The sequence below is a fragment of the Myotis nattereri genome, assembly GCF_964212035.1.
Source record: "Myotis nattereri genome assembly, chromosome: 3".
NCBI classification, from domain to species: Eukaryota; Metazoa; Chordata; class Mammalia; order Chiroptera; family Vespertilionidae; genus Myotis; species Myotis nattereri.
Genome location: NC_138077.1, coordinates 65,675,114 through 65,804,808, shown reverse-complemented (window position 1 = coordinate 65,804,808; position 129,695 = coordinate 65,675,114). Strand labels below are relative to the sequence as shown.

At 43.2% G+C, this 129,695-nt stretch overlaps 2 protein-coding genes across 2 annotated transcripts; one reads left to right on the top strand and one right to left on the bottom strand.

Moving 5' to 3' along the window:
• Positions 1-11,065: 11,065 nt before the first annotated feature.
• CCDC191 (coiled-coil domain containing 191) lies at positions 11,066-98,720 on the bottom strand. Its single transcript, XM_081085656.1, has 17 exons — positions 98,557-98,720; positions 95,515-95,553; positions 85,473-85,614; positions 82,548-82,685; positions 78,917-79,095; positions 76,942-77,165; positions 71,923-72,076; positions 58,947-59,137; positions 51,081-51,375; positions 42,973-43,430; positions 41,877-41,989; positions 39,869-39,951; positions 39,019-39,120; positions 22,196-22,339; positions 14,042-14,194; positions 13,374-13,519; positions 11,066-12,209 (listed from the first exon to the last, which is right to left on the bottom strand). Exons 1-17 carry the CDS (start codon positions 98,644-98,646, stop codon positions 12,065-12,067), a joined length of 2,796 nt encoding a protein of 931 aa, XP_080941782.1. The 5' UTR covers positions 98,647-98,720; the 3' UTR covers positions 11,066-12,064.
• A 213-nt stretch (positions 98,721-98,933) lies between these two features.
• Positions 98,934-119,706, top strand: QTRT2 (queuine tRNA-ribosyltransferase accessory subunit 2). The gene is made up of 9 exons (XM_081087683.1): positions 98,934-99,028; positions 100,483-100,702; positions 101,605-101,660; positions 103,344-103,420; positions 105,599-105,811; positions 110,438-110,637; positions 113,024-113,175; positions 115,592-115,709; positions 117,336-119,706. Exons 2-9 carry the CDS (start codon positions 100,503-100,505, stop codon positions 117,565-117,567), a joined length of 1,248 nt encoding a protein of 415 aa, XP_080943809.1. The 5' UTR covers positions 98,934-99,028; positions 100,483-100,502; the 3' UTR covers positions 117,568-119,706.
• Positions 119,707-129,695: the final 9,989 nt, after the last annotated feature.

Sequence of the window (129,695 nt, the reverse complement as noted above, 5' to 3'; positions counted from 1 at the left end):
GAGTATTTCCAACGTAAAGGAGGGAGCAGGCAAAAATAATAGGTTCTCATGACTTCCACTGAAGTTTAAGCATAAGACAGAGTCAAAACGAACATACAAATTAAAACAGACAGTGGACATTCAAATGACCTGAATCAACTGTCACTGTTTGTCCCAATAGCAGCAATGCTTATGTGATAATATAGTTTAACAAACATACAAAACAAGTCACATGATAAGAGAGGTTCGGCTTCTGAAGTAAATTGAATATGTTCTTTAAAAATTCTCATGTCCTCCCCTCTGACTATAATTCTTAATTTTCCAATCAGAAAATTACCCCAGGTGATCCAGTAACATGTAGAACTTCAGTAAACTAACTTATTTTAAAAAAACAAACATCCCAACCATTTTTAAAAATATATAAATTGATTTTTAGGGTTAAAATTATAGAAGATATTTAGATCCAAATATATTTTCTGAATAGAAAATATTTCAGTTTTTGATTTTAAAAAAAATAAACATAAAAAAATAAGCCATGGTGGCAGGGCCGAGGTAGAGGCGGTTAGAAGCCAAGAGGGGAGGGCAGTTGTGGGTGATCAGGCTGGTGGGGGGCGGGGCCGTTGGGGGTAAGCAGACCTGCAGGAGGGCCAGTTGGGGACAAGCAGGCCATCAGTGGGGGTCAGTTGGAGGTGATCAGGACAGCGGCAGGGGGGGCAGTTTGGAGTGAGCAGGCCAGCAGGGGGACAATTGGGGATGAGCAGGCCAGTGGGGAGGAAAGGTAGGGGTGAGCAGGCCAGCAGGGGAGGCAGTTTGGGGTGATCAGGCTGGCAGGGGTGCAGTTGGGAGCAAGCAGGCTGGCAGGCAGAGTAGTTAGAGGCAATCAGGAAGGCAGGCAGGCAAGTGAGTGGTTAGGAGCCAGCAGTCCTGGATTGTGAGAGGGATGTCTGACTGCCGGTTTAGGCCCAATCCCTGTAAACTGGCAGTAGGACATCCTTCGAGGGGTCCCAAATTGGAGAGGGTGCAGGCCAGGCTGAGGAACATACCCTCCCCCGTGCACGAATTTTGTGCACCGGGCCACTAGTCTACACTAATAAAAGAGAAACATGCAAATTGGTGTCACTCCACTATGCCCACCAGCCAATCAGATGAGTATGCAAATTAACCCAACAAAGATGGCAGTTAATTTGCATACGTAGGTGCCCAGTGGCCTCGGTCTGGGAACATCATCGGCACCCAGGTCACTCCGAGGTAGGCTCCGTGTGGGCCCTGAGCAGCCTAGGAAGGGCCTGAGCCAGGGGGCTCCTGGGCAGGGCCGAACCTGCAATCGGAGCCAAGGGGGCCCCTGCCCAGGCCTAATGCCTCGGCCAGAGGCGTTAGGCCTGGGCAGGGGTGAAGCCAGCGATTGGAGGGAGCTGGGGGTCCCCTGCCCAGGCCTAAAGCCTTACCCAGAGGCATTAGGCCTGGGCAGGGGACCTAGCCGGCGATCAGTGTGAACTACAGAGGAAACACCTTTTCTGACCGCTCATTGGCTAAGCTCCCTGTATGCCACTGGTAATATTCTTAGTAACTTGGGTAATAAGAACCCAAATAGGTGATCTAGGGTTTTTCCACCACATTCCTGGAGAAAAAAAACGAAGGTCTGCTGCTGAAGGGCTAAGAAATGTCATATCCTGCCCTAGCCGGTTTGGCTTAGTGGATAATGCCTTGGACTGCCGATGGCAGGGTCTGTGTTCAATTCTGACCAAGGACATGTACCTAGGTTGCAGGCTCCTCCCTGTCTGGGGCCCAGGTCAGGGTTCATGCAGGAGGCAACCAGTCAAAGTGTTCCTCTCATTTTGATGTTTCTCTGTCCCTTTCTCTTCCACATTCTCTAAAAATCAATGGAAACATATCTTCAGGTGAGGATAAAAAAAAAAGGAAAGAAATATCATATCCTATGAAAGACACATCTTGAAAATGCCTAAAGAAAGCTGTCATTTTTTCATGGTGAAGGGACTGGAGTCTGTGTTGATGAAAACACCTTGGTGGCTGCAGTGACTGGCAGTGGCTGCAGCAGCAGGGTGATGGGGCTGGTGCCTTCCCCTGATCAGTCCGGTCGCCTCCCACAAAGAGAGGCCAGACTGTGGCATAGGCCCGCTCTCCAAGGGGAGCAGGGAGCGGGCCTAAGCCGTCAGTAGGACATCCCCTGAGGGTTCCCAGTATGTAAGAGGGGGCAGGCTGGCCTGAGAGACCCCCCCCCCCCCAGTGCACGAATTTCGTGCACCAGGACCCTAGTTGATAATAACATTCATAGAAACGTTAGTATGGTCAGTAACTTTAGCCTCCTGCCATATCTTTAAAAACAATCAAAATATGACATGATGAAGATGAGTCCTACGAAAAAGACTAATCATTTGGGAGAATTAGGAATGATCACCATCTTTATAACCACACTAGAGGCCTGGTGCACAGATTCGTGCATCAGTGGGGTCCCTTGGCCTGGCCTGCACCCTCTTGCAATCCGGGACCCCTCAGGGAATGTCAGATCCAATTTAGGCCCGATCCCCACAGGCCAGGCCGAGGGACCTCTCTGGGTCCAGGGTGCAGGTGAAGCAGATTCAGGGCCAACAGTGCTCCAGCAGCAACCTAACCCATGGCCGATTCATGAGGAATCAGGCTCCATTCTCTACTGGTCAGAGTGTCTGCCCCCTGGTGGTTATTGCACGTCATAGCTACTGGGCAAACGGTTGGATGGTCGCTTAGGCTTTTATATACTGTATATAAGACTGGAGATCTGGTGCATGGATTTGTGCACCGATATGGTTCCTTGGTGTGTGTCCTGCGGCGATCGGGCTGAAACTAGCAGACCACCGCCTCCTGCCGCTCCTCCTCATCCCGGCGCTGCTGTGCCTGCCGTGGGCTCGTGCCCCGTCAGTCCTGATTGGGAGAGGCTTGTGCCACCACAGCGGTGCTCGCCAGCTGTGAGCCCTGCGTCTGTCAGCTGAGTGGCACTCCTGACCACCAGGGGGCAGCTCCTGCACTGAGCATCTGCTTCCTGGTGGTCAGTGTGCGTCATAGCGACTGGTTGACCAGTCATTCAGTCGTTTGGTTGTTTGGTCACTTAGGCTTTTATATATATAGACTAGAGGCCCGTTGCAGGAACATTCCTGCAAGAATAGGGCTTCCTCAGGCCTATTCCTGCAAGAATAGGGCTTCCTGAGACTGGAGCAAAGCGGAGAAGGGAGCGAAGCCTGCCTCGGTGGGCTTCGCTCCCTTCTCCGTCACCTTGCTCCCTCCCGTCTCCGCCGCCTCGCTCCCTCTCGTCTCAGCCACCTCGCTCCCTCCCATATCCACCGCCTCGCTCCCTCCCGTGTCCGCCGCCTCGGATCCACTCCCGTCTCCACTGCCTCAGCTGCATTCCCTTTGCTGCCACTTCGCTCCCTTCTGCAGTGCTTGGTTTTCTTCTACGCTGTCTTCAGTCTTTGCTCTGTGCCTGTGTATGCAAACTAACAGCCATCTTTGTTGGGTTAATTTGCATATTGCTCTGATTGGTTGGTGGGCATAGTGGAGGGATGGTCAATTTGCATGTTTCTCTTTTACTAGTGTAGACTAGAGGCCCGATGCATGAAATTCAGGCACGGGGGAGGGGTCCCTCAGCCTGGCCTGCACCCTCTTGCAGTCCGGGACCCCTCGCTCCTAACTGCCTGCCTGCTCACTCCTTAACACTTGGCTCACCGCTCCTTACCACCCGCCTGCTCGCTCCTTACTGCTTGGCTCACCGCTCCTTACCACCCGCCTGCTTGCTCCTTACTGCTTGGCTCACCGCTCCTTACTGCCTGCCTGCTTGCTCCTTACCGCTTGGCTTGCCACTCCTTAGTGCTGCCTTGGATGCAGGAGAGGCTCCTGCCATCGCCGCTGTGCTCACCAGCTGTGAACCTGGCTTCTGGCTGAGCAGCACTCCCACTGTGGGAGCACACTATCCACCAGGGGGCAGCCCCTGCATTGAGTGTCTGCTCCGTGGTGGTCTGTGTGTGTCATAGTGACTGGTTGTTCTGTGTAACGATTGCTAGGCTTTTATATAGAGAGACTAGAGGCCCATTGCACAAAATTCGTGCACGGGGGTGGGGATTCCTCAGCTCGACCTGCACTCTCTCCAATCCAGGAGCCCTTGGGGGATGTCCAACTGCCAATCAAGGATTGGGCCTAAACTGGCAGTTGGACATTCCTCTTGCAATCCAAGACCTTTGGCTCCTAACAGCTCACCTACCTACCTGCCCTAACCACTCTGCCTGCCTGCCTGATCCCCCTAACTGCCCTCCCCTGCCAGCCTGGTTGCTATTAATTTTTTTTTTAAATCTTATCTCCTTCACACACAATTGTATTTGACTTTCTTATTGGCTTCTCCCTTTCACACAATTTTTCTTCTTTATGTAACACTTTTTCCTACTGACTCATCATTTGTAAACCTTTCTTTCCTCATTTCCTACTCTGTTCATCATCCTTCTTCCCATCTTTCTCCTACCCTCCCTCCCTCCCCACATTCCTTCTTTCCTTTGTCTTTACCCCTGCTCTCCCTCCCCTTTTCCTTCCTTCCCACCTTAATTTTTTTCTTCACTTCCTCCCTCGGACCTACTTTGCTCCATCCCCCATTTCTTCCTTCCCATTCTCCTTTTAAGCTCTACCAGCTCCCTTTGAAAACTTTTTTTCCCTCCCTCTTTGTCTCATCCTACCTTTCCCATACATTTTTCTCTACTTACTTCCACTATTTTAATATCTATCCATTTACCTGCCTAATTATTCACTATCATTTATCTTTTTTCTTTTCTGACTCATACTTTTAAAATCTGTCCCCAGTACACAGCTATACTTGCTTTTCATTATAACTCCTACAGTTCACTCATACATCCTCTTTCCTTCAACTCTGCTGTCTACTGACTCCTTTATAAAGTTCTTCCCTCCCTCCTTACCCTCTTCCCCATTCCCCCCCCCCTCCTCCCTCACTCTTTTACTCTTTACAGGCTAATTAAAAATTCTATGCTTTTTGTCCTTAGTACTGACTTATTTTCTCTCTGGGACCTGTAGCTGCCTCTGTTTGGGCACTTGGGCCCCTCTTGCAGTGGCTGTGAGCGGTTGAGTGACAACGCAGCTGTGTCTTGCCTACTGTGGCCCGTGCCTCCCGCTCCGAGTCAGAGGTGGGTCCCGCCAGGCCGGGGCTGGCGTCCATTGTGGAGACCGCTGCGTTACGTGTACGTGTGTGTGCATTTGTGCGTGCACAAGGCTTTTCTCCCGTTGCATGACGAAGGGGTGGGGAACGCGGAGGCCTTTCCCGTCCCCCCGGCGTGCTTGCTCCCACGCCGCGAGCGGCTCTCCGTTGGCTCCCATTCCGAATTTGCAGGCGACGGGTGTGCTTGCACAGGCATGGTCGGGGCATGGCTTGTCCTCGGGGGGCATTCCACCCAGGATGCGAACCACCATCTGGTCAGACCGGAGAGATGAATGGATGGACGGCTGGAGAAAGCCGTGGCGGCTTCACTGTGGTGTGACAGTCGCCTGTGGTCTCCACAGTGGCGGGGCTGGGTCTGCGTAGCAGGAGGAGGGTTTGAGGTGCACTTGGGAGGGTCGACCAGCGTTGCGGGGCTGCCCTGTGTGTCTGTGGCGGTGGGATCCCCACATTGTTTACCAGGTGGCCCATCCAGGTCTGCTGCCTTACCTCGACGTCCACTCTCTCTTGTAGCACCCAGGCCCTTCCTTTGTGTTGGGTCCACACCCTCTCGATTTGCATGTGCGACCCCTCCTGGGGGTCACTGCTGATGCTTCCACCCCCCGGTTGGTGTCTGCTGACCGTGCCCTGAGAACCGGCCTTCTGCCGTGTGGGTGTCACCCCTTAGCCCTCCCCACCTCAGGGGGGCTTTGGTGGCCTCCCCAGGCAGAGTGCTCTTGGACGGGGCGCGGTGTCGCGGGGGTGTTTGTTGGGCGTGTGCACCCAGGAGAAAAAGACTGTGGGGGGGGACGCAGCCTCACTTCCCTGGCCCGGCGCCAGGGCCAGGGAAGCGAGCCTCACACAAGTCGCCCTGCTGCACTCTCAGCCTGATGAATGGCCGTTACTGTGATGCCATAATGACCAATTTGCATATTACCTAGCTACACTAATAAAAGAGAATGATGCAAATTGACCGTACCTTCGCAATGCCCACCAGCCAATCAGGAGTGAGTATGCAAATTAGTGGGACAAAGATGGCAGTGGTCACAGAGTCAGCCAGAGCGAGCGGGAGGCTTGGGTCGCCCCTGGCAATAGAGGAAGCTAAGCTTCCTGTCTGCCCAGGCCGGCTGCTGAAGGAGGGGCCTGTGGGCGGTGGACACGGAGCCGACCTGGGTAGGCGCCAAAGGAGGGGCCTGTGAGCGGAGCACATGGAGCTGGCCTGGGGGCGCAGGAGGCTTGGGTCACCATCGCCCGGGCTGGCTGCCGAGGGAGAGGCCTGCAAACAGCCCTCAGCCCCTTACCCAGGCTGGCCACGCCCCCATGGGGTGAGGGTCCCCGCTGGGGGGCATGGCCAGCCGGAAAACTGCCATCAGCCCCTCACCCAGGCTGGCCAGGCACCCCGGCGGGGACCCCTGACCCTGAAGGGGGTGTGGCCAGCCTGAAAACAGCCCTCATCCCCTCATCCAGGCTGGCCACACCCACCCAGCAGGGACCCTCACCCCATGGGGGCATGACTGGCCTGCAAACTGCCTCAGCCTCTTGCCCAGGCCAGCACCATCCCCAGGGGGACCCCCATCCCAATGGGGGCGTGTCTGACCTGCAACCACCACAGCCCCCTTGCCCAGGCCTCCCCGCCCCGCAAGGGAACCCCCACCCTGATCCGGGACACCCTTCAGGGCAAACCAACTGGTCTCACTGGTGCACCAGGCCTCTGTCATCTTCTATACTAATAAAAGGGTAATATGCTAATTAGACTGGGAGACCTTCCAGACATTCTTCTGGACAAAACCATGGTGGCAGGGCCGAGGTAGAGGCGGTTAGGGGCCAAGAGGGGAGGGCAGTTGTGGGTGATCAGACCAGGATGGGATGGCAGTGTGGGTGATCAGGCTGGCGGTGGGGGGGCAGTTGTGGGTGAGCAGGCTGGCGGGGGTGGGGCAGTTGGGGACAAGCAGGCCAGCAGGCTGACTAGTTAGGGGCAATCAGGCAGGCAGGCAGGTGAGTGGTTAGGAGCCAGCAGTCCCGGATTGTGAGAGGCAGTTGGATATCCCTCGAGGGGTCCCAAATTGAAGAGGGTGCAGGTCGGGCTGAGGGACCGCCCCCCCCCCCTCCAGTGCATGAATTTTGTGCACCAGGCCACTACTTTATTATATAGATACCCATGTTACCTGGATGGGGCAAGTCAGTGTCCCTCACTAGGATAAGGACTCCTTGTGTATTGTTCTGGCTTATTGAAATTAAAAGGCTTTTTTTTTCCCCTAGCTGGTTTGGTTCAGTGGATAGAGTGTCGGACCACAGACTGAAGGGTCCTGGGCTCGATTCCAGTCAAGGTCACATACTCTGGTTGCTGGCTCGATCCGGTTAGGGTTGTACAGGAGGCAACCAGTTGATGTTTCTCCCTCACATAGATGTTTCTGTCTCTTCCACTCTCTCTAAAACCCAATGGAAAAAATATCCTTCGAGAGGATTAACAAACACAAGAAAAGGCTTGTTTTAAGTTCCCTGAGAACGTCATGACTGGCAGTTTACAGAAGAAAGCCCAAACCTTTGATAAGCTCAGTGGTTCTGTGGGGGTGAAAGTCTACTGAAGTATTTGTGCCAGGAGAGCAAATAAACCGCTCTCCATGAGCAGTGCTCTGTGGGCTTTGGGGCATCTTGGCCTGGACTCCTGGATTTTTAACGCTTTTTATCCTCTGATACTATTGGAGGGATTTTGCCCTTTAAAGGACAAAGCCTCTGTGAACAGAGGAGTCCCAGAGAAACATTTGGTGGTGGTGGCCATGGGATACTGCCTGCAAACCTATACACCAGCAGTCTTGTGGTCATAGAAGCAAGCCACCCTCAACATAATTCCAGACAGGTTGGCTCCCTTCTCTCCCCCTCACATCCTCAGCCTCTGTTAATAAACACACTGGATGTGGAGCTTTGGAAATGATCTATATTCTAATCAGCATTATTGTCATGCCGGATGTGCTATTCCTGGGGAAGAGAAAAGGGCCCATTTGAAAGATTCTGTGGAGAAATAGTTAAGGGCCAGAATTGCATAAAAGGAAAAAAAATCCTTCGATATATTTTTTTTCTTTAAAAAATATTTTTATTGATTTCAGAGAGGAAGGGAGAGAGATACATAGATAGAAACATCTATGATGAGAGAGAATCATTGATTGGCTGCCTCTTTCACATCCCCTACTGGAGATTGAATCTGCAACCCGGGCATGTGCCCTGACTGGGAATCGAATGAGAAACTCTTGGTTCATAGGTTGATGCTCAAACGCTGAGCCATGCTGGTCGGGCAGTCCTTCAATATTTGAAATGTTTCTTGTGACACCCCAGAGTATGTTGTTAACTGACTGTTAACAACACCTCTTGGGTAGGTTTCTCTGATGCTGCTCATTGAGCCATGAGTGTGTTTCAGGGACACTGTGCGCTTGTCTCACCTCAGTCCCCTATGTGTCTCTGTGTAGCATATGGTAAACCTGTGCTATCCAAGTAATGTTTCCCTTCGGTGAATGAAGTAATTGTCGTCTTCCACTGTACCATCTGCCTAGCAGAAAGACTGCTACAAACTTTCTCTTATGCAATAGTTCTTGGTACTTCGAATATTTTTAGCAAGAGAAAATTTTCTATACTAGAATTTTCCACTGCCAGAAAATACAAGGTCCTTTGTAATACTGACCATCTGCTTAATAGCGTATATTTCCATTGGATAGGACACTAGACTTTTATTCTAAAACTCAATTAATGTAAGCAAAAATATGACATAGGAGCACAGTTTTAACTAGGATGTTTAAAAATTAATGTTTTATTAGGTTTAAGGGTCTCTTTAACCTAGGCAAGCAGGTTTATGACTTGACTTTATTTTAGCCGCATATTGGTACCCTGCATTATAAAAGAGAATTTCCTCAAATAAGCAATGGATGAGAAGAGACTTTTGCTTGAGGCACCTGTTTGGAATCTGGTTTTCACATCAGGAGCTTGACAAGCGTGCCATTTTATATTAAACATTGCGGAGGTGCTGCAGGGCGAGGAGAGAGCTGTGCTTGGCTTAATGCTGGAGAAAATCCAGTGTGCTCTTGTAAATGTTTGCTGTGACTAACAGCAACTTTTTGTACAATCAGCTCAATGTGGTCCTGTTGCTAATGGACAATTATCCCACTTCAGTGGGCACTAAGTGTCTCACGGCGGCAGCAGCAGCAGCAGACCAAAGACCTAGTGCTTAATGAAGACACATTTCCTAGAGGTTGTGGCTGTTTTCGAGCGGGGCTTGGGACTCATTACTACTCTAGTCTTCCTGATGTCACCTTCCACTTCTAGGAAATTCATGCTTTAAAGCAGGGGTGGGGAACCTTTTTTCTGCCAAGGGCCATTTGGATATTCATAACATCATTCGCTTAATAGAATTCACTTAAGATAAGTGTAGGTTGCTATGAAAAAAGCTCCCAGATTTATTGAATTTTGAGTCCCGCCTGCGGTTGCCTTGGCAGCGTCAGACCAAATGATTTCTCAGGCCTTATACGGCCCGCGGGCCAGGCGTTCCCCACCCCTGCTTTAAAGGCAAAGCTTGAAAACCAGATCTATTCTAGTTACTGACACAAATAAAATCCTGCACTTCTTCAGGTGATGTCACTGACTAGATGCAGGTAATAGAACTTGCGTGAAGCTCAACTCGTTGTGATCTGTGGTTTGGGTGATGTGACGGTTTCAGTTGTTAGGGCTTTTGAGCCTTTTCGGTTGATTAGGTTTCTGGGTCTGATGTTATCGACTAAAGGAAACCCAGGTATGTTTGTTTAATATTAAACTTAATATTTAATGTAACTTGCCCAGCAACATTAAAGGGGATTTCTTAAGCCAACTCTCGAAGCTGTGGGCTACACATTTTGCACTGTTTTTATCCTTGTATTCATCCTATCACCTTGGACCCAGACACAAGGCCTTTCAAATGGAGATTTGAAAAAATTACTGCCATTTATGTAAAATAATGTACTGTGACCAAGTTATTATTATTTTTTGTGACCAAGTTATTTAAATGGGAAATAAAGTGCTTTATTTAAGGAGACTAGTTGGTGTTTCTTGGTGTGCCTCCTGAACTCCTTTGCTTTAAGAGAAGCCAGCAATGTAGCTTTAGGTCCCAGCCTGTGGACCTAAAACTATCATATTCCTGGTGGTTACTTTTCCAGTTTTGTAGGCCAGGGATACTGCTTATTGGGCATTTTGTTAGCAGTAAAATTTCAAATCATATTTTTAAGATAGCCCAGCAAGGCCTGGCTGGTGTGGCTCAGTTGGTTGAAGTGTTGTCTCATACACCAAAGGCTGTAGGTTCAATTCCCAGTCAGGGCACGTACCCATGGTTTCAGGTTTTACACACACACACACACACAGATAGCCCAGCCAGAAACATAGGTCATTTACTAATTTGTTTTCCTATGTCTACTTAGAAGGTTCTATAAGTAGGTAAAAAGTTCTTGCTGGCTCAATCAGAATATGGGTTGCTAAAGACTCAATTTCTAAATGATGCTTGAGGTGAAATAAAAATAAAAGAGAGTTTAAGAGAGAAAACTCAAGCTCTACGGGTGAAACCTTGCATGCTTACTTAAGGGCTTCACCTATACGTACAGGCTTGGGTGCTAATATAAGCCAATAGTCTATAACTTACTACAGTTATGAAAAGTGATTCAGATGGAAAGAGATTAAATATGAGTTACTTTTATTCCCATTTTCTTTGGTGGACATCAGTCTTAAAAAGTTTTTTAGAGGATAACTATGGAGACAGGGATATTGTAGAAGAACTAAAGTTTGACTTAGGGTGTTTTGTCATGTCTGAGTAAGTCACACATCTTCCACAGAGGACAGAATCATTTTGCAGGTGGTATAGCTACAGCTTGGTATCCCTTCGAAGAAGTAAGACATGATGACAGAATTTTACTTTACCAACTCATATTTTCAACCTACCAAATAACAGTTACCTCAGGGTGCAAGGGACTTTCTCATTTTACTCTGTGCTTTTATCTACTACTTGAATTTGTTGTAATAAATGTGTTTTGTAATGGAAAAAAAAATTCTAGCAGATAATTCAGTTCACAGAAGGGATTGTCTTTATAGTCTTTAGCACCTTAAAGATTAAAACATTCTTTGAATGAAAGATAAACATCTTGATATATAGATCAAATTGAGGTCTAGAAGCAGATCAAATATTATTTAGAGGTAGCAGTTGGGAGCATGACCAGATATTTTAACAAACTGCTGGACTTCCCTTCCTGCTTATCAAGGTGCACTGAAGAAAAATGTGTTTGGTGCCCCACTTTCTCTGAAATTAGGATACGCTGTTATCCATTGCAGCACTGCAAAGACTACCTTTGATGCGTGGCTTTCCATTAGGGGTGGGCAGAAAGGATGGAGTCCGGCAGAATGCTTGTTGCGGATGCTAAGGTACTAACGAGGTGCCTGGCCACATATGACTCCTTTTCTAAGTGCTCACTACTTTTAATTTCTTTTTAAGTAAAGTTACATTTGCTAACAACTCACGTTAAGCTATAAGGACATTTTCCTCCACAAGCTCAGGCAAGCAAACACGTCCTTTTTAAAGTTTATGATGCTAAAAATACAGACGCTGCATTTGAACAGTGGAACAGGAACAGTTCCTGTGGCTGATCCTGCTGGGATAAATGCTTTAGTGAACTGATTAGCAACCCAAGAGAAATAAAAGAAGGAAGTACAAACTAAAAAAGAAGTCCTTTAGTCCAAGGAATACCTGACAGAACCACCATGTAGATGCATGTGCATGTGGGTGGGTGGTGCTAACAGACCGGTATGGACCATGGGCATTCCATCTTAAGCACGGCGCTGGCTTGTGTTCCCTGGCCACCAAGGGCTCTTACATGAGGGCAGGTATCTGACGCTGGACAGCCAGAGTCACGGTGGGGCCAGCGCCTGGAAGTCCGGAAGGATTTCAGCTACCTTCTTACGGAGTTGCTCTCGCCTTTCTTCTCTTAATCTTTCCTCTTTCATAAATTTTGCAAACTTCTTCCATGTCTGAAATGTGATCCAGAGAATCCTCCTTTAAGAATAAAAAGGGAAAAAATGTAAAATATTAAGGATAAGTTGACTTTCCATCTGAAGTACATGTAAGAATAATCCTTATGTGACTAAAACATATTACTAAGGTATGTAAATCACAACTGGAATTCAGGCTGAGAAATGCTGTAAAGAAAAGAAAGCCACAGAAGTGGATGGGAGTGACCAACAGGTTCTTTTACTTTCCCTTAGGTAGCCAGGGAAGGCCTGTGTGAGGAGGTGACACTCCTGTGCCTACACAACAATCTGTACACCACAGAACGTGGAGGCATTTGCCACATTAAGTTCATAGGAAATGACAGACACCCAGTCACCAAAGAAGGACAGACCATTTGTTTACTCTCAAAGGGAAGTGCGTAATAAAATTTAGGGCATTTCTATCCAAAATGCTTAAAATTACACAAAACGAAGGAAAACTTACACCTTATTCCTCAAGGAATTTAGATTAAATAAGACATCACTGTATTACAAACATTAATATGGCATACTGTGTGATTTGAATTACATAAAATTCCAAACCAGGCAAAACTAAACTATATAGCCTTGAAGGCTGCATGCTTGGAAGGCAAAAGTGAAGAAACAAAAAGGCAAGGACATGCTCCGCACAAAGCTCAGGAGTAGTTCACCTTGAGGAGGAAGGGCTGGCCCTTGGGCAGAAGCCAGCGGGACTCTGGGGGCCATCAGTGTCCTACTTCTGGACCTCAGTGGTGATGACATGGATGTCCCCTTTATAGTAATTCATTAAGCTGGACTTGCATGACTTAAGCACTTTTCTGTATTAGTGTTATATTTCACAATAATGTTAAAAAATCGAACTTACAAACCTATGTGACATAAAGAATACATACATTTGCTTAAGTGTGTTCATGTACTACTCATAACTTTATTCTCCTGCCAGTCCCTGTGAAGCAGAGAAGACGGGCACCCTCCTCATTTTAAAGACGGGCCCTGGAGTTCCAGGGGGGTGGTTACTATCTTGTTTTCATCACCAAGTCAGTGGGTGAGCTGGAACACCTCTGCTGGCATCGCTGAATGCCCAGCTCTCCTAGCCTCCACTTCCTCTTTCTGGACATGTTCCAGGTACAGAATATATTGCAGGGCAATTATGCAGTCAAAGAGTGACTTTCCTCAGAGATCAGCCCCTCACCTGTCACTGTGCTCCACGGCAATCTTGTGCTTGCTCTGAGAATCGATCCGGGCCTCCCTGACCATGTTAAGCCAGGCCCTGCAAATCTTCTTTTGAAGAAAATGCATACACAGTGTTTGTACTTCTTCCTCCAGGTCAGTCAGGTACTGGGGATAGGGAAAGAAACAGAAATGAGTCAAATAATGTCACAGACAAAGAACTAGAGCAAATAAACAGTACAAAAGAGAAAGAATAGAAACAAAGACAAGACAAAGGAACAAAGGACACTGGAGGCAGAAAGAGAAAATGTGGCAGCCAACCAAACAGCATTATTTCCTTGTCTGAAGGAAATAATGGAACCAGAGGGGGGGAAACAGTAACAATATCAAGGGGGTAGATTTCTAGTAAAATCACTTGAGCAATTATGGGATAAGAAACAAGTATAAAATCAAAAGTTGATATAATGACACATAATTTATAGAGACAAACAGTGTGAAAAGAAATAGGCTTAAGATTTTATATCAACAAAAAGTTAATTTGACATTTCCACATTCATTTCTAAGCAATGCATTAGATTGACTATTTTACATTGTTCTTGAAAAAACAATGACTGGACATTCTGGATTGCATCTAATTTTCTTACAGGGATTAAGTAGAGACGTATTCAAAGCTCCCTTCCTGTGCCTTACCTGCTGCCAGCTCCGGAGGACTCTCCTAAGCAACGTTTGGGAATAGCATTGATCGGCCTGGGCCGTCTTCCTAGCCAGGCTCTCCTGACTGCAACGGAGCCAGCTCAGCAGGCACTTCCTCTGTAGGGTCAAAGAATGATGTTCTTCGGCCACCTGGATCATTTTATAAATAAGAGAAGGAAATTATTCCTTGTATTGTAGATCACTTAAGGAAACACACATTCATTCCCTTGGCAAATGATGCTTCAAACCACATGTAGTAGAGAGGATATCTTAAGGACATTCAGCCTATGTCCCTAAAGCTTTGATTATTGACTCTATTTTACGGGGGTTTTAGATTCATCGCATGCATAGCCTTTCAGTGCTGACTCCCTGAAGACCACAGTGACTGGCTGGTTATCAGGAAAATGGAATAAACAGCCTCCAAAGCCATTATTTCGCTTGCACCGAGTTTTGAAGTGGGTGGCTGGCAATGTTCTCAGTTTGTTCTGTTGGAGCTCAGACAGCAACTCCATAACAAACCTCTCTTTTTTATGTACTTAACGACTGTCTAATTGAGGAAATGCCAATACTTTCAATTAGTTTTGTAGAATGAGCTGTCACCAGCACTGAAATTTAGACATTATCAATAAACCACAAAACCATCTGATAGAAAAATAACATGATGAATAATTTAATGTCTTACCAACTTAAAAGGTCAGAGCAAAATTCTTTCAAAATAAACAACTCCGTTTATAGATTTTAAAAAGGAAGTGTTATATTCTTTCAAGAGGTAAGAGGAAAAAATCCTTCCCCCTTTGTTCTCTCCAATTACATATTTTTCTAAGCCTGTCTAGCCACCCAGCATTATGAATGTGATTGACCCAAACCAAACTCTTGGCAGTCATAATTCTTGGTCAAAACGAGCGTTACAAGAGGTCTCTGTGGCACCTGAGATGCTGCCTGTCCTGATTTCTGTCTGGGGACCAAAAGGCAAAGGCAGCCAGAAACCATAGCCTCCTCCCCTCCCTTCTCTTCATCCTCTGGGAAAACGGAAACAACCAGAAAGAACGATTCTCAGAAGGCTCCTTACAAGTTCTAAAAATGGTTGTTGGAATAAATGGAATATAGCATGAGAAAGAGAAAATTCTGAAATATCTAAATTAAATTACAGTGACCGGGAAGTGAAAGACAGAACGTTAGCCTGTTAATGACTGCTCATATTCCTCCCATTGCCTGTTGGAGCTTCAGGTTAACTTCCAGGTGGCTATTTCCACAGGTTATTTCTACCAGCACCACCTAACTCAGTGGTTCTCAACCTTGGCTGCACATTAGAATCACCTGGGAATCTTTTTAAAATCCTGATTTCTGGGCCTCATCCTCTGGAAATTCTGTTTCTTAATGGGTGTACAAAGAAACAGAATTTCCAGAGGATGAGGCCCAGAAATCAGGATTTTAAAAAGATTCCCAGGTGATTCTAATGTGCAGCCAAGGTTGAGAACCACTGACTAACTCCAGGAGCCTCGGCTTGTTAGCACGTGCGTGCACTCTCCAGACTTGCCCACAGCCAATCTACAGGAGGGAACATTTCTCTATGCTGGCCCCGCTCCCCCTTCTCCCCCTTCTTTGCCTGCAGCTAATGAGAATTCTTTCAGATTACCTTTCTTCCACCTTCCCTCTGCTCCATGTACAGAAATGCTTGCAAGACTCTGGGACCATGGGCACACTGTTCTGCTCAGCCATGCTCCTGGTGATTTGGAGTCTATGCTGCTTTTGGCTAGCATTTTGGACCAATAAACCTTATTTAAAAACACAGTTGTCATGGAAGTTAATTTTATTTTATATTTTTTAAAATTGTTTTATTGCTTAAAGTATTACAAAGAGTATTATATATGTCTCATTTTTTTTTCTCCCCTTGACCTTCCCCTGGCCTCTCCTACCCCCCCACCCCCCAGTGTCTTGTGTCCATTGGTTATGCTTATATGCATGCATACAAGTCCTTCAGTTATCTCTTACTCACCCCCCCCCCCCCCCCCCGCAACCCTCCCCGGCCTTCCCGCTGTAGTTTGACAGTCTGTTCGATGTTACTCTGCCTCTGTATCTATTTTTGTTCATCAGTTTATAATGGTCTTTATTATCCATGAATGCGTGAGATCATGTGGTATTTTTCCTTCATTGACTGGCTTATTTCACTTAGCATAATGCTCTCCAGTTCCATCCATGCCGTTGCAAATGGTAAGAATTCCTTCTTTTTAACAGCAGCATAGTATCCCATCGTGTAGATGTACCACAGTTTTCTAATCCATTCATCTGCTGATGGGCACTTAGGCTGTTTCCAAATCTTAGCTATGGTGAATTGTGCTGCTATGAACATAGGGGTGCATATATCCTTTCTGATTGGTGTTTGTTTTCTTGGGATATATTCCTAGAAGTGGGATCACTGGGTCAAATGGGAGTTCCATTTTTAGTTTTTTGAGGAAACTCCATACTGTCTTCCATAGTGGCTGCACCAGTCTGCATTCCCACTAGCAGTGCACGAGTGTTCCTGTTTCTCCACATCCTCTCCAGCACTTGTCCTTTGTTGATTTGTTGATGATAGCCAGTCTGACAGGTGTGAGATGGTACCTCATTGTTTTGATTTGCATTTCTCGGATGACTAGTGACTTTGAGCATGTTTTCATATGTCTCTTGGCTTTCTGAATGCCCTGTCTATTTAGGTCCTTTGCCCATTTTTTGATTGGACTGTTTTTCTTCCTTTTGTTTAGTTGTATGAGTTCCATATAAATGTTGGAGATTAAACCCTTATTGGTGATAACATTGGCAAATATGTTCTCCCATGCAGTGGATTTCTTGTTTTGTTGATGGTTTCTTTTGCTGTGCAGAAGCTTTATATTTTGATGTAGTCCCATTTGTTTATTTTCTCTTTAGTTTCCCATGCCCTAGGAGCTGTATCGGTGAAGAAATTGCTTCGGCTTATGTCTGAGATTTTGTTGCCTTTGGATTCCTCTAGTATTTTTATGGTTTCCCGTCATACATTTAAGTCCTTTATCCATTTTGAGTTTATTTTTGTGTATGGTGTAAGTTGGTGGTCTAGTTTCATTTTTTTGCATGTATCTGTCCAATTTTCCCAACACCATTTATTGAAGAGACTGTCTTGACTCCATTGTATGTTCTTGCCTCCTTTGTCAAATATTAATTGAGCATATTGGTTCGGGTCGATTTCTGGGCTCTCTATTCTATTCCATTGATCTATATGTCTGTTCTTGTGCCAGTACCAGGCAGTTTTGAGAACAGTGGCTTTGTAATACAGCTTGATATCTGGTATTGAGATCCCACCTACTTTGTTCTTTCTCTGGATCGCTGCAGCTATTTGGGGTCTTTTTTTATTCCAGATGAATTTTTGGAGAGTTCGTTCTAGGTCTGTGAAATATGCCATTGGTATTTTAATGGGAAGTGCGTTGAATTTATAGATTGCTTTAGGTAGTATGGACATTTTAATGATGTTGATTCTACCAATCCAAGAACATGGTATGTTCTTCCATCTGTTTATGTCTTCCTCTCTCTCTTTTTTCAACGTCCTGTAGTTTTCTGAGTAGAGGTCTTTTACTTCCTTAGTTAAGTTTATTCCTAGGTATATTAATTTTTTGGTGCGCTGGTAAATGGGTTTGTTTTTTTAGTCTCTCTTTCTGTAAGTTCACCATTGGTGTATAGAAATGCCATAGATTTCTTGGCGTTAATTTTGTATCCTGCTACATTGCTGAATTCATTTATTAAGTCTAATAGTTTTTTGATGGAGTCTTTAGGGTTTTTTATGTACAATATCATGTCATCTGCGAATAAGGACAGTTTTACTTCTTCTTTTCCAATTTGGATGCCTATTACTTCTTCTTCTTGTCTAATTGCAATGGCTAATACTTCCAGTACTATGTTGAACAGGAGTGGTGAGAGTGGGCATCCCTGTCTTGTTCCTGTTCTTGGAAGTTAATTTTGTTTGTTTAACAAGCACATGTGAGTTTAAGGGAAAATGCTAAATAATCCTTCTGAAGAAAGTGATAGAAACAAACGAGGAATTGTGTAACTGGACCCTTCTCCTTCCTTAATTTTTTCTATCCCTTCCTGGAAGCCAACTCTGATGGGTGAAGAAGCCATCCCTTCCTCGTACTGCCCTCCAGAACTTTCCATTTTACTTTTTATTTTTTTAACTTTCAACTGGTGCCTGGCACCTACATGACCTTCCGATTTCTACGCAGCACAAAGGCTGCCAGAACGGGCAGGATTCTTGGAAGAAGATGGTGATGAGTTCCTCCAGCTTTGTAACCAAAGCGCTGTGACTCTGAGCTAGCAGCTCTCTTCTCTAGGGCTTAGTTCCCTTGTCTACAAAGTGAAGGAGATGCAGAGGACTGCGAATGTTCTAAAATTCTATCTTGTTGTGATAGACAGAAGAGTGGCCCTTCAGGGATAGCTTTGCCCTGATCCCTGGAACCTGTAAGTAGGTGACCTTACATGGTAAAAGGGATTTTGCAGATGTGATTAAGTGAAGGATCTTAAAATGGTGAGAATATCCTGGATTATACGGGAGAGTCCTAAATATAATCACAGGGTCCTTATAAGAGGGAGACAGGAGGATCAGGAAGAGATTAGAGTGATCTGAGGAAGAGGCTGTGAGCAGTGGAATGCAGGTGACTGTTAGACACTAAAAACAGTAAGGAGACATTCTCCCCTTGGAACCTCCAGAAGGAACTTGCCCCACTCACAGTTTGACCTTATTCTAGTAGGTCTGGTTTTGGACTTCTGACCTCCAGAATTTTAGGATAATAAATTTGTGTTGTTTTAAGTCACTAAGGTTGTAGTCATTTCTTATAACAACAACAGAAAACAAATACACTGGTATGACTAGAGAGGTGATTCTCAAAATATGGTGCTCGGACAACTTGTATCAAAATCCCCTGGGCTACCTTTTAAACATGCAGAGTCCCTGATACATACTCCCCTTCCCACTCCCCACCCCAGCCAACAATCCAGACTTACTGAAAATACTTGGAGGTGGGACCAGGAAAGTGCATTTTTGTAAGTTCTCCAGATGGTTGTATGATCAAGAAATTTTAGAAATGCTGGTTTCAGATCTGTGATTCTCTGTTTTTATTTTAAGTGGGTTTTTCTATATTTAAAGCCTATAATTGTTATTTTGAGCTCAAATTCCTGTTTCTATTTTTACATTCTTCTGCATAATTTTTAAAAATTTTAATTTGATTATTTACCCATAAATTCTATTTTGTTTCTAAATTTTCATACCTTTCTTGATTTTACTCCATCAAAAACAAGGACCAAAAAAAGAAGAGCTAATCCTTGACTACCTTTCCTTTGTGTATTATAGTTAACAATGAAGAAATAGATAAAAGCCAGATAAAACTAGGAGCACTCAACTGGATAGCAAATTATCTGATATGACCAATCTTTGTGGTTATATATTACTAGAGGTCCAGTGCACAAAATTCATGCACAGGTGGCGTCCCTAGGCCTGGCCGGCAATCAGGGCTGATCAGGTTCCTTGCCTATCTGCCTCCTGTGTCTGTCACCACCCACCCCCAGATCCTCATCCCATCCCGGGGGGAGGGACCTGGGAGGTGGGCCACCAGCCCCAAAGAGGGAACCAGCCCTCGGCCCCCCCTGGGAAAGGGGCCACGTCCACCACCACCCACCCCCAGTTCCCTGTCCCAGGTGATTGGGGCCTGTCGGCGGGGGAGGGGGGGAAGGACTGGGAGGTTGGCCTGCAGGCCCCATCAGCAATCAGGGCCTGTGGGCTGGGGGCAGCTCCTGTGTTGAGTGACTGCCCCCTGGTGTCAGTGCGCATCATAGCGACTAGTCATTCCAGTCACTTAGGTTTTTATATATATAGATAAGAAGCAAATTTTAATTCAAATTTCAGATTTCATTTCCAGATTCATTCACTCAGAAGACTGAGGAGTCAGCTCACCCATATCACTACTAGAAAAGCCAAAGCAAACTAGCGATGGCTGGGGGCACAGATGGGTCCAGGCCTCCAGATAGGATGGATTCCCCTGCGCTCAGGCCTGACCACCACAAATGTGCACCCTCAGGTGTTTTGGAATACTCAATAGTTCCAGAGCCACTGGTAAGGAGACTGAGGACAAAAAAAGTCAGGGACAGAAGAAAGATAGTGGGAAGGGCATTTGGGGAAAACAAAAAGAAGGAAAGAAACTGTGAAAATAGGAAGAGAACAAGGAGAATGAAGGGTGAATAAACTGGTGAGGTAGGATAAAAAGCAGCCTAAGTCACATTCACAGAGGTATAACCTGCAGCATTACTTGATTTAGTGGGACTCTTATGATATGAAGCATTATTGTTCATCTTTAATCCTGGTTTTCACAACCAAAACTACTAGTCTTACACTGGTCAAATGTGTAAATAAGAGTGGTTATCACTGGTACACATTACTGAGCTTATTATTAACTAGAATTCTAAAGGCAACATTTTATGCATTTTGGGCTTCATAATCATTTAGTTGAATGATCTATGCACTAGATAAATTTGAATTTCGATGATATTTGATTTAATATATCTTTGTGTGGCAGAGTGGGTTGCTATTCCCTGTAATAGGATTATATACCCATACTAGAGGCCCGGTGCACAAAATTCGTGAACAGGGGAGGGCCCTCAGCCTGGCCTGCACCCTCTCCAATCCAGGACCCCTTGGGGGATGTCTGACTGCCTCGCAATCCAGGACTGCTGGCTCCTAACCCCTCTGCCTGCCTGCCTGATTGCCTCTAACTGCTCCCCTACTGGCTGATTGTCCCTAACTGCTCCCCTGCTGGCCTGATCGCCCCTAACTGCCTCTGCCTCACCCTGCACCCAGGACCTAGGATTCCCTCCTCTGGCTGGTCGCAAGAACCCGGGATCTGGGCTTCCCTCCTCTGGCCGGCCACAGGCACCCAGGACCTGGGCCAGCTTTGCCCAGGCCGGCTGCAGCCACAGGGGACTGTGGGTGGGTGGCTTTGCCCAGGCTGCAGCCGGAGGCACTGGTGCCCAGGACCATGGGGCAGGCGGTTTGTCCCTCTCCTGGGCCACAGGCACAGGCGCTGGCACACAGGAGTGCGGGGTGGGCGGCTTGTCCCTCTCCCAGGCCGCAGCCTTGCTGGTCCCCATTCCTCTCTCAGGAGCTCATTTGTGCCTGGTTGGTCCCCATTCCTCTCCCCCAGTGTTCAGTGTCTGGGCCGTTACGGCGTGAGGGTGTGATGGCCATTTGCATATTAGCTCTTTATTATATAGGATTCTTTGTGTATGATTTCATAGTATCTCCCAATGGAGTAGATGAGCCTCTTTCACTTCTTTTTTTTTTTTTTTAATATATTTTATTGATTTTTTACAGAGAGGAAGGGAGAGAGAGAGCCAGAAACATCGATGAGAGAGACACATCAATCAGCTGCCTCCTGCACATCTCCCACTGGGGATATGTCTGCAACTCAGGTACATGCCCTTGACCAGAATCGAACCTGGGACCCCTCGGTCCGCAGGCCGACGCTCTATCCACTGAGCCAAACTGGTTTCGGCGAGCCTCTCTCACTTCTTAGTGACTTTTAGTTTAGCGCTATGATTTGCTCTGGCCAACAGAATGTTAGTAAACACAATACCAGGAGAGGTTTCACATGGGTTTACAGAAAAGGGTTTGGCCTTTGTACCTCAGACATTTGCCAGGTGAAAAGCATGCCCTGAATAGCTGCGATAGCCAGAAAGAGTGGCTGTGGAGAGACCCGAACCCAATCCACAACTGGTCCACAGACGTAAGAAATAAATGCCCGAATTATATATATGCCACTGATATTTTGGGGCTGTTTGTTATGTAGCTTTACTGCAGCAGGAACCTGACTAACAGACCTATGGTAATTATTTTTCTCTTTATTACACACAGTAGTGAGAGAGGTCTCTATTTTTCTTATCTGTAAAAATATACTCTAGCTTTTTTCAACCAATTCAATTACAGAAATCTTTCTCTACCTTGGAAGACCAAATCTAAACTCTTACACAAAACAAATAAATAAAACACTCACTTCATTTATCTTTATGGCTTTTCAATCACCAAACAATACCCAAATCTAATTTTATGCTATTTGAAAAGTCAATTTTCTAATTTTGAGGGGTAAGAGTATGACACTATACCTGGATGTTTTGCTTGCTCTGCATTCTCAATCTCTTCCAAGGCTCCAGACCTTTTTTCCTTAGCAATACCCTTTCATAATGATCTTTGGCTATTGCTTCCAGCTGCTGGTTCCTCTTAATTCTCTTCTGCTGCTCCAGTTCTTTCTGAAAAAAATTAAAAAGTAAAAATGGTGAGGAGGGACCAAGATGACAGCATAGGAGGCTCCTCAACTTCCTTTTTCCTTCAGATGCACTGAATATACAGCCACCCACAGAGAATTGCCTCTGGAAGAAATCTAAAAACCAGTTGAATGACTTCCATATTGGGCGAGTAAGAAAATAAAGCTGAGAAACACTTTTGTCATAAACTCATAGTTGGCACAGCACCATACAATAGGGAGGGAACTCCCAACTCCCAGCTTGCATTTGGACTGCACATCTAAAACCCCAGTTTTTAAAACAACCACCCAAAACACCTGGATTTGAAAAACACTGGAGCTTATGTCCACAAGACACACAGAACTATAGCAAAGAAACAGTTCTTACTGGCTGAAAACTTCCCTAACATGGGGAAACAGATATCCAAATCCAAGAAGCCCAAAGAATATATATATGTATGTGTGTATACACACACACACACACACACACACACACACACACACACACACACTAGAGGCCCAATGCACAAAATTTGTGCAAGGGGCTTGGTCCTGACAGCCCCAGCTGCCTCGGCCCTAGCAACCCTAGATGCCTTGTGGCCTCGGGGCCCTGCTGCCCCCACCCATTGGTCGTTCAGAGAGGTCATTCCAGAAGGTCGTTCTGCCATCCGGTCTAATTAGCATATTAGCTCGTTATTATATAGGATGACTCTAAAGAGACACACACCAAGACACATTATAATTGAATTGTCAAAAGTTAAAGACAAGGAAAGAATCTTAAAAGTAGCAAGAGAAAAGCAACATGTTACATATAAGGGCAATCCCATAAGACTACAAGTGGATTTTTCAGCAGAAATCCTGAAAGCAACAGGGAGTGGAGTGATATAGTTAAAATGCTGAAATAAAAAGGACTGCCAACCAGAAATGCTCTACCCAGCAAAAGTGTCCTTTAGAATTGAAGGATAAAGGGTTTCCAGACAAACAAAAGGTGAAAGAGTCTATCACCATTAGATCAGCCTTATAAGAAAGGCTAAAGGGACTTCAAATTGAAACAAAGGATGCTGATTGGTAACATGAAAACATATGAAAGTATAAAATTTGCTGGTAAAGGCAAATTCAGAACACTCTGACTTTGTAAATGGTAGTAAATGAATCACAACTCTAGATCGGCGGTTCTCAACCTGTGGGTCGCGAACCCTTTGGGGGTCGAACAACCCTTTCACAGGGGTCGCCTAAGACCATTGGAAAACACATATATAATTACATATTGTTTTTGTGATTAATCACTATGCTTTAATTATGTTCAATTTGTAACAATGAAATTGAGGATCACCACAACATGAGGAACTGTATTAAAGGATCATGGCATTAGGAAGGTTGAGAACCACTGCTTTAGATAAAGATTAAAAGACAAAGTGTTAAAAATAACTATAGCTATGATAAGTTGTTAATAGATAAACAATGTAAAAAGATATATATTATGACATCAAATACATAAACAGTAGTGTAAAAATAGAGCTTTTGTATGCATTAAAAGTTATCAGCTTAAAATAGACTATAGCTGCAAGACATTTTATGTAAGCCTCATGGTAACCAAAAAATATAAACCTATAGTAAATATACACACACAAAAAAGAGAAAGGAATCAAAGCATAACAACTAGAACAGCTGTGGGCAAACTACGGCCCGCGGGCCGGATCCGGCCAGTTTGAAATGAATAAAACTAAAAAAAAAAAAGACTGTACCCTTTTATGTAATGATGTTTACTTTGAATTTATATTAGTCACACAAACACTCCATCCATGCTTTTGTTCCGGCCCTCTGGTCCAGTTTAAGAACCCATTGTGGCCCTCGAGTCAAAAAGTTTGCCCACCCCTTAACTAGAAGAATCATCACATCAAAGGAAGAAAGAGAAGAACAAAAAACTATAAAACAGCAAGGAAATAGTTAACAAAAGACAATATAAGTCTACACCTATCAATAATTACTTAAATGTACACAGACTAAATTCTCCAATCAAAAACATACAGTTGCCCTAACTGGTTTGGCTCAGTGGATGGAGTGTCGGCCTGTGGACTCTGAAGGGTCCCGGGTTTGATTCCGGTCAAGGGCACGTACCCTGGTTGTGGGCACATCCCCAGTGGGGGGTGTGCAGGAGGCGGCTGATTGATGTTTCTCATTGATGTTTCTAGCTCTCTATCCCTCTCCCTTCCTCTCTGAAAAAAAATCAATAAAATATATTTAAAAAAAAAACAGTGGCTGAATGTATAAAAAAGAAGACTCAACTGTATGCTGCCAAGGAGAGGCTCACTTCAGCTTTAAGAACACACACACAACCATTTGCAACAGCATGGATGGAACTGGAGAGCATTATGCTAAGTGAAATAAGCCAGTTGGAAAAAGATAAATATCACATGATCTCACTCATATGTGGGATATAATGATCAACATAATTTTATGAACAAAAATAGATCCAAAGACAAATGGCAGGGGAGGGGTGGGTTAGAGAGCAACTAAAGGACTTGTATGCATGCATATTACCATAACCAATGGACACAGACACTGGGGCGGTGGGGGCTTGCCTGGGGTGGGAATGGCTGGGGAGTGGGGGGGTCAATTGGGGAAAAAGAAGATCTATGTACAACTTTAGACAATAAAAAAATTCAATAAAATATAAAACAATGAAGAAAAAAAAGAATACATACAGAATGAAAATGAAGGGGTGGAAAAAGATATTCCATGAAAATTTAAAAGAGAAAGGGTAGCTATACTTATATCAGACAAAATAAACAGTAAGCCAAAAACTTAACAAGAGACAAAGAAGGTCATTATATCAGGATAAAGGGGTCAACTCAAGAGGCTATAACAATTGTAAATATTTATGTACCCAACATCAGAGCACCTAAATATACCAACATACTGAATGGAGAAATAGACAATAATACGATAACAGTAGGGAACTTCAATAACTCACTTTAAACAATGGATAGATCATCCAGACAGAAAAATCAATAGGGAACATTGGACTTAAACTACGTGTTAAACCAGATGCACCTAACAGACATACACAGAACATTACATCTAACCGCAGCAGAATGCACATTTTCTCAAGTGCGCATGAAACATTCTCCAGGATAGATCATACGTTAGGACAGAAAACAAGTCTTAATAAATTTAATAGATTAAAATCATATCAAGTGTCTTTTCTAACCATAATGCTATTGAATTAGAAATCAATTATATATTCATTCTTTATACAGTAAATCTCCCAAATTGATTTCATTCACTTCCAGAGCAAGAAAAATATTGACATGTTTTTGACTCCCAGATTCCTTTCTATAATCTTGATGTCTAGACTTATATATTCACCTGCCTATCTGACATATTTATTTGGATGTCTAATAGGCATCTCACATTTAACATGTCCCTCTTGTAGAGGCCTTTCCTCCTCAGCATCCAGCAGCTCAAATATCACCTTCCAGAGAGACCTTTCCCATCTTGCTTCCCCTATCAGACCTTCCCTTCCCTACTTCTTTCGCTGTTACATATTACCTGTTCTCCCCAGCTAACATATACATTTTTGAGGGCAGGGCTTTTGTTTGTCTTCTACACTGCTCTATTCTAACACCTAGAACAGTGGTCGGCAAACTGCGGCTCGTGAGCCACATGCGGCTCTTTGGCCCCTTGAGTGTGGCTCTTCCACAAAATACCAACTTCTGCGCATGGGCCACCAAGTTTCAATTGCACTGTATGTGCGCGCCTGCACGTGGTATTTTGTGGAAGAGCCACACTCAAGGGGCCAAAGAGCCGCATGTGGCTCGCAAGCCGCAGTTTGCCGACCACTGACCTAGAACAATGCCTAGTACATAGTAGATTCTATAAAGATATTTGTGAAACAAACAAATATGCTTGTTAAGAAATTATGGAAGACTTAAAATCTTATCTGGTTTTCTCTGATAAATTTATCTTTTTAACCGCAAACTTCATCAACTGTCTATCAATCAAAAGCATATTTATATAGCCATAAAAGTCATTGTCTGATAAGGGTTACTAGAAAGTAAGCTTTTAACAAAATGCGCACTGAGATGTTAGGAGGGGTTTAGATTTTTATTTTTAAAAGGTCCTTGTGTGAGACCTGTGAATGGCCAGGTTACTGCTGCACCTGACACTAAAGGACACTAAGCCACCATTGGACTATCACTGACCATCCTGTCCCAGGTGGTACTTCCTGCCATTACCAGTAGCTCCCTCTCTGAAGAATGAAGTACATCTAGGTCCAGGGGAATTGCAGGTAACAAGGATCTTTCAGAGAGGACAGCCAAGTCTTGATCCTGACCCTGGAGGACTTTTCCCTCAATATGGAGGACAAATAGGTCATGAGCTTTTTCCTGAGAAATTCTTCCAGTTCCTTTATCCTAAAACTGATATCGCAGGACTTATCTTGCATTTTCTATCTAAAGAAATATATGTGAGTTCCCTAGAGACCTTCTTTACCATATCAACAGTCGGGTTGATTATCTATGTAATTAGAAATTATGGTACCACTTTTGCACAATTTGCTGATAAACTTGAGCAAAAATGTACCCAACTAAAAGAGGTGAAGCAGGCTTCCATCAAGCATATACAGAATATGACTGACTTTGAGACATCAGGCACAGGTTCAGAAATGTAATTATCTTTTTTAAAAAAAAATATATTTTATTGATTTTTCACAGAGAGGAAGGGAGAGAGATAGTTAGAAACATTGATGAGAGAGAAACATCAATCAGCCGCCTCCTGCACATCTCCTACTGGGGATGTGCCCGCAACCCAGGTACATGCCCTCGACCGGAATCGAACCTGGGACCCTTCAGTCCGCAGGCCGACACTCTATCCACTGAGCCAAACCGGTTTCGGCTGTAATTATCTTTTTGATGTCCAGAAGAATAACAATGCTATGGCCTTGAAAGTCGCTGACTGTGAATGGCTCTATAAAGTATAAAGGAGGTAAGAATCACCTCAAAAAAGGAATAAGACCACAAAAGATAAACTGGGTGGAGAAACATACTGTGTGGAGCATCTATGCTAGAGCAAAAGGAGATAAAGGCCCAGGGCATTTTAGAGCTAAAGCTCTTGGCAAAGAAAGCTCAAACACAGCCAGTCTGTAAATGCATCTATCTCAATTGAGACAGCTACCAACAACTGACTTAATAGAAACTAGTTATGTGACAACATCTTTTTGTCTATTGTTGGGGACTGAAATTATATTTCATGTTTCCTAAAAAGGAAAGATTTCAGCTTGGTATAGTGAGAGAAATTAAATAATTTATTGGTCAGTAATGTTTTTCTCATCCTTCTTGCCTTGCACAAGCTGTATTCTTCCAGCAAGAAAAAGCTGGACAAACAGCAAATTAATAACTTTTTATGAACCAATCAGAGAATTGAAGCCATTACAAATCTGGAGAGACAGGCACCTTTAGGGAGACATAGGACCCAAGCATTTGCTTATCTGAGGCAGAAGCCACCATACACCATATGAGCCAGTAAGACAAACTAGAAATTTTGGCGAATTGCTGGAGGCCAAGAGTAGGCCAGCATGAGAAAGGTGAAAGCTCCTGGGGTCATAGTTATAGGGAGGTTCCCCCCCCCTTTGTGCAGGCCTTTGTTCTAGGAACTCCACCAGGCTCTCAAAGAGAGGATGAAGGAGAGTCCAGTGAAGTTCCCACCATGGTTCCGCTGGCAGGGAGAAAAAGCAACCACTGCAAAATCTGCCCAGACCATTCTCCCTTAGGAAAAAGAGACTTCATCTGCAAGTGGCACCACCTGCGGGCACTGGTGGAATGCCACTGTAGCTGTGGGAAGGGGACTCTGTCTAGGCCACTGCCCTATCTCACCTAAGTGGAGGGGGAACCTCACAGAGTGATGGCCTTTCTGGTCACAGACTGTACAGTGGATACTAAAAGAAGGGAACAGTGGCAGGGAAAATCTCTACTCCTAAAGTAGGAGCAGAAATTCTCCTGAATGCTCAATATTGTGCACTCCAAAGAGTGAGATTTAATCAGAACATTAGAGAATGCTATCCCTTGTTCATACCCTACTCAGCATGCTAACAAACTTCCAGTAATAACAATGGAATACAGCTGAGAGAGCTGCTAAGAGACAGATTTTCTCTGGAGAATAGTACAAAGGGAAGACCTAAGGCCAAAAGAGGAGACAAAACAAGTCACTAGAGGAAACTGAAGTGTATGGTACCCACAGCAACAACAAACCTCAACAATAGTAATCATTAACACACTTCAAAAACAGCCCTACTCTTGGCTAGATTATCAGACATCTCCACACTAAAAGCCTGTTTATCTCAGTTTCTATTGTCCTGTACAACATGTCTGGCTTGCAAATATGTCCTATCTAATAAAAGAGAAACATGGTAATTAGTGTACGACCGCTACCCTTCCCATTGGCTAATCAGGGCGATATGCAAATTAACTGCCAGCCAAGATGGCGGCCGGAAGCCAGGCAGCTGGAAGCGAACATGAGGCTTGAGTGCTTCAGTGATGGAGGACTCCAACGTTCCCCGCCTGCTGCTGTCGGCCTCTGGGCTGCAACTGTAAGCAACTATGTAACAAATATAGAAGCTAAACAAAACCCCACAAACCTGCTTTAGTCGCTGGGCTTCAGCCAGCAGGATCGCAACATTGTTATAAATACAGAAGGTAAACAAAGGACAGAAACCTGCTTTCAGCAGCGGAGGCCTAAGAGCTGGAGCCTCAGAGCTAAAGCTGGCCCAGAATAAAAAAAAAAAAAAAAAAAGGAGCGGTTGGGAGCTTCAGTCACCCACCAGCCTGAAAACAGCCCTCAGCCCCTCACCCAGACTGGCCAGGCACCCCAGTGGGGACCCCCACCCTGAAGGGTGTGTGACCAGCTGCAAACAGCCATCATCCCCTCATCCAGGCTGGCCAGGCACCACAGTGGGGACCCCCACCCTGATCCAGAACACCCTTCAGGGCAAACCAGTCGGCCCCCACCTGTGCACCGGGCTTCTATCCTATATAGTGAAAGGGTAATATGCCTCCCAGCACCAGGATCAGCGGAGCCGCAAGGCCTCCTGGCACCGGGATCAGTGTGACAGGGGGCAGCGCCCAAACCCCCTGATCGCCCTGCGGCTCTGTATAACAGGGGGCGGGGCCACAACCTCCCTATCCGCCCTGCTCTGTTTGTGACAGGGGAAGGCGCCCCAACCCCCTGATCAGCCCTGCTCTGTGCCTGATAGGGGGGAGCTCCCCAAACCCCTGATTGCCCTGCGGCTCTGTGTGTGACAGGGTGCAGCGCCCCAACCCCCCCACCCCAAGGGCCCTGCTCTGTGTGTGACAGGGTGTGGCGCCCCAACCCCCTGATCGGCCCTGCTGTGTGTGTGACAGGGTGCGGCACCCCAACCCCCCCCACCCAACACGGGCCCTGCTCTGTGTGTGATGGGGTAGAGCCATAAGCTCCCCATTGGCCCTGCCCTGAGTGTGACAGGGTGCGGCGCCCCAACCCCCTGATCCGCTCTGCTCTGTGTGTGCCAGGGGGCGGTGCCCCAACTCCCCTATCGGCCCTACTCTGTGAGTGACGGGGGGGGGAGCTCCCCAACCCCCTGATGGGCCCTGCTCTGTGCATGACAGGGGGTGGCGCCACAACCTGCCCATCGACCCTGCCTTGAGTGTGACAGGGGGCGGTGCCCCAACCCCCCAATCAGCCCTACCCTGAGCGTGACTGAGGGTGGCATCGCAACCTCCCGATCCGCCCTGCTCTGTGCATGACAGGGGCAGTGCCCCAACTCCCCAATCAGCCCTGCTCTGAGCCCGACCAGGGGCTGTACCTAGGGATTGGGCCTGCCCTCTGCCACCCAGGAGCAGGCCTAAGCCAGCAGGTCGTTATCTCCGAGGGGTCCCAGATTGTGAGAGGGCACAGGCCGGGCTGAGGGACCCCCCCTTCCCCGCAAGTGCACAAATTTTTGTGCACCGGGCCTCTAGTATATATATATATACTAGAGGCCCGGTGCATGAATTTGTGCATGGGTGGGGTCAGGCTAGCGGGAGTGGGGGGGGGGGAGGGTGCAGGGGGGCTGATTGGGGCCAGGCCAGCCAGGTGGGGCCGCAGTGTGCGTCATAGTGACTGGTCGTTCCGGTCGATCTGGCGTTCCAGTCACTTGGCTTTTATATATATAGATACGTTGGTATGTCAAATATATACAGGGTTCCCCCCCAAAGGTATACACACTTAAATAGCTGATAGCTCAATTTTGAAAATAAATTGTATTTTAATAAATATTGCCTTTATAATTATTAAAAGTTTGTGTATATCATTTTTTGGGGGGCACCCTATATAGATGACATACCAAAAGACAAAAAATAAAGCCTGAAAAGGTAAAGCAATCATCATCAGAAGAATCAGATATGATAAAGATATATCATATTGGAAATATCAGAGAGAGGTAATTTTAAATAATCTATGATAACAGTGAAGGCTATAATGGAAAAGGTAGTCATCATTCAATATCAGACAGGTAATTTTAGCAGAGACATGGACAAATACAATAAAAGTAAAATGAAAACATCAGAAATTAAAAACAGGGTAAGAGAAGTGAAGAGAGCCTTCAATGGGCTCTTCTCTAGATGTTACCCAGTTAAGGGAAGAATCAGGTAACCTGAAGTTAGGGCAATAGAACTTATACAAACTGAAAAGCAAAGAGAAAAAAGACTGAAAACACAACAGGTCATCCAAAAGCTGAGCGACAATACCAAACAATGTAACACAAGCATAAGTGGAATCCCAGAAAAATGGAGATGAAATATTTGAAGAAATGAGTAAACATATTATAAAATAACTGACCACGTATCTAAGAAACGTAGAGACCACTAAGCAGGGGAAAACAAACAAACCATACATACAAATATTATATTCAAAGTGCTGAAAACCGAAGGTAGAAAAAAATCTTGAAGGTAGCTGAGGGGGAAAAACTCACCTTACCCATTGTTATGGACTGAATATGTATGTCCAGATAGATACACTGAAGCCCTAACCCCCAGTGTGGCTGTATTTGGACATAGGGCCTCTAAGGAAGTAATTAAGGTAAAAATGAAATCTTTAGGGTGGGATTAGTGTCCTTATATGAAGAGAAACCAGAGAGCTCACATGCTCTCTCCCTCTCTATGTGCATGCACTGAAGAAATGCCATTGGTGGACACAACGACAAGCTAGGAAGAGAGCCCTCACCATAAACCAACCATGCTGGACCTCTGATCTCAGATTACAGCCTACAGAACTGAGAAAATTAATTTTTGCTATTTAAGCCACCTACTCTGAGGTATTCTGTTATGGTAGCCTGAGCAGACTGACACCTATAAAGGAACAAAGCTAAGAATTAAAGCAAACTTCTTGGTTTTCTTGCCAGAAACCAGCCAAGCAAGAAGACAATGAACTAACATCTTTAAAGTGTTGAAAGAAAAAACTGTCAACCCAGAATTCTATATCCAGCAAAAATACCCCTTAAAAAAATGAAGGAGAAATAAAGACGTTCTCAGATGAAAAAAAATAAAAGGGAATTCACTACTAACAGACTTACACTACATGAAATGTTAAAGGAAGTTCTTCAGGCAGAAGGAATAAGATATAGGTTAAAAACTTAGATCTACACAAAGAAATGGAAGAAATAAAGGTAAAACATAATCTTCAGCTTATTTTTAATTATGCTAAAATATAACTATTTAAAGCAATAAAAGTAACAAGGTATTGGGCATATGTAGGAAATATATAAAATACATGAAATATATGACAATAATGGTGAGAGACTGCAAGGCAAGGATGTCTCCTCTCACTACTCTTACTCAACCTTGCACAGCAATACCTAGCTAGTGCAATAAGGCAAGAAAATAAATAAAAGTCATACATATTGGAAAGGAAGAAATAAAGGTGTCTTTATTAGCAGACTACACAGTTGCCTATGTATAAAATTCCAAAAAATCCACAAAAACCTCCTAGTAAGGTTGCAGGATACAAGGTCAATATATAAAAATAAATTGTATTCCTACATGCTAGCAATGAATAAATAAAATCTGAAGTTTTAAAAAGACACCATTTACAATAATACCACAAAAAGGAATACTTAGGTATAAATCTAACAAAAAATATATAAGATCTGTTGGAAAGAAATGAAAACACTCATGAGATAAGTAAAAAATCTAAATAAAGACTCAATATTGTTAAGATGTCTATTCTTCCAATTTGATCTATAATTCAATATGATCACAAACAAAATTTTAGCAAGAGTTTTTATACATATCAACAAGATTAGTCTAAAATTTATATCAAATGGCAGAAGAACTAGAATAGCCAAAACATTGTATAAAAGAATAAAGGGGAGAATTCACATTTAATATATTCAAGATTTACTGTAAAGCTACAGCAATCAAAGACAGTGTGGTACTGTTAAAGAAATATACATAAAGATCAACAGAACAGAACAGAGAGCCCAGAAATAGACCCACATAAATACAGTCAATTGGTTTTTGACAGAGGTATAAAGGTAATTCAAAACAACTTAATATTAGAAACCACTAAAATTACATGGAACACATGTTGGGAAATGCTACTTCAGAACCCTTATGTAATTTTTAAGGGAGGTAACGGGGCTGTTTCTAGAGATTTCTTAGGCTGTCTTAGCAAGGGATGAATTATAGTACATGCCTTTTGCTCCATGGACAAGCTGAACCATTCTGTGGATACTCAGTCAGCCTCTTTTCCCAGCCACTCCTACCATTACCCAATGGGTGCATAAACAAAGTGGCCATGGTAGCTATACAAGGGCTCAGCAATGCAGACTGCCATTCCCCAAGGCTGACTGGCTATGGCCACTACTGATTGCCCAATCAGCCAGCAGCAGAGACTAACAATGAGTCGTCAAAATGGCCCCGTTTTCTGGGTTGACCAGCCAGCTATCAGATGGCAGGTTGATTATATTAGACTGTTTCCATCACAGGAGGAGCAGAGTTTTGTTTTTACCACAATAGACACTCTGGATATGGATTTGCCTTTCCTCTACACAATGCTTTTGCCCCAAACTACTACCCATGGACTTAAAAGGTCTCATTTGTGGACTTACAGAAAGCTTATCCACCATTGTATTCCACATTGGCATGGCTTCTAATCATGGAGCTCACTTTACAACAAAAGAAGTGTGGCAATGGGCCTATACACATGGAACTTGTGTGCTCTACCATCCTGAAGAAGCTGGCTTGACAGAATGGTGTCATGGTCTCTTGTAAATATGTTTTTAAATTTGATTTTAGAGAGAAAGAGTAAGGAAGAGGGAGAAAAACACTGATGTGAGAGTGAAACATCAATTGGGTACCTCCTGTACACCTGCTACTGGGTATAGTGCCCGAAATCCAGGCCATGCTCTTTGACAGGGAATCAAATTGGTGGGTGTAGGGCTGGCATGATCTTGTGAAGACTGTTGCCGTTCCAGTGAGGTGGCAATACCTTGCAGGTCTATGGTAAGGTTCTCCAGAGGGATATACATGCTCTGAGTCAGCATCCAATATATGGCACTGTTACCCCCATAGTCAGGATTCACAGGCTCCAGGAATCAAGAGGTGGAAGTGGGATTGGCACCACTCATGATTACCTCCAGTGACCCACTAGCAAATTTTTTTCTTCCTTTTCCCACGACTTTATGTTCTGTTAGTCTAGAGGTCTTGGTTTCAACTGGGGGAATGCTTCTATCAGGAGACATAACAATGATTCCACTGAACTGGAAGTTAACAATGCCACCCAATCACATTGGGCTCCTTATGACTCTAAATCAGCCGTGGGCAAACTACGGCCCGCGGGCCGGATCCGGTCCATTTGAAATGAATAAAACTAAAAAAAAAAAAGACCGTACCCTTTTATGTAATGATGTTTACTTTGAATTTATATTAGTTCACACAAACACTCCATCCATGCTTTTGTTCTGGCCCTCCGGTCCAGTTTAAGAACCCATTGTGGCCCTCGAGTCAAAAAGTTTGCCCACCCCTGCTCTAAATCAACAGGCAAAGAAGGAAGTGCTGACGGGGGTGAATAAACCTGACTACTAAGCGAAACTGGAGAGCATACTATTCCACAGTGGAGGTAAGGAAGAGTATTTCTGGAATACAGGAAGCCCCTTAGAGTGTATCTTAGCATTACTATGCCCTGGGGTTAAGGTCAAAAGAAAACAACAACAACCCAATCCACACTGGGCTACTCAGGAATGAAGGTTTGGGTCACCTCACCAGGTAAAAAACTGTGATTAGCAGAGGTGCTTGCTGAAGGCAAAGAGAAGAGTGGGTAGTAGAAGAACATAAGTTATAAATACTAGCTACGCCCACTTGGTCAGTTACATAAATGAAGACTGTAATTGTCATGAGTATCCATTTCTTATTTTGCTATGAATATATTTATCTGTATATGTATCTTTGTTTTCTTGCCTTTCTTATTCTCTTATTATGTAACATATGATGTACTGGCTTTATATCACTGTATTTAAGTATTATTCATTTTACATTATAGTATTTAAGTTATGGGATATCAAGGAGAAGAAGAAACATCACTCCCAGTGCTGGGAGGCATATTACCCTTTTACTATATAGGATAGAGGCCTGGTGCATGGGTGGGGGCCAGCTGGTTTGCCCTGAAGGGTGTCCTGGATCAGGGTGGGGGTCCCCACTGGGGTGCCTGGCCAGCCTGGGTGAGGGGATGATGGCTGTTTGCAGCTGGTCACACACCCTTCAGGGTGAGGGTCCCCACTGGGGTGCCTGGCCAGTCTGGGTGAGGGGCTGAGGGCTGTTTTCAGGCTGGTGGGTGACTGAAGCTCCCAACTGCTCCTTTTTTTCTTTTTTCTTTTTTTATTCTGGACCAGCTTTAGCTCTGAGGCTTGGCTCCAGCTCTGAGGCCTCAGCTGCTGAAAACAGGTATCTGGTTTGTTTAGGTTCTATAATCGAAACTCTGTATCAACTCCAGCTCTGAGATCCCGGCTCACTGAAAGCTGGTTTCTGGGGTTTTGTTTAGCTTCTATATTTGTTACAATGTCTTTTAAACTGCAGGCTCAGAGGCCGGCAACGCAGGCGGGGAACGTTGGAGTCCTCCGTCACTGAAGCAAGCAAGCCTCATGTTCAGTTTAAGCTGCCTGGCTGCGGGCCGCTATCTTGGCTGGCAGTTAATTTTATATCTCGCTGATTAGCCAATGTTTCTCTTTTATTAGATAGGATACACACACACACACACACACACACACACACACACACACATCCTATCTAATAAAAGAGAACCATGGTAATTATCGTACATCCGCTACCCTTCCCATTGGCTAATATGCGAGATATACAAATTAACTGCCAGCCAAGATGGCGGCTGGCAGCCAGGCAGCTTGAAACTAACATGAGGCTTGCTTGCTTCAGTGATGGAGGAAACCAACGTTCCCCGCCTGCCCCCGTTTGGCCTCTGAGCTTGCAGTTTGAAATATTCTTACAAATATAGAAGCTAAACAAAACCCCAGAAACCTGCTTTCAGCCCGCCGGGAACTCAGAGCTGGAGTTGATACAATGTTTCAATTATAGAACTCAAACAAACCAGATACCTGCTTTCAGCAGCAGAGGCCTCAGAGCTGGAGCCAGAGCTAAAACTGGCCCAGAATAAAAAAAAAAAAAAAAAAAAAGGAGCGGTTGGGAGCTTCAGTCACCCACCAGCCTGAAAACAGCCCTCAGCCCCTCACCCAGACTGGCCAGGCACCCCAGTGGGGACCCTCACCCTGAAGGGTGTGTGACCAGCTGCAAACAGCCATCATCCCCTCACCCAGGCTGGCCAGGCACCCCAGTGGGGACCCCCACCCTGATCCAGGACACCCTTCAGGGCAAACCAGCTGGCCCCCACCCGTGCACCAGGCCTCTATCCTATATAGTAAAAGGGTAATATGCCTCCCAGCACCGGGATCAGTGGAGCTGAGAGGCCTCCTGGCACTGGGATCAGTGTGACAGGGGGCAGCGCCCAAACCCCAAACCCCCTGATCGCCCTGCAGCTCTGTGTGTGACGGGGGCAGGGCCACAACCTCCTTATCCACCCTGCTCTGTTCGTGACAGGGTAAGGCACCCCAACCCCCTGATCAGCCCTGCTCTGTGCCTGATACAGGGGAGCTCCCCAACCCCCTGATCGCCCTGCGGCTCTGTGTTTGACAGGGTGCGGTGCCCCCAACCCCCTGATCGGCCCTGCTCAGTGTGTGACAGGGTGCGGCGCCCCAACACTCCCCTTCCCCACGGGCCCTGCTCTGTGTGTGACAAGGTAGAGCCATAACCTCCCCATAAACCCTGCACTGAGTGTGAGAGTGGCGGTGCCCCAACCCCCTGATCGGCCCTGCTCTGTGGGTGATAGAGGATGGTGCCCCAACCCCCCCTCCACAGGCCCTGCTCTGTGTGTGATGGGGTAGAGCCATAACCTCCCCATCGGCCCTGCCCTGAGTGTGACAGTGGCGGCTCCCCAACCCCCTGATCGGCCCTGCTCTGTGGGTGATAGAGGGCGGTGCCCGAACCCCCTGATCCGCCCTGCTCTGTGCGTGACAGGGGGCAGCGCCCCAAGCCTGATTGGCCCTGCTCTGTGCGTGACAGGGTACGGAGCCCCAACCCCCCTGATGGGCCCTGCTCTGTGAGTGACAGGGGGCAGCGCCTCAACCCCCTCATCGGCACTGCTCTGTGCGTGACAGGGGGTGGCGCCGCAACCTCCCCATCCACCCTGCCTTGAGTGTTACAGGGGGCGGTGTCCCAACCCCCCAATCGGCCCTACCCTGAGCGTGACTGAGGGTGGCATCGCAACCTCCCGATCCGCCCTGTTCTGTGCATGACAGTGAGCGGCGCCCCAACTCCCCAATCGGCCCTGCTCTGAGCCCGACCAGGGGCTGCACCTAGGGATTGGGCCTGCCCTCTGCCACCGGGAGCAAGCCTAAGCCAGCAGGTCATTATCTCCCGAGGGGTCCCAGGCTGGGAGAGGGCACAGGCCGGGCTGAGGGACCCCCCCTCCCCCCCGAGTGCACAAATTTTTGTGCACCGGGCCTCTAGTATATAATAAAGAGGTAATAAGCAAATTAACCCTCACACTCTCATAAGATGGCTGCCTACACCAAGGCTGGCAGGCTGGCTGGGGGGTTAGTGAGGGACGACCAAATGACTGAACAAGCAGGCTCGTGGGGCGACCAGGAAGGCAGGGGGATTAGTGAGGGATGATCAAATGACTGAACAAGCAGGCTGCATGGGGTGATTAGGCTGGCAGGGGGTTAGTGAAGGACGACCAAACAACTGAACAGCAGGCTGCGTGGGGCAACCAGGCCAGTGGGGGGGCTGTGAGGGGCAACCAGGCTGGCAGAGCGGGGCAGTTGGGGGTGACCAGGCCAACAGGGGGGGCAGTAAGAGGCAACCAGGCTGGCAGGAGGGCAGTTAGGGCCAACCAGGCCAGTGTGGGGGGGGTGCAGTTGGGGGCGACCAGGCTGGCAGGGAGAGGGTAGTTGGGGGTGACCTAGCCAGCAGCAGGGGGCAGTTAGGAGTGATCAGGCCAGCACGCAGAGGCAGTGAGGGGTGATCATGACAGCGGGGGGGGGGGGGTGCAGTTAGGGGCGTCCAGGCAGGCAGGCAGGTGAGTGATTAGGAGCCAGTCGTCCAGGATTGTGAGAGGAATGTCCGACTGCCAGTTTAGGCCCGGGATTGGGCCTAAACTGGCAGTCGGACATCCCCCAAGGGGTCCTGGATTGGAGAGGGTGCAGGCTGGGCTGAGGGGGACCCCCCTCTTGTGCACAAATTTCATGTACCGGGCCTCTAGTCTCTCTCTCTCTCTCTCTCTCTCTCTATATATATATATATATATATATACACACATACATATATACATACATATATACATATATATCTTTCTCTGGAGAACCCTAATATAATTTCCAATTCAAATCTCTTTCCTCTGAAAATGCCTCTAATTTCTCCCAAATCTTCATGGATCTTGCCTGTACAACTCTCTTGATCTCGTTTGGTCTTGGAGGCACAAAACAGCATATGCTATACTATACCATTACTATACCATCTTTGGAAGGCAGCTATGCTCACCACTTTACCACCAACGCCTTCTACTATACCATCTTTGATAGGTATGTATTTTAAGGACATATGTTTCCAACTAGAATTTAATGACCTTGAAAAAAAGAGTTTTATCTCTTACTTTTTTCTCCATGTATTTTCTTCCATTTGTTCATTTTTTTGTGCATTTATGCACTCATTCAACTCATTTGCTGAGTTCTACTATATGCTCAGTACACTGCTAGCCAATACAATAGTGAGCAACTTCAGACTGCTCCTTCTACCCTTATGGAGATTACAGCTTAGGAGATGCAGATACGAATAAAACAACCATGGAATAGATGCATAATTAAAGCCCTAGTAATGCTTTGAAGGAAATATACTCAGAGTCCACAGAGAGTGACCTAACCTAACCTTGGGTGAAGAGGAGGGTGGGCAAGACTAATCTGGAAGAAGTCATATTGAGCTAAAATGTAAAGAAGAGTAGACTTTCACTAAATAGAGAAAAAGGGTGCAGGTGAGAAAAGAGTGTTCTAAACAGAAGGTCTAGGGTGGGGAAAGTGCACAGGGTCACACAATTGACCAGACAGACACTACTAACCATTTTCTTCATTCTCTTCTCTTCTCGTTTTTTCTCAAGTTGAGCCTCCTTTTCTTCTGCCTCCCTCTTCTGCCGCTCCTCCTCTTGGGCCTTTAACTGGGCCTGATCAAGATTAGAATTTGTAAAAATCAGCACCCTCAATTTGTATGGAAATATGATCCTTAAGTTGAGACTGAGAGAAGAATCTACCAAAGTGTCCACCCCGTCTCTGGAAGAAGCTTGCACTTTGTGATAAAAGCAGAAACCCAGCCAACAAGTGGTCAGTTGTGTAACTTGAAAGTTTCTCCAAAGAATACCCTTCTCCTTAGGAAGATGAGACTAAGCACGAATAAAACCATTAACTTTTTATCATAAAAATGATTACTTTCTAGTTCTTCTTCTCATCTGTGAAATACTAAGTCCAAACTATATATAATGTGGGAAAATTTGTTCTTTCATTTCATTTAAAAAACCCTCAAAACTGTTAGTAGTATCTATTTTTTCTTAGTAGGTACAACATTTACTTCTGAAGTCCAGGTCAAAACTTTGAAAGGTAAGAACTCTCTACTTTTGCAAACTTGTCAGGTTGGACATCTACCTATAACACACTAGTCTTGGTTATCTGTCAATCTTCCAATGTGCTAGTTCTCACTGACATCTGTAACATTTCCTGCTACACAAATGATATTGATGTTTTCCCCTTTATTTTCCTAAAATTGTTAGAGTTCAGGCCCGTAGGCCAAAAGCCATTTCCAAAGTTGGTATAATTCTATTGCCTCAATAGGCTTAAACAAGCTAGGCTTAACTTTTTTTAAATAAATACTTATACAAATCCTTTCTCTTGCCTCAGTTTGCATTCTTGATATATTACCAATTTTTCCTCTTCTTGTTTTTGTTTCTTCTCTGCCAAGATCCGCCTACGTTCAGCTCGCTGCGCTGCTCTCTCTTCCATGGCTAGAAAATAGTAAGAGTTCCAATATAAAAAATATAAGGAACACTGAAAAACAAATGTCTCCATTTTACAGTAAAATTTGGTGTTATTAAGGTTTTCTTTTAAGTTGAGTGTTCACAATCTCAGAAATATATGTATGAAATTTCTATAAAATACAAATATATAAACTATAGGTATGAATGTATATCCCCTGTAAGTTAAAGACCTATGATCTCATCCTCAACAATAATGAGCAATTTGCAGATTATGTTTTTACTTACATTTCTATTAGAATAATGTTTATTGGTTTAAATTAGATAATGTGCCTTGATGATACTTTTAGTATATGAAACTGAGAAACCATAATTTTAATTTGATAATTCCTTTAATGAATGCAGAAGATGTTAATTATACTTAACAAATACTTTGAGAATAGAATTACTCCCACTGAATCCACTAATTTTTCCCAAGTCATGATACATACATCTGTATATGTAACAACAACAACCACAAACTAAAGTTTAGGGTCACAATGAATACATTTTAATCTAGTTTTAAGGCCTGGATACCAGATGGGCAGGAAATGGAACTGTACTAAGCATTTGGAGAGCTGGCATCTGAACGGATTTGAGTGTCAGACTCCTGTTCTTGACAGTCTATTAAATATCAATCCAAAAGAAGCAAATGTGCAAGATGGCCTGATAATGTGACTGTCATCAGCCAGGACTTTCACAGGAAGTGGAGCATGGGTGGGAGGAGTACCAAGTTCTGCTCACCCAAGTCAACCAATGGTTACTTTTGGTTCCTTGTGTCATATTATAGAGGAAGAACATTTAAGTCCAAGTTTTAAGAATTAATAAACAAAACACTCACCAGGCTGTCTTACAGATATTAAGTGTCTGCTTTGCTGGAAAAGAATAGTGGGGTGCCACAGATGGCAGGAGTGAGGATGCCTTTAAGGAGGCAGAAGCAGACTAGAGGATTAAAGTGAGAGAACCCTGAGAAGTGGAGCCTCTGGTAATATGTCCCTTCCCATCTTTTCTGGAGCTAGACAGTCATTAAAGACTGCATGCAAGGTAGCCTGAGGTGCTAACTTGTTGATCAAATAATAAAAAAAGTAATAAGTGGGCATTTTTAAATCATCCTCAGTGGACACAGATGGCATAAACTGCTGTCCTAACAGTCAATGCAAAGACTGCTAATTTCTTCATTACAGGAATGAACTTCAGGCACAGTGTTCTTCAGATGACCTCAATTTTGGTGAGGGCAGCAATCTTGCCATAGGTGAAAACTCAGATTTATAAAACACAATCTAATTGTCAAAGTGCCTACCACACATACAAACACATGTACAATGGCTGACTAAGTATACAGTGAAAACAATTAGCAGATTCATTGCTGGGTTCTAAGGAATGCTTCTCTTCCAACAGTATTGTTTGGTTTAAATAACAATGTCTATGTTATCAACAATTCTATTAAATTAAAATGTGTGGTTTACAGATTTCATTACTAAAAGCCTATCATCAAGGCACAACTCATTATAAAATGATGTACTAACTTAACATAAATTGCTATAAATTTTAATGTTAACAAAATATAATGATAGGCGATCTTGATCAATGTTTATTCTAGGCAGCTACTCAGAGTTTTCTCATTTGTGTATGTGTCCCATTTTTTAAAAATCACAATACAAATCTCAAATTAGAGGAAAATGATACACCTCTCAGCAATTTATTTTATTGGCTGGAAAGGCCCAAAGTTTGGCAGAAGAGGCAGGAGAAAAGTTGTGGAGTGCCCTGGTGTATTTCACTTCTCACGTGTCTACCCACCTTAGACTGACCAGGTTCTGCCAAGCTCAAAACCCAAGAGTGGCCTGAATTCAATCCCAGCACACTCTACTCCACCAGGGAAGATAACCACCACCAAGGCCAAACCAAGACAGCCCTGCCTTTAAGTATGGGATGAGGTGATATCAGCTTCCTTGGGTTCCTTCTGGGTCCAGAAAGATAATTTTGGGAGTTGCTTCTACTACCTTCAGTTCCAGGGGAAGCAACAGGAGAACTGGAGAAGGAAAAAAAAAAAAAAAAAAGAATTCAGACCAATAACCAGCGTTGTTCAAAGCCCTTGCACCTGAGGAACTCAAAGAATTTTAAAAACTGTAATCCTTTCTCCCTGAGATAACCACGCATTATTACACCCACTGGATAAATCGGTGTAATAAGGCATGGAAAGGTTGAGTGACTGGCCTGCACCTCCAGTGTGTGAAGCACTCCCACTCTCACCCCAGTACTTCAAATCAATAGTGTCACCCACTTATCCTACCATCTGTCACACATATTGAGTATATCTCAAGCACCTCTGAAACCATCCTAAATGGCTTTTAAGAAACTTGGACTCTTATTTCAGGCTCAAAAATGTTTACTTTTATCCAAAACAACTATAAATTTAAGCTAGATAATTGACCATCCTGAGGGACTGCTCCATTTGGACCTGATATTGTCTGACCTGACTTCTCAGCACTTAACATGATCAGAAACCCATTAAGTCAGGCTAAAGCAAGTAGGTATTTTTCTCTTTTATTGGTAAAAAGAACTCCTAGACCAGTGATGGCGAGCCTTTTGAGCTCAACGTGTCAGCATTTTGAAAAACCCTAACTTAACTCTGGTGCCGTGTCACATATAGAAATTTTTTGATATTTGCAACCATAGTAAAACAAAAGACTTATATTTTTGATATTTATTTTATATATTTAAATGCCATTTAACAAAGAAAAATCAACCAAAAAATGAGTTCGCGTGTCACCTCTGACACGCGGGTCATAGGTTCGCCATCACTGCTCTAGGCAGTCGCTTGCCTTAAAGACCTATTTATATCTGCCATGTACCCATCACAATGCATGGGCCTATTTGATCTGAGAGGGCACAACAAAAGGAAAGCAGAGATCACGGAGCCTGGAAGCCAGGTAGAGTTCAGGAGCCCGTCTACCACAAAGTGAAAAATTCCAAATAATGAGTCCAGAGAGTGTTCTGATGCAATGGACATACTTTGAAAGCACCTGGCAGGTTCTTTCAGGTTCTTCTTCTCTGGGGTTTGACAGCAGGCAGCTGTGTGTGTCCATGAGGGCTGCATCGCGCTCTGCTGCCCACCGAGCCTGTGCCAGCCTCTGGCTTTCCTTCAGCTCCAGAATTGTTTTGTGCTGTTCCTGAAGTTTCTTCTTTTGCTTCTCAATCAGCTGCTGCTGGAAGACATGGCGATTGTGGAAGTGACCCATGCAAATGGGCTTTGCTTTCTGGCTGGTGGTTCTGAGCTTCTCATCGCTGTCAGGCTGCTGGGAGGCCTCAACATCCAAGGTCTTGTGCGGCTTATTGTCAGAGGTGTTCAGAGGGACATTCTGGAGGGGAACTTGCAAGGTGCTCTTTGTTGGTCTTCCTAGGTGGGGGCTAGGCATGCAATCACTGCTCTCTGAGGGAGGCTTTTCCCACAAAAGGGGCCCGGCAGTCACCTGAGAGAGAAGAAAAAGGTTACAGAGCACAGCTGTTTGAAGGACTGTGCTGCTGACATCCAACTTCAGCCAGTTAGCATCGTTCTGTTCAGTGGCACAACCACCCCGCACCCCAGTCAGAGGTCCTGTGCGGCTGGCCTGGCTATCTCACAGGCCATCAGTCTTCACCCTTGGAGCCACTCTTAGAATGTGCAATGCTGCTGGCCAGGAAAACTGTGTGTGTGTGGGGGGGGGGGGGGGGAGGGAGGGAGAGAATAGCTACAGCTGTACAAACCACTGACATGGGCCAGAAAAGTGTGCTCTCATAGATGTCTAATTTGGACAGTTCATTTGTAAATTAGACACGATCACTCCAGATATATATCACAGGAATTTTAATCTGCATGAAGTAACTGAATTTTGCAGAAAATTGAAAATTCTGTGGCAAAGAATATAGTTTTTCTCAAGAATATTTGAAAAATAAAAAATACCTTTATAAATTTATGTATATAAAAGCCCAGCAACCAGAACGATGGAATGACTGGAATGACCGGTTGCTATGATGTGCACTGCAGTGGCCAACTGGCCCAACCGGGGCCCCAATCGGCCCCCCCAACATCTTGTGGCCCCTCCCCCTGGCTGGCCTGGCCCTCTATCAGCCCCCCAAACCCCAATCGGGACTGGCCAGCCAACCTCCCTCATCCCCTACCCCACTGGCCCGGCTCGATCGGCCCCATCGGGGTGGGCTGGCCAGACCCCACTCTAGTCAGTAATACTCATTAAAATAGCTCTTTAATAATAGTTATTTCATTGCTTCTCTTGCCACTAGTAAATTAATCACAGGGTATTTGTTTTCAGACTAGAGGCTCAGTGCACGAAATTTGTGCACTGGGGGAGGTGTCTCTCAGCCCAGCCTGCACCCTCTCCAATCTGGGACCCCTCAGGGGATGTCCAACTGGCTGTGGGATCAGGCCTAAACTGGCAGTTGGCCATCCCTCTCACAATCTGGGATTGCTGGCTCCTAACCACTCACCTGCCGGCCTGCCTGCCTGATTGCCCCTAACTACTTCTGCCTGCCAGGCTGATAACCCCCTAACTGCTCCCCTGCCGGCCTGATTAACATCTAACTGCTCCCCTGCCGGCCTGATCACCCTCAACTGCCCTCGCCTGCCAGCTTGGTCATCCCTAATTGCCCTCTCCTGCCAATCTGATCTCACCCCCAATTAACCTCCCCTGCTGGCCTGATCTTGCCCCCAACTGCCCTCCCCTGCAGGCTTGACCCCCACCCCCAACTGTGCTCCCCTGCGGCATGGTTGCCCCCAACTGCCCTCCCCTGCTGGCCTGATCTTGCCCCCAACTTCCCTCCCCTGCCATCCTGATCTCGCCCCCAACTGCTCTCCCCTGCCGGCCTGATCGCCCCCAACTGCCCTCCTCTGCCAGCCTGATCTCACCTCCAACTGCCCACCCCTGCCGGCCTGATCGCCCCTAACTGCCTCTGCCTGCCTGATCGCCCCTAACTGCCCTCCCCTGCCGGCCTGATCTCGCCCCCAACTGCCCTCCTCTGCCAGCCAATTTGGTTCTGATTTGTCGGTTTCTATGCCAGTCAGCGTCTCTGGGCCTATCAACGGGGCCTGATAAAAAAGGCGGGGCTGATTAGCAGCCCTGGTGGAGGCCTGGAGAGAAATGGAGGCATAGCTGCTGACCAGGCCCAGAGCTAAAGAGAGAGGCAAGTGCTGATCAACAGCTGCCACAGAGGCTACGGATTAGACCAGCCGTGGGCAAACTACGGCCCGCGGGCCGGATCCGGCCCTTTTGAAATGAATAAAACTAAAAAAAAAAAGACCGTACCCTTTTATGTAATGATGTTTACTTTGAATTTATATTAGTTCACACAAACACTGCATCCATGCTTTTGTTCTGGCCCTCCGGTCCAGTTTAAGAACCCATTGTGGCCCTCGAGTCAAAAAGTTTGCCCACCCCTGGATTAGACCCTGCTTCTCTCTTCAGGCCTCTCTCTGGGCCTGATTCACAGCCCCCTCAGCAGTGAGTGTTGGGTCACTGTGCCTGCAGCCATAGCAGTCAGTGCTTCCAGTTGGTCGAGCCTCCTAGTCGTTGTGGATGTGATGGACCCAGGGTTTTTATATATTAGGATTAAGGCCTGGATTAAAGTTTAGAGTCCTAGTTATTCTAAAACAATCTATTTGTGAGAAATATTGGCACACCCAGGATCAATGGACAAATATCTGTGTTACATAAGAATAATGTTACCTAATAATATTTTGTATTAGCACATGGCTTAATGGTTATCAAAGCTTTATCATTTATATCTCATTTAATAGACTGAGGTATCACAATTACAAGTTCTATACAGAAGGAAAGAAAACAGAATTTTTAATCAGAAAAATTTATCCTAGCCAAACTAATGTCATAGTTAAAAATGTCTTTTCTAGAATGGTTTGATGCCATGGTCTAATTTCTAACCAGTTTTTGATTTTACCATCTGCAGTGGTATAAGGATAAAAATACTGTGAACTATCTTATATATCTTAGAAACCTCTAGTGCTAACAGGGTGCCATACTTGGATACTCAAAGATATTTTTCATGATGATGGAAATATTTTCTTTATATTCAGCTGAAGTGAAAGATGTGGTATGTGAAAACTCTGACATGTTTAGTACTTTTAAAAATGACCTTCTATTTCAGAAATGTCAGTGGACATTTATTCATGAGAACACCTGCTTAAGTAATTTAGCATCAAGTGGAGTATATGTTTTAGGCCCTTTTAAACTTTGTGGTAATGACATATTATTAACCCAGCAAGGCTGTAAAAGCCTTGAGTACAGCAACAAGATTTCTTTTGGATCATATAACTCTTTAAGGTGAAATTAGAGAAAGAGAGAAAAGCTTACTGGTACAGATTGTACTTAATAGAACAGAACTGAACAATCTGGCTTAATCAGAGAAAATCACCTATTAGCTAACTGATAATTCTGAAAAATTTCAAGGTATAATATATGTGTTTATGGTACATGAGTTCATATGATTGTATAATTAATGTGCATCTAACTAAAGATTTTATATTTTCACTAGAGACCTGGTACACAAAATTCATGGACGGAGGGTGGGCGTCCCTCAGCCTGGACTGCACCCTCTCCAATCCAGGACCCCTTGGAGGATGTCTGACTGCCGGCAGTTGGACATCCCTCTTGCAATACGGGACCACTGGCTCCTAACCACTCACCTGTCTGCCTGTTTGATCACTCCTAACCACTTTGCCTGCCTGACTGCCCTTACCCACTCTGCCTGCCTGCCTGATTACCCCTAACCTCTCTGCCTGCCTGATCACCCCTAACCACCTCTGCCTGCCTGCCTGATGCCCCTAACTGCTCCTTAGCCAGCCCGATTGCCCCTAACCACTCTGCCTGCTGCCTGATCGCCCCTAACTGCCTCTGCCTCAGCCTCTGCCACCGTGGCTTTGTCCAGAAGGATGGCCGGAAGACGTCCCATCTATCCAGTCTAATTAGCATATTATCCTTTTATTAGTATAGATTGTTCATGTTATACTTTACACTCTGGAAAAGATTAGAGTTTATCTAGTAACTTACAGAGTCTATTATAGCCCTTCATTTTCTCTAATTTTTGCTCAATTTTTTTACAACCCAGATAAATTATTGATAAATTATTTTGATTTTGATTTCAGATATTTGGAGACCCTTTTACTTGAGTCTAAATTATGTAAGTATTTTAGTAATTTTTCTGCTTTACACAGGAAAAAAAACAACTTTCTGCTGACTTCCTTTTTTTCATTGAAAGGTAACAGTGGAACTCTGTAAAGTAAAAGGTTCCACACAGCTATTTCCCAAGATAGAAGACTCTCCTGGGTCTCAATGGAAACAAAATCCTTTGACTGACATAAAGGTAGGTAAACTGCCTAGGGGAAGAGACCAGGATGTTACATAAGGCACAACAAGCATCCTCATGATCCCCTTTGCTGAGAGACTGAGCTTAAATGAAAACTAACTACTTACTAGCAGGAGTCAGGGTAAAAAACAAGGTTGGGGACCCTCTAGTGCCCACTTCAATTTCACACATCTGAGTTAAGTACTTAACAGCATTATGTGGAGGGATGGAGGGGCCTGGGGTGGAGGTGAGCTGGTAGAGCACCTCCTTTGAAAGGCTTTTCAAATACAAGTGCAATTATGAAAGAAAAAAACTGGTAGGATTGCCTTTATAAAAATTTAACTGTGTATAGCACAAAACACTATAAATAAACCAAAAAGACAAATAACAATGAAAAAAAAATTGCAAAACATAATAATAAAAGCATCAATGGTCTTAAAAATATAAAGAGCTCCTATAAATAAGAAAAAGATAAATAACCAAGTAGAAAAAAGGGCATGAACACAAGTCACTATGTATCTATCTTACTATATATATTTTCATGTACTACATATATCTGTAAATGGGAAATGTAACAAATGTTTAACCTCAGTAGTAATTAAAAATCCACAGCCCTGGCTGGTGCCCAATGGTTAGAGCTTTGGCCTATGCACCAGGGGGTCTTGGGTTCGATTCCTGGTCAAGGGCACATACCTTGTACCTCAGTTGCAGGTTTGATCCCTGGCCCTGGTCGAGGCGCATGTGGGAGGCAACCAATCCATAGGTCTCTCTCACATGGATGTTTCCCTCCCCCTCTTCCTTCCCTTCCACTCTGTCTGAAAACCAATGGAAAAAAATATCCTTAGAAAGGATTGAAAACGACAACAGAAAAAAAACACCCATTTGCAAATGTTGAAGCAATAATATGAAAATATTTTACCTGTTAACTTCGTAAAAATGAAAAATATGTTAAAATATGTTATCAGAAAAGAAAACAGGCATTTCCTACGGTACAACCTTTTTGGAAGGGCAACTTGGTAAGAGTCTTTAAAATGTGCATTCTTGCCGAAACCGGTTTGGCTCAGTGGATAGAGCGTCGGCCTGCGGACTGAGAGGTCCCGGGTTCGATTCCGGTCAAGGGCATGTGCCTGGGTTGCGGGCGCATCCCCAGTGGTAGGTGTGTGGGAGGCAGCTGATCGATGTTTCTCTCTCATCGATGTTTCTGGCTCTCTATCTCTCTCCCTTCCTCTCTGTAAAAAAATCAATAAAATATATTAAAAAAAATAAAAAAAAATAAAAAGTAAAATGTGCATTCTATTGTTAGGTAATTATCCAAGGTAAAGCATTATGGACGTGTGCAAAGATTTAACTACAAGGATGTTCACTGAAGCTCTGTTTGCAATTGTGGCAAACTGGAAACAACTTAAATGTCCAGTAATAGAGGCGGAAGTAAACAGATTCTACCTTATAATTCATGATAGAGTATCATGCAGCCATTACAATATGATGGCACATAATGGTAGTCCTTAATTCGTGGGTGAATATTCATCAGGTTCACCTGCGGAACTTTAAAAAACTACAAGGGCTCCACTCCGAGATTCTCAATTAGTGGTCTGATTCTACAGTATATGCTCAGTTGAGAACTACTGTTTTGAAGACTTACTGACTTAAAAAAATTCTCATATTATGAAAATGCAAAAGATATCTTTTAGAAAAGCAGAAAAATATTATTATTAAAAAGAAAAATACATGGCCTTCCTTTTTCTGTATTATGGCAGATTAATGTTCTCAATTATTTGACTGAAGAAAAATTTAAAGCTAAATAAAATACTGAAGAGCAAACTTTGGATATACCTGAATAGAGAAAAGACTAGATGGCTCTACTTCAACATGTTACTTGTGGTTATCTCCAAATAATGAAATTATAGGCAACTTTTCTTTTTCATGTCATTTTCTTCTACCAAATTGCTACAATTAATATCTCTGATTTTTCTCACTAGAAAAATAAAAACATAAACATTCCCCTCTTATAAATCACAAGGCTCATTTAGGAAGAAAATGTATGATCAAATAAGAGGAATTCAAGAGTTGTAAACAATGCTTTATATTATCTGTTCCTGAAGGAGTCTTTCTCTTAGTTGTTTTAAATTCCCTCTATTATGTCCCTCCTAAACTTGAGCTACATCAAAGTTTAAATCTATACTAATAAAAGGGTAATATGCTAATTAGACTGGATAGACCAGACATCTTCCGGACGTCCTTCTGGACAAAGCCACGGTGGTAGGGGCCAAGACAGAGGCAGTTAGGGGCTATCAGGCCAGCAGGGGAGAGTGGTTAGGGGTGATCAGGCAGGCAGGCAGAGGCAGTTAGGGGCTATCAGGCAGGCAGGCAGAGGCAGTTAGGGGCTATCAGGCAGGCAGGCAGGTGAGCGGTTAGGAGCCAGCGGTCCTGGATTGCAAGAGGGATGTTCTAGGGGTCCAGGATTGGAGAGGGTGCAGGCCGGGCTGAGGGACTCCTCCCCCGCCTCCCCACTGTGCAGGAATTTCATGCACCAGGCCTCTAGTCCTATCTAATAAAAACAAAAAGGGTAATTAACTGTACCTCCGCTATGCTTCCCATTGGCTAATCAGGGCAATATGCAAATTAACCACCAACAAAGATGGCGGTTAATTTGCATACGTAGGCTCCAAGCGGTGGAGAGAAGGCAAACAGCCCCGAAGCCGCGAGCAGCAAGGCCTCACTGCCCCGGGATCAGCAGAGCCAAGAGGCCTCCTGGCACTGAGATCAGCGGAGCCGCGAGGTCTCCCAGCACCGGAATCAGCAGAGCCACGAGGCCTCTTGGCCCTGGGATGAGCGGAGACGCGAGGCCTCCCGGCCCCTGAAGCAGTGTGACAGGGGGCAGCACCGCAACCCCCAGATCAGCCCTGCTCTGTGCGTGACAGGAGGTGGCGCCCCAACCCCTCCCCCGCCATTGGCCCTGCTCTGTTCCTCACAGGGGGCAGCGCCCCAACCCCCAGATTCGCTGGCTCTGTGCGTGACAGGGGGCAGCACCCCAACCCCCAGATTGGCTGGCTCTGTGCGTGACAGGGGGCAGTGCCCCAACCCTCCAATTGGTCCTGCTCTGTGAGTGACAGGAGGTGGCGCCTCAAACCTCCTCCATCTGCCCTGCTCTGTGTGTGACAGGGGAAGGCGCCCCAACCCCCTGATCCGCCCTGCTCTGTGCATGACAGGGGGTGGCACCACAACCTCCCCATCGGCCCTGCCTTGAGTGTGACAGGGGGCGGTGCCCCAACCCCCCAATTGGCCCTACCCTAAGCGTGACTGGGGGTGGCATTGCAACCTCCTGATCCGCCCTGCTCTGTGCATGACAGGGGGTGGCGCCCCAACTCCCCAATCGGCCCTGCTCTGAGCCCGACCAGGGGCTGCGGGGCAGGCACCTAGGGATTGGGCCTGCCCTCTGCCACCTGGAAGCAGGCCTAAGCCAACAGGTCGTTATCCCCCGAGGGGTCCCAGACTGTGAGAGGGCACAAGTGGGGCTGAGGGACACCACCCCCTGCCAGTGCACAAATTTTTGTGCACTGGGCCTCTAGTGTGATTATAAAAAGAGGATGCAGTTCAAAAAAATGAACACCGATTAAAAGTTAACCTTTGTGCATTACAGCAGCTCATCTTTTAGATAGCCTAGGCAAGGCAACCTGACAATGGCTAACATAGCCCAAGCTACCCAAGTGCAAAGATCAAATGCAAATGATTAATAAGCAGGAAGACTAAGCAAAAGAAAAGCAAAGTACCTCTCTTGTAGGTGGCTCCACCGTGGCTGTTGCCTTCTTGAGCAGACTGGTGCCTACTGACCCAGCTGCACTGAGTTTTCCTAGTGATGCTGCCTTCAACAGCTCACCCATTTTCTTCCTTGTTTCCTCCTTTGTTAGAGCCAGCTCTTTCTTTAGGATCTCTGCACGATGCCAATGCTGCCATTCTGTAAAGTGGTGGCGGAGAACTTGCTTCCGGTGATGCCAATGCTGCCATTCTGTAAAGTGGTGCTGGAGAACGTGCTTCCTGTTATACTCAGCGGCCAGTTGTTGTTTTCTAAGCAACAAAGCACTTCCATTAAAAAGGATAAGCCATTTACAGCTTGTTACTTGGTGATATAAATGAAACACAAGTCCAGAGGAGTCCCAGAAATGCTCCACTTAGCTCCACCTTATCCTTCCATTTCAGCTAAAAGGAACTGGTTTATAAAATTCCCTGGTGTAAAGGGTCTGCTCATGGGAGGCATTGGCACTTCAAGACATTACCTCAGAAGAAAGAGTGACTATTCTGTTCTATCATGTCACAAAGACACATTACATTTTTTGATTACCATAAAATAGCTTCTGAGAGCTTTTGGAGGGGAAGGAGCAAAAATAATAGGTATATAAGTAAGTACTTTTTAAAATATGAGGGAGATATCCAGCTATCTGGGAAACCTAAGGAAGACAGAAATTTGGTAGGAAGGTAAAGGAACAAAACTTTAGTGAACTGTCAACAATTAAGTATAAAACTTATAAGTGTCAACATGAAACTAAGAAGGTAGATTTGGGAAGGAAGGACTTACCTGGCCAGGGAATGATTATCTGAAAAGAAGGACTCACAGACCCTTTAACTAAATGATTGAAGGACCGCCCTGTGAAGATAATTGCTAAACACTAGACACGTGTGAAAGGCAAAGACAGGCACTGCTCCCATGGAGCTCCCTCCCAGGCTAGTAGGGATTCAGGTTCATTCTCTTCCTACGGAAGAGCTCCTGGAAACGTCATGAACATTAGGGGAACTGACTGAGTGGAGGTAGGAAGTACCAGCTACATGCCCTCCCCAAAGGGACTCTCCATTAGGAGACACTTCGGAGCGGCCGTTGAGAATTCAAGCCTGGGTTTTCTGAGCTCCATCTCTAAGTGGATGCTTACTGTCCCCGAAGAAGTGAGGTACAGAGCTTGGAACTTAGTCGCATCAGGGGTCAGCTTCGAAGTTTAAAACCTAATATTGTATAGCTACCTACTTGATTTTATCTTGTAAAGGGGAATCAAATAAGTTCTCTATAACACTGTATGCATATCCATTTCTGTTAAATAAACATAATGTTTAACTCTCCTCATAGACTTTCTGGGGACATAACAAAAAAATCATAAAGTTCTTAAGTCAACGTGTCAGGAGAACCTTTCTACGGTTCTTAAATACTTAAGTGACTTTGAAATCTTTTTGACCAACACCTACAGTAAGAAAAAAATGTTACACTGTGATTCAATATGCAAGTTTATGTGTGCATGTGTGCATGTATGAAACAAAACTATATATAACTGAAACAAAAGTTTCACCAAACAATATTTACCCTATTATCAGAGGCGCACTCAGATATTTCTGTTCTAATATGTTCTATTTCTTTAAAAAAACATAGCTCATCTTGAGCTTGATTTCAGGACCCACTAAAGAGTTAAAGCCCTTAGTTTGAAAAAGACTACTTTAGAGTCACAGACTTTAGCCTATATCAGAGAAGCTGAATGAAACAACAAATTAATGAGAGTAAAGTTGATCGAAATGATGCATTGCAGGATAAATACTAATAGCAACTCTGCAAAGAGTACTTTTTATTATATTTAATTGCTTCTTTATAATGAATTAAATAATTGAATTGTTATTCAATGAATACTTAGTGATTGGTAGATTTTGTAATGAAAGTACAATATAGGTGGTAATAAGTATTTGTATTTTATTATACTCTGATGGAAATAAAGTATCTAATATGAGATGAAATAACCCTGAAATAAAAATTTTAGAGGACGCAAGAATAATAAATAAGATAGCAACACAGGTAAGAACAAAGCTCCAACCTGGCCCATGAGACACAGTGGTGGAGCATCGACCTATGAACCAGGAGGTCATGGTTCAATTCCCGGTCAGGGCACATGCTGGGGTTGCTGGCTCATTCCCCAGTAGGGGGCGTGCAGGAGGCAGCTGATCATGATTCTCTCTCCTCACTGATGTTTCTATCTCTTTCTCCCTCTCCCTTTCTCTCTGAAATCAATAAAAATATATTAAAAAAAACACACACCAAGAAAAACAAAGCTCCAAAAACCCTACAGAACTTTACATAATTAAGTGAAAATCATCAATTTTCACAGGAGAATGTACATTGCTCTGATTAATGTGAAATTTGATTTACAACAATCTGCTCAGAAAGGAGGAGTGTGAAATTTACCTGAAGTGTTAATTTCATGTTTTTACAGCATAAACAAGCCAAAACAAAACTGAGATTTTGACTGTCAGGGAAAAGATTATTTGGACACTATCAAAAGGCAAAAAGAAGAATATATTTGAAGTATAACAAAAACTCAAACAATAAGAAAATAGGTACCAAAAATGCATGTTCACTATAGTGCTTAGAACAGGGGTGGGCAAACTTTTTGACTCGAGGGCCACGATGGGTTCTTAAACTGGACCGGAGGGCCGGAACAAAAGCATGGATGGAGTGTTTGTGTGAACTAATATAAATTCAAAGTAAACATCATTACATAAAAGGGTAGGGTCTTTTTTTTCAATAGTTTTATTCATTTCAAAGGGGCTGGATCCGGCCCGTGGGCTGTAGTTTGCCCACGGCTGGCTTAGAGCCTACTCTATAATGGTTTTGCAGGCGGTGTGAAGATCTATTTAAGATATCTGTGTTTGTGGGTCGATGTGGAAGCCAGGGGTCCAGAGACAAGGCTGGGTCTACTCCTGTTCCCTTGCAGTTCACTTCAGCAGTGACAATATTCCAGACAAGCCAATTTCTATACTTTTAAAAAGATGACACAGAAAACATAAATATTTCTGAAAGTGAAAAATCACTTAAAAGCTCAACCAGATGTGATTTACTTAGGAATGTTAAGCTAAAGAAATCATTTCACGGCCCCAGTGAGGTTGGGACAGCCCCGGTGAGGTTGGGACGGCCCCGGTGAGGCTGGGACGGCCCCAGTGAGGCTGAAACGGCCCCGGTGAAGTCGGAATGGCCCCGGGGAGGTTGAGACGGCCTGGTGAGGTCGAGACAGCCCTGGCGAGGTCAGGACAGCCCCGGTGAGGTTGAAACAGCCCCAGTGATGCCAAGAGGGCCCCGGTGAGGTCGGGATGGCCCCGGTGAGATTGAAACAACCCCGGTAAGGCCGAGACGGCCCCGGTGAGGTTGGGACGGCCCCAGTGAGGTTGAAATGGCCCTGGTTAGGCTGAAATGGCCCTGGTGAGGTTGGGACAGCCCCAGTGAGGCCGAAACGACCCTGGCGATGTACGGCACCAGTAAGGTCGAGACGGCCCCAGTGAGGTTGAAACGGCCCCAGTGAGGTAGGGATAGCCCCGGTGAGGTACGGATGGCCCCAGTGAGGTCGGGACGGCCCTGGTGAGGTCAAGACGGCCCTGGTGAGGATGAAACGGCCCCAGTGAGGTTGGGACAGATAATGGGGACCAGTATAGACTGATGAACAGGGGTAGATGCAGACACAGAGCAGCATTGAACAGACTGTCAACCTAGAGTGGGAAGCCTGGGGAGGGTTGGGGGGGGGGGCGTTAAGAGATCAACCAAAGGACTTATATGCATGCATATAAGAATAACCAAAGGACACAAGACACTAGGGGCTAGGGGCCAGGGGAATGTCAAAGGGGGGGGAAAAAGGAGACATATGTAATACTCTTTGTAATACTTCAAGAAATAAAAATTATTTAAAAAGAAAAATAAAGAAATCGTTTCAGACACAGGCTACAGATAATCACTGAATGAAAGACAGAGTTCCCCTATGGAAAACATCCTGTCCCAGTATGCTGCCAAGATGAAATCAGGGAATTTGTGGCAAGATCATATAAACTGAGCATCACAATTATATAACCATGCAGATAAAGGCCATCTCTAAAGACCTAAGAATATAAAATATAAAAGGTTTAAAGAGGAATTTAAATCTGAACCATGATGCTTAGAACCAACAACTCAAATGATACTTAGTGGTTGGTGCATATTATAGAACCAGGAAGTCAGAACACTAACAGAACACTGGGCAAGCGACTGAAAGTTTCTAAGCTTCAGACTCCTCCTCTAAGTAATGTCACCCTTAAAAAAAAAGCCCTATGCTGCCTGTCCTATGTAGAACAAATTCTCATGTAAGGTAATAACACTATCTTAGGACATTTCTAGGTATTGAAAGAATGTCTTGAATTTTTAAAAAGGAATGAGCTCATGAACACAGACACCGGTGTGGTGATTCCATGGGGGGCGGGGCAGGAGGTAGGTGGAGGTGGAGGAAGATATAGGGGAGATAAATGGTGATGAGAAAAATATAAACAAAATAAAGAAAAAGAAGGAGCCCTAACTGGCTTGGCTCACTGGATGGAGCATCAGCCTGTGGACTCAAGGGTCCCAGGTTCGATTCCGGTCAAGGGCATGTACCTTGGTTGCGGGCACATCCCCAGTAGGGAGTGTGCAGGAGGCAGCTGATCGATGTTTCTCTCTCATTGATGTTTCTAATTCTCTATCCCTCTTCCTTTCTCTCTGTAAGAAAAAAAAAAATCAATAAAATATATTTTAAAAAAGAAAAAAGAAGGAAATAAGAAATGACAAATAAGTAACCACATACTAGTGATCTGCTTGTGTGCCGAGATCTGATGCAGAACATAAAAACAGCAGTGCCACTAACAGCTGCATTTGGGATGAGCAGCTTCAGCAGGAATAGGAATGGAAAAAGCTAATGTTTTCAATAATGCACCAGGTAGCCCCCAGGGAAAACGTGGAAGACAATACAGTTCTGTTACAGAGCTTTTAACATGAGCCAGACAATGCAAGTCTGTCCTCCTGCCCCTCTGACAGACATATCAGGAGGTTTATCAGCTTCAGATGCCATTCAGTTTCTGGATACCCAGGAGTGCATGGAGGGAAGGGCAATATAACATGTTAACAGAGGTACTCCACAAATGACTGCCCAAAAGAATGCTGAAAGTGGGGACTACCTGACACCCTCGATCCCACTGACATTTCTTGGTTTCTGCTTGCAGCAGCTACCTTTGAGTTTTTTACTCCACCTTTAATATCCCAACCTTCTTTGAGCAAAATCACCCACCTAAATAACCTAAACCAAGTTCTAGAACAAAAAACAAGATGCACAGAGCCAGGGATTTTTAGGAAAGCAGCACAAAGTACCGTTTGTGTCTAATAGATCCTTTCTTCTCACATATTTCAGCATGACTTGTCATTTGTTAATTACTTCTCTTATTTTTCATCTGCAACCACCTTAAGTGAATTACAGTATAGTTGAAAAAAACATGGTTGTCTTAGGGAAGCATCACCTGGAAGCTTCTTAACATGGAGCTGTGTGGTATAGAAAAAAGCATCTGATTCTGAATCAGAAAGACCAGGATCTAGTCCTGGAGAAGCTACTCTTAACTTCATGACCTTGAGAGAATTATTTACCCTCTCTGGGCTTTACTTTTACCATCTGTAAAATGAGGGGCTGGATTAGACAAGTGTTCAGGTGCCTTCCTGCTCTAAGATATTTTTGCTCTAAAGTTTTGTAGTAAAAAATTATTATAACTTAAATATTTTCTCTCTTCCATTTTTTTTTATGAATGTGTTTAATGGAATGTTTGTGTACGTGTGTCTACGCAAGTGTGTGAGTATGAGTAGGTGTGTAATGGCTTTGTAACATATAGAATTAAAACAAAAAAAGTAGTACCCATTCCAAACATTTAAAAAGAGACATCTGAAAACAATTCACAGATATGAGACAAAAAGTTCTGAGATCTGAATAAAAATTGGCACATTATGAAATCCCCATTTAGTGTTTTTTATATTTAAACAGTTGAATTGCAATGGACTCTCAAGTTCTTTAGATTTTTTTTTTTACAGGTGTCTTTTGGCATGTGAACTTCACAAGCCACTTTTAACTTTAACATCTCAGTTTCTACTCCTTTATGCCCTTACTCATGTTGCTTCCCTTTTATAACACCTCCAGTTTCCCTTCTTTATTCAACAAATCCATTTCCAGCTATTCCTATTTCAGTTAGGCTTAATCCCTTATGTCAATCGCTAGGTCCTGAGAATTTAGAAATGAATTATGCAAGAGTTCTCTATGTTGACTTTTTTAATGAAAATTTTCTATAGCATACTGTAGAAAGTAAAATTGACTAGGCCCCCCTCTTGCTTAAAAACCTTCAAGAATTTGCCTCTATTTACAAAAAAAAATATTTAAACTCCTTGTCCTGGCATTCAAGGCCTTTTGCAAGTTGATGAACTTTACAACCACATGCTTGATGATCGCCAGCCAATATGAATGGCTACACTCCATGCCATCACCTTGTCTCCCCATTTCCACTTAGGAGCATCCTACTTACTGTGCAGAGCCCAGCTCGTGACCCACCTTCTTGATAAAACCTTTCCTGGCACTCTGTAGTACAGAGTCTCCTTAGTTACAGCGACACTTCCCTCTGCTAAGGTCTTATCAGAGGGGATGCTTTACACAGTTTATAATGCTATTCAATAGCTCTACTGTTTCTAGATCTTGTTTTCCCCACAAAATTGTGAGTTCTTTGAGGACAAAGAGCCATGCATCAGTCTCCTACAGATCCTTCCCAGGGCCTAATGCTGTCACATGGTTGTACAACTCCAGGGGGTGTCATTCCCTTCTGCATAACAATGCCCAATGCTTTCATATACCATCCCTTTAGTTTCTCACCCTGAATGAATAACAGGGTTGTTGGTAGAGAAGTGAGCAAATATAAAAACATGAACTGCCCTTTCCCAAATCAACAAATTGTTCCTTCTACATATATGATTTTGGTTCAAGAATGGAAAGTTAAACTTGGAAATGAAAAGGACAGAATGTATTTAAGATGATGGAGCAAAGAAAGTTTTACTTGAAGACAAATTTTGTCATTCACAAGAATAAGAGGAAGCTGATAAAAAGGTGTCAAAACCTCTATACAAGATGAAGAACAAAAGATGGGGGAATGGGAGGAATCACTCTTGGCAGGTCTGTCCTCCCAGATGGATGTTCTCTGTGTCCCTAATTAATATTCTATGTGCAGATAGTGATTTCTACCAATGTGAATTACTGGCATATAAACCGAATTCTGTCTTCTGAATTGTAAAACAGTCCAAGTGAAATGCTGCTACATCTGAGGACAAGGGAAAAAGCATGATACCTGCTTCCTTTAAAAAAGGAAAGCATGCACATTAATATATTTTTATTAAGTAACTAGAGGCCTGGTGCACGAAATTCGTGCATGGGGGGTGTCCCTCAGGCTGGCCTGCACCCTCTCGCAATCCAGGACCACTGGCTCCTAACTGCTCACCTGCCTGCCTGCCTGATCACCCCTAACTGCCTCTGCCTCGGCCCCCGCCACCATGGCTTCGTCCAAAAAGACATCCTGAATGATGTCCGGAAGGTCGTTTGCCTGTCCTGTATAATTAGCATATTATTATAGATTTTTCTGCTTATACTTTTCAGTTAGATTTTTCTAGTTTGGGATGCAACAGAAAACAATTGTTAGCACATTTTATAAGCAGGTGAGATGATTCCAGTGAACAGAGTTTGAGAATTCATTTCTGGATTCATCAAGAGGAAAGTTGTCCTAGATAAATCCACTAGAAGGGCTTTCATGGTAAACAATGGTACCTGTTTTCTTCCCTGAGCTCACACTCCATGGCTTGTGTCTCCCGCTCCAGCCTCCGAGATCTCGTGTAGTCTCTCCAGGCCTTCAGGACCTTCAGTTGAAACTTCCAGTCGGACAGAGTCCCAGCTTTCCCCAGCTTAATCTTGTGGTCAAGAATCAGCTTGTGCCAGGCAGAGAAATAGCGCTTTTGACACTACAATTGGAAACATTTGTAAAATCACCACTGATCAGCACTAGTGTTTCTAAAATAGAGCCCTCTCCTCAGATTTCTGCCTCACACTTTGTCTAACAAAATTAGCAACTGTTGTGTTAATAGAAGGGGAACAGACCAGACACAATTACTTTATGGCTATTAATGACAAGAAATGTTCAAGTCATGCAACAGGCACTCTCAGCCTCATGACTTAAACTAAAACTTCATCCTCCTTGTAAGGCACCAGTTCTATGGGGAGCTGGAGTAACAGTCACATTTAAGGTCTAAGACAAAGGGCTTGTTTGAGAGGCTTGAAAGACCTGCTTCCAACAGGATCTCCTGTGCCAGGCTCTCTTGGAATTTACAATACCAACCATTTAATTCATCCCTGTTACTAATTCTGCTGATGTCCTGCGTGAATGAACATGGGAGGTCCCATAAGGATGGAGTGGGTTCTCTGGTCCCTGGTAACAAGACAACTAAAAACAGTAGCTTGAGCTGGGTGATCCCTAACTATGTTAGGGTCTTGGTGGAGCAGGCCTAGAGAGACTAGACACTCAGGCTGCCTGCAATCTCCCACTGTATGCATGTGACAATAATCAGACAAGGTCTGCTGACCCTAAGGATGCCCTAGAGAAGTGCTCATGGCCCTTGTCTAAGAAAACTCTCTGAGATCTAGTCCTTGTCTATATCTTCTACTTTCACAGCCAACTTTATGTTCCTGGTACATCAAATTACTTTCATCTCTTGGCCTTACACTAACCATACTGTTTCACACCTTTCTATCTATGGTCATCCTAATTTCTCCCTCCCCTTCTCTCCTCTCCCTACCTGAATACTTCAGGAGTCACCTCCCGTAGGGAGCCCTCCTATTACCCACCACTCTCCCCAAATGTCAGTGCCCTTCCAGAGTAATCTATGCTTTCTTCAGTCAAGACACTCAACACACTGCATTACAATCACCTGTTCACTGGTTTGCACTAGACTGGGAGCCTCTGGAAGGAAAGACCCTGGCTCCATAAATGGGAATGGCAAGTCTGGGAGCGTTACCAAGTATGGGGAGCACTAAATGGAAAGCAACCTCATAGGAGGTGCCTCTGTGAGAGGTCTGACGGATGCCTGATGTCCAGCAGCAAGAACTTGGTAGCCCTCCCAGGGTCAACCCGATTTACTGCTTCTTTCTTCATAAAAATACTTATCTTTCACTATTTCAACATTTAGTAAGCACACCACTGTGTTTGAATTTGGAAACTCTGAACAAAGTTGCTTAAAATATAGATTTTGAGGTGTCATAGGGAGAGAGAATAAATTAAAAGATCGATAACATAGGGAGTATCCACTTGGCCAGAAATATTTTCTACATAGAAAACCAGTCATATTCCAATTTAGACAAAATACAAAATCTTTATTTCCCATCAGGAGAAACCAGGGAAAACTTTAATAAACCCTTGTTCCCCTTCTATTATGTCAAATGAGGACACATTTATCTCAGATTCGGTAGAAGGAGGGAGAGAAGGTGGAAGAAGAGAGAAACAGCAGAAGGGAGATTTTCTGAATATAAAATATCCTTAAGTCATAACAAGGAAGAAAAACAGCTGCCAGGTGGAGGGGTTATGCTTTTTGCATTACATCTGTTTCCACAAAATACATCATGAAAAAATGTTCCCTTGTGTGCCATAGTCAAAAGAAAATATCCTTTACTTATGAGATTCATTTAAGAGATTCCTCTTGAATGACTTGATTTTTATCTCCTAGAATATGTCTAATGATGAAATAGTACAAACATAATCCACTTTGACAATAACACTATTTACTAATAGTTTCCTTCTTAGATTTCTTCATTCCTTTTCTCTCTAAGTTCAAAGCACCCTACATGTCCTATTTTATTAATTCGTAGACCATCATTACAAAATGGAGACTGCAGATATCATTATACTTTACCTTACCAAGCTGAACTTCAAGTAGAGAAGGGCTAATGACTAAATTCACAAAGTAAAGAGTTAGTGGTACACCTACAGCTAACATGGAAACACTCTGGCATCCTGACGACCTTACTCTCTTAGACAAAAAGTCTTTCCTCACAAGGAAGGCATGTTCTTTGCTTTTTTTTTTTAATGCTGAAAGAGAAAGAACTTGATATATAACTTACTAGGGTTAGAAAAGCACTGCTAGAACATCTGAATTTAAAAATATATATATATTTTATTGATTTTTTTACAGAGAGGAAGGGAGAGGGATAGAGAGTTAGAAACATTGATCAGCTGCCTCCTGCACACTCCCCACTGGGTATGTGCCCACAACCAAGGTACATGCTCTTGACCAGAACCAACCCGGGACCCTTGAGTCCGCAGACCAGCGCTCTATCCACTGAGCCAAACTGGTTAGGGCTAGAACATATCTGAATTTAAAAGAATGAATTCTACAGTCAATCTATTTCTTTTAAAATACTTAAAGTGTAGATTTAGATAGCAAAATGATCAGTTTTAAAGGTCTATAATTCCGTTTCACTACATAGAAGTTAACAGCAGGAAAGTGACAGACTTCTTTTTTGTCCCGAGGGCTAATGTTGTCCCTTCCTTTCTTATTGAGTAACATCCTATCTAATAAAAAAGAAACATGGTAATTGGCGTACGACCGCTACCCTTCCCATTGGCTAATCAGGGCGATATGCAAATTAACTGCCAGCCAAGATGGCGGCTGGCAGCCAGGCAGCTTAAACTGAACATGAGGCTTGCTTGCTTCAGTGACGGAGGACTGCAATGTTCCCTGCCTGCCTTGCTGGACTCTGAGCTTGCAGTTTAAAAAACATTGTAACAAATATAGAAGCTAAACAAAACCCCAGAAACCAGCTTTCAGAGAACTGGGATCTCAGAGCTGGAGTTGATACAGAGTTTCGATTATAGAACCTAAACAAACCAGATACCTGTTTTCAGCAGCTGAGGCCTCAGAGCTGGAGCCAAGCCTCAGGGCTAAAGCTGGTCCAGAATAAAAAAAAAAAAAAAGAAAAAAAGGAGCAGTTGGGAGCTTCAGTCCCAGCCTGAAAACAGCCCTCAGCCCCTCACCCAGACTGGCCAGGCACCCCAGTGGGGACCCCCACCCTGAAGGGTGTGTGACCAGCTGCAAACAGCCATCATCCCCTCACCCAGGCTGGCCAGGCACCCCAGTGGGGACCCCCACCCTGATCCAGGACACCCTTCAGGGCAAACCAGCTGGCCCCCACCCATGCACCAGGCCTCTATTCTATATAGTAAAAGGGTAATATGCCTCCCAGCACCGGGATCAGCGGAGCTGAGAGGCCTCCCGGCACTGGGATCAGCGTGACAAGGGGCAGCGCCCAAACCCCCTGATCGCCCTGCGGCTCTGTGTGTGACAGGGGGCGGGGCCACAACCTCCCTATTGGCCCTGCTCTGTTCCTGACAGAGGAAGGCGCCCCAACCCCCTGATCGGCCCTGCTCTGTGCCTGATAGAGGGGAGCTCCCCAAACCCCTGATCACCCTGCGGTTCTGTGTGTGACAGGGTGTGGCGCCCCAACCCCCCCACCCCACGGGCCCTGCTCTGTGTGTGACGGGGTAGAGCCATAACCTCCCCATCGGCCCTGCCCTGAGTGTGAGAGTGGCGGCGCCCCAACCTCCTAATCGGCCCTGCTCTGTGGGTGATAGAGGGCGGCGCCCCAACCCCCCCACGCCCCCACGGGCCCTGCTCTGTGTGTGATGGGGTAGAGCCATAACCTCCCCATTGGCCCTGCCCTGAGTGTGACAGTGGCGGCACCCTAACCCCCTGATTGGCCCTGCTCTGTGGGTGATAGAGGGCGGTGCCCCAACCCCCTGATCCACCCTGCTCTGTGTGTGACAGGGGATGGTGTGCCAACTCCCCTATCGGCCCTACTCTGTTAGTGACAGGGGGGAGCTCCTCAACCCCCTGATGGGCCCTGTTCTGTGCGTGACAGAGGGGAGCTCCCCAACCCCCTGATGGGCCCTGCTCTTTGCGTGACAGGGGGGAGCTCCCCAACCCCCTGATGGACCCTGCTCTGTCCGTGACAGGGGGGAGCTCCCCAACCCCCTGATTGACCCTGCTCTGTCCGTGACAGGGGGCAGCGCCCCAACCCCAATTGGCCCTGCACTGTGCGTGACAGGGGGTGGCGCCACAACCTCCCCATCCACCCTGCCTTGAGTGTGACAGGGGGCGGTGCCCCAAACCCCCAATCGGCCCTACCCTGTGACTGAGGGTGGCATCACAACCTCCCGATCTGCCCTGCTCTGTGCATGACAGGGGGCGGCACCCCAACTCCCCAGTCGGCCCTGCTCTGAGCCCGACCAGGGGCTGCACCTAGGGATTGGGCCTGCCCTCTGCCACCCGGGAGCAGGCCTAAGCCAGCAGGTCGTTATCTCCCAAGGGGTCCCAGACTGCGAGAGGGCACAGGCCGGACTGAGGGACCCCCCCTCCCCCCCGAGTGCACAAATTTTTGTGCACCGGGCCTCTAGTTGGTTAATAAGATTGTATAGGTTTCAAGTGTACAATTCAATGATACAACATCTGTATATTGCACTGGTTGCCTATCAACCAAAGTCAAATCACCATATATTTGACACCCTTTATTCTTTACTACCCCCCAGCCATGTACTTTTCCTCTGGTAACAACCATACTGTTTGTTATCTGCGTCTATGAGTTTTTGTTTGATTATCTTGTTTGTTCATTTGTTGCTTTCAGTTTTATATTCCACATATGAGTGAAATCATATGGTTCCTAACTTTTTCTGTCTAACTTAATTCACTTTGCCTGATATTCTCAAGACCCATCCATGTTGTGTCAAATGGCAGCTTTCTTAACATCAGGTTGCTATTGTTTTTTTATTGATTTCAGAGAGGAAGGGAGAGGGAGAGAGAGATAGAAACATCAAGGAGGAGAGAGAACTGTTGATTGGCTGCACGCCCCCTACTGGGGATTGAGCCCACAACCCGGGCATGTGCCCGGACTGGGAATCGAACTGTGACTTCCTGGTTCATAGGATGCTCAACCATTGAGCAACACCAGCCGGGCAGCTTGCTATTAGTTTTTATCCTGCCTACTAAAAAATGCAATCCCATTAAAATTTTAGTAAAAAAATAAAAGTATGAATGAAGAATAGCTAATTGGTTATTCTTGACTCACAGCAAACATTATTCAGGCAAACAGGAGCCCCACAAATTGCTTAAAGGAAAACATTTGGGAAAGGAAAATACTCTCTGTCTCCTCTGGGAGATGCAAGCACTCTGATTCAGAAGGGACGAGAAGCGGCACGCGTCCATAGTCATGATCTACATCCTTTCTATTATAAGTTCCTGCTCTCCCAGGTCAGTTTCTCCTCTTTGGTTCTACACTCCAGAACTATAATAGTGCTTTCTCTCTTAGCTCTTTGAAACAGAACTAGCATTTAAAACCACAATTGGGTTGGAAGAGATATATACTTTGTTGAAGACAGAACTTAATGTTTTAACTAGCTGGACAACCAGTCTGACCTCTCTCCATTCTTACTAGCTTCAGTTTTCTCTGCACCATGTTTTTATTTCTGATAGATTTTCAAATACAGGGATGGGCAAAAGCAGGTTAATAATAATAATAAATAATATAACAATTAACATATAAATAATAATGCAAGAATAAACTCCATGTTTCACATACTCACAACTTTAAAACTACTTTTGCCTACCCCTGCATAGTAATGCATTCTTTTACTAACTTCCACATCTCTTTACATAGTTGTGGTGATAAATAAGGCTTCATACAGGTCAATAAAATACTGGAAATCACTGTGGGAAAGACTGTTCCCAAGTACATATCTATAATAATTTCAAAAATAAAATACAAAATGAAATTTAGAAACTTTTTAAGTGAAATGCTTTTCTCCTCTCAAAGTCTGCTATAAGACATCATTTAGTCATTAAGGATTCTGCTCAAGAGAAGAAATGATAGTTCGCCCTGCCAAATTTATTACCTGCACTCAAGTTGCCCTCCTTGTGTTGGCAAGAAGGCTCTTCCCTGAAGTGTAATCACACCACTGTCACTGGGAGTGATTGACATTGGGTGGAACAGCAATTTGCTATCTAATCTTCATTGTAATTTTAACCCTGTCACTAGAGATGCTTGTTCTGATTAATGAAGTGGGTAACTCATCAAAATTCCTCAGCTACTTCCCTTTTGTCAGAAAGCTCAGTGATAATTGCAGCAGAATTCTCTGCTATGGAAAACTAAACAATGAATTGTAAAGAGGACAAAAATGTCAACAAGTTTACAATTTATTTCTACTTAATGGACCTAACTGTGGTGCAACTAGTGGTCTAGGGGAGTTGGCCAAGACTCGAGTGTTAGGAACCAAGCTATCCTCTCCCCTGGGCCCTGACTCCTTGCTGCTCCCAGGCCGAAAGGAACAGACACTCTATCGCTATACAAGGAAGCTATACAACTTCATTTTTCCTTTTGTGGATTACTGTAGCTGGGTGAAAGACACCACAGACCATCAGAAGTGTCTGGGGTTGGAGAGAGGAGGATATTGGCAAAATAAATGCCTCAGGAAGGAGCAGCACTGAAAAGTGGTACCTTGCGAAGCACCCTACTCCTGATTTTTGTAATTTTCAAAAGAAAACAGAGGAAATCATTGTGTCTCCTACCCTCAGCCATATACATATGCTCCTATAACTAAACACATTAGGGAAAATACACAGTGCCAAGACTTGACGTGCTGTTGAGTTCCACGCAGAAATTTGGAGGCCTAAACTTGACAACCGTTGCTGTGTGAAATGCTACCTTTGTCTATTGGCTCTGGACAAAAAGCTACATCCTTGTTATATGCTGGAAGATGTGATGCTGATTTTTACATCTGTATCTTTTATTTCCTTTCTTTTTTAAACTTAAAAAATGCTAATTATAAAAATTTAACAAACACATCCAAATATAGAACAGAAGAATTAAACCCTTCACTCAGCTTCAAGAATTATCATCCTATTAACCAATGTCACCCCAATATATTTAATAAAAATAAAAAAAAAGAATTATTAACACTGTGCTAATCTTGTTTCATCTCTCCTCTCCCTACTTTCTTTTGGAGTATTTAAAAATAAATCCCAGACATCAGACATTATACCATTTCACCCATAAAAGCATCGATATGTATTGCTAACATAAGGGCATTTTGTAAATTCTTCTTAATTTTGTTAAGAAGTTTCAATCAATAATACTGCTGTAATGAGCTAATTCTGCTTCACTCTAGTAGAATTCAGAGCGCAATTGCTTAGTCTTGCCATACAGTAAATTCGTAGCCAGTAAGACTCTCTGGGATCTTTTAAAGAAGAATGACCGTAACACAGCTATCACCAGCCATTCAGATAAGGCTCCTTTCCCCACATGGCCTGGACCATGTTTTTAAGAGGGAAGGAAGACTTACTGCTCCTCATCACCTCCTCTTTCCTTTCCTTTCTTCCCCTTCTAGACCTTCTTCCCCCCTCTATGAGTCCCCACTCCCTGCCCACTCCCCCCTACACCCAGACACACACACACACACACCCACTTACTGCCAAAAGTACAGCTTACCTCAAAATATATTAGACAAATGCTCAATTCACCTCTACAGTAGTCCAACAATTAGACAATGATATGATGTCATTTGTTCCTCACCCATATTGGTCTCAAGATCCTTATAAATATATTCACCTGAAATGTCTAGTGTTTAGGGAAAAGGATATTCTACTCTGTAAAAATTTAGAGGATGAACTTTATTTGTGCCAAACGTTCTTTTCTTAAAATTTCAAAGCAGAATTTAATTAGTTTTTTTAAAAGAAAAAAAAATCATATATACATGAATGGAATCTGTGGGATCAAAAAAGGCTTCATGTTTGAAAAACAAAACACCAGTGCAATGTGTAAACTGGCCCTCACTGTCCCTTCTGAGAGAATAAGAAACCTGGGTTATTTGTTGGATGAGGGTAAGGAAGAATATAATAACAAAACAAACAACCTCCTTACCAATCTTAGAATTTTACTTGGAAGTTGTCCAGAGAGTTGGCTATATGTATACCAACATGGTCCTTGGCAATAAACTTAGAGGATAGATTTACACAACTCCCAATATTCTTCATGTGTGCCTGACATTTCTCTTTTCGGTAGTTTTATTTCCAAAGAGGCTTTTCCTTCATTTCCTTCCCCAAACAGACAACATTGCTGAGAGGATGGTTGCTATGTTTCAGTTCAGAAATTGTTTTGCTTCAGTAGTGTGTAGGCAGTCCTGATAAAACTAAGATCTTTGGGAAGAAATCATGCTATATAAATGAGGTACTTAACTACAGTTCTCATCACCTTGTCAGAAAAAAAATCCAGGCTTTTTTGCCCATACATACCCATGCTTCCTTGGTTTAGTTTGGGGTGACCTTCTCGAAGGCACAATGCCACAAACATAACATTAACAATGACTCTCTAACAGAAAAACCCAATCAAAAAGCAATTTTGGTTCCCCATAGAATAAAGATTTAAGTTAGTGTCAGCCCATCTTTCATTGTTCTTTTCAACTTTCACAAGTAGGAAAGATTGCAGACTTTTTATCTCATTAAGAAAACATGAAATGTATTTCAGAAAAGGGGGGAAAATTAAGAAGGCTGTTTTCCAAATGGTGTAAGAACTTCATAATCCCTTGTGTTGTTTCTGCTAATTAGCAATGACATGTGGATTGCTGAATCTCCCCAAGAGATTTCACTGTAAGATCAAAGAAAAAATAGGATAGGCTAGAAGCAAAAAATTTCTATAAAAAAAATCTATAGATTTTTTTCATAAAACAATGAGGCTTAGAAATGAAATGTGTGGGAAAGGTGCATGAATAGTGCTGCACCTGAACTTGTGTTTTAATGAGAGCCTGCTCTGTTTCTCTCAGAAAGTCTCCTATTAAATAACATGCTCCAAATGTGATATTAAGAGATTGTTTGGGGTGTTGCCTGGCCGGTTTGGCTCAGTAGTTGAGTGTCAATTTATGAACTGCGGGGTCACGGTTCCATTCCTGGTCAAGGTACATACCTGGGTTGTGGGCTCAATCCCCAGAAGGGGGCATTCAGGAGGAAGCTGATCAATGATTCTCTCTCATTATTGATGTTTCTATCTCTCTCTCTCCCTCTCCTTTCCTCTTTCTGAAATCAAATTAAAAAACATATAAAAAAATAAAATCTTAAAAAAGAGGAGTTTGTTTGGGGAGCAAATACAATCCAGAGCCAAAGCACAAAAAGTACAGGAATTAATGGAACCCAAACTAGAGCAACTCTTTAAAACATATTCTTTAAAGTCTTCTTGCAAATACTCTACAGAGACAGCTGCTGGGTTTGTGCCAGTGACCCATTCTGAGGGTGCTGACAGGAGCTTCCTGTTATTTAGCCGCTCACTGCAAGGCAGCTAGGCATCTTTCCCCTTTTTATCCTGTGGCCATATTTAGGCTGCTGAGTATCCAAGTTTCATTACTCAAGGGCAGCTCCAGGCTCCTTTGGAATAGGCTAGGAATGTGGGCTGGGACCAAGAGACTGAGCCCAGAGGGCCTGCTACTCCAGTGGCATTTACCTGAGGACCATCCTATCTCCAGCCAAGTCAATGTAAAAGCCTGACAAGCACTGTGGTAGATTTTCCCCATGTCTCAGATACACCCATACACACTGGGGAAATCTAAATTAGAGGTTCACTAACAATCATCACCCTGAAAGGGAAGGAGGACCTAAGTAACTCTGGAAAACAATATTTTGGCTAATAAGGCTAAAAATAAAAATAATGGCATAAATATTATACTCTACTCAGTAAATTTATTTCCATAGTTACATGGGTTAGGTATTCTAAAACTACTTTATAATATACTAAGATTAAATAAGTAAGTAATTATATTTAGATAATAAGCTTCAGGTTATTCACTGTCAGATAAAAAATTCTAGATAAGCAAGAAGGAAAGGCTATGCTAAAACCTGTGGTGCTGGGTTAGGATTGAAGTTATTTTATTGTATACTAGAGGCCTGGTGCATGAAATTTGTGCACTCGGGGGCAGTACCTCAGCCCTGACTGCGCCCTCTTGCAGTATGAGAGCCCTCGAGGGATGTCCGACTGACGGCTTAGGCCCACTCCAGGACATCCTTAGCGCTGCTGCGGAGGTGGGAGAGGCTCCTGCCACTGTCGCTGCGCTTGCCAGCCATGAGCCCAGCTCAGGGCTTCTGGCTGAGTGGCGCTTCCCCTGTGGGAGCACACTGACCACCAGGGGACAGCGCCTGCATTGAGCATCTACCCCCTGGTGGTCAGTGCACATCATAGCGACCTGTCATTCCACTATTCGGTCAATTTGCATATTAGCCTTTTATGATATAGGATACACAGATAGATATAGAAATAAGTTACAAATAAGGAAGGGGGAAGGATTGTATGACCCTGTGTGTTGCTCTGGACTTGGAGGCACCAGTGTGAACTCATGGATTTTAATATGCATACTGACAGCCACAGAAATAAATAAAATGTGTGTGCACGTGTGGATTTGTATACATACACATATTTCCCAATTATGTCTGCCGAGAGGGGAGGGCCTAGAGACAATGACACTCCAGGAGCAGTGAACATACCTAGTTCCATGATCTTGGTTTCTAAATATTATTCTCCAATAAAAGGAACCAGGTTCCATGTAGAAGTGGTTGATTCCAGGGTTAGGGCAGAGAAAAACAAGATTAGCCTAAAACATCTTGTGGTGATAGACAGAAAGGAAGTACCCAAAAAAGATGGGTTTTGAAAGGGCAAAAGAGTTAACTTGAAACATTTCCTAATGGCCAAAGTTAGAACAATTTGAGTAAGAAAGTAAACAACAAAAATATTAGGTTATAACCCACAGAATAAAATAAATACCCATAAGTCTATATTGATACAGACAAATTATTGAATAAATGAATAAATAAATAACTGGGGAAGAAGAGGTAGTTTTTCCTTCTAGAAGAATTTCAATTAATAAATGGAGAAGAAATGAGGGAAATACAAAATTTTCATTAGACAAATATCACATTATATAATTGTTACAGGCAAGATCCACCAATGGATGCTAAAATTAATAGGTGAAAGTTTAAGAATAAGCAGAATAGTTGCATAATTTCACAATATTTCCTCTAAGACATTTATGGGTTACAAAGGGAAAATAGTAACTTTATAGTGGGGAAACCCATCAGACACAATCTTAAGTGATCAAGGTTAACATCAGAAGTAATAAGACATATTAATGTTATGTACCCCCAATATGATGTGCTGAGATGGGCAGAACCTCACTTCTTGTAGTATTCTTACCAAAAATGCATAATCTCAATCTAAGCAGAAGAAAACATCAGAAAACCCAAATTGGGAGACAGTCTACAATATGCCTGACTAGTACTCTTCAAAAATGTCAAGATCATAAAAGATAAGGAAAGATAGGAACTGGGAGGAGACTATGGACATAACAACTAAATGCAACACGAAATTATGGACTGAGTCCTAGAACAGAAAAAGGATATAACAGAAAAACTGGAGACATTCTAATCCTATATAATAAAAGCCTAATATGCTAATTGTCTGACCATTTCTTCAACCAGTCACTATGACACACATTGATCTCTAGGGGGCAGATGCTCCGACTGGTAGGTTAGTTTGCTGCTGGGGTCCAGCTGATCGGGACTGGGCGAGATGGGCCAGACACACCCTGGAGTCCTCCCGCAGTCCCTCCCTGGCCCCGAGAGTGCACTGGTGGGGTCTCTCGGCTATGGCCTGCACCCTCTCGCAATCCAGGACCCTTTGGGAGATGTTGGAGAGCTGGTTTTGGCCCAATCCCTGCAGGCCAGGCTGAGGGACCCCATTGGTGCATGAATCCATGCACCGGGTCTCTAGTAGAAGCTATCGTTTAGTTAATGGTGTTTAATGGTATCATACCAATGTTAATTTCCTAGTTTTGATAATTATACTATGCTTATGCAAGATATTAATTTTGGGGAAAGCTGGGTGAAGGGTATTCAGGAACTCTGTGTACCCGTTTTTGCAACTATTCTGTATGTCTAAGATTATTTCAAAATAAAAACTATAATAATAAAGTATAGGTTCAAATCAAGCAGAATCTGTGACAAAGTGGAGATAATTCATTCACAATCTCATGTTTACATACACTGGCTGGTCCTTCTAAAATTGAGTAATCTGTTTTAGCAGGGCACTACATTTGTAAAATTCTTATGTGTCTAAAATTCATACCTAGCACTTATATCTAAAACATACATTATTATTTCTTCTTGTATAGTGGACTTCCCCAATAAAGTTTAAAAGTTAATCTTATTGGGAACACGTATCTTATTCATCTCTCACTGGTTGGGTAATATATCATGGCACTGTTTCCTTATGTTTCTCAAGATGGCCCCCTGAGAACTCATTTGCTTCCTACTTTCTTTCAGAAATCTGACCTATTACTGCAGGAGGTCACACCCACTCTGTCAGTCTCAGGAAGGACACAGCGTCTAAGAGTCTTTGCCAATCTTTCTCAAAATGTTAATCCCAATTCTTAACATTTTCTCCTACCACACTTCCCTCTTTATTCCTAAAGTCAAAACTCTGACCAAACTCTTGATGTTTTATATCTGAATTCTTATGACTTCTTGACCGTCAGTCTAAAAAGCCACCATCAAATATGTTTAGCTTAAAAAAAAAATCGGCTCGGTTGGGCTTAGTGTTACTTTATCCCATCTCTGATGGAGCTTTTGTCATTTATGCTACAGAATGCGGAGTAAAGAAACATTACAATTCCCACCTGGTGATTTTCCTTGTAAGTTTGGATTACGAACTCTTTCAGTTTCTTCTTTCTTTCTTTTGCCACTTTTTCTTCCTCCAGAAGAGTATGAACATCTTGAAACATGCCTTTTTCTGGATATTTTGGAGAACTTTCTTCTTGCTTTTTCTTCTCTCTATTACAACCATTTAAAAATACACACATGAATGACAGACTTAACAATGAGTAATTACAACAGACCATAGTGGAATGACTACTGAATTTTCCATCAGGAGACACAGATTTTTAGATCTGGCTTTAAAGCTACATAATAGGGTAGGTTTTTTTGAGCCTTAGTTTATTCCTTTTTAAAATAAAATACAGGTAAAATGAAATAAAATTGTTATAATGTACTCTGAAAAGTAGACATCTCTATAGACATTTTAGTAAAGTATCTTTATTGAGTTTAATATTGAGTGATATTGTGATCAAAATTTGAGAGTTAACAACTACTAGGTATTCTCTAACAGACATAAATTCTCTCTCTTCTCATAAGGGTGGCACAAAAAAGAAATGAGATTTTTACAATAAGGCATTTATAAGGTTTCTAGGGAGAAAGATAATAAAAGAATCAGGTGTTATTGAGTGAGAGCAGAATTTATATTAATCTTGAAAGAGATAAAAAGAGAAAATACAGAACTTAATAAAAATAAAGAAAAGGCCTTCAGGCAAGTCACAAGAGTCTGTTAGTAACTTCATTGCTCATCTCTCTGGTCATCCTCTTTCTCGCCCAATTATTGATTCTTTCTTATCTAGGTCATCCTTATATTTATGTAAGCTCATAGCCACTGCCTTCTTGTTGGAGTATATTAAACTGCATAGGTATGTGAATAAGGTCTATATACTACTAATGTGGTAGTAAACATTAACACCAAGTCAGGAATCAGGATTCATGGACTTTGGCCACAAATCAGCTGTGAAAACTCAGGCAAGTCACCCAGCCTTTCTCCACACACTTTACATTTGTGGGAACTAAAACTGAAACAGGCATGTCCGAGTATTCTGCAGACATTCTCTCACTAATTCTATCTCAGTGGTTGGCAAACTGTGGCTCGTGAGCCACATGTGGCTCTTTGGCCCCTTGAGTGTGGCTCTTCCACAAAATACCACGTGTGGGAGCGCATGTACAGTGCGATTGAAACTTCATGGCCCATGTGCAGAAGTCAGTATTTTGCTGACCACTGTCCTATCTCATACAAGGGAGCACACGGTGTTATATTTTATCACTTGGTTAAAGTGGCTTCTCCAGTACAAAGTTGCTATTTTTCCCTTTTTAATTAATAAATCTCTTAAGGGAAGCTCCTTTGAAACTATGCAATGAAGCAGATTTAGTTAGCTTACAAATAAGTTAAAAAACCCTACCAACAATACAATTTAACTGAATTTTTCCAAACTTACCAATGCCACAACGACACTGTATTAGATGGTTTTAGGCAGATCATAGTGGGCATTTAAAGAAATACAGTTCTAATGCCATGGATCTGATTTTTAAAAGTAAGTATCTGTTGTGAAAGTATTATCTGCTCATTGTGAAAAAGTGGAGAGGTATATAAGCCATCTATATGCCTCCCAGAAAAAACACACTAACATGTCAGTGCTATTTCATTGCAGAATCGTTGTTTATTAATTCCTCCACCATTTATTAATGCCTGCTATCATAAATAATATTACTTTAATTATCTTTGCGCACAAATCTTTGTCTGGATTTCTGCTCATTTTCTTAGGGCAGGTTCCCTACAACTGGAAATTCCCAGGTCCTGATAGCAACATTTTTATAGCTCCTGTTGTTTATTGCCAAATTGCTTTCTGGAATGCTTAAATCAGTTTATCCACCTAGAAGTATAGCACAATTCCTCTCTCACTGTAACCGGGGTACGATTTTAACTTTTAAAAGAAATGACAGGTCAGTGAACATCTGCTGAGTGCCCACTGGAGAAGAGCTTCCTGCTACCATCAAATGTTACTTGCTTCACAATTTATTTTCGGTCTGCCGAGGTTTGTCAGGGCTTAAGAGCAATCTGAAAAGCAAGGCTGACCTCAGCAAGAACTCACGGAAACCCTGGTGACTGCTTTCTAAAAGGAATGGCGTCCGGAGGAGGCCTGAGCCTGGCACTTGAAAGCCAAGTGCAAGTCCACCGCCGAGCTGTTTCAAATGGTGCAGAATGAGAGTAATCAAGAACACAGGGGGAACGCTGTGTGGGCTGACGGGGTGGGAGGGATTATCTCATAGTCTTGCTGGCCTCTCAGTTTGAGTATTCAGCCACTTCAGGCACGCTGTTCCAAGACTTTTGCAGCTCATACATCAGTGCTATTTCTCCCAACAAATACATCAGTTATTTCATTTTTGAAGCTCATTTTTTCATGAAGATTCATAACAGTCCTACATCCTGTGAGAACTATTTTGTTTATCTTCTTATGTTAGATACTAGTGGCCCGGTGCATGGATTCCTGCACATTGAAAGGAAATCAATTAGAAAAAATATTTTAATATCGCTACTCGCCCTTTTTCTATAATAGAAGTGTCAACCAAATTGACACACATGCAATTGGCACCAGCAAGAGCTTTATATGTAGCATGCATGCACAGTCAACTTAGCCTTTTATAGATATAGAATAAACTTGCTTAATTAGACCTGCTTTCTGATTTAGCTAAACTTTTTCCAGCCCAGTGAAGCACCGCAACTCCAGTTTCTCTTTCAGGTAATTGTCAGCAACACAACAGTAAATATCAACACAAAGCAGATTGTAGATCACGCAGGGAGACAAAGGGTAAAATATTTAACTGCAGCAGTGTTTGACTATATTCTGCCCAGTGAGAAAACCTGAAATCATTTTCAAGGTCCACCATTTCTTACTTCTTTTCAGTTGGGTGAAGTTTCTAAACTTTCTAAATCTCTGTTTTCCAGCTAATGAAAAGAAAATAGGATTCTACTGAGTCTCCTATCTGCCTACTCCAGGACTTCTGTGAGGATCAAATGAGATGAGGCACGGGAAAACACTTCACAATTTGGTTAAAATGTGAAATGTTTGCACCTAGCTATAAAGCAAGTCGTCTTCCTGGGCTGAAGAAACTGCAAGGAGGCTAATCGCTAGGGAGAGGAAGCTGGGTGTTGCTACGTGATGTCATTACCCAGTGTCCACAGTGACCATTTCGGGGCTGGGCTATGGGTCGTATTTTGTGCCATGGGGTCTTGGCAGCATTGGCTGTGATTTGGTGGGGTGTTGCTCCAAGGTGGTGGCGGGGCCTGTGTCCCACTTGGAGGAAGCCGAGTATTGCTTTGTTGGCGCCAGGTCCATGGTGCTGTTTCTTTGTAAATGGCCAGTGCATGTCACGGCAGCTCCTGCATTGAACGTCTGCCCCCTGGTGGTCAGTGAGCATCATGGTGACTGTTTGGATGGTCAGAGGGACACTTAGCATATTAGCCTTATATATATATAAAGACTAGAACCCCAGTGCACGAATTCATGCACCGGTGGGGTCCCTCAGCCTGACCTGTGCCCTCTCGCAATGCGGGACCCCTTGGGGGATGTCAGAGAGCCGGTTTCGGCCTGATCCCTACAGGCCAGGCCGAGGGACCCCACCAGTGCATGAATCCCTGCACTGGGCCTCTAGTATGCATATAAGATCTTTGGTTAATCTCTTCCCGCCCTCCCTCCTTTCCCCTTCCCTCTGAGATTCATCAGTCTGTTCCATGTTCCCATGCCTGTGGTTTCTACTCCTGCATTGAGCGCCTACCCCCTGGTGGTCAGTGCGTGCCATAGCTACTGACCAGTCGGCCAGTTGGCTGGTCAGTCGGTTGCTTAGGCATATATATGTATATGTATATGTATATGTATATGTATATGTATATGTATATGTATACATATATTCTTTTTCTCTATCAGTGGCAGTGGGGCAGTGGTGACCTCCGGATGATCATCACAAGACTTATGCAATTCACAACAGGGTGAGGCACAATTAAACCTTAAGAACGTTCAGGTAACCTAAGAGATGCAAACTTACCAATATAATACCTATTAAAAGTGCAAAACATGTTGAAAATGATGATACTCTTCAATGCTGAGAAAAGTGTGGAAAACTGGCCTACTGCCAGTAATAGTATAAATAAGTCCAACCCATTTGGAAAGCAGTTTGGCAATATTTCAAGAGTCATAAAAAGGCCTATACCATTTGACTCAGTAATTACACTCCTAAGAATATAATTCAAAAGAATAAAAAAGTTCTATGCTTAAGGATGCTCAGTGCACTACTGGTGAAAAAAATCTGAAATAGCTGTAATGCTTACCAGTATAAGGAGGGGAGATCATTGCATAAATTATGGTATAGGACAGTGATGGCAAACCTATGATACGCGTGTCAGAGGTGACACACGAACTCTTTTTTTTTTTTTTTTTTTGGTTGATTTTTCTTTGTTAAATGGCATTTAAATATATAAAATAAATATCAAAAATATAAATCTTTGTTTTACTATGGTTGCAAATATCAAAAAATTCCTATAATGTGACACGGCACCAGAGTTAAGTTAGGGTTTTTCAAAATGCTGACACGCCGAGTTCAAAAGGTTCGCCATCACTGGTATAGGAACTCAATGGAGTAAGATACAGATCTTAGGACTCCAATTAATGTGATAATTGCAACCAGAATAACAAATTAAGGCCCTGGCTGGGTAGCTCATTTTGTTAGAGTGTCGTCCTGATACGCCAAGGTTGCCAGTTTGATCCCCAGTCAGGACACATACAAAATCAACTAATGAATGCATAATAAGTGAAACACAAAAAAGAATAACAAATTAGATGTGCTTTATAGCTGCAATTAAATATGTAAAAGGACCAAACCAGGAAGAAATACATGGAAAAGTGAAAGAGTTAATTTGTTAAGATGGTGGAATAGTGGGTGATTTCTCTGTTGTGTTTTGCAAGTTTAATGTTTGTGCATTTTAAAAGACTTTGGAGTACTTCCAAAATGACTGCTTAATACACTGCTCATCACAGCTGGCTTACATTTTCCATGCTTCCTGCACTGTGTGCCTCCTCTCAATTATCTCCCTCCGCAGCTTTACCATCTCCCTCTGAATTGCCTCCTCTTCTTTCTTGGCCTCCAGAGCCTTCCTTCTCTTCTCTTCTTGCACCAGATACTGAGCCTCTAAGAAGGCAGATTTTTTCAGGGTCTTTTCAATTCTCTGGCGCTCCAGTTCTTTCTCCCGTCTTAAGCGATTTTCTTTTACCTTAAGGAGAGAATACAAGGGGAAAATGCAGCCTTTCAAGTAGAAAGGGATTTACAAAACTGTGGAACACATTTTAAGTTCAGAATAGACCCATTCTGCTCCAGAACCCCACCATTTATCAGAATAATGGAGAGAATTCATTTGTTTACTGGGTAAGGACCAATACGAAATTTTAAGTGAAGTTAGTTAAGATGACTCTCAACAATTAGGGAATAATCTGTACCATGAAAAAATTGAAAATCTAATGGGTCAGCTGCCAAGTTCTGAATTCTTATTTAGTAATGATTTCTCATCAATAAGATTTTACAAATTACTCTATTTATTTAGGCCATGCCTGCATACTACTTATAATTTTGAAAAGATTACTATTTCGGGGAGGCTACATTGTTAAGGATAGAACAATGATTTACAGATGGCCCCTGATTTATAATGGTTCTACCTACAATTTTTTGACTTTAAAATGGTGCAAAAGCATACTTCAAATTCTGAATGCTGATCTTTTTCTAGGCTAGCGATATGTGGCATGACACTTTCTCGTGATGCTGACAGCTGCAGTGAGATGATTTTGCCCACCTGTAGGCTAATGCAAGTGTCCTGAGCATGTTTAAGGTAGGTAGGTGGTACGTTAGATGTATTAAATGCATTTCTGACTCATAATATGCTCAACTTATGCTATATTTATTGAGCTGTAACCCCATTATAAGTCAAGGAGCATCTATATTGCCTTAAGGAACACTACAATCTTATATTCATTTCCATGATGATTTAAATATTGTATATTGATGATTCTGGACCATACTTGAAAACCAAAACCATGAACTTCACAGGTATTTCTGAATAAGCACAATAACTTTTAAAACCTATTAATTCTTTAGAGGCTTGACTAGCTATGAATTAAGGAGTGTTCCTTTCCCTCCTGCTTCATTTAACTTTACCTGTATCTTACCATCCAGTTATGACTTCTAGATAATGGTTATCTCTTATTGAAACTTCTTTTCTCTTCTCTATCATAAATCTAAACCAGGATATACTTCTACCCAGTTTTCCTAACATCCCCAGTGCCGATTAGGCACACTTTATGGTTTAAAGCAATCAGAGATTCAGTGTTATAAAAAGGTGGCACACGTGTATAAACATTAATTCAGTTAGTCTTAGTTCTGGACTTGTGGCAAAGGCTGGGCCATTCTGATTTCCTGAAGCTCCTCTACAAAGTGTCAGATGCATCTTTTTCCTGTAACCTACTATTCCCTTTGGAGAAAAGAAAGTTTCCATATGCCTTTCTAATTCAAAACAGCTGAACTAGATTTAATTCAGATCTGTCCTCCCTTTCAAATTATCACAAAATGAGTGAATTTTTCAGTTGTCTAGAAAAGAATTACCATTCTAACATTCAACAGAATATTCATGATATTAATATATTGATGTCTCAATTCAAAAACCAAATTCAAGCAAAACCCAATCTACCTATTTGTAATAGGAAGAACCACATCCAAATTAATAAAGTTTAGCCCAACACTGTTGGTCAAATTCAATTATTCCTTTTTTGGGGTTTTCTTAAATAGTTTTCTATCCTCAGTTTATGAGCATTATTTTTCTTCTGAAGTTCTTATATTTTACTTTTATTCTTTCTAACCAAACGACAGATGGCACCCTTTTTCATAATAAGGCTTCAGTCTTTATTTAAGCTTATTAAATGTATTATACAAAGATTGCTTCCTGTTATCCATTTTAATTTTGTTTTTCCCTCCCACCTGCTTATGTCTTATCTCCATGGTAAGACGAGGATCCTTCTGCTGCTTCTTGCCGTGGTTTCCACTCATTTCGGTATCTTCCAACATCCCAGAATCCACCACATTTTTATGGAGCAGATGGTCTATAAATTTTTGAACAGTGCTACTTTCCTCTTCTTCCTCCAAGTAGCCACATAAATCTGGAAGGAACAGAACAATGACAAAAAAGAAAAATTTAAAAAATTTAATATAATTTCCATATTTATGTAAATAATCCTGGTACAATAAAAATACAATATTGTGAGTGTTTAATAAATAGTAACTGATAATGCCAATTGCATGAGTATAGGCCTCAGTAATTAACTACAACTAAGAGGGGAAATAAAACCCTCTACTCATGAATTGCTCTCACCCAAGTCACTAAAGACTCCCCCAATGTCAGATTTAAAATGTTACTTTAATCTAAACATCCTTGAGGCCTCTACTGCTTTTTAAAAAAATGGCTTAGCAATTTACAAAAAATTGTAAATATTTATTTATTTATTTATTTATTTTTAAGCCAGGCTTCCATTTCAAGGGAAACTTTTTAATTTTTTATTTTTAAAATATATTTTTATTTATTTCAGAGAGGAAGTGAGAGGGGGTGAGAAATGGAAACATCAATGATGAGAATCACTGATTGGCTGCCTCCTGCATCCCCCGCTACTGGGGATCGAGCCAGCAACCCGGGCATGTGCCCTTGACTAGACTCTAACCCAGAGCCCTTCAGTCTGAAGGCCGATGCTCTATCCACTGCGCCAAACTGGCTAGGGCTAAACCATAAATATTTAGCTTACAATATTTTTTGACATACATATACCAGTAAACCATCACTACAGTCAAGATAATGAGCATGTCTGTCAGCCTCCAGAAGGTCCGCATGCTTATTTGTAATGTCTCTTTCCCACTCTTCCCCATGTTCTCTGCCTTATCCCAAGCACCCACAGACCTACTTTCTGTCATTATAGACTAGAGCCCGATGCATGAAATTCGTGCAAGAGTAGGCCTTCCTTCCCCCGGCTGCCAGCACCAGCTTCTCTCTGGCACCTGGGACCCAGGCTTCCCTCTGGCTGCTGGCAGGGACCCAGGTCCCAGGCTTCCCTCCAGACTCTGGCAGGCACCCAGGACCTGGGCTTCCTTCGCAGCCCTGGCTTTGTCTAGAAGGTCGTCCGGAAGGACATCTGGTCTAATTAGCACATTACGCTTTTATTATTATAGATTAGGTTATATTTTCTAGAATTTTGTAACAATTACATCATATGCTATGTACTCTTTTTTTTCTTCTTGGTCAGGCTCCTTTTACTCAGCATAATTATTTTGAGACTCATTCATGTTGTATCAATAGTTTATCATTTTTTACTGCTGAGAAGTATTCCATTGTATGGGTATATCACAATTTATTCACTCATTCACCTGTGGATAAACATTTGGGTTATTTTCAGATTTGGGCTATTACAAACAAAGTTGTTATGAACATTTGTATATAAGTCTTTGTATAAACATATGCTTTCTCTTCTCTTGGGAAGAGAAACTTTTCAAGAAACTGCCAAACTGTTTTTTTCCCAAAGTGGCTATATGATTTTACCTTCTCATGAGCAGTATGGAAGTATTCTAGTTCCTCTACATCCTGACCAATATTTAATTTAAACCATTTTTAAAAGGTAAGTGGTTACTTATGGTAGTTTTAACTTTCATTTTTCTAATGACTCACAATATTGAACATCTTTCCTGTTGATGTTCTGTTTAGTACACCATGTAGTTCCACACATTATTAAAAATTGGGTCTTAAAGCCTCCAGTTGTCATTACTGAATGATCTATCTCTCTCTTCAATTCTGTCAGTTTTTGCTTCACATATTTTGGGTCACTTTTTATTGATTAAGGTATTACATATGTGTCTTAACCCCCCATTGCCTCCCCACCCTACTCCCGTTCATGCTGGGGAATTTTTGTTAAATATATATATATATATATGTTAATACTTACATTTTCTTGATGGATTGACCCTTTGATCATTATAAAATGCTCTTCTCTGTCTCTATAGCATTTCTTTTATCTTGGTTTATTTTTTTCTGATATTAGTAAGCTGCTCTTGTTTTCTTTTGGTTACTGTTTGCATAGTATTTCTTTTTCCATCCTTTTACTTTCGACCTATTTATATATTTGAAACTAAATTGTGTCTCTTATAGACAGGATATAGTTATGTCATATTTTTAATTCATTCTGCCAATCTCTATCTTTTTTTTAAAAAAACCCTCACCTGAGGATAAATGTCTACTGGTTTTAGACAGAGAGAGATAGACAGAGAGAGAAACACTGATGTGAAAAACATCGATCAAAGAGGGAACACAATATTATTTTCTGTGGCACTAATGGGTAAAAGTTACTGAGGACAAAATTCTAATTCTTCTAACTAAGAGAGAATGCTGTGAAGATCGGAGCCTCACAACAGCTGAATGGGCTCCTCCCAAATGCAGCCTCTCCACCCTGGGAGGTGTTCAGCAGAGATTACAGCACCCCACCGTAGGTATACTGGAGAAGAATCTCTGTCTGCAGGGTGAAGAGAACAGTTCAGACTAGGTAACCTTGAAGGATTCCTCTAACTGTAAGAACTCATGACTTTGTGATTCCTGAGTTGGGGATTTGTAGCGTCCTAACAAGAGGAATACTGCCAGGTGAGTTCACCAAGGCATGAGTAATGCACGAAGAGCTGCCACTACTGTCACTATGCCACCATTATGCTCAGGGGAAAAATCTCAGGCTCTTTGGCTACATTTGAAGAATCATCACAAGTTAGCTATTTAACTAGCTCTGTGTACAAGTAATTATTTTCCCTATAAAGATATAAGAAGCATTTTGCAAATATAAAATGATATACGGATGTCTAAATGTAGTCTCTAAAGTAAATAGCCATCCAACAATATATAGGAAGAGGCACTCTTAAACAGCATTATTTACTATTATAATTATCCTATGTAATAAAAACATAATATGCAAATCAACTGAACGGCCAAACAGCGGAACGACCATCCAGATGACCATCTGGGACCACACTATGATACCCACTGGTGCCAGGCCAGCCAAGGCGGGTGCAATGCGATTGGTCGGGAGCCCCGCCATCGACCCATGATTGCCCCGCAGAGGGAGGCCCAGGCCATTGGCCGGCAGGGCAATTAATCGGGGGCTCCATGATTGCCCCGCAGAGGGAGGCCCAGGCCACCAACCAGCGGGCTGCAGTGGTGGGCAGGGTCTCCCTCTGTGAGGGAAGCCTGGGTCCTGGGTGCAGGTAGCGGGAGGGAAGCCTGGGTCCTGGGTGCTGCAGGGAAGCTGATGCTGGCAGCCGGGGGAAGGAAGGCTTACTCTTGCATGAATTTCATGCATCGAGCCTCTAGTAAGAATTATAAATAATAGAATATTTTAATTTAAAAAGACATCATGAATTACTAAGAATATAGATAAGTAATTTAAATTGAATCAAGAAAAATTAAAGCCAATTATAAAACTAAACAACACACAGGAAAGTCAAATAACATTTATTATTCAAAACAAATGAAAAGACTTCTTAGACACATTAATTGGATGTTAGAGCTTTGACCAATTAGATCAGTTCTTACCATCAAACCTGTCATATTTCAAATGACCACTGGCTTCTAACACAGGAGGGACACTGGATACAGTGTCTTCAGCTTCCCCATCACTTGCTAGTTCTTGCTTGAGTTTGGTGTCTAACCAGTCATTGACCAGCTCCTGAGCTATCAATAAAACAAAAACATCTTTTAATATTTCAGCTACTTCAGAGACCTTTCTTCATTCAGTTTTCATTCATTCAGTAAATATTAATTGAGCACTGATCATGTGTCACGTGTTATGCTAGAACAAAACAGGAAAAATAAAACCTACCAGACCATGAAGCTTACATTCTAACTGGGGAAGAGAGACTATAAACAAGTAAGTCAGAAAAACAGAGTCGGGGAAAGAGAAAAGGTGTATAAGAAATGGAAGATAGATGTTGATATTTTTAAATTGGGTGGTGAAAGGAGGCCTCACTGAGAAGATATTTGAACAAAGAAGGAAAGCAAGTGAGGAAGTGAGCCACATGGCTATGAAAGGAAATATTATTCCACTTAGAGGGAAAGCAAATGCAAAGGCCCTAGGACAGGAGAGTGTCTAGTGTGTTGGAGAAATAGTAAGTAAGCAGTGGCTGGAGAGAAGTGAGTGAAGGAGGTTGGAGGAAACTGTAATGTGGGGATCAAGTTTAGAGCAGTGGTTCTAGATTAGGGTGAAATTGTGCTCCAGTGGACATCTGGCAACGTCTGAAGTCATTTTTGGTTGTCACTACTGGGGTAGGTGACATTGGCATTTAGCAGGTAGGGACTAAGGATGCTGCTAAACATCCTACAATGTACACAGCAGCACCCACAACAAAAATTATCACAGTGCTGAGGTTGAAAACCCCTTCTTTAGAATCTTGACACCATTCTAGGTATTTTGGCTTTTACTCTGAATGCAATGGGAGTCACAGGAGGGTTGTGAGCAGAGATCACTCGACTATGATGTTAAAATAGCCTATAAGGGGACACACACGGAAGCAGGGCACACCATCTGGGAGAGAAATGCAACGATCTAGGAGAGGGGTGATGGTGGCCTAGGAGTGGAGGTATTAAAAATGGCCATTATAAAAAATAATGTTTTGAGGTGAAGTTGACTTGACTTGCTGATGGACTGGATGTGAGATGTGAGAGAAAGAAATCTATGGGTTTTTGGCCTAAGCAATTGCAAGGATGGAGATAGCACTTACTGAGCCAGGGAAGGCCCAGGGAGCAGCAGGTCTGGGGGAAGATAAGTTCAGTTTTAGATTTGAGTTCAGTTTTGAGTTGGTTATGAGACATCCAAATAGGGATGTCAAATAGGTATTGGCTACACGAATCTGTATTTCAGGGAAGAGGTCTAAGCTAAAGAAATAAATATGGTTGTTGTTAGCATACAATGGTATTTAAAGCTGTAGAAGTGGATGAGGTTGCCAAAGGAGGAAGGACTCACCCTGAGAAACTCCAGTATTTAGAGGCTGAAGAGAGAAGGCAGAACCAGGAAACTAGGAAGGAGCGGTCATTGACACAGGAGAAAGACTATAAAAACTGAATGGGATATCCTGGGAGTCAACTTCATTTGGATTCCTTTCTTAGTGGTAGCCAGAAAATCTTCTTAAATATATAGGTGAGAAAATGTCTACTTTAGCATTACCTTAATCATTATTATCATTATCAAACAGTTTTTATGGGTAGGGCAAGGAGATTTCAAAGAAAAATGTCTACTTCAGCATTACCTTCATCATTATTAGCATTATCACACAGCTCTGAGGGAATGGAGTGTTTCTATATATTGAATGATGCTAAAGATACTTAATATAGATAGGAATGCATGATATATAAAACAGGACAAAATGAATCAAGTAGTAGAAACTAAGTGTAAAAAGTATACCAGCACCCTGGCTGGTATTGCTAAGTGATTAGTGTGTCAGCTCATGCACTGAAGGGTTGCAGGTTCAATTCCTGATCAAAGGCACATACTTAGGTTGCAGGTTCTATCCCCAGCCATGGTCAGGTGTGTGTGGGAGGCAACCAATCCATGTGTCTCTCTCATATCAATGTTTCTCTCTCCCTTTCCCTCCCTCCCTTCCACTCTCTCTAAAAATCAATGGAAAAACATATCCTCGTGTGAGGATTAACAACAACAACAAAAAGTATAATAGAAGCAAACGTCGGCTTTCAGAGGAAGTCAGGGAAAGGGAGCAGATATTTGTTGAGTAACCTGTGTCTGATAATTCAGATATTTATATGTATAATAACTTACATACAGAATAATTCAGATCTACTAAACACCATTGATTGATAAAGAGGGGTTCACAGTATTCCCCCACCCCCTTATCCATGGGAGAAATGTTCTAAGACACCCAGTGGATGCCTGAAACAGTGGATAGTACCAAATCCTGTGTGTAATGTTTTTCCTATACATACATACCTATCATAAAGTTTACTTTATAAATTAGGTACAATATGAGATTAATAATAACTAATAACAGAACAGTTATAACAATGTACTGTGATAAAAGTTATGTGGTCTCTTTCTCCCTCTCTCTCTCTCTCTCTCTCTCTCTCTCTTTCTCTCTCTCTCAAAATATCTTATTGTTCTACACTTACGTTTTGATTTAAAAGAAACACTTATGGCTTCTTTGGCATATCTGAATTGCCAGCATCACTACTCTTGCACTTTGGGGCCATTATTAAGTAAAATAAAGGTTACTTGAACATAAGCACTGTGATACCGTGATAATCTATCTGATAACCAAGAGACCTACTAAGTGACTAATGGGTGGATAACGAATATGTAAATTAGCTTCTGGGCAGTAAAATAAGCAAAAATTAAAGACAAGAGAAAGAAAAGCTTTCTTCCTGAACTCTGAAATTCATTATAGGTTATGCTTTAATAAGTTGTACTCCAAAGAGTTGTTAATTTCACAGCAAAAAATTGAATTATCTTACCTTCTGCATAGATTTCATCATGATCCTCTATTTGCTCAGATGTTTCCAAATCTATCATTTGGCCCCAAAGACTTCTGGATAAATCTGAATTTCCAGCTGAAAATGATTTTGAAACTCCAAATTCTGAGGCTTTCTCCACTCTCTTTAATGTAACAGAAAAAGAAATTCAATAGGATGACGACTTTGTTCAGAGTTAGAAAATTTCTCTCTAGTCCTCAAGAATCTGTTTTTGTTTTTTTAACCAGCTACTAAAATAATTTCATTTTTTCATTTCTGAATGAACTGTGAGGCTTAAACATCCACCTCAAATACTTTCATTCAATAAACATGAAATTATAGTATTTTACCAAGTTTTAACAGGTGTTCACAATGTATACATTTGAACAAAATGTTATGTAAACTTTAGGTAACTTTTGTTTGCAGCGGTTCTCAACCTGTGGGTTGCGACCCCTTTTGGGGTCGAACGACCCTTTCGGGGTTCAGACGACCCTTTCACAGGGCTCGCCTAAGACTATTGGAAAACACATATATAATTACATATTGTTTTTGTGATTAATCACTATGCTTTAATTATGTTCAATTTGTAACAATGAAATTGGGGGTCACCACAACATGAGGAACTGTATTAAAGGGTTGCGGCATTAGGAAGGTTGAGAACCAATGATTTAGAGCATTAGTTATGGGCCGCTGACACTTGAATATTTTTAAAATAAAAATATAATATTTTATTAGTTTCCATGCTATTAAGATTTGCATATGAATGTGAGCTAGAGGCAGAGCAGCTATACTTCCTCAAATTACTACTCTGTAAGGAACCTGCCACCGTAGAGGCAAATTATAGATGCAACAAAATTGGGATACATGGTCACTGAACTTTAGTCTTCAGGATATTTTAACTCAACAGTAAGAATCTAGTAAAAAGTTGGCCAAATTCAGGGGTTTGGGGAGGAATTGGCAGAGGTGGACAAACTTTCTTGGCACTTTGGCTTACCTGCACATTATAAATGAACTAACTTTACAATTAAACCCCTGCATTCCCCCTCCCTACAAACCAGCTTTTCTCCATGCCTGTTGTGTTTCCAGTCTTGTAACTTAGGTAGTGACAACTCCTTTCTTTCAGTTCCTAAAAAAGCTTTTGAATCTCTTCTCTCTCTCTCTCTCTCTCTCTCTCTCTCTCTCTCTCTCTCTCTCTCTCACAACTCCTTTCTTTCAGTTCCTAAAAAAGCTTTTGAATCTCTTCTCCCTCTCCCTCTCCCTCTCCCTCTCCCTCTCCCTCTCCCTCTCCCTCTCCCTCTCCCTCTCCCTCTCCCTCTCCCTCTCCCTCTCCCTCTCCCTCTCCCTCTCCCTCTCCCTCTCCCTCTCCCTCTCCCTCCCCCTCCCCCTCCCCCTCTCCCTCTCCCTCTCCCCCTCTCTCTCTCTCTCTCTCTCTCTCTCCAGATACAATATATCAGGAAATCTATTTTCAAAATGTATCCAGGACCTGACCCCTTCATGTCATCTCTACTGCTATTATCCTGAAAGGCACCACAATTTCCTGACAAGTTTTCTATAATAGTCTCCCACCAGAGAGATCCCTTCAAAATGAAAGGTATAACATGTTAGAACTCCACTCAAAACCATTAGTTTGAGTGCAGTTCATGTTAGAACTCCATGGGTCCCTATTTCAGGCAACTCAGAATAAAAGTCCAAGTCCTTATAATGTGTGTTATGGTCCTGCACCGCCAGGCCCTGTGTGAGTTCTCCAACCCCTCCTCTGCTGCTTTTCCCATTGCTCCCTCTGCTTCAGCCACACCGACCTCCTTGTTCATTCCTCCTCAAATATGCAAGCATGTTCCCAGCTCAGGACCTTCACACTGAGCTTCCCCACTCTGCTGACTGCTCTCCCCCCGATATTCATAAGACTGGGCACAAGCACTAGAAGATACTAAGGATTAGAAATAATGTCTATATTTCCTTGTTTTAAAATATTATATTCTTACCATGTATTTTCAAAATAAACATATAAGAGACAGGGGAGGTCCATATTAAATTATATTTCAATGAAATAAACATTGCATCGATTGAACAACTTATTCTTTAAACTAGTTTATTGAATGGTAGCTCTGTTACCAGCTTTATAGTGAACATGAAGGGAAAACAAAACTAAAATCTTCTGTTCTGAAAGAGTTCACTGTTTCTTGGTTTGTTTCATATAACATATATGCAATAACTCAAAAACAACTCTAAAGCAATACAGGGTGATTAAACAAAACCGTAAATACCTTCTAAAGTTTATTACTTAGTAGCTATGTTACAGATAAGCATATAGTTTATAAAGGAAGTATCTCAGTTATTTCCATGATCTTAAACATTTTCAATACAGACATACATTGGAGATATTGTGAATTTGATTCCAAACCACTAGTAATAAAATGAGTATTGCAATAAAGTCCCACAAATTGTGGGGTTTCCCAGTGCACATAAAAGTTATGTTTAGACCAGCCAACGTGGCTCTGTGGTTGAGCATCCACCTATGAACCAGAAGGTCACAGTTCAATTGCCTGTCACAGCACTTGCACAGGTTGGGGCCTCAATCCCCAGTAGGGGGTGTGCAGGAAGCAGCCAATCAATGATTCTCATCATTGATGTTTCTATTCCTCTCTGCCTCTCCCTTCCTCTCTGGAATAAAAACATATTTTTTAAAAAATTTATATTTATAGTATACTGTAGTCTATTAAGTATGCAATAGTATTATGTCTAAAAAATACATTATTGCTTAAAAATGCTAACCATCACCTGAGCCTTCATCAAGTCATAATCCTTTTGCTGGTAAAGGGTCTTGCCTCAATGTTGATGAAATCGTACTAATTGTGAAGTGCAATAAAGAAGAGCACAAGAAAGAGCAGCATGCCTGAATGTGCTCCTGATATGCCATGGCACATTAATTCTATTGTCCATGCTAGATAGACTCTTAGTAGAAAATCACCATCGATAGCAGAAACAGCAGCTACAAGGCACTCCTACATTTCCTCAAGGCTGAGAAGTACAAACATGAGTTTCTTGAATGTGCAAACTTCATGTTCATATGTAATAGTTTTGGGAGTAATATATTTTCAAAAGTACCCACTTCTTTTTTAATCACTCTGTATACAAGCAAATGTGTGTATGAGTGTCAAAATAATTCCGAAGAAGAGTATGAGAAGAGGAAATTAGGTGGTTGAGGTGAGGGGGGAGTTGTTTACTGAGAGGGGCATCTCAAGCTGAGCTTTAAGGGAAGGATCTGAATTAGCCTCTCAAAGAGGAAGGGTATCCCAGCATGGGGATCAACATCAATCAAAGCAAAGAAAGTCTTATCTGATGGAGGGAAAGGAAATTAGCCTTACAGGGAGTCACACAGAGTATCAGTAAACGGGTTGTTAGAGGTAGACTGATAGAGGGCATTAAATGCCAGTCTTGATTTAGACTTTCATCTGATGGCATGTAGAATCATGAAGGCTCAAGACTGAAGAACTGACACGATGAAAATGTTTGAAAAGCTCAAAGTAGCAGAATGTACTGGAGTAAGAAGATGAGTTAGTCTAACAAATTAGGATGAAGATGAATTGTAAATTGTAGTAGACAGTTGCATTTTGGGTGAGCTATCCCAAGACTTAATAGTTCTACCACATCTGTCTGATTCTAAGTGACTTCAACATCCCCGAGGAAGACCCACACACATTTTCCAGCCTCAAGGTTTGCCTTGATCTTCTGTATTCCAACAGCTTTCCCTTTCATTGGACTTCAGCAACCCAATGACTGGTCATCCTGAACCATGTCATACAGAATTTTCCATTGGTCAAACCAAATGATGATAACCTCCTCTCCAACATCCACCTCCTATCCATGTCTCTCTTTCACTCCCCTACTCCATAACATTGGTGTTGCATCTAACCAAGTCCTCCAGTAACCATATGCCTCCTCTTTCCCTCAACCCATGAGTCTTTTAAAAGGTTCCCTTCTTTTCCTACTCTGTGTGAATATTCAGCTACTATCCTATATAATAAAACCCTAATACAGTGGGGCCTTGACTTACGAGTTTAATTCATTCTGTGACAGAGCTCGTAACTCAAATTACTCGTATGTCAAATCTAAAAGTGAACGAGTGAGACACATGATGCTGGGCTGATGTTGTGGCATTCACTGTGACGTTTGCTGCGCCAACTAGCGGTGGGGTATCTGAAGCTGGCTCGTAACCCGAGTTTTAGCTCGCAACTCAAAGCAAAAAATCGGCCGAGAGACAGCTCGTATCTCGAAAAACTCGTTAGTCGGGACACTCGTAAGTCAAGTTCCCACTGTATGTAAATCTACCAAATGGCAGAACAACCGGTGACCATGACACGCACTGACCACCAGGGGGCAGAGATGCTCAATGCAGGAGCTGCCCCCTGTTGGTCAGTGCACTCCCACAGGGGGAGCGCCACTCAGTCAGAAGCCAGGCTCATGGCTGGTGAGCGCATTGGTGGTGGTGGGAGTCTCTCCTGCCTCCGCAGCAGCATGAGGACCCCTTGGGGGATGTCTGCCTGCTGGCTTAGGCCCACGGAGAGAGGGCGCAGGCTGGGCCGATGGAGCCCCCACCCCCAGTGCACAGATGTCATGCACCGGGCCTCTAGTCTATATATATATCTCCTATCTAATAAAAGACTCTGCTATTTTGAAATACATGGTAAGAATATAATATTTTAAAACAAGGAAATATAGACATTATTTCTAATTCTTAGTATCTTCTAGTGTTTGTGCCCAGTCTTATGAATATCGGGGGGAGAGCAGTCAGCAGAGTGGGGAAGCTCAGTGTAAAGGTCCTGAGCTGGGAACATGCTTGCATATTTGAGGAGGAATGAACAAGGAGGTCGGTGTGGCTGAAGCAGAGGGAGCAATGGGAAAAGTAGCAGAGGGTAATTAACCATACCTCTGCTACGCTTCCCATTGGCTAATCAGGGCGATATGCAAATTAACTGCCAACCAAGATGGTGGCCGGCAGCCACGCAGCTGAAGCGAGCAGGAGGCTTGCTTGCTCCAGTGATGGAGGAAGCCAAGGTTCCCCACCTGCCGCGGCCCGGCTCTGAGCTCCAAAAGCAACAGAGTTTCAATTATAGAAGCTAAACAAACCCCAGATACCTGTTTTCAGCCAGCCGTGGCCTCAGAGCTGGAGCCGGCTCTCAGCTCCAGTGACAGCAACAATGTTTCAATTATAGAAGGTAAATAAATACCAGAATAAAAAAAAAAGAAAACAAGGAGAGGCTGGGAGCCTCAGTCACTGGCCAGCCTGAAAACGGCCCTCAGCCCCTCACCCAGACTGGCCAGGCACCCCAGTGGGGACCCCCACCTTGAAGGGGGTGTGGCCAGCCTGAAAACAGCCATCAGCCCCTCACCCAGGCTGGCCAGGCACCCAAGCGGTAATATGCAAACTGACCCTAACAGCAGAATGACTGGGAATGACTGGTCACTATGACACACACTGACCACCAGGGGGCAGACACTCAATGCAGGAGCTGCCCTCTGGTGGTCAGTGCATTCCCACATGGGGGAGCTCTGCTCAGCCACAAGCCAGGCTGATGGCTTCCAGTACAGTGGTGGTGGTGAGAGCCTCTCCTGCCTCCTCAGCAGCGCTAAGGATGTCCGACTACAGTTTAGGCCTGCTCCCCGCTGGCAAGTGGACATCCCCCGAGGGCTGCTGGGCTGCCAGAGGGATGTCTGATTGCCATCTTAGGCCCAATCCCCCCAGGGAGCAGGCCTAAGCCAGCAGGTGGTCATCCCCCGAGGGGTCCAAGACTGCGAGAGGGCACAGGCCAGGCTGAAGGACCCCCCCCCCCCACCCCGTGCACAAATTTTTGTGCAACCGGGCCTCTAGTATGTGTGTGTGTGTATACACACACACACACACACACACACACACACATATATACATATATATTATACATATACATATACATATACATATACATACAAGGCTAATATGCTAAGTGTCTGACCATTCAACCATTCAGCCTGTAGCTATGATGCGCACTGACCACCAAGGGCAGACACTCAGCATACAGGCATGGGAACATGAAACAGACTGATGAATCTCAGAGGGAAGCGGGGAGGGGAAAGAGTGGGAAGAGATTAACCCAAGATTTTATATGCATACTAGAGGCCCGGTGCATGGATTCCTGCACTGGTGGGGTCCCTCGGCCTGGCCTGCACCCTCTCGCAATCTGGGACCCCTCAGGGGATGTCGGACTGCTGGTTTCAGCCTGATCCCTGCAGGCCAGGCTGAGGGACCCCACCGATTTGTGCACCAGACCTCTATTCTTACATAAGCCTCACATCTCTTGTTCCTTTGCCTTTCTACTGAGAACTTTCAGGACTGGATCAATCTGATCTATCAATTTTTGGTACCACAAAAAAAACAGGATTACCTGCTTCAGTCAAGTCCCCAGTGCTGTAGTTACACTGACATTCCTTTTCTCTTTTGAAGAAAGCCCTGGCTAAATCTTCACCATGCTCCACATCCTTTGCATACACTCCCTCCTTTTCCACATAACAAGGTCTTAGCTGTTTTTGAGCGTGTGGTCCACTCAAGTGGATTTGGAATTCTTAGGTCCAGAGGTTATAACTGTTTAGGATATACCTACAGTTGTGATATACTAGGGAGCAAAATCAGAAAAGAAGATAAACAAGTTAACAGAGAGGTAGGAGAAGCAAGAGAAAACAGTGTTTAAAAAAGATAACGGAGGAGAAGATTTCTAGAATAATAAAGTGATAACTGGAGAAATGAACATTAAAAAGTTTGAGGACAAAGAAGAGACCATTAGTAAGTCATTTATGACAATTTCTGTAGAGTGGTAAGAAATAGAAACCGGAGTAAAATAATTGTGGACACTAGAGGATAATAAAAATACAATGGTAAGAAGTCAAGGCTACATATCCAAACAGGTTAGATTAAGAAACAAAACAAGGAGAGAACCAAGATGGCGGCATAGGTTAATGCCGGAGTTTGCTGCCTTGAACAACTACTTCAAAAGTGAAACTAAAAAACGGAACGGACATCACCCAGAACCACAGGAACGCCTACTGAGTGGAAGTCCTACAACTAGGAGGAAAGAGAAACGCATACGGACACTCAGAGGAGGCGCAGTGATGAAGTCAAATTCTGAGGTGCGGAGTGCGTGGAGCAGGCTGGCGGCGGAGGGCGCAGTTGGCGTTTTCAATCGGGAGGGAGTCACAGACTCTGAGCTCCAGATACAGGCGAGTCTTTAGGGACCCAGACTCAAACGGGAGAAGCGGGACTGTCTGGCTTCGGTCAGAGCGAGTGCAGCTTTCTCTCCGAGCTTTGCAGCGGGTGCTGGGACTCAGAGAGGCAGAGCCCCTGGGGACAGGACTGAGAACCGCCATAACTGCTCTCTCTGGCCCACCCTGTTGATTCTGTGCGACCCGCCCCGCCCAAGCCCTGCACAGAGGCATTTGCCGGATAGCCTCAGGCAAAGGCTAGATTAGCACCTCCCTAGAGGGCAGAAGTTCTCTCACTGCAGACACAGCTGATTCTCATAGCCACTTGGCCTGGAGGTCAAACCCTCCCTGGTATTAGCTACAACAATCAAGGTTTAACTATAAGACTGCGCACAAAGACCACTAGGGGGTGCATCAAGGAAGCATAACAAAATGCGGAGACAAAGAAACAGGACAAAATTGTCAATGGAAGATATAGAGTTCAGAACCACACTTTTAAGGTCTCTCAAGAACTGTTTAGAAGCCGCCGATAAACTTAATGAGATCTACAAGAAAACTAATGAGACCCTCGATGTTATATTGGGGAACCAACTAGAAATTAAGCATACACAGACTGAAATAACGAATATTATACAGACTCCTGACAGCAGACCAGAGGAGCACAAGAATCAAGTCAATGATTTGAAATGCGAGGAAGCAAAAAACACCCAACCGGAAAAGCAAAATGAAAAAGAATCCAAAAATGCGAGGATAGTGTAAGGAGCTTCTGGGACAGCTTCAAGCGTACCAACATCAGATTTATAGGGGTGCCAGAAGATGAGAGAGAGCAAGATATTGAAAACCTATTTGAAGAAAAAATGACAGAAAACTTCCCCCACCTGGTGAAAGAAATGGACTTACAGGTCCAAGAAGCGTGGAGAACCCCAAACAAAAGGAATCCAAAGAGGACCACACCAAGACACATCATAATTAAAATGCCAAGAGCAAAAGATAAAGAGAAAATCTTAAAAACAGCAAGAAAAAGAAACTCAGTTACCTACAAGGGAATACCCATACGACTGTCAGCTGATTTCTCAACAGAAACTTTGCAGGCCAGAAGGGAGTGGCAAGAAATATTCAAAGTGATGAATACCAAGAACTTACAACCAAGATTACTTTATCCAGCAAAGCTATCATTCAGAATTGAAGGTCAGATAAAGAGCTTCACAGATAAGGAAAAGCTAAAGGAGTTCATCACCACCAAACCAGGCTTATATGAAATGCTGAAAGGTATCCTTTAAGAAGAGGAAGAGGAAGAAAAAGGTAAAGATACAAATTATGAACAACAAATATGCATCTATCAACAAGTGAATCTAAGAATCAAGTGAATAAATAATCTGATGAACAGAATGAACTGGTGATTATAATAGAATCAGGGACATAGAAAGGGAATGGACTGACCAGGGTGTGGGAGATGCAGGAAGAGACTGGACAAAAATCGTGCACCTATGGATGAGGACAGTGGGTGGGGAGTGAGGGCCGAGGGTAGGGCGGGAACTGGGAGGAGGGGAGTTATGGGGGGGAAAAAAGAGGAACAAATGTAATAATCTGAACAATAAAGATTTAATTAAAAAAGTAAAAAAAAAAAAAGAAACAAAACAAAACAAAAACAAGAAAGAAACTGTATAGCAATCAGAATGATGGAGGGGTCAAATGAGGACTCACTGTTGTTGTTGTTTTTTTGATAGGAGATTTGAGGACATAATGGAAAAAGAGCTATTGCAGAAGTTTTAGAGGAATAATAAAACCTAACCAAATGAGGACTTACTGATTTTTTTTTTCAAGATGGGCTATTTGAGGACATAATGGAAAAAGAGCTACTGCAGAAATTTTAGAGGAATGATAAATATCTAACCGAGTCAAGCTGGCTAACAACTACATGAAAGAGGAAAATGGCTCACCGATATTAGCAACCCCTCACCACGTGCTTCCATTACACCCGTAATTCTCCCAACAGCTTTGTTTATCCCTCACTATATAGTGCACTTTCCCTGCACACTATGTTATTTCTAGTGCCCCAAACAGAGGGCTAGCACTTAGTAGGCACTTAATAAATACTGGGTGGATGAATAAATGGTAAACAATGATATCTGGCCTAGGTTCCATTTGGCCTGATGCTCATAATGTCTATCAATTCAGATAAGTAATAACTCTTCAAAATAGTACCAAGTAGAAGAATATTTTCCCAGGAAAAGCCGCATGATTTTAAACCATGTGGTGCACAAATGAACTGAGTATGGCAAGTTGCCAAATTGATACTCAGAGGCATGCACTTCAAGTGGTTTAATGGTATTTTCAACTTAATTGGTAGTTGGACTAAAAAATATATACATTTCAGGTCTCAGAGGTTACCTAATCCAATCCCCCCACCCCCTCACCGAATCAAACATCGTTTTCATTAGTCCTAACATTAAGTGACCATTTAGAATCCACTTGAAAACTCTTGTGATAGAAAACACTTATAAAAATGCCCACTCCATTTTTGGATTGCTCTAGTCAGTAGAAGATTCTTAATTGTGATGCACACATAGCTTTTACCTAGTGCATGGGTCCTGTAGGTTAATGTAACTACAGTAGTCTTTCCAATCACCTGAGGAAGGCCTCCCCTAAGGCTTCTCCTCTCCTCTCCTCGCCTCAAGAGCTAAGGCAACATATATAGTCACATGGAAGCAAAAACAACGTATGTGCAAAATGGAGACCTATTTGTATTTCTTTTCCATCTGATTATGTCTGACTCTCAATTTTCTTTCTATCTTAACTTGTGCAATATCCTTACCTCAATCCAGTGTCCCACATTGCCAGGGTCAAAAGCAGGCTGTGAAGAATATATACAGAATATTAATACATAGCAATATCATTACCAACTTTGCCATTTTAATCTATCCTTCTGACTAAAGTACATTGAAGTGTCCTTTATTCTTTCCCCAAATTGTTTCATTAGAAACTTCAGCAACAAAAGCACTCAGAAGAATGATAGGAAGAAGAAACACGGAGCCTTCTCTGGGACATCTTCTGAATGTTTTTATCTCCTGCCGAGGCCCACCAGATTCTGATTCACTTGGTTTGGGGCAGGGCCCAGGAATGAGCATTTTTCAAGCTCTCCTAGGTTAAGAGCCAAGCTAGAGGAATGCTAGGTATTATGTTGTTTATAAAAACCCAAACACTGATTGCCAGATTTATTCAAGTGTCACAGAAGCAAATCTGCTTAGAGAAGGGTCTGCCCTTCTCCCTAGGCCAGTGATGGCGAACCTATGACACGCGTGTCAGAGGTGACACGCAACTCATTTTTTTTGGTTGATTTTTCTTTGTTAAATGGCATTTAAATATATAAAATAAATATAAAAAATATAAGTCTTTGTTTTACTATGGTTGCAAATATCAAAAAATTTCTAAATGTGACACAGCACCAGAGTTAAGTTAGGGTTTTTTAAAATGCTGACACACCGAGCTCAAAAGGTTCGCCATCACTGCCCTAGGGCCTCTTTTTCGGGAGTAGCCTGTAGCATGAAGCTTCCTTTTATTTTTTTCTTTAATCCTCACTGGAGGATATTTTTCCATTGAGTTTTATGGAGATTGGAAGAGAGAGAGAAAGACAGAGAGAAATATTGACATGAGAGAAACACATTGATTGATTGCCTCTTGCATAGGCCCTGGGCTGGAAAGGAGCCTGCAACCCAGGTACGTGCCCTTGGCTGGAGTCGAACCCAGGACCCTTCAGTCCACAGGCTGACGCTCTATCCACGGAGCCAAACCGGCTAGGGCAGCCGTGGGCAAACTACGGCCCGCGGGCCGGATCCGGCCCGTTTGAAATGAATAAAACTATTGAAAAAAAACACCGTACCCTTTTATGTAATGATGTTTACTTTGAATTTATATTAGTTCACACAAACACTCCATCCATGCTTTTGTTCCGGCCCTCCAGTCCAGTTTAAGAACCCACTGTGGCCCTCGAGTCAAAAAGTTTGCCCACCCCTGGGCTAGGGCATGAGGCCTTTTTATCTTACGTACAGTAGGGTTATTGTTTGGTCCAATAAGAACTGGGGGAGGGAGGTACAGTGAAGGATAATCAATCTTCTACTGTTTTACAGAGCAGAAAATGAAGTAGAAATCACATGAATTTCTCCCAAGGTCAGTTACATATTAATCAGACAAGTCATACACCTCCTTTCTTCACTCCGTAACACTCAAAAGCTTGGAGGATTCCCCCTAATAACCACTTAATGAATAGAGGTATTTGCTTTGCTAATAATTCAGGTGGATTTTTAAATAAATAAGGGAATATCTAAACACGGAGGAGGAAAAGATATAATTTCACTTACATAACAGTTCACCTTCAAAGTGCCTTACAGAGAACTTATTAATGCAGCTGTGCTGCTGAATAATTTTGTTACTGCAACAAAGAGCTGATTCTATTAAAACACAACTGAATTTTGAGGAGCTCTTGTGATTTTACCATTTCATCCTCTAGGCCAGCTGTTCTCAACCTGTGGGTTGCGACCCCTTTGGGGGTCGAACGACCCTTTCACAGGGGTCGCCTAAGACCATCGGAAAACACATATATAATTACATATTGTTTTTGTGATTAATCACTATGCTTTAATTATGTTCAATGTGTAACAATAAAGTTGGGGGTCACCACAACATGAGGAACTATATTAAAGGGTCGCGGCATTAGGAAGGTTGAGAACCACTGCTCTAGGCAGTAACAATGAGCACTAGCAGCAAAAATCCTTCCTTTGGAGTCCTAAGAAATTGTCCCAAATTTTTACTTTTCATCATCAAATCTATATCCATACCTTTTTTGGATCCAATGGAACTGGTACATTACAATAGACTCAGACTGTTTCCAACTCTCTGATGCCCCAATCTGCACCCTCCAGTATCTGGGACAAGATACTCACCAAGTGAAATATATCCAGTGCGTTATTTAGCTGGTATATTTAGAACAAACTGTAAGCACAATTGCCTAGGGCCCTCAGAAAGGCCACATGTCTATAGATTAGATTTTTAAGAAAGTATAACTTAAGGGTGAAAACAGCTGGTGAAACTGCTCTGGGGCAAGCTGAGAAGCCAGCTCCATTTTGGTACTCTCACCTACATTTAAGGCATTTATTTTTGTGGCTGTTAAAAAGGTAGTCTGCGCAAAGCACACCTCCTGTGACTGACTTTGCACATGCCATTTACATATGTTTTAAGTTTAAAATGGGGTTAGTTTTCCATGGCATGCTAATTCATCAAAAGAGGGAACAAATACAAAGAGGGTCTATTTTTAAAATGGATGAATTTAGAAATTCAGAATCAAGTATTGATATATTCAGTATCCACTTGCATTTATGAATTCATTTTAGATATTTTGTAATCAGGCCGAGAACTTAACGTGAAGATCTTCCCCTGCCAATAAAGACCAGTGCCCTGATCTGCAAAACATAAACAATAAAAATGAATGTGCGGGAATTTCTCCAAAACTGTGGGGTGGTAGTAAGTAGGAGGCGAAAGAGGTCGTGAATTCTCATCAACCGGACGAGCACTACCAGACTCTCCGGTTTGTAACAAGCAGAAACTGAAGTAGAAATCACATAAATTTCTACCAAGAAACAGTTCTTCATGATGCTGCCCACCAAAGCCGCAAGGTACTCAGACCCCAGAGTTCCTAGGGCCCCTTCACCAGGGCAACGCTGGCTTCAGGGCGGTCAAGGCAGGGGCGGGCCAGGTAAGGATGCTCTGGGCGGAAGAGGGAGGAAGCACAGGCAGGGACGCGACTGGCCTGGGAGTCAGTTACGGTCCCGGCGCCCCGTAACTCCCGATTGGGATGGATCACCTTGGGACTCAGCTTCCTTGTTAATTGTTTCCAGCGACTCAGCCCCGTCCTCTTCCTTGAGGAGGACCCTTCCTGGGGCGCCAGCAGCATTTTCCAGGTTCAGGCCGGGAGCTTGGCCGAAGCAGAAACACACACTCCTCTGCCCACTCCGCTACCGCAGCTCCCTGGGAATTGTAGTTCCCCCGCCAGCAAGGAAGGCAGGTGCAGGGTGCCGGCGAACCACCACTCCCAGGAGGCTTTGCGCGGGCGGAGCCCGTTAGCTCGGTTACCCATGGCAACGGCAGCGGTCCAAGGTCCGGGCTTTCGCTTGAGTTCGCGAGATTACTTTTGCCTTTTCCTGGCGCCCGGTGATGACGCAATGCTCCCTGATTGGCTCTGCATTCGAGGCGGTGATTCTGCAAGCGGGACTCGTGGAAGCGAGCTGTGGGGAGGCTGAGAGGTCTCCAGACAAGAACAGTCGGGAGGTTTGTAGGTGAGTGCCCCCTCTCCCTGAGGGTGTGGGGACTACCACGGGTGATGAGTCGCGTCGCGCCCAGACACTTCCTGGTTGTGTGGCGCTAACTGTTGAACTCCCCACCACGAATCCCCTTACCTTCTCTGGGTCTCTCCTGGTGGCTTCCGTGTCCAGATTCTCCCAAACCGTGCGAGCTTTCACCGCATCTCTGAGTAAAAGGGACCTGCTTTCAACTGGCCTCTGCTGAAGGGTCAAGTTATCAGCCGAAAGCTTCCCCCGGGCCGCCCAGAATGCTGGAGCGGGTGGGAGGATCCCGCATCGCTGAGCCCAGCGCTCCGCGAGGCCTGGAGGTGGCTCCTGGAGTGGCGGTACATCCGTCCTTATGGACCGAGCATGGATGTTTGCGTGGACAGTCCATTCTGGAGCGCAGGGGTGCATTAGGCAGGGTAGATGTTTAGAGCGGGAGCTTTGGACCAGCTACTTCGTGGCTGCATGACCTCAACCGACTTGCTTAATAACTCTCAGGCCCCTCGGCAAAATGGGGGCGATAGTACTGAAATCATTGGAGTCTGGTAACGATGGAAAGTCAGTGTATATGTATAGAACCCTTCCAGGAAACGTAAACTAAACTGGACTTGAGATTGGTGAAAACGAGATCAGGGAAGCCTTGCCCTCAGAACTTTGCAGTGGTCTTGGGACCCGCTCCGTCTTCAGGGTCCGTCAGAATGGCGATGGTTGATTAAATTGTGATACCTACGCCCTGGCTGGGTAGCTCAGGCGGATAGTTACCACTAAGTTGGGTAGAGCATGGACCTGATACCCAAGGTTGCGAGTTCCATCCAGGTCAGGGCACATACAAGAATCCACCAATGAATGTATGAATAAGTGGGACAAATAAATGGAGCAAAATGGAATAGGTGACTTTAAAATTATATCTTAACATTGGAGTACACATTGGAGTAACATAAGTAAACGTTGCATATGTTCATGGACAAGGTTCAGGACCTCTAATGGGCTACCAGCCTATAAGAGTACAACCTCCCCAGTCAGACTTCTATGATTTAAGTCCTGGCTCTGACACTTCCCAATGGTGACTTCATTAGCCTCGGTTTACTCATATGTGAAATGATCAGTATTTCCCAAGCAGTGTGACTTTTCTCTACACATTGCAAGGCTGAGAGTGAGCCTTGGCTGCATAGCATTCTTTCTATGATTAGTCTTCACTTTCATCCTTCCATTTGTTTGAATTTTATCAGGTCAGACAAAAATTCAATAACTGAATTTAAATGGGGTTGATGTCATCATATTGCTCAGGGACTTTGTCCCATTCCCCTGGATATATAAAAAAAATCTGAGGCTGGAAGTAGTCGTAAACATGCTATAATTAATTTTTTTGTAGGTTATATTTGCAAAATGTTTAGTCTTTAAATGTCTTGAAACTTCTTCTGAATTTAATGATCTTTTCTTATCAGGACCTGGAGAATCCCTCAGGATGAAGCTGAGTCTCACCAAGGTAGTTAATGGCTGTCGCCTAGGAAAAATAAAAAACCTGGGCAAAACAGGGGACCGCACAATGGACATTCCAGGCTGCCTTCTATACACCAAGACTGGCTCTGCCCCACACCTGACCCATCACACGCTGCATAGTATCCACGGGGTTCCTGCCATGGCTCAGCTCACACTGTCATCGCTGTAAGTAGTGGACTCAACCATTCCAGGTTTCAACTTTGGCAGCAGCTTAGTTACCTTAACTAAGGTACAGCAAAGCAAAAGACTTTCTTGCTTATATGTGTAAAATTTGTAGATTTTTTTAGAATGAAATCAGAAGAAATATATTAAATGTTATACATCATCTGGCCCTAATCTGGAAGGCACGGGTCAGACTTCCATGTTAAAGGTGCTTCACTTTTCCTCTGAACCCAAGGTTCCTCATTGCCACTGCTCCCAAGGGTGACAGGGTAGGGGCTGCCTTTATGCACCAGCCTCAAAAGATTTCTCTGTCCCTGCACGTGTACTTGCATGTGCTACTTATGGAAACAGAGCTAATGGAGTTAGACCATTTTGTGTATTGTACATATTGACCTTATCCTTAATTGAATAATCTGCTCTAGATGAAATGACTGCAATATCCTCCTATATAATAAAAGGCTAATATGCAAATTGTTCCCTCCACTGGGAGTTCCACGGGGGGGCAGGGTGCTCCCTGCCCCCCCCCCCCAACTGCCTGTGGCACCTCCCCCTCTCCCCCACCTGCTGGACCCACCCCTGCACGAATTTGTGCACTGGGCCTCTAGTTGTGTTGATAATAAACTGATTTGGAAGGAGACAGGGAAGAAGAAATCGAGATATTCTGGAGCAGTTGAACTTTGCCAGTTTCTCTTCTCACAGAACCACTTGCAGATTGAAAACCTTTACTCTGGCTAATGCATCTAGCCTAGTGAGTTGGGACTCTTGAGTAATGGTGTTAATGGTGTATTTGTTGTTCAAGACTACATTTACTGTCACATAGCATGTTTGGGTGAGAAGAGGACTTCAGTTGTATCGAGTGTCTGTGGAATGATTCATTATTATGTATTTTTCTGTTTTACTTACAGTGCAGAATATCACGAAGTCTTGACAGAATATAAGGAAGGAGTTGGAAAGTTTATAGGTAAAATTAATTAAGTTATTCATGTGTGCCTTATGATGTATTAATTTGAAGTTTGGAGGTGCTGTTTATTCTTTGATCTTTCATTCATACGTTTGCTGGTTCATTAATTTAGTAAGCATTTATTGAGCATCTGAGAACCAGACATTGGGGAATCAAAGATGAATAGGGAACAGTTATTGCCCTCGTGGAACCCAGAACCTAGTTGGGATAAAAATAAACAGGTAATTCCAGTAGAGTGGTGACTACATTTGAAGATTAGGGGTATGTACATGTATCATGAGAGCCAGAGGGAGAAGCACATAACCTGCTGTAGGGTACATGTGGAAGGAGGTCAGAGTAAAGAAAGAATTTTTGAGAGAGAAGTTGAAGGGCTCCTTAGCTGGATCAAGGAAGAGTTATCCAGGCCAGGAGTGGGTGGTAGTAGACAGGTATGGGCAGGTATTCCAGGCATAGAGCAAAGACCTAGAAGTGAAACACTGCATGGAATTTCCCTAAGATCCAAAGGATTTTTGTTAGGTTTGGGCCTAAAACATAAGGCAGAGGACAAAGAGTTTATGTACTGCTACCTTCTGATATGTTAATGTTTTCTTTTGGTCCAGAACTAGGATTTTAAATGCAGGGGTATATGTCCATTTATTTATAGGAAAAGCTTAGCAGTGATAGCTGGAGAATAAATTCTTCTGCAGACTATTTTCTCCTGAAGCTTTTTCCAATATCTAAGGCTCACTTAAGTGAATAAAAATCCTGTTTCCATTGGTTATTCAATAGTCTGCTTGTGAGAGAAACTGCATGATGACTTGTTTGTCACAAGGCCCTATATTTCAGTAGAGGAATTTATGTAATACAGTTTTTCTTGATATGAGACCAGTTTTAATAACCAGCTTTAAAGTATAAAAGTCTAAAATTAAGTGAAAATAGCTAATATAAGCTTTCTACAGATAATTGTAGCAGTTGAGATTGTGGAAAATGAGGTGAAGAACTGCAGAGATATTTTTTTAATTTGCTTTATTTTGGGGGTCTTTTTTCATTGAAATTCCATTTTTTTTTTCTTATGAAAATGCAGGGTAGCATATGAAATTTAAGCACATATGGTTTGCTAAACTTTTTTTGGATTTTTTTTTTAAAAACAACTTTTTTTTTACTAAAGAACCTAAGAAACTATCATCTTGAGTCAGTGAAACTTACTGAAAATGAGATTCATTTGCACTATCCTACAGCTTTTAATTCTGCCTCTAGGGACTCATGATGTGGGATGGCTTTATCATTAATGAAATTACCTTTTGATTAGATCATTTCATCTTTCCAGGAGCTAGTTCCCCTTGCATAGTAACTACAATGAACATAATTGATACTAAATTTGTCTTCAAAGCAAATCGTGTAGGGTCAGCGTGTCATTAAACACTTTCATTGTATCTCATCCTTAGCATATACCTTCCCTTTGAAGCAATGCACTGTGTCATTAGAAATGAACCTTTGCAGTTAATTTGTTTAGATTAGTGGGTTTCAAAGTATTTTTCATTCATGTTGACAGGCCTTCTGTATTTCTTAGTGCATATATGAGCCATTTACTGGGCTCAGTGTTGTTGCTTTATCTAGCAGTATACATCATGAAGCTGTTCTGGTCCAACACAGTGTAATAGTTGATATAAGTGCTTTCAAGGGTTCTTGTTTATGTTTATACAGGCATGCCAGAATCGCTCTTGTACTGCTCCCTGCACGATCCAGTCAGCCCCTGCCCAGCTGGTTATGTAACAAACAAGGTATGTTCTCAGACATTCCTCCAAGGCTGCAACTTTGTCCCAGCAAGTCAGCCTCCTGTATCCCTCTGCCTGGGATGTTGACCCATTCCTGACCGCTTTTTGCCTTCTCTTTATTTTTATGAATATAATAGAATGGGTGGCTTACAGGAGTTAAAGGAGATCTGCCTGAGGATGGGATTAAGGTAAAGAATGTATCCTCAGCTTTCTCATTGATACAAAAATTTGTGGCTGGAAAAGGGTTAAGTACATTCTAAAAAAAGAAATTGCTATGATGGTAGAAAGCGGTAGTCTTTTGATAACATGCTTTATTTGCAGTTTTAACAACCTCAGGAGGAGTGGGGAAAGTTGCTGATGAGTGTTATCACATGTCCAACTATATATAGTGGAACCTCAGTGTAATACTGCTTGTTTTTAGAACAGAATTTAAAAAAACTGGGTCCACTTTTTAGCTAGTGAAGAGGAATATCAAAAGGACTTCATTAAAAGTTTTCTCTTGAGACATGGCCCCATTGCATTGTCCTTGAGGACAGTGTTGTGGCAAGGTTTCAGTACAGTGTAGGCAGAAGGAAGTTCACAGTTGTGAGTATGTGAAACACGGGTTTATTCTTGTATTATTACTTATTCTTATATATTTTTTCATACGAATAACTGCAAATCTCCTTTGCCTACCCCTGTATACACTACTACTTTACAAATGCAATTCCTTTCCCTGCACCCAATTTATTGATGTCAACAATATGGATTAATCTTACTAAGATTACTATTTTAAATTACTCTTCTGCTTTACACTTCTTTTTATCTTGTAATTTGTATTCAAAAGAAAATATTTTGATGTCAGTTATCTACCCTATTTATAAAGGAGAGAGGATTCATTTAAACATGCCAAAATAAAGACTGCGTATCGCTTCCCCACCTATGTCCTTGTCAATCTTTTCAGAGAAGAGGAGCTGTAGGAGAAATAACCAAAGGAACATATAGAGCAGAGGTTCTCAACCTGTGGGTCGCGACCCTTTGGGGGTTGAACAACTCTTTCACAGGGGTCGCCTAAGACCATTGGAAAACACATATATAATTACATATTGTTTTTGTGATTAATCACTATGCTTTAATTATGTTCAATTTGTAACAATGAAAATACATCCTGCATATTGGATATTTACATCACGATTCATAACAGTAGCAAAATTACAGTTATAAAGTAGCAATGAAAATAATTATATGGTTGGGGGTCACCACAACATGAGGAACTGTATTAAAGGGTCGCGGCATTAGGAAGGTTGAGAACCACTGATATAGAGGTTCTTGTGTACTATGGGATTTATGTCTTAGCACATAAATTCTGTATGTAACTCAACTTGGTAATTGCTTAATGATGTGTAAGGCCCTAGACCAGGGGTCCTCAAACTTTTTAAACAGGGGGCCAGTTCACTGTCCCTCAGACTGTTGGAGGGCCGGACTATAGTTTAAAAAAAAAGTATGAACAAATTCCTATGCACACTGCACATATCTTATTTTGAAGTAAAAAAACAAAACGGGAACAAATACAATATTTGTATTTGCATGTGGCCCGCGGGCCGTAGTTTGAGGACCCCTGCCCTAGACTGCTTTTGGGGCACAACATGAATTGGGATACTCTAGTCAAATATACAATGGTGTGCTGAGGGCTATCATTTCTATAAAAGAAGTAAGCACACATGTCTGAAAGAACATGGGTGAGGGAATTGATCATGCCAGGGAAGTTTAGGGAACACATTAGAGTAGGTGATATTTGAACTCTGTCTTGAAGGGTCCCAGGCAAAGGAGTAGGGGAAGCGACTTCAGTCAAAAGGAGTGATGTGATCAAAGACAGAAGAATCAAAGTCTGCAGTGTATTCAGGAACAGCATGGGTAGAGTGGGGTGGGCGAGACTGGAAGACTGGGCTTCTAGGAAAGTGTAACAGAATTCTTGGGAGCAAGCCCAGACGTTGGCTTGTATGGCCCTTGAAGGATTCTCTGTGAGCAACAAGGTTCTTAGAGAATTTGGAGTTTAGTATAGGAACCCTCTTTTACTCACCATGTCTAGGATGTTGAATTGCTACCATCTCTAGTTGTAAAGAAGAATTAAGTTCAGAATTGCTTTAGCATTCTGTTATTTGCATTTCACTCTTGCTAATTCCCCATCGTCTTGTTCATTGGCAGTCTGTGTCTGTGTGGGGTGTTGGAGGACGAGTGGAAATGACTGCTTCCAAGTTCATGGCAATTCAGCAGGCCCTTCAGCCAGACTGGTTCCAGTGCCTCTCAGATGGAGAAGCATCTTGTGCAGAAGCAAGTTCCATAAAAAGAGTCAGGAAGTCTGTTGACCGATCGCTGCTATTCCTGGATCATTGTCTGCGACTGCAGGAAGAGTCAGAGGTAAAGCTGTGCATCTCACTGCTACTCTTTCTTGGAAACTCTTGCTAATTGCCATTGCATGACACTGCCTCTTCTGTTCTTCCTACTTCTCTGCTCCTTGCTTCTTGGTCTCTTGTATGCTCTCCTACTCTTTTTTTCCTGACCCATTAATTATAATTGCTCTCTAGGATTCTGTCTAAGGTTCTCTTTACATCTTTTTTGTTTTATTGCTGATAGTTCTAAAATACTAGGTATAATCAAGACCACACTGCTTAGCTTCAGGATCACATAACTACAGGGCTTTAGCTGGGCTCTATTACTAGAATATTCCTCATGTACATCTCAAACTCAGAGAAGAAACGCCGTATCTTTTCTCTTCAAACCTCTTCTTCCTTTTGCTCTCTATCAATGCTCTGCTTCAGTTTTTGGCAGCCACCAAGTTTCTCAACACAGAAAGTTGAGTCTTTCAAGACTCCTTTCAATATCCAATTTAATCTCCAATATTCACTCTCCTTTGATTCCATCTCCCTAAATATACCTAGAATCTGCCCCCTCACCGCCCTTATCACCATCTTAAGGCCTCATAACTTCAGATTGTCTTATGTAAATAATTATTTAATTGTTCTTCCTGCCTCTGTTCTCTATTCCACCCAATCCATCTTCAGCCCTGTCGTCCAAGAGATCTTCGTAAAGCACAAATATGACCCAGTTGCCCACTTTCCTAAAAGAATTTGAGGTTCTCCACTTCAGCTCTTACATGGCGTGGACAGCCTGTAGACCTGGCCCCTGCCTGTTTCTCCACCCAGTGTGGCCTCCTTTCTCTGTGGCTGGCACTTGCAGTTCCCTGAGGCATTTCCTTTTCAGGGCACTGTGCCTACATGCAGACTTCCTTCTGGTCTGCTGCTTTGTTCTTATTCTCAGCCATATTTCTCTTGCTTCCAGCTCCGGCTCATTTATTCCATTGTTTTCATTCGAGGAAACTGCCCCTGACCCTCCCAGGAAGTTCTTTTCACTCTTTGCCACTCCTTTCATTTGGATGTAGCTATACTATAGCCCCAATCATATTGTTCTGCAATGATTTATGTGTTTGTCTTTATTAACTGTGACCTCCTTAAGCTCAGTTTCTGTGTATTATTTTTTATCTTCATCATGTAGCAAAATTCCTGACACCCTCCGTAAGTACTGATGGTGAATGGTTATGATGGCTGGGGAAGGAGCTGTAGCTGTAAATAAGGGCTCCCGATAGCAGAGTTGGTAGTGACGTTGGAAAAGGACGCGTTCACTAGGAGAACGCAGAGGAGGTAGGAGTTCAGGAGATAGTGACCAGAGGGGAGAATCAGGGTCTGATGATTTAGGTGGTCGTCCTGAGCACCGATTAGTTTTCACTATGGCAGCTGCTTCCGTTTGAGGAACATTGTCATTTTGAATTTACCCATAAAAATGTAATTTGACTAATACAGTTAGTATACACGAAATAATGAGAGGAAACTTAGTTGTCATTCAGAATAGAACTCTCAGTATCTGCAATAGGAGTTCAGCCTGGGACACTGCTGTGGGTCTGAATTGCTAGTGTTGCTCACTAGCCATTGTTTTGAGCCAGTAATTATCCTTGTAAAGTGAGTAATGTTTGATGAGTGAAAAGGACAGAGTATGACAGGACATGGCTATTAGAAAGGCCAGGTGCGCCTCAAGTATTTCTTCTATGTTATACTCAGCCTCACCATTTCATACTGTTTTCGTGTGTCGGTCAAATGCTGGGATTCCTCTCTGTACCCCTTATGTTTATGCTATTGTCTTGATATGATTATTAATAGTGCCTCCTATACTCTTTAATGTGTTCCATTTTAGACAATAATTATATGTAACCCTGCTTCTTATACCCATGAAAGGGAATTTCTCAGATAGGGCTGTGTCAGTCACACAAAGGAACAAGCCTGTGTAACTCTGCTTTGTATGTCTGCATACATCTTTTTCTTTTCCAATGATTCCTTCCCCTCTTATTCATTGGATCCTCTTATTCTGAGTGCCCTTAAGTGTTGAGGCTCCCGAAGGTTCTGTTGTTGGACTTCTTTTCTTCTTCATACATTCCCTAGGCCAGAGATGGCGAACAGGTTTCATCCCAAGGTGCTTGGAGCTGTGCCCGGTACGAGCAGGAAGAGAGTGGTCTGTTAGGCATGTCTGCTGTGGAAGCAGGAGTCGGGAGTGGCTGCCCAGTGCCAAGGGCCTACCGTTCTAGCCTGGGCACTCATATTTGTGTATCTCACGTGTCCATAATCAGGCCTCTGCCGTGGCTAAATGTGTATGTTCCACTGATACCTCAAACTCAGAATACACAAATCAGGATGTTCATCTTGTCTCAGCCTCACTATTTTTTTTTAAAATATATTTTATTGATTTTTTACAGAGAGGAAGGGAGAGGGATAGAGAGTTAGAAACATCGATGAGAGAGAAACATCGATCAGCTGCCTCCTGCACACCCCCTAACTGGGGATGTGCCCGCAACCAAGGTACATGCCCTTGACCGGAATCGACCCTGGGACCCTTCAGCCTGCAGGCCGATGCTCTATCCACTGAGCCAAACTGATTAGGGCTCACTATGTGTTTTTTTTTTTTTTTTAGGATTATCTGTCTGCTCTTCTCAGCATCTCCCTGGACTTCCAAAAAGGAGCCAGGAGTCATCCTAGAGTCTAGGACATCCGTGGGCAAACTACAGCCCGCGGGCCGGATCCGGCCCGTTTGAAATGAATAAAACTAAAAAAAAAAGAGACCGTACCCTTTTATGTAATGATGTTTACTTTGAATTTATATTAGTTCACATAAACACTCCATCCATGCTTTTGTTCCGGCCCTCTGGTCCAGTTTAAGAACCCATTGTGGCCCTCGAGTCAAAAAGTTTGCCCACCCCTGGTCTAGGACCTGGACCAGCTGTGGGCAAACTACGGCCCACGGGCCAGATCCAGCCCCTTTGAAATGAGTAAAACTATTGAAAAAAAAGACCCTATCCTTTTATGTAATGATGTTTACTTTGAATTTATATTCACACAAACACTCCATCCATGCTTTTGTTCAGGCTCTCCGGTCCAGTTTAAGAACCTATTGTGGCCCTCGAGTCAAAAAGTTTGCCCACCCCTGACCTAGACTGTCTTCATCCTCTTCTTGGACAACTAATCAGTTGTTGATTGTACCATCTGATGAGGTTTCAGATCCACCCCTCTTCACCCCACTGGCACTGCCTTAGACCAGGTCCTCTTGGACTTTTACTTGGGTTATTACATTGCCTCCTGCCCCATCCTTTAGCCGTACTCCCTCTTAATTCACTCTCCACACAATATCCAAAGTGTTCTTTCTGGAGGAATAGTGTGATGATGCCCCTCCTGTTTAAGAAGCAAAATTCCCTCTTCATAGCCTCCCTCCCCACCCCTCTGTTCTACCAGAAAGCCACTGTTGACTTGTGTATTTCCTTGTATAGCTTATATTTACAGTTACATACACATAATTATTACATATATGTGTGGTTTTTATAACATGAATACAATCATATGTTCAGAAATTTCCTTTTTCCTTGCTTATCAATATCTTGAAACTCTTTCCTCGTGAATATATTTGTAGTAGAAATTTGTAGAAGTGAAATTTTAGGATATAAAGATGAAACCACAGACATTGTGATACGTGTTGTGTACATGCCCTCCCATGAGGCTGGACTAATTTTTACTTTCTAGTTATCGGGGTATGTAAGTACATTTTTCACTTTCGCTTTCACTGTGTTGTTATCTTTGAGCTTTTTTGTCAGTGTGATGGGCAAAAATGGTATCTAATTGTTTCCAATTTGCATTTCCTCACTGTGTGAGGTTTAGTAAGCTCTCCATATGTGTACAGGGCATTTACATTTCTTTTTCGGAAGTTCATATTTACATATCTGTCTAGATTTCAATAGGGTTGTCATTTCCTTAGAGGATTTTTGGAGCTTTTTCTGTGGTGTAGATGTTTATCTATTCCTCCAAAGAGTAAGTTTTCCTTTGCCCTTGTTGATAGTGTATTTTACTAGAGAAGGTTTAATGTTTTTGTACTGAAATATGTCAGCCTTTTACTGTAAGCTTTAGGTTGCTTAGGAAGGCCTTCCTTAGACCAAGATTAAAAAAATATTTAATATATTCTAATATTTGCATAACTGTATTTTTTTATGTTTAGTTTTACTTTTAAGGATGGTGTGCAGTAGGGTTTTTTTGTTTGTTACTGTTTTCCAAATGGATAGTCCATTGTCCCAACCAAATAGTTTAGAAGTTCCTAAAGTTGAGTCTAATTAATAATGACTTGGCGGGGACCTCAGGCAGGCCTGGATAGTCATTTAAACAAATTGAAACTATTCCTTTGTCTTTTTCCTCTTGTACCTGCTCAGCATGCATTTAATTTACTCTAAGCTAAAGCATGGCTGCGTTTGTCGATTGCTTCAGTTTCTCCACACAGTCTTTTCATACTTGGGTGGCTTTCAAATTGTGCTTTTCGGAGCAGAGACAGCACCATTCCCTGCATGCTTCCCACTGAGATTTTGTCTGTCCATTGGGCTTCTTTGTAAGGTTCATTTAGATTTTAGACAAAGGTCTCCACTCCTGGAAATGGTTAAAATTGTTCAGTCCTTTTTTACCTTAGGTCCTTCAGAAAAGTACGATCATTGGAGTGATTGAAGGTGGAGATGTGATGGAGGAGAGGCTGAGGTCAGCACGAGAGACAGCCAAGCGGCCTGTAGGTGGCTTCCTTCTGGATGGCTTTCAAGGAAACCCGACAACTCTGGAGGCTAGATTGGACTTGCTGTCGTCAGTTACCGCGGAGCTGCCGGAAGACAAACCGAGGCTAGTGCTGAGTTGGATGCTGGCTGAGCTTCATGGGCAGCAGAACTGGAGTGCTGGGGGTTGAGTATTGTGCAGTCTATACATGGGCATGTCTTTCAATGTTTTTTTTAAATAAATATATTTTATTGATTATACAGAGAGGAAGGGAGAGGGTAGAGAGTTAGAAACATCGATGAGCTGCCTCCTGCACACTCCCTACTGGGGATGTGCCCGCAACCAAGGTACATGCCCTTGACCGGAATAGAACCTGGGACCCTTCAGTCCGCAGGCCAACGCTCCCAGTTAGGGCTCTTTCAATGTTTTGATGTTGTCCTTTCTGGGTTGAGTCTGCTGAGGCTGACCACAGGGGGAATTTCCATCGAGGCTGTCCTGTGGTTGGTTCAGGATATAGACCAGAGGACAGTTGCCATATGAATGAATTTATTTGATGCTCATTCTAAGTGAGGACAAGTGCCATACTGTTTCTCCTCATTCTTGTGCTAAATGCAGGCACTGTTCCTATGCATTAGAACATGGTTTCCACGGACAGGTGTAAGCTATGGGGACTCTGGCCTTCCTCAGGGAGAGCTGAGGATGAATCTGTGCTGCCTAGCAGAATGAAGATGGGCACTACTAATAAGAACTTCATAGATTTGAGGCAGCAGTATCATATTTTGAAATTGAGGGGGCCGGCAACACTGTGGTTCTTTCCATAAGTCCCAGGTTTTACTGTGGGCTGGTGAGAAGGGATGATCTACATGATTCAAAGCTAAAAGTCCTGAGTTTCTGAGTGCAGCTGATGTCTTATTAGACTACCCCCAATTTTGTTTTGTTTTTTTTAAAGAATAGTCTTTTTTCCACTTGGTATGAATATTTATGCTCTTTCCTATATATATCATAAGAGGTCTGATTATGACGTACTGCTTTATACCCCTCGGGCTGTTGGCTAGTATCTAACATGCAATTTTACTACTTTTTAAAAACAGTTATAACTTGTAGTAAAGTGTGTGAATCTTATGTAGAGCTTGGTGACTTTTTACACACACACACACACACACACACACACACACACACACACACTGTGTAAACACCAGCCAGAATGATATCTTTTCATCACCCCAGGCAGCATTTGCCCCGATTTTAACCCCATTGTCTGTTCATTGCTCCCCCTCCTAGTCCATTCCGGTACAGACTACAATTTAGTGTTAGTATTTCTAGTCTTTTTCTGGACTTCTCTGAGTTAAGTGCTCACAGATGTCTGTTACTGGATTTGAAAGCTGGGATTGTTTTTCTTTCTATAAGTGTGTAGAAACTCCAGCTTCAGTTGGAGAGGAGGTCTAAGACATTACGTTACTTGAGGGAAACTAGTCAGAAAAATCAGCGTATATTTAAGGGTTCTGGTTGTTTAATATTACATAAGCCTTTTTTTGGACTTCTTTTAGAAATCAGAGAGTCTGTAAGCTTTTCTCTGCCAGTTCATAAAAGGAACTATGGGTAGAAAAACAAACATAAAAAACAGCAGCCAAACAGCCCTGATCTAGCATCTTCTGGTGTTGTTTTAGTGGTAAAACCTTGGTTGAGTATTAATATTCTCAGAATGCCTTGCCCATACCTCTAAAATTACCACCTTATCCCACCATGCAGACGTTTTATTCATGGTGAAAATATAAAGAAGCATAAATAAGGCCAACTAGATTCCTAGATTCTGTGGGCATAGTTGAAATTCTGAGAGCAAGAGTTGCTTTGTAAATGAACCTATGATAAAAATGCCTTTCTGGAACCAATTATAAAAGTGAATTATAGGCAACATACAGTTAAAATATAGAAGTGTTTGAGGGGGACTAAACACAACCTTGCACTCTTAAAAAAAATCCATGTGGATAGGTAGGCTATAAAATTTCAGTCTAAGACTAGGGAGGTTGTTCAGCACAGATGAGAGGAGGAAGAAAACTAACCTTTACACTATGCTTTTTCAGATGTCTTATTAGTTCTCCCAACAGTTCTGTGAGGTATGTATTCATGCTCTTATCTGTAATAATAAAAGGGTAATATGCTAATTAGACCTGACGTCCTTCAGGACAAAACCGGGGCACAGGGAAGCTGGTGCCGGCAGCCAGGGGAAGGAAGGCCTACTCTTGTATGAATTTCGTGCATCGGACCTCTAGTTTTTAAAATGAGAAAACAAAAACTCAGAGAGGTTAAGAAACTTTCCCAAAGAACACAGCAAGTAAATTAATAGCAGAGCTCTCTAGCCCAGCTCTCTCTGCCTCCCAAGTAAAGGTTCTTTCCACCACATCTTATTATTTGCTGCCTGCCATGCTAACTATGACTGATGGTTTTCATTATTATTTTAATGCCCTCGTTGAGTCCTGGCATTGTCCTCATGTCAGTGTTCTTATTTTCACAGGCTCATCTGTGGCATTAGCCTGCCAGATGAGGTGCTCGAGTGTATTGAAAGAGGAGTGGACTTATTTGAGAGTTTTTTCCCTTATCAAGTGACAGAGCGGGGAGGTGCCCTGACTTTCAACTTTGATTACCAGCCGAATCCTGAGCAGACATGTAGGTCTTTTGAAGTTCATCTTAGTGTTATCCTTAACTTTCTTCTGTTTCCTATCAGTTTTGGCTTGTGATGCCAGCCAGAAATATGGGCATATTATAAAGCCAGCCTTTTATAAAACTTCATCTTTGTTTCTTATCTGTGTGCTCTGGCATGTTGGTCCACACAACCCAGGTACTTAATACTATACACATAGTTCATGAATATTAGCAGGTAATTTTGGAGTTAGCAGAAGCAAAAAAAAAAAAAACCACAACACACACACAAAACCTCTTCTATTAACAGCCTGAAAAAGACCATTCAGAGTGAATAGTGATGAAAATCTAAGAAAATAAAACCTTGAACTGCTTGGTAAAAGTTAATTTGTTTTTTCACAAAAGAGTTCTTGTCTGCTTTTTGCAAATCCTTTGCTATTAAAATACAGGGAGTCTCACCACCCTGATCTTAGCATTACTTTTGCTTTTTTATGCACACTGAGATGTGAAAGCTGTTTTCCGTTGCGATTATTGCTTTGAACACTGCCATTTTATTTTATTGTTTAGTTATTCAGAAGTCAAGAAAATCAGTTTCCGATTCTGCCATTTAACTGGCAGTAGTAAAGGAACTGGGATGCTGGCTTTGGGCTGGGTCCCTTGAAGCACCTGCCCATTTTTCCCGAGAATGTTGCATGCCCAGTGTTTCCTCGGGCCTCCCTAGGTGTGCGGTCCTTTCCCGTCCTGCTGTCCTTTGAACTCGTCCTCTGTCACTGCCAACCTTAAATTTGACTAGGGCTAGAGACTTCATTTAAAGGTTCATTTTATTCCCCATAAGTTATCAAAATTTCATTCAGAAGATGTTATACTTTTATAGAGCAACTTAAGCATTAATCTAATTGGAATTACTCGGAAAACAAAATAAATCAGGTTGGCCAAATTCTTATATATATAGGAAGTCAATTTTACTGTCTTTTAGACCAGAATATAATGTATGTGGGTAGGTGTACCATAAACACTTTATAAATGTTCATGACTTTATTTACAAGCTTAATTATTTCCACCAGGACATAGGTAGCTATTAGTCATTCTGTACCATGTATATGCAAAATTGAAAAAGAACCTGATATTGTTCCTCTTTGGCCACAGAAAGCTTTTTATTTATGATTAGGAAAATTGAAATCGTTTGAACATTCTTATTAAAGTATTATTAATCACACTTGTGTGTATAGTAATTTATAGTCCTTTGCCAATTACAAAGTGAAAATTACAAAGGAATAAGTTGTCTAATGTAGACAGCAATTCCCTGGGTGAGGATTTCCCGAAAGCCAGGCTTTTATGGGTTCCCATGTCACCACGCAAATTCATGGCAGCAAAGTATAGCCCTGGGCTCAGTGCTTGGGTCGCATCCTCTTTTTCCTTTAACTTGGACCAAATTACCTTCCTAGGACCATCTGCCCATTCTCCTTGGGCCAACCCTGAGATTGTTATTACTTGTTCCTAGAAATACTCATCTACTTGTCCCTTTTTAAGGCAGCTGGCTCTGTGCTTGGGACCTGGTGCTTCTCTTGTAAACCAGGAATGTTTTTTTCTTTTTTTTTTGACTGGAATAACCATTTGTTTTTGTTTGTTTGTTTGTTTTTATTGATTAAGTTATTACATATGTATCCTTATCCCCACGTTACAGGAATGTTTTTTTCTTAAAGCAAAGAGTTCAGGGGAATAATTCAAGTCCCCATGTAATTCTCAATAATCTGAGTTCCCTGGAGGACTGGAGTCTCCATATAGAGTACACAAATTTAAACCATATTCTAGCTTCAATTTATTTGGAACATAGGCAATTATAAAGCCCAATTAGTTTGCATGTGCATTAAGATATGACATAACTTCAACACACACATTTATTCACATAAACACAGTAACTAGTTTTTAAAAATCATTTCTTGACAGTAAGATTATATTATGTACTTATAACCATAATTTGTTTAGATATTGTTGAATCTCCAAATTTTAATATTATACATTTATAGATAATGGGTCTATGATCATCATATACATATTGCTATGTTTCTTTTTAAATATATTTTTATTGCTCTCAGAGAGGAAGGGGAAGAGAGGGAGAGACAGAAATATCAATGATGAGAGGGACATTGATTGGTTTCCTCCTGCATGCACCTCAACCAGGGCCAGGAATCAAGCCTGCAACCAAGTATGTACCCTTGACCGGAATTGAACCCAGAACTCTCCAGTTCTCAGGCTGACACATCCACTGAGCCAAACCGGCTAGGGCCATATTGCTATTTTTCTTATGTCATTTCCTTGAGATAGGATTCAGGAGTGGAATTACAGAGTCTAAGGGCATGAAATAGCAACTAAAATAAGATACTCCCAAAGGCCACTCTTTATCTGACTTTCATTCAAGACTTTTTGTTGGTTTCTCCTTCAGTATTACAACAAAATGGGACTCAGGATGAAAAACAATATGTGGATCAGTCAAAGAAAATGAAAACAGCCAGTGGCAACCAAGAAATGACACCATTTGAAATTAATCTGAAGGAAAAAAAGTAAGGATTTTTTTTTTTTAGTTTAGATATTGATTTCTGACTTTTAAATTTCAATCTGTTTTAAAAGTTTACATTACTGTTCCCTTTTCAGTTTATGACTTTATAAAATACTTATAGTTGGGTATTAGTTAGGCCTTCTCAAATTCAGTTTCAGAAAGTCCTTTTTCTGCAGAGGAAGTTGTGTACTTTGTCTTATCAGAAAACTGAGCCTAGTTAACTATTGTTTAAGAAGAGCTGTCATAAAGGTTAGACCAAACCCATTGTTTGCTGTTTTTTACTCCTTCCAATTACTTTAAATAATGACAGAACAAAATAGGGATTTCAAGATAAAATACAACATTTTTAAAAATTTTAAGGAACTTACTATAGTAATGCCTATCTAGTAATAGTACAGATTTGAAAGTTTATGAAAGAATATGAAAATCCTAGTTTTCATCTATTCTCTAGGGCAGCCGTGGGCAAACTACGGCCCGCAGGCCGGATCCGGCCCGTTTGAAATGAATAAAACTAAAGAAAAAAAAGACCGTACCCTTTTATGTAATGATGTTTACTTTGAATTTATATTAGTTCAAACAAACACTCCATCCATGCTTTTGTTCCGGCCCTCCGGTCCAGTTTAAGAACCCATCGTGGCCCTCGAGTCAAAAAGTTTGCCCACCCCTGCTCTAGGGGCTTCTTAATTGTAGGTGTGAAATAATGTTTACCACATTTAACGTCTTAAAAAATAGCCAAGGAGTTTCATTTCTATTTTTTAAATGTTACGGTAATATGAATGGTTACCACTAAAGTTCTCTGTATGTTAATAGATTTAGCTGGAAATGGGAGTTTTCTTATATCAGCGCTAGATTGGAAGTTACGGAGACTTGGGAGTTGGGATCCCAGCACTGCTCGTGCCTGTCTGACACTTTCCAGGTCATTTGACTGCGTTTTAATAGCTGATAAAAGGTAGCACATATCGTGCTTAGTGTGTGCTCAGCAATGTCCAAGCCTTTTCCTATATTCACTCATTTAATCCGGGGAACAGCTCTGTAAGGTGGGCATTGTTACCATTATAGATGAGGAAACAAAAACAGAGGGAGGTTAAGTGACTTGCCCAAGTAAGCTCTGATCCAGGAATCAAACCCAGGCATTGTAGCTTCAGAGCCCTCCTCATAGCCCCCTTAGTGGTCCTCATCAGTAAAATGACAACAAAAATGCCTGTCTCCAAGGGTGGTTGATGAGATTAAAGAGATGGTATATAAAAAAGTGGTTTGTAAACTGCAAAACGCTATGCAAGTGAAAGGTCGGACCATGTCTTCTGATGCTAGTTCTGGTGGCCAAAGGAGAAATGTGCATTCATCAGAACAGCATTCCTGTTATTACAGTGTGACTGACAGTGCTCAGCCTGAGGGAGCGAACACAGGACTCTCTTTGCTGCTCCCTGTAAGCCTCAGGCTAGAAGGTTATATCCAGCTGAGGAGGACTGCTAACTGGGGCCACATTGCCCTCTTAAGCAGGTGCCCAGCAGTACATTTGGCAGTGATGCTATTAACCATATTCGTTATGCACCGGCAGAATAGGTCGCCTAGGTTGTGGAGTTCGTATATTCCTCACTTTCTGGAATGTCATTCTAACTTCCTTTCTCAGGTACCGGGAGGACTTTGACCCATTGGTGAGAGGGTGTTCCTGTTACTGCTGTAAGAACCACACTCGTGCTTACATTCATCACCTGCTGGTGACCAATGAACTGTTGGCCGGAGTCCTGCTTATGATACACAACTTTGAACACTACTTTGGATTTTTCCACTCCATCCGGGAAGCACTGAAGAGTGACAGGCTGGCACAGCTGAAGGAGCTCATCCGCAGGCAAGCATCGTGAGCCTGGCACACAGGCCTGACTCCACATTGAGCCAGTACCACTGCTGTTCTGTGGGAAGCGGAGAACGAGAAACCATCTTAGCTTTCATCATTTATGCTTGAGAATACGGTCTGCTCAGATAAGGAACGTCTGTACCAAACTGCCCACAGGAGGCTAAAGAGCTTTTTTTCTAAAGACTTAAGTGACCTGGATTGGTCAGAAAGAATTGAACCATGACCTTTAATATTTCTGTGCTAACTCTTTTAGTCAGTAGAGATTTGTTTAGTCAAAAGCGTTAGATGTGAAGAGACAGCCTTGAAGTGGCAGTGATGAGATTCTGAGGGTACACTGAGGTGCATTGGAGATTAAAGGGAGATGATTGGTCATGAGCAGCATGGCCTTGTGGCCTCATGCCTATTGATTGGAGAAGGAATCTGCTTCATTCAGGCATTTTCTTTGTGCTCAGGGGCCTCTTTTGGGTACTGCCTTCCAAGCTGCTCCAGCAGTATAGTCAGTCAGCAGTGGCTCTTTCGATTTAACCAGGCGCACATCTCCATGGAACGTGGGGCTCACACATTGCTCCTCTGACCGATGGCTCCAATGCACACGCCTTCATTTGGCTACATGGCTACGTGGTCTATTTCTGACTTGTCTCCCCAGAGCTAACTGGCAGCTTCCCTAGCTGCGTCTGGTTGTGCAGGTCCACTATAGTCTGCCCTTTAGGTTCAGTAATAGTCTAACCACATAATAACTGTAGCCTCATCACTTGGGGAGATTTCTCCACCATATGTTCACTTGGATAGAGCTTCGGACTGGCAGTTAGAGGATTGGGGTTCAGTGCTACCCACCCACCTTTTCATGCCTGTTTCCTCCTGAATAATTGGGGACAGGCATGTGGATAGGACTAAATGAATTTCTGAGATTCCATCTAACTCTAATATTTGGGAAACAAATAGTTTTAGATCAGAGTCATAGCCTTCCTTATAGTTCTTGCTTATTGATCACCATTGGCCTGATGAAAATGCAGCGGAGCCAGGAGTCAGGCAATAATAGAGACATTTCAGAGTCAAAAAAGAGGTTTGGCTGTGGATTTTGAAGTGGTTGGTGAATTGGCATTAGCAGATCCTGAGGCTGGAAAGACCTTCCTGGATCATCTCTGATCCTGTGAGTTTTTTTACTCTTCCGAAAGGAGTGACATTTGTGTTGATGGTTGTGACAAGTGATTTGTATATTTTTGTGTGCTTTTCTATATTTATGAAGTTTTCTATAAGAACATACCTACACAGCCCTGTCTGGTGTGGCTCAGTTGGTTGGGCATTGTTCCATGCACTGAAAGTTGCTGGTTCGATCCCCAATCAGGGTACATGCTTGGGTTGTGGGCTCGATCCCTGGTGTGGGGCATGCAGAAGGCAGCCAATCAAAGTTTTGCTCTCACATCAACGTGTCTGTCTTTCTCTTTCTCCCTCTCCCTAAAAATTAATTTAAAATATATACAGACATTTGTATGCATAGTTTTTGTCAAAACAACAACAGAACCAAAAAGAGGCCTTTGTTTTTTTAAAAAAATATATTTTATTGATTTTTTTACAGAGAGGAAGGGAGAGGGACAGAGAGTTAGAAACATTGATGAGAGAGAAACATCGATCAGCTGCCTCCTGCACACACCCCACTGGGGATGTGCCCGCAACCAAGGTAGATGCCCTTGACCGGAATCGAACCTGGGACCCTTGAGTCCGCAGGCTGACGCTCTATCCACTGAGCCAAACCGGTTAGGGCAAGAGGCCTTTGCTTTGTGTGTAGGACTGTGAACTACATTTGTTTTATATTATTGTGCTGTATTTTGCTGTTTGTTCATTTTAGTGGGTGTTACTAAGCATTTTTAAAAAATTATGTGGTTACTACATTTTTATGTGTTGGATGCCCATCTATATGGTTTACCTTTATTAGATGGGAGTAATTCTGTTTTGGAATTCATAACTTTGGAATTCATGGGCATTCCTATTACCTCTATCCATGAATGGTACGGGTACTTATGAAAGAATCTCAGTTCTCAAGGATCTGATTGTTTTGAAATATATTGGATGGGACTTGTTCATATGTTTATATTCCTTTTCAATGCCAAATCCATTGTTAGAGGACTATTAATAAATATCCCAGAATTTGTATAAAATGTATGAGTTTTATGTTCAAAACACTGAAATTTCTGCCCAATATTGTCCATTTTTCTGGGTCTTTTTCTTATTAGCATATTTGAAAAAAATGTTTCTTTAATGAAACCTATTAAAGTCAATGGCCAGTAAACATTTTGAACTAAAAATATACTGTCTTATTTCCTGTAACTGGTAGTGGATCTACTAAACAAAATATTAAATTTCCATGGTACCAGAAATAGTCTCCAATAGAAAAAGATTTTTCTACATTTATTCCATCTGTAGTCATTGTTTTAAGTGTGCTCACACTAAATGCAGAATCCAGGGAGACTCAGGGATGCATCTGTCTCTTTAAATTATATAATTAGGGATCTTAAGGCCATGCTTAGCACATAATGAAAATAATAACTACAGTCTTTGGAGCATTTTTAATGTGCCACGCACCTCAGTACATGCTTTCCATATATATCTCATTGACCTGTAGAGCAAAGCTGTGAGGTGTTGATATATTATTCCTGTTACTGAGTTTCAGGAAGGTTGAGGGCCCTGCCTGAGGGCCTACCAGGAATTTCTGGAAGGTTGAGTAGTTTGCCTAAGGTCTTCCTTCCACTAGTTAGCTCTCAGGTTAGACTTTGGCTCCATCTGACTAAAACTCATCAGTTCCCATTGCACTAAGTAGCTTCTTGCTTGTGACTTGCTCCTGGGTTAAAGGACTAAGAGAAGCAAGGACTGAATAGAGGGGCCTCTGTCTTAAGGGACAGAGGCTTCTGGAGCCTTGCTGGCACTCGGCCCCTCACTCCTACTCCTGTAACGGAATAGCCGGCACTGCGATGTGTAGCTACAGTACCACGCTATCACCTGTAGGTCTAAGTGCCATTCCTTGTCCCCAAATCCCTCTCACCCCCCAGTTTGGGGACTACTCTCACCCTGAACTGTGTTGAAAGGGTTTGGGTCTCTGATTGGTTCAAGTGGACTCTTGGATAATCAATAGGAGTCTGAGGTTTCCTGTATGCCTTGCGGGAGGAATATTTTATTCTCTGGGAATAAAGGGAAAAGATTCTTCTAAAACATTTTAAAATCAAATATTAGTATAATTAGAGAATTTTAATAAAAACTTCAAACAAAGACCATCCAAAGGCCAAGATGAGAGTGTGAGAGCAACTATCTTACCCAGGATGTTTTTTCTGTTGAAGCAGCTTGGAGCTCACTGAGACCCACAGAGTTAAATGATTACCCTGTGCCTTCCTGATTAGGAACAGGCCGCTCTCTGCAGTTTGATTAGTCTCGCTCGTAGCTACGGGATTACAGCTTATTAAAACTGACAGTGCTGTGTAGGGCAGGCAGCCAGGAAGGTCAAACTCACATGCTGAGCCAGCCACCAGCAAGGCTCTGCCTTTACCTGAAGGTTTGGTGTAATTGGCATTCATTTAAAAATTCTTTTCCATTTCTTTCCTTTTAAAAAAAAAATACCTTTCAGGTCTCTTTCTCATTTTACACCTTTTATCTCCCTTATTCCTCATAAGAGTTCCTGACTTGTGACCACATAATCCAAATAACAGTGGGTACAGAAGAAGAGCAAGCCCAGTGTACTAGTAAGCTATGTGAGTTCGGGTCACCATACGTCCTCACAGTCCACTGTCCACAACAATCCCGGTTTATGTCTGTGGTGCAGGCATAATTACTAATAGCACCCCCTTTACTCTCAAAAGTGCCCTAGTTTGGACAACAAGTTATGTGGTCACCCTAGTGTGAGTGGTAGAGGTGGCCCATCTGGAGAGAGCACAGGTGTCCGCCCAAATCGGACAGTTGCTACCCACTCGCCAACCGCGGCAGTGCCTCCAATGCTGTGCTGTCAGATCTCCCCAGTCTCGTGGAGAAGCCAAAAAGCTGAATTTTCAGGTGAAATCTCACCATTTTTAAGTGCTGGATCAATTTTTAAGGCCCATCAGCAGATGAGTGGATTAAAAAACTGTGGTACATCTACACAATGTAATACTGTGCCGCAATAAAAAAGAAGGAACTTTTACCATTTGCAACAGCATGGATGGAACTGGAGAGCATTATGCTAAGCTAAATAAGCCAGTCGGAGAAAGATAAATATCACATGATCTCACTCATATGTGGGATATAATGATCAACATAATTTGATGAACAAGAATAGATCCAAAGACAAATGGCAGGGGAGGGGGGTGGGTTAGAGAGCAACCAAAGGACTTGTATGCATGCATATTAGCAAAACCAATGGACACAGACACTGGGGCGGTGGGGGCTTGCCCCAGATGGGAATGGCTGGGGGTGGGGGGGGTGTCAACTGGGGAAAAAGAAGACATATGTAAAACTTTAGACAATAATAATATATATATATATTCTGGTAGCCCAACAAAACCTAGGTGTGCCTAGTTTGTAACCTTTGAGTTAGAATCTGGAGGGAAGTTATTTTTAGCAGTTTAAAATTCTCAGTGGCTCATAAAATACACAGAAAAAGCACCTCAAGTTTCTAGCTCCTGCAGCTGATCACAGGTTCCTACGTGCAGAGATTCTCGTGTTCTCCCGACTTCATCGCATGATCACACAGCTCCCAGGACCACTCTAAAAGGCTTAAAGGGGCGGGAAGCATGATCTATCTTATGGATGGGAACTGTTAGGTCTGGGGGAGGAAGGCTAGCAGTTGCCGTGTCCTCTTAGGGAGTCTGAACAGGCATTTTTCTTCCCAGTTACCACTCCGGCTGTCCTACATCTTACCCTATTTTCTGCTGGCTCTGCCCTTTCAGGGGCGGTAATGATTTCCCAGTTCTCACTTCCCAGTGATTCTTCTGACTTCACAAAACCAGTTGCTACAAAGATATAAGGGCTCCCATTGCACCGTCCAGCATTAGTCCTCTTTGACACAGTGAGAGCTCAATTATGTTTGTCAAGTGAACGCAAATCCTCTGAGCAGTTGAGCCGTTAGCTGCAGACTTGAGCCTACTGAGCACTGGTTACAAGTGACCCGCGCAGCAGTACGTGGTGGGATCCTGACTGAATGTCTTGTCAGTGGTGCTTTTATTTCCTTTATGCTAGGCAAGCTCCCGATGACCTGACATTTTTGTTCTTCTTTTACTGGGTTCTCCTTCCTACCATTAGCATCTTCTAGTGCTGGCCTCAAAGCAATCTCCCCTGCCCTGACAAGAGGAGCTCAGAGTGAACTTTTCTTTTGTTCTCATTCCTCACGCTCCACTTTGAGCCTGGGCTGAAGTTGCCAAGGAGTTCAAACAGCCCGTGCTTCCGCCAGTGTGCGTCAGAGGGATCAGCACGTCCGCTCTGCACACTTTCCCTAATGTTCACCTCTTTCCCTGAAGTGCTGTCCCCTGCTGTCTGCTCCTTTGTCAGGGAAACACATTTTCTCTTATTATCACCTTGTTCCCTGCCTGTTTCAGATGGCTTCAGCTCGCCTCTTAACAAAATCAAGATGTTGCTATTAATGTTCATCTCTTTCTTTAACAGCTTAGCGTCACCTTCTTTTATTTAGTCCTTTCCCTCTTCCCTCCCAAACCATGTAATCATCTCTACTTCAAGTAAAAGTTTCATAACCATTTTATAACTACTTCTTTATAGTTGTTATCAATAAGGCACGAGTGGAAGGAGATAAAGGGGAGAGGAACTAAAAGAGGGGGTTAGAGGTCCTCCAATAACTGAAAAACAGCAAGCATCTGCAAGATTCTTCTTTTATGAGGAAACTAGGCAGGATCAGCCCTCAAGACTGAACATCACGAACCCAGTGGCCTAGTGAAGTTTTCCTCCAGTTTTTATGGATGGAATGTGAAGATGGTCTCCCCTTAGAGGCTAAGTTCTCCCCTGTGAAAGGAGACCATCTACCAAATTGTTAAAATATTGCTCAGAACCATCCCAGAATCATTTATGTTGGTCATAAATCCTTTCAGGAAATCCAGTTACATAATAGGTAGGAGTTTTTCAAACCACGCCTCCAAAAAGCTAAAATATTTACCCATATTTTTCAGCATTTAATATTCCCTACTCTTTTTGTTCGTTTGTTTAACAATCTTATATAACATTTCCATCACAATTCCATTTATTATTCCCCATAATGCCAGCTGAAGAAAACATAAACTATGTGACTATACTCAGTTCCCCACACAGTAATTCCACATCAAAGGAGAAGAGATTAGAACAGGGGTGGGCAAACTTTTTGACTCAAGGGCCACAATGGGTTCTTAAACTGGACCGGAGGGTTGGAACAAAAGCATGGATGGAGTGTTTGTGTGAACTAATACATGTTAACACTGCTGCTGGTGAAGGAGCGGAGGGGAGAGCAAGAGAACCCTCCGCTCTTTCGGCTCCGCGGGCCGGATAGAACAGCTGAACGGGCCGGACCCGGCCTGCGGGCCGTAGTTTGCCCACGGCTGGACTAGAATGACAGTATGTTCAATATTTTTTGGTATCTGATTTTGGTTAAACTCTCGAATTTCATGTTGTTTGAGTGTTAAAGTCGCTTCCAGTCGTGTTGAAAAGTCAGTTCAATTTTACTTTTCCATTTGAACATTCAGCTACTACCACAAATTCAACATGTCAAAAAACAAATTTAGCCCTAACCAGTTTGGCTCAGTGGATAGAGCGTCAGCCTGCGGACTCAAGGGTCCCGGGTTTGATTCCGGTCAAGGACATGTACCTTGGTTGTGGGCACATCCCCAGTGGGGGGTGTGCAGGAGGTAGCTGATCGATGTTTCTCTCTCATCGATGTTTCTAACTCTCTACCCCTCTCCCTTCCTCTCTGTAAAAAAATCAATAAAATATATTAAAAAAAAACCAAAACAAATTTATTGTCTATCTGCAATCAAGCTAGTTCTCCAACGTCCTTGCCTCTGTCCATGGCACCAGTCTTCCAGTCGATCCAGCTGGAAAACTGCTTCCTTGGCTAAATAAAATTATGTATGGAAGCAATGGGGATAAGTTATTTCAAGGGAGAGATCAATAAGACTTGATGACTGGCTCAGAGGATGCAGGTAAGACATGATTCAAGGAAGATTACCACCCATCTAGCCCTTGTTCCCTTGTCCCCTCCCACTCCTTTATTCCTCCTTTAGTTCTACTGCGAGGAGGCTAAGCTGTCTTGAATACTATCTCATTGGGATACTCCCTGGTAAAAACCTTCAATGGCTCCCCAATGTCATCCAGAGCAAGGCTCAGCTGGCTGATGAATTTCTAGACCTGTCATAATCTGACCCTATCCAATTGCTACAGTTTTCTCACCTTTTCCCAATAGTCATATCTTAATACTACCATTCTTCAAGGTCCAGTCCAAGAACCAAATCTTCCACAAAACATTGGCTTTTCTAGGTACCTAGACTCTCAGGATTGGAAGAAGGGCTTTTATTCTGGCTTCCCTTGTTCATAAAGGCACCAACAACCAGCCCACTGGGCATTTGCTTTGCTCAGGCCTTCCGTTCTGTAAGCCTCCCCTCCCAACCATACTGTCAGCTCTTTGAAGGAAGGCTAATTCCTCAGTATTCTCCTTGTCTGCCTCCCCACTCCTGCCCCAGGTTGCAACACATGTGTCCACTGAAATAATTAAAGGGGAACATGTGGCTAGTTTTCTATAGTATGTCTATACCCCTCTGCCTTTAACACATGGCTTGTCCCTTGCCTCTTTTCATTACACATTGCTCAATACTTCCTGTGCTTTACAATATTACCTTCTCTACTGTTCATGGCATGAGGCCCAGAAATCAGGATTTTAAAAAGATTCCCAGGTGATTCTAATGTGCAGCCAAGGTTGAGAACCACTGTGTTAAAGGATACAAAGCAGGAAGGAGATCCAGGATTTCAACTGAGTACTGTGACTTGGAAGCCCAGGATTTTTCTATTTCACTTCCTCACCACCCAAAAATGTATGTTCCTTATACAGAGAATCTGCTCTCCTCTAAGAACTAAGGCTTGATGTAGATGGAGGCTTGTGCCAACAAAACTTCCTCGTGTGATCACCTCTCCTGGTTGCCCTCTGCGCCACTCCCATAATTACTATCTGATACACTAGAACTGTGAGTCACGATGACTTAATAACTGTTTTCTTTACCCTTTTTGGTCCCAGAAATCTGTAGCTGCATTTTAATGATGATAGAGCTGAGGAGTGACCCAGAGATGGCAATTTTGTATGGTCAAAGACTCATACATCCTATCTAATAAAAGAGAAACATGGTAATTGGCGTACGACCGCTACCCTTCCCATTGGCTAATCAGCAAATATGCAAATTAACTGCAAGCCAAGATGGCGGCCGGCAGCCAGGCAGCTTGAAACTAACATGAGGCTTGCTTGCTTCAGTGACAGAGGACTCCAGCGTTCCCCGCCTGCCTTGCCGGCCTCTGAGCTTGCAGTTTAAGAAACATTGTAACAAATATAGAAGCTAAACAAAACCCCAGAAACCTGCTTTCAGCGAGCCAGGATCTAGAGCTGGAGTTGATACAGAGTTTCGATTATAGAACCTAAACAAACCAGATACCTTCTTTCAGCAGCAGAAGCCTCAGAGCTGGAGCCAGAGCTAAAGCTGGCCCAGAATAAAAAAGAAAAAGAAAAAAAGGAGCAGTTGGGAGCTTCGGTCGGCCTGAAAACAGCCCTCAGCCCCTCACCCAGACTGGCCAGGCACCCCAGTGGGGACCCCCACCCTGAAGGGTGTGTGACCAGCTGCAAACAGCCATCATCCCCTCACCCAGGCTGGCCAGGCACCCCAGTGAGGACCCCCACCCTGATCCAGGACACCCTTCAGGGCAAACCAGCCAGCCCCACCCATGCACCAGGCCTCTATTCTATATAGTAAAAGGGTAATATGCCTCCCAGCACCGGGATCAGCGGAGCTGAGAGGCCTCCCAGCACCGGGATCAGCATGAGAGGGGGCAGCGTCCAAACCCCCTGATCACCCTGCGGCTCTGTGTGTGACAGGGTGCGGGGTCACAACCTCCCTATCCGCCCTGCTCTGTTCATGACAGGGGAAGGCGCCCCAACCCCCTGATCAGCCCTGCTCTGTGCCTGATAGGGGGGAGCTCCCCAACCCCCTGATCGCCCTGCGGCTCTGTGTGGGACAGGGTGCGGCGCCTCAACCCCCTGATCGGCCCTGCTCTGTTTGTGACAGGGTGCGGCGCCCCAACCTCCCCCCCCCCCACAGACCCTGCTCTGTGTGTGACAGGGTAGAGCCATAACCTCCCCATCAGCCCTGCCCTGAGTGTGAGCGTGGCGGCGCCCCAACCCCCTGATCGGCCCTGCTCTGTGGGTGATAGAGGGCGGCGCCCCAACCCCCTGATCCACCCTGCCCTGAGTGTGACAGGCGGCGGTGCCCCAACTCCCCTATCGGCCCTACTCTGTGAGTGACAGGGGGGAGCTCCTCAACCCCCTAATCGGCCCTGCTCTGTGCATGACAAGGGGGAGCTTCCCAACCCCCTGATTGACCCTGCTCTGTGTGTGACAGGGTACGGAGCCCCAACCCACCTGATGGGCCCTGCTCTGTGCGTGACGGTGGTGGCGCCGCAACCTCCCCATCGACCCTGCCTTGAGTGTGACAGGGGGCGGTGCCCCAACCCCCCAATCGGCCCTACCCTGAGCGTGACTGAGGGTGGCATTGCAACCTCCCAATCTGCCCTGCTCTGTGCATGACAGGGGAAGGCGCCCCAACTCCCCAATCGGCCTTGCTCTGAGCCTGACCAGGGGCTGCACCTAGGGATTGGGCCTGCCCTCTGCCATCCAGGAGCAGGCCCAAGCCAGCAGGTCATTATCTCCCGAGGGGTCCCAGACTGTGAGAGGGCACAGGTCGGGCTGAGGGACCGCCCCCCCCCCTTCCCCCTGAGTGCACAAATTTTTGTGCACCGGGCCTCTAGTTTACATATAAATGAAAAGCAAAAGGCTTCATCCAATCTGTTGAGGACCTGAGTAGAACAAGAAGGTAAAGGAAGGATGAATTTTCTGCTCTCTTGCTTGAGCTGGGACATCCATTTCACACTCCCCCACCCCATCAGTGTTTCTGGTTCTTGAGCTTTGGACTTGAAACTTACACCTTTGGCTCCTTTAATTTTTTCAGGACTTTGGGTTTGAACTGGAATTATATGACCAGCTCCTGGGCCTCCAGCTTGCAGGTGGCAGGTCAAATTATAGGACTTCTTAGCCTCCATAATTGTATGAGCCAATTCCTATCAAAAATCCTCTCTTGCCCACCCCCCTTTCCCTCCCATTACTTCTGTTTCTCTGGAGAATTCTAATAGACATTATTTTACCACTCTGGCTGTGGCAGCTGCTGGGATAATAGTGATTCTTGAACACAAAGATCATTCTCTTTGTGGATACATTTTTAGGAGGCTTCGTCGACCTCATTGTGACTGTGGACATCATGGGAATTGGCAAAGGTGTCTCAAGCCCAGTTCAGAAAGATCATATAGACCAGTGATGGCGAACCTATGACACGCGTGTCAGAGGTGACACGCGAACTCATTTTTTGGTTGATTTTCCTTTGTTAAATGGCATTTAAATATATAAAATAAATATCAAAAATATAAGTCTTTGTTTTACTATGGTTGCAAATATCAAAAAATTTCTATATGTGACACGGCACCAGAGATAAGTTAGGGTTTTTCAAAATGCTGACATGCTGAGCTCAATCACTGATAAATACCAAGCCCTTTCCAAAGTATTATGCCATTTATAATCTCTCTGGCCTATGCCCCTCCCAGAATTAAAATGTGCCCACTGCTTTTTATGGGTTGCTGGTTTGCATCAGGAGAGGGGAAGGAGTAATAGTGTTCATCTTCCAGGGCCTCATCAGGTGATCCTCTCTTTTTCCCATGGGTCCACGATAGTCATGGAATCCCATCCAGCCAAACAGAGCATGAAAACCACCTCTTGATCAGGGACTTCCCTAATCTTGGCACCAGGGATATTGGTCAGTCTTATGCATCATCACCATCCTAAGTCCCTCCAATACCGAATTTTCATCCAGTCAAGAAAAATTTACTCACAACTGTCAGGCACTCTCAGCACTTGGGATTCCATGACAAACACCCCACAGAGAACACTTGCCTTCTTGGAACTTACAAGTCAGGAGCAAACTCCAAAATTACACATATTTTACAGAGTTAGAAAGCTTCAGTTTGCTCAGATAATCTATCAAATCATATCCCGACCACAAAAGTAGGTGATTAAACTGTCCTAAGAGATGAGAAAATGTGAAAAATCACTAGATGACAATATTTATAGATAAAGAAAATAAAGCTGTTAAAGTTTTTTTTTTTTCTTTCTGTTTATAATTGAAGGACTAGGACTGCAGCTCAAAACAATGAGCCGAGTTCGCCTCTTCCCTGGCTGCCTGGATCAGCTCACACTAACTCAGATTGAGTGGCACTCACCTCGAGGCTTCCAGCACATCTGTATTCCAGTTTTCTTCCTCACTTTACCTTAGCAAATCCTGAGCAATTCCTTATCTCTACTCTCCTCCCTCTATCTTAGTCTTCTAGATGGCTTTGTCTTTATAATTTTTTAAAAGTGAAATAAGTCATCTAAGGGGACAGTAAATTGTTATCTCATACAGCACTCCTATTTTCTCAGCCTTTCCTTTCACCCCCATGTGCATAGGGACAGAACAATTCATGGTTTAAAGAACTCACTGCTCAGACTTCCTGGCTCAAAATTCTCTCTAAAGACCTTCCTACTCTTCATACTTAAAAACTCTGCCCTTGATATTTTCAGGCAATATATCTATGATTAAGCACAAAGAGGAGATATTCCTTTATAGATAGGTCGTGCTTTCCAATTTATATTTTCTTACACATAATTTTTTTCAACAACTCTCTAAAGTAGACAGGACATTGATCATTGCCCTCATTTTACTCCCGAGGAAGTGAAGAGATAAGGATTTACTCCTTAAAATTTGTCAGCTGTGGAAGGTGGTCTTTTAATTGATGTTGATAAAAGCAGGACAGTTAGGAAATGGAGATCCCCAGCTATGAGGGGTTACAGAAGTGCTTTCT

Excerpts from the sequence above, each read along its gene's own strand:
- QTRT2 (XM_081087683.1), top strand. The coding sequence starts at position 100,503 with ATGAAGCTGAGTCTCACCAAGGTAGTTAATGGCTGTCGCCTAGGAAAA. Across the intron at positions 101,661-103,343 it reads AGGAGTTGGAAAGTTTATAG|GCATGCCAGAATCGCTCTTG; the intron begins GTAAAATTAATT and ends ATGTTTATACAG. Across the intron at positions 103,421-105,598 it reads CTGGTTATGTAACAAACAAG|TCTGTGTCTGTGTGGGGTGT; the intron begins GTATGTTCTCAG and ends GTTCATTGGCAG.
- CCDC191 (XM_081085656.1), bottom strand. The coding sequence starts at position 98,646 with ATGCTGCTGGCGCCCCAGGAAGGGTCCTCCTCAAGGAAGAGGACGGGG. Across the intron at positions 39,121-39,868 it reads AACAAGAAGAGGAAAAATTG|GCCCAGTTAAAGGCCCAAGA; the intron begins GTAATATATCAA and ends AATCTTGATCAG. Across the intron at positions 22,340-39,018 it reads AGAAGAGAATGAAGAAAATG|AAAGAACTGGAGCAGCAGAA; the intron begins GTTAGTAGTGTC and ends AATTTTTTTCAG.